This window comes from Lissotriton helveticus, chromosome 8 (genome assembly GCF_964261635.1).
Source record: "Lissotriton helveticus chromosome 8, aLisHel1.1, whole genome shotgun sequence".
Taxonomy (NCBI): Eukaryota; Metazoa; Chordata; class Amphibia; order Caudata; family Salamandridae; genus Lissotriton; species Lissotriton helveticus.
The window spans coordinates 703,986,550-704,130,728 of record NC_136069.1 but is presented as its reverse complement, the minus strand read 5'-3'; positions in this window follow the sequence as shown (position 1 = coordinate 704,130,728).

Sequence of the window (144,179 nt, the reverse complement as noted above, 5' to 3'; positions counted from 1 at the left end):
TCACATTATTGATCGTCCTTTAGAGGATTTATCAGAGTCCTTTTGGATCAGCTTCTGAAGTTACTATGCCAGCCTTCCGACATTCTCTATAATCTTTTTTTTTGAATCAGCAGTGCTTATAAACTTATTCAGCTCTGTGTATTCCGTTTCGCTCAACATGCTTATGTGAGAATAAGGTTCAAGTTCTGTCATTCACATCTGCCATATCTGACTATATTAGTGTGATGTTATTGAAATATAATGTGTCTGGGTGTGAGTGTCTGTGTGTGTGTGTGTGTGCACATGTGTGTGGTTGTGTGTGTGTCTGTGCAAGTATAACTCAAAATAAAATGAATTTACATTAAATATATAACACAACCACTAATTACAGTTTGCCATAACTGGTGCAAAAATCCAAACAGGTCTACAACCAACCTATAAAATCAAACCTAAAAAAGAGTCAGCAATGAGAAACACTTTTCCAATTTAAAAAAAGCATAAAAAGGCCCCAAAGATACACAACAAAATATGTTCTGAACAACAATCACGGTGGACAGCTTCACTTTGTCCAATTGCAAATCTACAAATTAAGATTTCAATGCAACAATGGACCACTAAATGCTACAAATAAGTAAGTTTGGCAATAAATGATATAAAACAAAAGTAAAACTATGTTCACATAATTTATATTTTCGACTATGCTATATATTTCTATCTCCAAAATACTAAAATACAGATTTATCCTCTTTAAGGGAAAGGAAAAAACCATAAAGACGCGGGGTGCCGCTCGTAGTCTTGGAACTTTGCCTTTATTTTTAACTGGTGTTACTTTTAAAACTTTCGCTATTGTATTGAACGGGACTGCTGCTGAATTAAAAGCCAGACCTCACCTTGACTCTTGGAGCTGCTGCTGGTTTTGCCTACCCTTTTTTCACTTCCATCTGGGCGACAACGGGGGTGCGGGACTGCGAGGCCCAGAGGTCTTTGCGCTCAGTCAACCTCGCACACCTGGTGCCTCTTCCCGCCCCTCCTCCCTGCTGTTCCCTGCCGACTTCAAATACTACTCGCGGCCCCCGCTTCACGGGAGCCGCTCGTAGTCGTGGAACTTTGCCTTTATTTTTAACTGGTGTTACTTTTAAAACCTTCGCTCCTGTATTGACCGGGACTGCTGCTGAATTAAAAGCCAGACCTCACCTTGACTCTTAGAGCTGCTGCTGGTTTTGCCTACCCTTTTTTTCACTTCCATCTGGGCGACAACGGGGGTGCGGGCCTGCGAGGCCCAGAGGTCTTTGCGATCTGTCAACCTCGCGCACCTGGTGCATCTTCCCGCCCCTCCTCCCTGCTGTTCCCTGCTGACTTCAAATACAACTCGCGGCCCCCGCTTCGCGGGCGCCGCTCATAGTCGTGGAACTTTGCCTTTATTTTTAACTGGTGTTACTTTTAAAACTGTCGCTCCTGTATTAACCGGGACTGCTGCTGAATTAAAAGCCAGACCCCACCTTGACTCTTGGACCTACTGCTGGTTTTGCCTACCCTTTTTTCACTTCCATCTGGGCAACAACGGGGGTGCGGGACTGCGAGGCCCAGAGGTCTTTGCGCTCTGTCGGCCTCACGCCCCTGGTGCCGCTTTCCGCCCCTCCTCCCTGCTGTTCCCTGGCGACTTCAAATACAACTTGCGGCCCCCGCTTCGCGGGCGCCGCTCATAGTCGTGGAACTTTGCCTTTATTTTTAACTGGTGTTACTTTTAAAACTGTCGCTCCTGTATGAACATGATTAGATGCCGAGGGGATCAAATATGAAATGTATTGTAACCCCTAAGCAGGGAAACAACAAGAAAGGGGGTGGCCCAAGGTTAGGCGGTGGTAAAAGACATAAGAAAACCCAAAGTTCCAGGGATGTCCCACAGGCTGTAGCTCAGTCTCCTATCCTAATCGACACATTAACCAATACTGTCCCATCACAGACTCCTAACGAGGATCTTCTTGGTAAAATGGAAGTATTAGTAAGAACTCTAATATTACCCTTGATTAATCGAACAAAGTTAATCAAGGAAAAATTAGATCAGATAGAGTTAACGTTGAAAGGGAATACCTCAAAACTTGATGCTTTAACTAAGAGCTCAAAAATAAAAGATGTCAGACCCACTCCAACCATATCTACAGAAATTGTTAAGCCTCCTAAAGCTGTTCACCCTGTGACAAATGTTACTCCGGTGGCTCAGAACATTCAACCAGCCACTGGAGAAAAAGGTGTAGAAAAAGGTGTAGAAAAAGGTGTAGTAAATAGAAAGACGCAAGCTACTGAAGTAGATAGGGCGGATGTCCGTAAACAGGGTCAAAATCCAAACAATGGGGTTAAACAGTCTCTGACTATTGTACCTCAGGACAAAGAAATCCCAAGAAAGAGGCTCCCGTATGTAAATATACCCCCGGAATCTATGCCATTGACCATTATTCTAACAGGTATACCAGAAATTAATCCTGAATACCATGAATCAGATAGAGAGCTAAAGAACAAAGTAATGTTTTGGCTTAGCAAGAACAGGAGATTACCCCCGGGCTCAAATTCAGAGATCCTAGGTGTCAGGAGAGTGGCATGGTTGGGCCATAACACTAAGGATCTCGAGGGAGTTTGCATGATTGTCAACCTGAGAGACACCCTGGTTGTTGACTACATACGTAGGGAACCAAGATTTGCTAGATTAGGTGACATTCAATCTTTGGGCTTAGATTATTTCTACCCCCATGTGACTTTTCGCTTGCCACAACCATCACAGAATTTTGGCAGGGGTAGACATATTGGCATTAATAGGCTGGACTGGTTACCGCTAAGTAATAGATTTGACCCACTCATGGGATTGGAGGGGGTGGACTGACTCCGGGAAACATGTTCTCCTGATAGTGGGACTGAAGATAGGGATAGGGATAGGATTGTTACCCTAATGAGGATAAACAGAGAGGAAGTAGCTGGAAATGGGGTGGAGATGGGCAGTAATATATATCCATATTCTAACCCGCTGACTGTTCCCTTAGTAACAGCCAGGGGAGGGAGAGACACTGCAGAACAAACAGTAAAGGCATTCTCGGACCTAGATAACACCAATACGGATGTATGACGTTACAACGCAGGCTATTACAACGCCTGCCTTTACAACGCAGTTTTTACATTGCATACCATTACAACGCATAGCGCTTTTGGGTGCTGGATAGTGAATAGTTTAATTTACTATGCCAACTCCAGTCCCCGTGGACACTAGGAAAGGTGTTGGATAGTAAATTAAACGTATTCCTTATCCTAGAGCGCCCCCCAGCGCAATGCGTTGTAATAGTTTGCATTGTAATGACCGCGTTGTAATGGTAGTGCGTTGTAAAAGTTTTGTTGTAAGTGATGTTTACCCACCAATACCATAGTGACTCAGGGTGGGATAGTCCCTATGAGACAGGCAGCGACTGCCCCCTTGGCTGCGGACACTAGGCTACTAGCAGCACCCCTGAGCGAGAGTGATGTGATTCACCCGAAAGTAACAACAACCTTGGGGGAAGCTGATAGTCTGGCCGAGGGCTGCCCTTTCCGCCTGATTTCATGGAACATAGCTGGTCTTTCCCGGAGGCTAGAGGATCCGGTATGGTTAGAATTTTTTTGAATCCTTTGACATAATTTGTCTCCAGGAGACTTGGAGCAGAGGGGACCATGGCTTGAATGGACACCAAAGTTTTAATGTTCATGCCGAACCCTCACATGCTGGAAGAGCTAGGGGTGGTCTTATCACTGCTATCTCTGTGAAATACATTATGATTAAAATTGTCACACTGGTGGAATCCCCTTGGTACCAAATGTTTATGATCAAGTATTTGTTTCCAGTACCCCTTCTTTTAATTAATTGGTACTACAATATATTTAATACCCATGTCACAGCGGTTTTTGAAAAATTACAGGATGAGATTGTAAAGGTAACTAATACCATATTCCCTCTTTTCAGTATATGGGTAGGAGATTTTAACTGTACTTTGTGTAAATTTAGTAGCACCAGAGTCTGTGGTGTGGTAGATTTAAGTGATAACCCATTGGCGCATTTTAAACACTCAAAACAAGGGGCTGCCTTAAATAATATTATTACGATTAATGATCTCTATGTCCTGGACATGTCTAATTTTTCTAGAACTTTGGCTATACCCACTTTTCAGGGTACAGGGGGTCAGATGAGCGTCATTGACTTTGTTATGGTTTCCAGAAGGTATATTCATTTTGTCAATGATTTTCAGATTGAAGCAAACCCCATAAGCGACCATAACCCTTTAATCTTAAGTTTGAGTCCTGCTCTTAAGAAAGCACAGTCCCTTGAACAGCCAATTAATTTTAGCAGGAATCAGGGGGTCACTCTAAAGTGGGATAAGATAGACGCAAGTCAACTTGAGGTGGAGATTTTTAAAGCAAATGAAGCAAGGATAGAGGCTTGCTTAACGCCCACTAACGAGCCGGATGTAATAATTAAGAACTTTGAGGCTCTTCTAGGTAACGTGGCATCCCACTTTTTAAAAACTATGGGTGAAAAAAAAGGAAATGGTTGTAAATGGTTTGATGTAGAATGTACTAGAGCACAAACCAGATTAACAAAGGCACTACATCAAGTACCAAGGGATAAGGAGCTGGTCAGAAAATCAAGGAAAATGTATAGAGATGCTATTACTAAGAGAAAAATAGATCTAAAGAAAAAGGCATGGGACGATCTAGGGAAAGCTTCAGAACTTAAGGATAGTCGGCTTTTTTGGGAGGTAATAAACCGCCCATTCTTAAGATGTAATGAAAAGGATAATATGTTGGTGCATATACCAGGGGATAACTGGGAAGTACACTATGGAAACATTTTTAACCCAGAAGGGGCGATCCTGCCAACTGCTAATGTGGCGGCCAGCGATTTTAATTTGGAATCAGCTCTTACTCTTAGTCTTTCACTGACCCTCCCAAAGGTAGAGGCTGCCTTAAGGAAAGGACTTCATTAAAGGCCCCAGGGCCGGATTCAGTCCCTCTGGATCTTTTTAAACATAATATTGAGGTCTTGGCACTACTCCTATTACATCTATTCAGAGCAGTGGTGGTTGGGCATATTGCATTTTCCTGCCAAGAGGCGGTAGTAGTACTGATATTTAAAAAGGGGGACAAAGGCGACCCCTGTTTTTACAGACCAATATCGTTAATAGATGCGTCCTGTAAGTTGATGGGAAGGGTAATATTGGCACGCTTGGATACCTGGGCTGAGTCAACAGGTATCATCATGGATTCCCAGTATGGGTTTAGGAGGGGAAAAGGAACCACTGAGCAGTGCCTTAACTTGGCATTAATCATGGGTAAGTACATGAGGGCCAATCGTGGTCATATCCACTTGGCCTTCATGGACTTATCCAGTGCCTTCGACACTGTCTGTAGAGACAAACTGTGGTTGATGATGGAGTCCATGGGGTTTGAAGAACTCTTGGTTACACTTCTCCGTAGAATGCATGCGGCCACATCAGTGAGGATTCGATTTGGCCCTGGTGGGGAGAAGACAAAGCCCATTCCATCGACCGAAGGTGTCCGCCAGGGGTGTATTTTGGCACCTTTTTTGTTCCTGGTGTACACCAACGGCCTTGAAGGTTTTTTGTTGAAAAGTGGTGCAGACTTTCCCCAGGTTAACGGCAAACGGATACCGATGTTATCTTATGCAGACGACACGGTGTTAATGAATCTAACAGCCAATAGCATGCAAACTTTTTTGAATGCTTTTGAAGCTTTTATGAAAGGATTAGATCTAAGGGTCAATTTCACAAAGTCCTTTGCAATGGTCTGCGGACCGAAAGGTGTAAAATCTCGCAGGCTCATGGTGAAGGACTCAATTATCGTGAAAGTTGATAGTTCTAACTATCTGGGGAACCTATTCAATAAAACCTTGAGCTGGGATCACCTAATATCAGCTTGCGTCCAAAAGACTATGCAATCTAAAGAGGCCCTTTTTAGCTTCTCAAGCAAATTGGGTCAGAAGCCGGTTGCAGAATTAAAAACTTTGTATAAAGCAAAATGCCTCCCTGTTGCAACATACGGTGCAGGCGTATGGGGGATACAAAACTGCAATAAAATCCAAATTATGGAAAATAAATTCATAAAGCGCCTCCTATCTGTCCCACCCGGCACCTCCAACATCTTTTGTCACACTGAGGTGGGCCTTGAATTTGTGAGCGACACTATTCGTGTCTCCCCTTTGCTGCTTTGGAGCTAGGTCTGGAGTTCCGAAGAACTGAAACTCACAAAGGAAATTTTGCAAGATTGCCTTAAGCTTGATGACCCTACGAATATCCCATGGTTATCATATGTTAGGGATACTTTCCGTAAGATAGGCCTGGGAGACATTTATTTAAACCCCGAGGCAGTTGGTAAGGAGATCAAGCTAACAATAAAAGAGGCCTATCGCACCAGATTGGGCCTGCTGAGAAATAGTGAGAGTGTGATGTATGATAGGGGTAGGATGCAGCAACAGCCTTACCTTTCATACATCATGCATACCCAATGGTGTTTTTACTTGACTAGGTTTCGCCTTAACGCACTGCATTTTCTTTTTGCCTTTCCTAAGCAGGTGGGGTGGTGTGAGAGACTATCTCCTTGCCCTTGTAACAACAAAGTTTCACAAAACACTCTGCTTCTTATTCTTTTCTGTAACCTGTACAAAGATCCAAGAAACCGATTTATTAAGCCTGTCCTGTTAACTCTTGGATCTCACTACTACAAAGAGGGATTTGAACATTTTGAGTCCTTATCAACTCCAGCTATATGTAGTGCCGTGCTCAGTTTCATTAGACTGGCGCTCACTATCAGAAACCGATATATTGATCAGTATTATGCTTAACTCATTATTCATCTTTTGATTTACATTTAGCAGAACAGTGTATAGATTGGTATTTTTTTTATGGATTATACATGTTTTTTTCTATCATAATAATGTCAGTCCATATATGTGACCTTTTACTCTAAATATATTCCTAATGTATTGTAAATTTAATCTGGATCGATGATATGTTGATGGATGCTAATATAATTGTACGGTCGTTTTAAATTGTCTGTGTAATGTGTAATGTTTTTCTGAATTTGTGTATACTTTTATGATTCTTTTTTATGAATCGAAATAAACTTTATTGAATCGAATCGACACGGGGTTATATTACCAAAAAAGTGGCGAAGAGAAGTGTTAGCCGCATTGGCTTAACGCCTCTCTTCGCTGCTTCGGAAACGCTAGGCTGCACCATATTACCAAGGATATGGTGCAGCCTAGCATTTCCCCCTGCGATGGCGATAAGTTTTACAACTTAACGCCAGTGCAGGCAGGAAAGGTTTGTTTATGTAAAGGGAGGTGTTCCTTCCTGCACATAAACAAAGCTTAAGTGCCATTTTGTAACTTAAAGAGGTTTGTTTATGTACAGGAAGGGACACCTTCCTGTACGTAAACAAACTTTGGCATTTTGCTTTTTCCATGTGTGCTGCACAAGGCAGCATACATGAAAAAAAGCAAAAACGAGGAGAAATGAAGCATTTCTCCTCATTTTGCCACCTTAAGAACAGGTCTTTCCTGTTCTTAAATTCGGCGCTGCCACCTATTATCGCCTCTCTTGTTAATAGGTGGCAGCGTCGAAGTGAATGGGTGTTGCGGTGAAACACCCAATGCAACACCCACTGCACGCCCCCTTTCACGATGAGTTTATTGTGAAAGGAGCCCTATTACCAAGGAAGTGTTAAGTCAATTAACATGGCTTTAAGCCACGTTAATTGACTTAATGCTGCCTTGATAATAGGGCTATGCAAAGATCGCCGCGTTATCGGCAGAAAAGTGCCGATGACGCGGCGATAAGGGGCTTGATAATATGCCCCACGGTTTCTAAAATTACTCGACATAAAAAAAAAATAATGCTCCCCTTGCTATGCGAATCTCCTCCCATTGTCGGGGGTGGGCATTATTATGATTTTACTGTCCCTCACGACCAGCTTTTGCCCGGTGGTGAAAGACAGCAAAAAAATTACTGTTTCCGGCCATCTAAATTGGGTGACCGGTCATGTAGCCATTTGTCCAACAGCCTGTGCTCACCTGTGCATAAATCGGACCCTAAATCTAAAATGAAATAAAGTCAACATCCAGAAAGTAAGCCTAAATGTGCTGCTTCAATGTAAAATGTTAAAATAAATATGATAACATGCATTGTTTTTTAGAAAAAAATCATAAATATATATATAAATGAGGGAAGTCTTTATTAAATATAGAGGATACACAAATAGTAAGAAGAGCACCACCAGTGAGAATACATACTGGAGATGCACCAAATGGTATTCAAATGCATGCTATGGCATGGTTACCACTAAAAAGAAAATAGTAGAGATCATTGGGGGACATAACCATCCCTTTTTTAAATAGACATCAGATATATTTTACAGCACATAAAGGAGGCCAGTGTGAGCTCACAATAACCAACAGGAATTTTACTTACAAATATTATATAAAACATTCCTGACCCACAGAAAGGATAACTCTCTGATTTGCCAACTCTAAATAGATTAATAGATAAACACCACTAGCACCTGAAAAAATATGAAGATATAGAAGTTTTTCAAGACTTACTAGCACCACAGAAAAATAGACCTTTTGATTATTTATCAACCTCACTAACATAAAAGAACTAACACATATGTTACCAATAATTATTTACTAGCCTTAATACATTGGAACACATGAATGATGGATGGCACATTTGAATCATGCTCTCCACCATTCAGTCAAATATACACAATACATGTTCAATATCAAAATAAAAAACTCCAATTAGTTTATTCATCAATGTGTGACCCTGAGTGCAATCTCCACAACCAGCCAATAAAGATGAAGATTTATTACAAAATCAACGAAAGTGGAAATAAAATGGCATAAAAAACCACCATCTCATTGAGACCGATATAAACAAAATGGAATTTATGATTGATGTATTTAAAATAAATAATAAATAAAATGTTCAATTAAAGTTAGGAGTCCTAACTTTACTACTCCTAAACTGAGAAAAATCCTATCGTCAAGACTTTCTGTATTCACAGAAGGCATTTAGGAGTCCTAAAGTTAGAGTCCTAACTTTACTACTCCTAAACTGAGAAAAATCCTAACTTTAAGACTTTCGGTATTCACAGAAGGCATTTAGGAGTCCTAAAGTTAGGAATCCTAACTTCTGTGACTACCAAAATGAGTAAGTGCCTTCTGTAAATACCAAAATGGTAGTCATTTTAGCATTTTGTCTTAAGTTAGTTATGTGAATTGGGCCCAACTTAATTAACAATATTCACATTTTTACAATGAAATTCCATAAATCTTTTGACAAAAACACCTTTCTTTAAATCCAAACAAATATATTTAAACGATTGGAATATTAATTATCTAACAATATTTTTACATAATTAACACATTTGTTATAACATTGTATACATAAAACATGTGCGATATTGCTTTTAAAAACAAGTGCATATGCAAATTTAATTCACAATTATCACAAAATATAAACTAAATTACATACACAATTTCATGAAAATATTGCATTAGAAAATAAATTTAAAAATCACACAATAACAATCTTGAATATAACAATCATATAAATGTAAACCTTTTATTTACTCCCTAGCCTATTCCCCTGTAACCGCAATATTCCGCTCCAAATGTTATCATACAAACATGTTAAACAAACAAAAACAGTTTAATGCAAAAATAATATAAACAACACACAGTTAAAAAACAATAATATTTGCCAATGTAAATGATCTTTTTAGCAAAGATATTATAAAAATATAAAAAATAATTTTTTTCCTGCAATATTCTGACTGTCAATTTTTGGCACATTGTGTATTTGATTAATTATTTTTGTGTCTCATAATATTCTTCTCACAAAGTTTTTTGTAACACTGTTTATTCATCAGTTTCTTCTAGTTAAGGGCTCAGGTGCGTCTCACCATCAATAGATGGCATAAGGTTTACAAACTTTATTATATTTCATTGTTATTCACATGCCACAAAATTGAGTCCTTGACCTGACGAAGCTGACTGATATTGTTAAATAGTCCAATAAATGTTAGTGAATGTGTCTTTGAGACTTATTGAAACATTTCCAAATGATAATGGATTGTCTGTAATAAAATAATGGTATTTAAAGACTCTATTGTAGAGGTATTGTCACGTAAGATATATTTTTGTACCCGCCAACAGCAATAAATATAGTGTGATGCTGTGTGAAATATGAATTGATAATGGTCGATTTTCGATATATGATAATGATGCACTTTTTACTGTATATTTGCTGTTTGTTACTTAGATGTATAGTATAATAATGCACTTTCTCTAATGATATCTGAGACCTTAACTTATGTCTGCCTGGTAATATGTGGGAAGACCCCTTTCAATATTGACAAATTGGATGGACGGTACTTGAAAACACAATCAACAATACTTATTTTCTCGATGAAATTATTTTGAAGGATTCTCTAGTAAGGTTACATTGCACCAATGAGCTCTTTCTGTGATATCACTAAAAATGAAAATGCTTGTACACATTGAACAATCAATCATAGCTAAACACCATGTAAAAGCATTGGAGCACTGGAAAGCTGTATTTCCTAAACCGGGGAAAAGGGACTTTGGGTAGACCCTGATATACTATTCATACTCACAACTAAACTACAGTGTGGGAAGTGTTGCATGGGGGGGTCATATTTAATATTTTCACTCCAAACGTAACTACATTGGGGAAAGATTCATAAATCAGATTGATTTTCTAAAAATAATGTCCAGTTAGATTTGTTGAAAGAGTAGTTAAAGAAAATTCTTGTAGTACTCCGAGTTTACTCTAGAATTCTAGGAGTAATTACAAAGTAGTCTCAGTATTAACATTTCACTTTGCACCAGGGATGTTTAGAATTGCATACCTCCATGAAAATGTGAAGGAACTGAGCAAAATAATGTTTATATGGAAAAAATGTGGTTTGGTGGTATCTAAGATGATTTTGTTAAGTAAGCATGCAGTTTGCATAAAACGATTTTTTAAGTATCTAACAGTCTTTTTATTATTTCAATTATTTCTCTGCAGCAGAAAGTCTGAGCCACAGGCTTCCTTTTTCACAGTCATTATAATGAGTACCCTGGAAATTTCCAGTGACCAGAGTGAATCTTCTTGAGCCCATCTCCTGTCAATTTCCAATAGGTAAACAGTAGACTAGCTTCTCTTTCCTTTTACTGGCTTACAGGCCTTATCATCGAGTAGCCTTGGATATCTTTTCAATAGAAAAATTGGTTTCTTCTACCACTGCTGGTGACAATGAGGAGCAATGAGTTTCATGGGTATTCATCCTGTATTTCTTATTTGAAATGAAGCTGTATATGATTTATCCATATCATGAACCAGTACAGAGCATGTTATGGGTTTAGATATATTTTCCCTTGTTGTTAATATGAACATGTCCACCATGTACTTCGAAGGCTTAATTAGTTACATTTAAGTTGTTGTGGAGAGTTAGGTGAAGGCAGGTTTTGGTAAAATTCCTGACTTTAATTGCCATAATAGTGTTTTCCCATACAGGTTCACATTTCCCTAGATAGGCATAAAGGAGCATAAACCGAAGGAACCACTCAGAAACAAGAGTGCTTAAAACTGCTTAAGAGACAGTCCACTAAAGACCATGCTTGAAGCAAAAAAAAAAGAGAAGGTAACAAGAACCCCAAAAGTAACAAGACAAATTCACCCTTTCTTTCCTCAAATGAATCTTTCTGCAAACCTGTCATGGTACACCCCACAGGTTGCATGACAGAGTCCAGTTGGGTCCATTCATGAAGGGCCTGCCATACACTTGAACCAAGGAATGTAAATTACCTTTGTTTAAATGTATAGGAAGTATGAGAGCAAACATTACTAGTCAATATGCCATTTAAATATTTATCAACCATACAGCAAATCGAGGGGGCACATTATTTACCTCCATTTTCCTACTGAGCTTCCTTCAGTAAACAGCTACCAAAATGTGCATTTTTTTGCTAGAACGGATACTCTATTATTCTTGTGTATAGCCCATAAAGATCTTGTAAGGAAGCATGAACACCAGTTTACCAGAAAATGTTTGCAAAGTAGAAACCCTGGACTATTCAGTTTCTCTCCATCCCAATAGATAAAGAGGGCATACCACCCCTGACTGAATGCATGCTACGTTTTAGTAGTAACTTCTGCCAAGGCTGTCAACCATATGACAAACCTTTTGAAGGTAGGAAAAGAGACAGAAGCCAAATGTTTCCCAAAAGAAATCAACAAATGAGAAGAGGGCATGCCCTCAAACTAGCCTTTCTAGGGACATACTCTTTAAGACAGAGCATGACACATGAGTGTGAAGGAAAATAAAGAACCTCCCTCAGGTTGAGTATTGCTGAGTGGAGATTTTTGGTCACCTTGTGGGAAGAAGCTTTCTTCAAATTAGAGGAAAATAAGGGCTTCAGGAGGTTATTTAGGCATCTTCCTCTCCGAAGGAGTCCCTCTTATAATGTGAGCAGACAATGTGTGGCCATCATATATAGTGCTTGATGGCAATATTTAACATAGCTTGCATGGCATACAATTTGTCTCTCTGAGTTCAATGTACCCATAGCTCCATTATTTTTTCCAGGCTCTTCCAGTTTCCCATTAAATATGTTGATGCTATGGATCCTCAACACTAGATCAGTTTTCCAGTCATCACCACAATCTCTACCTTCAATTTTTCCTGACATTTCGGGACCTATGAGAAATAGCAATTGATGTGTTGTGGAGTACATGCTGTTAGGTACAATTAAATGAATTTTGGCTTATTGCATTAATCCCAAGGATTATTTATAGCAGACATACATTACTGACCAAGGGCTCCTGTTTTCCTCTTCTCCAGGGGTTCTCAATAAGGGAGAAATAGTTGATGCCAGTCATCCCTTTTCACTACATTATCCTCATGTAACAGCAATGTATTCTTATGTGAGGTTGTCCATGTGGAGATTAAAATTATACATCTTTTAAATTTAAGACTACCTTTACTGGTCTCCATGTCCCACCAAGGCATCTAAGAGAGTCTACGAAGAAATCCTATGACCATCATTGGACCTATCTTTCTAAATAGTGTTTGCCAAGGGAATTATTTCAAGTTCAATAGGAGCCAATGTTACACTTTTTATAGGAGAAATGGAAACATCTTGTAAGGCTGCTGCTACCTTAAATATATGGGACGTGCAATCTCTAACATTAATACTGGGAAAGGAAAGGAGAATCATAATTATGAAGATTATCAATAAGTAATCCAGCCACTTCTGCATCAGAAAAATTATACTTATTCATGAACATAACATTTCTCACTCAAAGCAAATCACGTTCCCTTCTCAACTTGTCCCTATATTGTATGCCCCTTGTCCCTCCACTGCATCAACCTCACACTATATCTTATACCCTTGCCTCTCAATTGCCCTCATGTGTTACTTCCTAATCCTCTACACTGCTTTTTGTAATTTCATGCTTTTTGCTCTGGCCCTTCTTTCTGTAAAACTTCCCCCACAAGTCACTTTTCATCCTCTTTTCAGTTGTCCTATATATTGTTATGACATGTTGTAACCTAATTAAATGTAACCCACCTTAACTGCTGCAGGCTTCAAATACATTGAAGGATCAATTGTAAGATACTGTGGGGCATTATTACATGGGAATACGGAACATGAGCGTCCCTATTACCAACACTCTGGTAGTGCTACACCCTGCTCCAAATTTACAAGTGTCACTAAGCCACTTTGTTCGGCTTAACGCTGCCTTGTAAATATGGACCCTTTTCAAGCATCACTTTGCAAGGGGCATGCAATGGGTGTTGCTTTGGGCGTTTCCATGCAGCACCCATTGCATTTTGTCACTGCCCCAGATTTACAGAATCTGTCAATCTGAGGCAGAGCCAAAAACCAATGCCAGTGAAAAGCTAGTGTTAGACAAGGTGCGATACATTTATTTATCCTTGTTGGCTCTTTCTATGTGTGCTGCATTCTACAGCACACATAGAAGGAGCAAAATGCCATTAATGATTGTTTTTGTGTAGGAAGGTGTCACTTCCTGCACAAAAAAAATCATTAATTAATGGTGATTTGCTACTTCCGTGTGTGCTGCATAAATGTTTATGTGCAAGAAGGGACATCTTTCTGTATAAAAACAGTCATCCCTGCAATGCAGGCACTCTTGCAAAAGTTTGCTTGGACCAGAGTTGACGAGAGACGTTTTTTCTTCGCTGGATGGTTTATTAAGACCTGCAACAGCTTACAGCTCTGCCTCTGGGCCCACATTAAATTAAGAGGACCCAGATCCACCAATAATTTGCCCTGCAGTATGCAAATCTGAACAATACCAAGGGCCCTTATCACTTCTGACCCAACAGCGCTTTATTGATGTTTTATTATGTTACATAATTATGATGTCATAAATTCAACTGACCTTTAAAACAGATGTCGGTCAAACATAAGCTAACTGTTTCCCAAGAAATCGCAGAAAAAGACCGTACTGCATCAGCTGTTTCTATAATCGGTTGGCCTGATTTCCTCGGCAGCTATCAAGATTATTATTGTTATGCTGTTTGAATAAAAGAAGAACTTTGAAGAACAAACTTTGGACACTGATTTAATCTTTTTCCTTGTTCTTGTGGTGCACCTGTATTGGATTTCATTGTGGCAGTGGGTGCGTTGTCAGTGTGCACACAGATCTTTAGATACTCCCTATATATGGACATATTAGACTAGGGATAATATGTCAGGTGCTGTGCCTTGTAGGGTTCCACTGTCTAACCTTTTTCTTGTCTTTGATCCTTGCAAAATGATGCAAGGGTGTCTCCACTGGTGCTAAGCAGCTCTTTTTAGTGCCAGCACAAGCGAAAACACAGGTGTGCATCGTATCCGTTTGAATACGGGACATCCCTGCATATTTATATGGCACAGTGTGTGCTGCGAAATTGCTTGCTGCGTTGTGCCGCACCTTTTTCTCGTAAATATATCCCTGTGTATCATACACAAAAATCTTCATGGCACGGTGCCACCTATATTACAATATTGGTTTGAGCATACCAACCTACAAAGAACCTACCATCAGCCAATGCATTATAACTAGTTCAACGCATGTATAGGAGACCCACATATGGTGGTAAACCACAAAAACTCCTGGGTTGGTACATCAGCCCCCACCTTGAGAAATCAAGAGGACTATAGCCTTTTCAGGGGAAAACTTAAAATCTTTCTGTTTATAGATGCATTCAATGGATTCCCTAGCTTCTAAGCCATTACTGTTAAGGTAAATTAAGCCCTTCATTTGCTGTGCTTCACCATTCATTAGTATGCCACACATGGGAAAAAGAACCAAGCTTGTCCACGGTCTTCCTTGTGCCAATAACTTGCCATTACTTCTGTTTTCCATCCTGTGATTCTTACTACCATTTCTTTGTTTTTTCCATGTCTGCTTCTTCATCTCAGTGTCCTCACAATATATTAGCTGCCGGATGCAGCGGGCGCGCAGCAGTTAGTTCGCCCTAATTCCTCTATTACAATATTTTCTGTGTTGTGCTTTTAAAACTGAATTTGCACTGTTGGGGGTACTCTGCTCAAATTGACTCATACTTACAATTGGATGCATAGCTCTGATAAGGAAATCAATCACTCACATTCGATTGGTGTAGGAAAGTGCCTCTTTTGCATGGTTAGTCCCCACTTTTAGCCTGATGTGATTTCAAGCTGTAGGTGCACTGGGTCCCTGCTAATCAGCTTCCCAGTGCCTGATTTCTTTCCCCCAAAACTGGACAATGATTTGCACAGCTTCAGTTAACCCTATAAGTCCCTAGAAAATGTGTACCCCTTGTACCTAGGGCATGGGTACTGAAGAGGATCCTCTGAGACTGCAGCATTGATTGCTACACCCCAGGGCCCCCTCACAAATGTGTTGTACTCTGCCACTGCGGGCTGCATGTCTTGGGGCAGGAAAATACAAAGAGTGGACATGGCACACAGATGTGTGCCATGCCTCCTACACACTGCATAAGATATAGGTAAGACACCCATACTGCAGGCCTTCAGCCCCAAGGCATGGTGTACTATATCCCAAGTGTGGGCATATCTGCATCTGCAGATGGGCCCCTACAATATCTAGTATGTTCTGTGATGTTGCAAGTCAACAGGGAAGCCATACAGAGTACCTGGGCTGGATACTCATCAATCCTAGCACCATGATGGCTTCACTGTTTCTTATCTTAATACATCCTCACTGATGCTAGTGATGGCTTTATTAATACATTTACACAGGAGACCCTTTTAGAATGTCTCCTGGAAACCTACCAAGCCCTGGTGTGGATCCTGACTGGTTGTTTTCAGTCTGCCACCACCAGGCATGTTTCTGACCTCAAGGGGTGAGAGCCTGTGCTCTTGAGAGGACAGAGATAAAGCCTGCTCTGGGTGGAGGTGTTCCATACCTCCTCACAGACAGGATGGCCTCCCTGGGCGGGAAGCTTCAAAGTCCATACCTCCTTTGAAATCTAACCCAAGAACCTCCAGATAGTGGTGTTGGCCCCATTTTGCTGCTCCACTTCTGGCGGGAGGAAAGGCAGAAAAACTAGTGAGACTCGGAGGTGTGCCCACCTTCAACCTGCACCATCAACTAGGGTGAGGCAGGCAAGGTGAACCCCACTTTTCACTTTCTACTCTCTTTAAGATGGGGAATATTGCTTATTGGGGTCAATGATGTGCCCAACCCCCCACATGGGGTAAGCATATTGAGGGTGTAGACACCCTAAAGGTAAGCACCCTTTAGCTACCACCTGGCTCCCTCTCAAGTCCCCCTAAATTTAATATTTAGGAGGCTCCCTGAGACCTTGACTTCATATTTCATGGACCTAAAGAAGACAAAGAAAGAAGACCTGCTGCTGATCCAGGAACTGAGTATTGCTGCAGAAGAAACCGATGCCAAACCCTGCAAATTGTTAAAGAACTCGACAACTGTGGTCTACCTGAGCCCTGTGTGGCCTCCAAGAACACCAGAGACCTGCCAGTCTCTGCCAATTGCCTGCGGCATCACTTTGGAATCGTGGTACTAGTTCCCGGCACACTGCCGGTAAACGGCCACCACAAGATGAACACCAGCACGGGCTGTGTTGAAGCAATTCACTTCATCAACCAAAAGTTGCTGCAGCCAAGGCCTACTGGTCACCAGAGTGGAAACCGACCCCTTCAACGCCTCCGCCAGCTCAAGGAATCCTTCACAGTACCTACAGCCATTACTGGAAACATCCTTGCTCCTGTGAGCCTGTACACCCTTTCTGGTGGCCTAGACTGCGTGAAAGCAGCAACTTGGGCACAACCGCCCGACAATGACACACTGCCATCACTGCACCTGTAGCTAAACACCACCAGTGAAAAAACAATTTTGCATCCCAAAGCCTATGGCACCTCAGATCCATGTAATGCAGAATTGCCTGCTGTACTTGAACCCTGGAACTTTTAAATGCCTGCGTCCACTGTAGCAGAAATTCCACTGAACTCTAGGCAACCATTGTCCTCCAGCAACACTCCATGGTGTAGTGTTGCTTCCATCGACCGCAATGGTAAATGTGTTGATAGTATTCTCCTATTGAACCCTATCCTTTTCTTCCCCTTGACTGCGACAATCTTTGCCTACCAGTGTTGACCGCTGTAAGCCTTTGTGCCTTGAACTGCATTTGATTAAACAGTGACATACAAAGCATTTATTAACTATTGAAGTTAGTTCTTGGTTTCTAAAAAACTTATATAAAGATACATTTTTATTTCTCCTAATTGGTCTCCGATTTATTCTTGCGTGTGTGTCTGATTTATTGCCTTGATGTGTTACAACAAATGCTTAGCAATACCCTGTCATAAGCCTAACTGCTCGCCCACACTACCACAAAAGATCATTAGAATTATCTGCCGACCTATTGGTAATCCAACCGACTCTCTGCACTGTCTTAATTTCAGTGCACTAAATAGAGAGCTAGAATTGCCGAATTTGTGCATTTAAGGAGAGAACATTGAAATATCAGTAAAAATATGTGTGAATTTGTTGCCCTTTACTATTTGAGGAACGCCTTTGGGCACATTGTACTTAATGGACTAATATTAAGACTTTGGTTTTGCTCCTCTTCAGAATAGGAAGATGTATCTTACTCAATGTTGAGTTTGCTAGGAAAACAGTGCAGTTTTTTAGTTCCAGTGAATAATAGCCCATGCGGATGCAGACATTTTTGTTGTACACATGTAGTTACTGAGCAATTAAAGATAAGTGGGGAGAGAGTAGCACCTTTGGGTATTCCCAAAACAGAATTATAAGTTTAAGATTTTGAGGGGCCCATTCTTAGATGCTTTGTATAACCACAAAATGAGTGTCTGATGTATTTTGAATCAATACCTAAAATCTGGACCGGTATCTATGTAGTTGAATGTCATTGTAAACTGTGTACTAGGATTAAAGGAAATCTAGGAGCTTTAGGATAGTCTGTTGGCCTTCTTTGAATGTTATGAGAAGCACAAGTAGGATTTTGGGCAAAACTGATTTCATCTAATCTACACATAGTCAGAATCCTGACTGTGAACCACAAAGAGGCATGTTTTTTTCCATTGAAACTTATTTGATTTTGTTTCAACACATTCCAAAAGTTTAGTACCACAAAGTAAGATACAATGCAGTTGATCGTTGACCAATATGTCAGGATCTGCATAGATCCATTTGCCAAAGATTATGCCTTTGAAAAGGGAAGAGTTTGTGAAAGTGGTCTTATTTCCAGATATGTTAAGAAAAGCTTATTTCATGCAGTTTGCAGTGTAATGCTTCCTAGACCTACTTTATGTTTTGGCCTTTGAAAGTGCTATGATACACTCATCCTCAAGGTTTGGGTTAAAGATGGTGAAAGATGATAGCAGTAAGGCAGTGTGCAGGATCTTTGTTATTTCTATGTCGAAAACATCAGTGGGCCTTCAGAGTGTTGTCATGTTGAGATTTTAGGCTGCTGTATTAGTCTATTCATTGGCCATGATTTCAAGTGTGTCAGACGTGTAGGTTCAATTTCTCATATCCGATATAATCCAATACAGTGGGGTTTCAAATGTATCTGGTGTGATAAATATCACTTATTCCAGGATTTGGGGAATAACATGCAGTTTTTGGTACTTAGCACACCACAAGTGACATGCTGTGGTAAATACTGTGTTGTTTTCACCTGTTATATTCCAGCAGGTTTGACCTGCCAAATGTAACAAATGTGGGTTGTTTAGCCAGTGGAGTAACACAACTTGCGGTCTTCCCTGAAAAGTGTATTGACCCCCCCACACATTTAGGACCCAGTCAGGAGCCTTCAGGCCTTCCCCTGCACAGTGCCGAGGGTCCCCTGGAGCTCTGGGGTTTTGCATTGTGGGGCCTGCAGGAGCTACTGTTACACCACTGTATTTAACACACCTAGTAGTTTATTGTTGGGTCTGGATTTATAAGATATGTTTGCCAGATAAAGGGTATTCAAAAGAGTGATTGTTCCAGATCTCCTGTTTATTGGCATATTCACCGTCATGGGTATCAGTCCAACCCACTCTCAGTGTCTGATCTTGAAAATTTAGATGAGGTGCAGTCCCCACATATTCTGGAGTGTGTTTGACATCAGATCTGTTTTCATGACCTGGGCTCACAGCATAGAGGTTGTTGAGGCCAGGTCCTCCTTTCCCCTATGGATCACTTTTCTGCCTGTGGCTTTCTCAAGGTATGTGAAGACTACCTGAGTTTAATGTAAAAAGTAGGTAAAATGAGGGATAACGATAGACAAACTCTTGCAGGATTGTTGTTGGAAATCCCAGGCTGGATTAAGCTGTCTGAGATTACCTAACTGGGGAGAGATGGAACACATCAGTGAAGGGACAGCACATTAAAGGTATGATGGGATACCAATACAGCTATCATGGGAATAGGATCTGGACTTAATCAGAGTAGGGGACTGGTAGACTGCACCTAGATGCAAAGCATACCTGGAGTACTGCCCAGGAACCAAAGTAAGTAGTAAATCCACTTTATCACCAGGAAGAAGTAACCCTGGGAGTAGGGGTTTACAACTAACAGGGTGATCAAGTTTGTTTTTGATGTGGGGTGAAGACCCTTCTGAATTAATAAACATAATCCCTATCAGGGTGAATCACATAAATCACTAAATGAAACTATACTTAACTCTCTGATAGCTTGGTACAAAAGCCGTCTGGATTAACCTAGAGGCAATATGTAAAGTATTTATGCAGCACACAGACAAAACAAAAGTAAAAACCTAAGAAAGATATCACTCCAATTTAAAAGAACAGAGTACATTTTAATAACCATAATGAGACTGAAATGAGAACATCGCAATCAGTAAAATCAGAGATAGGCAATTTCAAAGATTTTGTTAAGAATAGCACCTAAAAGCACAAAGTCCCACTGTGGGTTTTCCGGTAGTGCTCTTCTGGTGGAAAGTCACAAGTTCAGGGTAACTGCCAAGGAGCATGGACCATATACAGGAAACAAGTTAGTCCTGTTAAAAAAGTTACCTTTTCAAAGTCTGGCTTGAAGAGTCCAGTTCCTGGTGGAGTAGGCCATGAGGAGAATGGAGAACATCATTGATGGTCGTCGCTGTAGCAGTGCAAACCAGGCTCTGGCATCGTGGACGGTCATAACTGCAGCATGAAAATCCTGTGGGCCATAGCAGACAGCCATTGCTTGTGCTTTGCTTTGGCAGGCAGCACGGGCTGTCAAAGCTGTAGAGCCGGTGGTCACTGGTAGTCACTGAATCACAAAGAGTTGTGTTCACTGGAGTACCATGTTGGAGGTCACCACAAGCATCAGGATCTCAATGTGAAAAGGCAGGCTAGCATTCACAAAGAGCCCACAACTTCAAAATTGCTACATTTTTTTCAGTGCACTTTTATGCCAACCAATGGCACTAGGCACGGGGCGGCATTACTTATAGATGAGGATCTCACTCCCGCAGAGACCAGCAGGGCTCAGGCAGGACCAGTTGCAAATCAAGGCAGATCCACTTACAGTAGGTCAGCTGGGCAGTTGCAGAGAGGTCTTTGGAGCTAGTTATGTTACTGTTACTTAGAACAGGAGGTCTGTCAGTTGGCCTTTGCAATCACTCAGCCTGGAATGAAGGGCTCAGGTACAGTCTCCCTTCTCAAAGATCAAGGCAGGCCTCAAGCAGCAGGGCAGTCCTCTGGCCACAGAGCAGTCCTTATTCTGTAGTATCTGCATCACCGGGAGAGTAGTAAAGAGTGTATATAAGTATCCCATTTTTATTCCTGGGGCGAGCTGTGAAGTGGAATAAACTTCTGGAGCTTTCCCCCAACAGATTGTACTAGAATTTCCTTTTAGTTCTGGCCTGTTCCCAGGATGTCCATGGTGACAAAAGGCTAGCGTGAAGTCCTTTTTGAGTGTTCTGCAGCTGGTCCTTTGAAAAGTAAGTGGGGCTATGCACATCTCTGCTCCTCCCATCCTGGTAGGAAGTTCTATACTGCCAACACCTGTTCCCCCTTTTTGTTACTGTTGGGGAAGAATATACAAAGGCAAACTACTAATCACACCTAGTCATATGGTACAAAATACTGGTTGCCAGCACCAAATGGTCAGGACAAGAAAATGGCATTGTCAAATTTGTGACTTAATATCGGACTTTACCATTAAAGTGAGCACTAAATTACAATTAATTTGAGTGTAAACTGGATATACCTCCCTACTCCCAGTCAAAAGTTATCCCTTGTTAAATGTAATAAGGTAGCTAAACATCAAATCATTGGTAAGGCAGTATGCCTCACACTAGGAGAAAACTAATATAGGAGTTTTTCACGACTAGGCTAGGACACTTAAAACAAACAATTTGATGCTCATCTTTTTATTTTACACTGCATCCTGCGGTAAGGGCCATTTCAGGCCTAACCTAGGGGTGATATATAATAAAAAGGAAGTTTTAGGCCTGGCAAAAAGTTTATTTTAATACTTCTATTCAGTGTGGGTACTTGTTCCTATGTGGAGAGGGTATAGAAATTGTTCAAGAAAAGGTGTGGTTGGAATATATGGTTCCAGGAGATGTTCCATATTTAGTAGTGTTGCCTTCAAACACCCTTGTTGATGTCTTGCTTCATCATCTGGTGTTTTGCTCCTCATGGAGCTCGTGCTGCAATGTCCCCCGGCCCCGCAAGAGGACTCTTTGTTGCAGATCTTTTCGTGTAACAGCTGTGATGATGCATGCATGTGAGTGGGGTATAATGTTTAAGGTGGGGAGTGTGATCTTAAAATTACCTAAAGGAGATCACATTTTATTCAGAGACCTTTCGGTATGTTTAAAAACTAAGATGCAGTAGTGTGTCCAAGGTTATGATACGCCACTACTCAGTGAGTGTGATGCAGTGAACTACAGCAACACAGGTGGAGGTACATGCCGCTCCTTTGAACGTGCGTTTGATAGGAGCGGCATGTTGCTCCACAGGTGTTGATTGTTCATTCGAGTGGATAATGGGTAAAACCACTGTATCTGAACTGCACGCAAAAGGATTAAACTACATTAGATACCAAGAGCAGTTGGATAAATAATGGTGTGCATTTCGTCACTTATGTGTGTCAATATTCAGGTCGACTTGTTTCACTTTATGTTGGTCCAGTACTTCTTCAGGACCAAAAAATATGTTCCCTTTGCCTGAATTCAGGTGGGTTTAAAACTGCACACCGGCTACAATGGTAGACCTGCAACATGTTTTAAAAAGCCTACTTAAGTGGGTGGGTGGTACACTAATGCCCTTCTTTGCAAGCCCATTGCGTCCATGGTACATCACTTTTTTGATGCACTGGCAGCGCAATGGGTTTGCCCATCTTTACTAGGCTACATAAAGTCACCCTGCATCACTTTTCATGGCCTTGTAAATATGGGCCCTTTTCACATATGAAAGGGGTGTTCCATGGGTGCTGCTGTAGGCTTTACCACCCAACATCCATGGAACCTGACACATTTCCAGATTTAAAACTTTTTGTAAAGATGGGAATGCATCAGGAGTGGCACAATGAGCAGAAATACTTTTATTTCACCTCGTTCTTTCCTCTTTATATACATGCTGCATTGCAGCATGCAGGCAAAGAGGAAAATGGCATCAATGATTGTTCCCACAACACAGACACCCTTGCAACATGATGCAAGGATGTCTGGATTGGTCCACGGCTACTGTTTGTGCGCCGGCGCATGGGAGATGGGCAGCACTGCGCCATATCTTGCAGTGGTAAAGTGCACAGGTTCCTAAAGCAAACAAAAGCAATTTCAATAAAACAGAAGGGGAGACAAAACATTTGGTGGGAGACCTCCCTAAAGCTGTCAGGTCTAACATACAGGATATTAGCAAGTCGCAGAACCAATAAGAGGGAACAAATAAGAATAAAAACTACTCATGTCAATTGTAAGTGAAGCAATTGTAACTGCTGCTATTGCTAGACAGCTTGCTTCTGCACATGGGAGTTTTTTTCCATGACCCAGAAGTGCTGCTATACGGCTGGTCCAATGTTTAAGGTATGTGGAGTCTTCTGCAAACTACTATGTCTGGTGTCCTGACATTTGTTATCCTGGGTGCTTAAACTCTGATGCTATGATTTGTAGGACTAATGTATACTTTGGGAGTTTGTTCAGAATTGTGGGGTTACATCCTGGAGGTTGGTATACTGTTGACATGATGAAAGACCTGCACTACTCTCATCAATCTCCTGGCTAAAACATGTTTCCCCTCTCCTATTGCTATGATGCTGTATATTGTGTACCAATCAAGAGAGTGTCTCTTACAGGGCTCTCTGAGGACGAACACACCTGAGCACTCCATTGCATATGAAGGTCCTTGGGTAAATGTGGTATAGACCATTCACAGCCAGAGCACCACAACAGCAAAAATATCTGCACTCTCATTCCTTGTTTTCAGGGTTAAATTTGTCTTTAAACAGTATATGTGTATTTGAACTATCCAGAACTGAAGGTTTACTTCCGGAACTTTAGATCAACAACCATTTTAAACCATTTGACTCATCTCCGATCAATACTCAAAATAACTGCCCAGGTTGACATCAGATTCTAGAATGCAGAGATACAAATAAACTGTTGATCCTCCATTTAACTTAGGGGTAAAGTGTTACATTTTTGATAGGGAACTCAAGCTACAAGCTACAAGCAAGGCATAATATCATCATAACAATCTAATAATACTTACATTGCAAATCCATTAGTGTTTTGTACAGTGCCAAGCTTTAAGGTTTATCACCTTATGTGAAAAATATCATATGCCATATTATTGCCCAAGGATGTCTGATCTAGGATATCATTGTGACATATTGAACGACCTCCATGTCAGACTTCACCAGGCAGCTTTACAACCAGACAACTGTTCTAATTATTAAATTAAATCTAAATACATTTCGACTTATTCTTCAGTCTGATTGTCTTTTCCACACTTAAATCATTTCAAACTTTACCTGCCCTGCTTTAGGCAGTAGAGTACCATGGTATACCTTCTAAGGACAAATAGAGTATTGCTCAAAGATCGTAGGTACTCATAGGAGGGACTCCCACCTGAAGCTATTTCTTCATCTAATAAATGTAGCTCAGAAGGTAAGCACTGTACTTTTGTTAAGAGTACCAATTTAAATTATAATTGGTGGCCGGTTCTCTGATCTGTTGTCTGTTAAAATATAGTTTGCCAGAAATGTATTGTGCTCTAAAGATTAGTTATGAAAACATCATCCTTTGAGTGTAGATGTTTAAATAGTAACGTAGCATGTTTACATGTACAGTACACATTTGCCCAAGGGTATCTTAGTGTTGAATAACAGATGTTTATTGTTACCCACCTCAATGGTACTCATTTTTATCAACCTCAGAAGGATGAAAGGCTGAGTGGACCCACCGGGATTTGAACCTGTGACCATGATGTCCACTAAACTACCAGACCCATCATTATATAGTAGCTCCAATACGACAATTTTTGTAAACAGTATTTAGACAATAAGTTTTCATAAGGAAATATATTTAGGACAACATGTTTTCATCAGCCAATATTTTGGTTACTGTATTCTGGAACCATACCACGCCGATCATGGTTACATCTTACAGCACTCATCCTCTCATTCACTCTTTTCTACCTAAGGATTATTCAGACAGCGTTAGGGTGGGGATAGTTATAACTTCCAGCAATCCTACTTAATTTTATATATATAGCACCACATTTTTCTGAGGTTTATCGGTTCAAATGTGGGTCCAAAATACTGAAATCAGACATGTTTCCCATGAGAAAAGGCTTGGATACATTTAAAACAATAAAAGGCTACCTCAGGAATTCTTTCTTAATTGCTATTCAGGAAACAAGGCAAAGTAGCTCCTTCCAATTGTAAAACCTAAAATCCCAGCTGCCTCACACTGCTTTTCGGGCAGGCTCTAGCCTCAACAATCTATGGATAATATCAAAACAATGGCTCAGCTCTGCCTGGATTTGGAAAAGCCTCTGTACAAGCATATATATACAATATTCCCAAAAAGACCAGAAGCAAAATGTAGACATTAAGACCATCAATCAGGCATCTATGCTCATATTACATCCGGATCAAATACAACTAGGCACAGATACTGGTAACTATGAACGGGCAAAATATCAGTGCTATTTTAATCTTGCATAGTTTATGACATTTTGCATTCTAATTGTTACTTCAAATGTCTGAAATTAAATTCCTGAATAGCCAAACATTTGTGAAGTTACTCAAATGTATAGCCTCCAAGCCCTCCAATTTGGTGGAAACATGTAAGTGATACTTTTGGAGTCAATTTATGCTCAGATTGTGTGAATAGCTAAAATGTAGTAGACTTACCAAAAAGTGTAATTTCTCAAAAGTGTTATTTACCTTTGTGAATTATTCTCATATTCTCATGTGGGTAATTGTTAGAAATGGGGGTCTCTAGTTGGCCATGGCTGGCACCAATGTCCTCATAGGGACCCTTCTTCCTAAGTCAGGGCAAGTAGGCTACCCCATTTGATAACCCCTTCTCAACTCTGTGGTAATGTAGCATGAGCAGTTAGGCCTATCTCAGAGGCAGTATGTGAAGCATTTATGACCATGCACAGTAAGACAGTAACGACACCACAAAAGGACACAACTCAAGTAGGTATAGAAAATAGTATCTTTATCTAAGGTTTAACACAAGATTCTTAAAGCTTTTTAACAAGCCACAATGCACGTAAATCGATAGGGACTTAAAAAGGCAATAATGCATTCACTAGAACGTGGCACTGACTGAGTTCAAGGCCTGGGTCTACCCGAGCCATTGCACAACAGATACCTGCAGTTGGACGGGGACACAGCACGCAGCTTCTTGAAGAAGAGAAGACAGTGACAGATGAACTCCCAGCTACCACAACTCTTGACTGCAGTGGTCCGCAACGTGCACTCACAAGGATCAGGGCACTCAGGGACAGGCAAGGTATCAGCAGCAGCAGTACCCAGCAGCAGCACGCGGCTGCAGCGGCCTGAGCTGGTGGTGGTGATGACTCTCGTTGTGCAGCTCCGTGGTGGACTCAAAGCGGCAGCAGCTCTCTCTTAGCTGCGGCGGCCCACAGGATGACTCACAATGATACAAAATTGGCAAAGGTGCGGGCATTCAGCGGCACCAACTCTCTCTTAACTGCGGCGGCCCACTGGGCAAATCACAATGATGCAAAGTTGGCAAAGGTGCGGGCACTCAGGGGCAGCAGCTCTGTCTTAGCTGCAGTGGCCCACATGACAAATCACGATGATGCAAAGTTGGCAAAGGTGCGGGCACTCAGCAGCTCTCTCTTAGCTGTGGCGGCTCACAGGATAAATCATGCTGATGCAAAGTTGGCAAAGGTGCTGGTACCCCCCGGCAGCAGCTCTCTCTTAGCTGCAGTGGCCCACAGGACCAATCATGGTGATGCACAGCTGGCACAAGTACGTGCAATCTGCGATAGCATCTTTTTCTTAGCAGAGGTGGTCCACAGGGCAGATCACGATGATGCAAAGTCGGCAAAGGTGCTAGCACCCCCAGGCAGCAGCTCTCTCTTAGCTGTGGTGGCCCACTGGACAAATCACAGTGATGCACAGCTGACTCAAGTGTGGGCACTCACCGGAAGCAGCTCTCTTTTAGCTGCGGCGGCCCACAGGACAAAGGATGATCTCGACCAGGCTGGCACAACGGCGGGCACTCAGCGGCTACAGTTCTCTCTTAACTGCAGTGGCCCACACAGATTCAGCGAAGGTTCTGAAGGTTCAAATTAAGGCGGGCTCTCAGCGGCGGAAGCTCTCTCTTAGCCGAGGCAGCACACATAGAGTTAACAAGGGTTACCAGTCCGCGTTCCTTATAGTAGGCCTAGAGGCTCCGGATTTCTCGACAGTGGCCTCACCTGCAAGTAGAATCCCCCGCACAGGAATTCAGACGACTGACGTGCTGAAGTCTAATGTCCCTGAGACTGCAGCAGGAGGCGCTCTCAATTCAGGCCCTTGAGTAGTTTCTTCAGCAAGCTTAGTGAAAGTGTCAAAGTAATTTCCTCTGTTCACTCGAACAGAGTTTCGTCTTGACATCCAGAAGGAACACACTTGCAAAAGGTTTCAGTGCAGCGTTTTATACCTAAAAAGTCTTTGTTCTCTACAGTCACAAATCACTGAATCCAGCCAGAACCAGTTCGGTGGGGTCGGGGAGCACTTGGTTTATGAGGCGACCTCCTGCCCTTTGAGAATCAGAGGGTTTGCTATCAGATGCCCAGTGGGAGGTGGAGCCATCATTCCCCTTGCCAGGCACAACTCTGCTCAGATCAAAGAGTCACCCCGCCCCACGCTCGGAAAGTAGAACTCTCTCTCAATCCAGGGCTGGCCCTGCTGGTCCAAAACCAGACGGCCAAAACACATACTAGCAAAGCCAACAGGAAAGCTTAGGCACGAAAATACTTTGTTTCTAGAAGAGGCATTTTCGAACACGGGGTATGCAAATGATCCTTACTAAATGATGTATCTCAATGTCCTGAGCTTAAACATATCAAATTCGAATTTCCTGCCAGGTTCCTAGGGGCAGGTAGAGTTATGGAATGTAATACTCAGCCGGCCCATTCTAACCTATGAGAACGGATAGCCTCACAATAGTAAACAGTGAAATGGAGGGTAACTCACTCCATTTCGCGCCCAGAGCATCTAAATACAGCCAACATAAAAGATAGGAAGCAAAAAGAGGAAGGGCATAAAAGATAGGAAACAAAAAGGTGAAGGGAGACACGCACCAATGATGCCAGGTCTAACAGTAATGTACCAAGACAAAATGTAAGGTAAAGGGTATGACACGCTTCAGGTAAGATATTGTTTAAATAAGATACACAGTCAAAGAATCAAAAAAATAACATACACTGACATCAGAGACTCACGCTTGGCCACTTGCAAGAAATTAATTTCATGTAGCTTTACAATACTTCTCTTTGAAAATTTCCGTTGACTAAGATTTTACTGAGGAAGAGTCAAGTCAAAGATCCTCTAGGCATATCTCCTTCAGACTGACCTTCCCATGACAGAAACATGTTTTTGTTTATTTTGTTTTCATGGGCTACAATCTCAGACATAGGTTAGCTATGGGTTTAAGCAGAGAGTTTCTTATGCAGCCTCAGACAATTCAGTATTTAGCATAGTGTGATCTTATTTGCAAATAAATTGACATCAAGCTCAAGTCATAGTGTGATTAATGAGGTACCTTCACCCAATCTGAGAAGCTATCTAAGGAAGGTATGTTCTGCCCTTTCAATTGATTCAACGTTAAAGTGATACCATGGTGCCAGCCTAGGCGTAGTACTATGCTACGCTCACTGAGAGTACGTAGTTTGCACTACTATGCACTACACTAATTGCACGTCGCACAGTGCAAAAATGCGTAGCGTAGTGGGCATATTTTCTGCTTGCTCGCAGTCCTCAACGTCAAGTTGGTGACCGCGAGCGAGCAAAATCACCATTCCTGCGAGACTTTTTCCTCGTCTGCGATCAGCAACATCAAGTTGCCGATCCCGGCGAGATTCTCAACGCAAGGAGGTCAGGTTTCTCTTTGGGAGTGGTCACATATGCTCACGACCGCTCGCGATGGAAAACTACCAGTCCACGTTGAGAAAGCTGTCGCTCGAGTACAAGTCTATTCGAGCAGCAGAAAATGACCACTCGCACTGTGCAAGATGCCATTTGCAATGATTGCACAGTGCGGACAAGCATCCGGCACTGTGCAATCAGTGCGAACAGCATTTTCCCTACCACACTCCGCAGTTCGCGTAGCTTGCGTAGTGCAAAGTGCACTTTGTGTAGGTACGTGTAGCGCTACTACGCACACTACGCCCAGGGTTAGTGCTGATACACTGCAAACTTACAGATAAGCAATTGTCCCTCTCCACTGGGCCACTGTAGAGAGCTGAGTGGAGCCATGCTTGCTTCCCAGTTGTTTTTCTCACAGTTTGGGTGGCCAGTCATTGCTGGACTGCCATTGGCATTGTTTGTGGAAGGGAGGATTGTTTTTTTTGTCTCGGGGATTGCTGATTGTGGTGGGTTGGGGGCTGTGGGTGCAGAGGAGGGGACTTGGGGACCGGGTTGGAGCAGTTGCAAGAATGTACACTCAGCGACCGATATGTGGCAAGGACTTAACCTCCTGACATGGAACATTAGGGGAATGAGTCTGCATCTAAGCACCACAACATACACAACTGCTTTAGACACCGTGGGTTACGCAGTTGAACCTGGTGGCAGCTGGTTCGCGGCTGCGGCGGTGCTCGTGGGCTCGCTATAAAAATGTTATTGCTGATTTTTTTTAAAACTGTTATTTGGTGCTATTCTTTTACCTGGCTGCCGCTCCTCATACACCATCGCCGCTCCCCTAGCCCCGGTCCGGCATGGCTGAGTGCCGCTTGATCCGGAGGGCTGACGGGGTTGCGGCCGCCATCTTGAGGGGGCAGACTAGTTCCTCGGGCAGTGCTCTAGCTTTCGCGCTCCTAGGCTTGATAAGCGAAGCCCCATGCGCACGCGCAGCGGACGCAGTTGAACCCGGTGGCAGCTGGTTCGCGGCTGCGGCGGTGCTCGTGGGCTCGCTATAAAAATGTTATTGCTGATTTTTTTTAAAACTGTTATTTGGTGCTATTCTTTTACCTGGCTGCCGCTCCTCATACACCATTGCCGCTCCCCTAGCCCCGGTCCGGCACGGCTGAGTGCCGCTTGATCTGGAGGGATGACGGGGTTGCGGCCGCCATCTTGAGGGGGCAGACCAGTACCTAGGGCAGCGCTCTAGCTTTTGCGCTCCTAGGCTTCATAAGCGAAGCCCCATGCGCACGCGCAGCGGACGCAGTTCAACCCGGTGGCAGCTGGTTCGCGGCTGCGGCGGTGATCGTGGGCTCGCTATAAAAATGTTATTGCTGATTTTTTAAAAACTGTTATTTGGTGCTATTCTTTTACCTGACTGCCGCTCCTCATACACCATCGCCGCTCCCCTAGCCCCGGTCCGGCACGGCTGAGTGCCGCTTGATCCGGAGGGCTGACGGGGTTGCGGCCGCCATCTTGAGGGGGCAGACCAGTTCCTAGGGCAGCGCTCTAGCTTTCGCGCTCCTAGGCTTGATAAGCGAAGCCCCATGCGCACGCCGAAGGCGCGCCAAAGGCAAGCCCGTCTGCGCCTGTCCGCGGCCGGCCGGGGCTAGGGGCACCTTGCTATGCCCAATTTTTAACCTATTCCTCTGACGAGCTCCTTGCCCATCAAAGCTACGGCGCTCTTAGTGCCACCTCAGTGTCCACCATTTTTAACCTAGGCCTTGCTCGACCCCAGTCGATTTCTCCCATGGCCCCCACCTGTCTTCCCACCTTTTCCCTCCCTCACCGTCCTTTGGAACCTGCCCAGTTTTCAAGTCCAGTAGCCACCATTTTGGCTTGTCTTTTAAACACCAGATCTGCAGTGAAGCACCAACTGGAACTGTATGATCTTTTAGACAGCCACAAACCTGATCTGCTATTCCTGACTGAAACCTGGTTCTGTCCTGACTCCCTCCCTAATATTCTTGCACTACTCCCCTCCACCTATTATGCATTATGGGCGGACTGAGGAGTTGCTTTGATCGTCCGGTCGGACTTTCATTTCCAAACCCTTTCCTGTCCGGCCATCAAGGGAACTGAGTGCTTGGTCTTTTCAAACCCCCGTGACTTGCGTCCTTGTCTACCGCCCCCCCGGTTCTGCCCCTCATTTTTTAGCTGAGTTTGAAGAGCTACTGGCCACATTAATAGTCAATAATTCTTCTGTTTTAGTCCTCGGCGACTTCAACTTCTGGCCCTCTGACCCTAATTCAGACACTCTGTTCATCACCACCCCCTTTTCTGAATCGTTTTTGGCCACTATAGGTGTGGCAGGGTATACTCAGACATGAGTCCCTTTCTCACTGCTCCATCAGGATTCAAGCAAGCCGGGCCGAAGAGGCTGAAATGCCAGAAACCGGTCCCCGGTAGCTTGTCTCCTTTCTGGTGAAGAATTGGCTTGGTAGTTTGGTCTGCCCTGTTCCCATGATGCACTGGGCCAGGGACAGACTAATTTGCATATAGCCAGGTTCTGAGCTGGGATGGGGCAGTGAGATAAATAACGGTGATGGATCAAGCCCTGATCTTTGGACTGGGTAAGAGTGGTCTGCTTAATTCAGACACTCTGTTCATCACCACCCCCTTTTCTGAATCGTTTTTGGCCACTATAGGTGTGGCAGGGTATACTCAGACATGAGTCCCTTTCTCACTGCTCCATCAGGATTCAAGCAAGCCGGGCCGAAGAGGCTGAAATGCCAGAAACCGGTCCCCGGTAGCTTGTCTCCTTTCTGGTGAAGAATTGGCTTGGTAGTTTGGTCTGCCCTGTTCCCATGATGCACTGGGCCAGGGACAGACTAATTTGCATATAGCCAGGTTCTGAGCTGGGATGGGGCAGTGAGATAAATAACGGTGATGGATCAAGCCCTGATCTTTGGACTGGGTAAGAGTGGTCTGCTTAATTCAGACACTCTGTTCATCACCACCCCCTTTTCTGAATCGTTTTTGGCCACTATAGGTGTGGCAGGGTATACTCAGACATGAGTCCCTTTCTCACTGCTCCATCAGGATTCAAGCAAGCCGGGCCGAAGAGGCTGAAATGCCAGAAACCGGTCCCCGGTAGCTTGTCTCCTTTCTGGTGAAGAATTGGCTTGGTAGTTTGGTCTGCCCTGTTCCCATGATGCACTGGGCCAGGGACAGACTAATTTGCATATAGCCAGGTTCTGAGCTGGGATGGGGCAGTGAGATAAATAACGGTGATGGATCAAGCCCTGATCTTTGGACTGGGTAAGAGTGGTCTGCTTAATTCAGACACTCTGTTCATCACCACCCCCTTTTCTGAATCGTTTTTGGCCACTATAGGTGTGGCAGGGTATACTCAGACATGAGTCCCTTTCTCACTGCTCCATCAGGATTCAAGCAAGCCGGGCCGAAGAGGCTGAAATGCCAGAAACCGGTCCCCGGTAGCTTGTCTCCTTTCTGGTGAAGAATTGGCTTGGTAGTTTGGTCTGCCCTGTTCCCATGATGCACTGGGCCAGGGACAGACTAATTTGCATATAGCCAGGTTCTGAGCTGGGATGGGGCAGTGAGATAAATAATGGTGATGGATCAAGCCCTGATCTTTGGACTGGGTAAGAGTGGTCTGCTTAATTCAGACACTCTGTTCATCACCACCACCCCCTTTTCTGAATCCTGCAGAAGACACAGCATCCAGGAATTTTACAGATTCCCTTCTTAGCCTTAATTTTATTCCTCATGTATCCACTCCCACTCACTGCAAGGGCCACACCCTAGATCAAATCTGGTCTTTGAATATTCCAGTCTCCCCCCCCACTATCACTCCTTGTTTGTGGTCCGATCATTTCTTAATTTCGTTTACTCTAAATCTGCATCGACCCAAACGTCCAGCCCTCCCCAGGAACATCTTGGCCCGCAACTGGAACAAGGCAGATATTCCTGCCTTCTGTTCCACCCTTCAAAATTCCTACCCGTCCCTGGAGGAACTCCCTCCTTCATCGCAGGTTGCTACCCTCAATGATTGGTTATCCAGGTCCTGTAATCAGGTTGCCCCCCTGAAACGCGTTGCTGTGAAACGCGCCCACAATGTAAATAAATGGTTTTCTGACGAACTTAAGGGTAAGAAGCTTGTTGCTCGCCAGGCCGAACGTGCATGGAGGCGTTCTTACTGCCCTATTCTAAAAACCCAGTACTCACTTTTGCTCAATGCATATAAAAACACAATTCTTTCAGCCAAGACTGACTATTTCTCCGACAAAATACTTTCAGCAGGAAACCAGTCCAGAGAAATTTTTTCCACCGTACATGAGCTGGCTCTGTCAGACAGGACCACATTAAAACCTCTGCCCTCCCTAGCTCTCTGCGACTCCCTGAACAACTTTTTCGTGGAAAAAATTAAAGCCATTAAAGCCAACATACCCCCACCTCCCCCACTTCCCCCAGTCCCTGATCCCCCCCTAATAGGCTTTATTTTGACCACATTCCTCTGCTGACTGGAGAGACGCTGTCTTCTCTGGCGGCGAAAGTTAAATGTGGCTCCCCTTTAGACGTTTGTCCAGCGCCCATCCTGAGAGAAATCTTTCGGGCTTGCCCTGCTCCTCCTTTGACATTTCTGAATGACTCTCTAGAGATTGGTGTAGTCCCAAAGCTTCACAAATCAGCCATAAGTATCCCTCTCCTAAAAAAAAACGGTGCTGACCCCGCTTCCCTATTGAACTACCGTCCTATTTCCCTTCTCCCTTACCTCGGAAAAATCTTGGAGTGCCACGTCGCCGCTGTCCTCAGTTCTTTCATGGAGGATAGCGGCAACCTGGCCTCCTGCCAGGCCGGATTCCGCCCCCACCACTCCACCGAGAAGGTTGTGGTTTCGGTCCTGGACAGTCTGAGGGAGGGAATGGATAGAGGCCAACCTCAGGCTTTGGTCCTCCTTGATCTGTCCGCTGCCTTTGACACGGTTGACCATTCCATCCTTCTCTCCTGTGTCAGGGCAGCGGGCATCAGGGGGCCCCCCTGACAAGGCTAACCTCTTTCCTGAGGGATCGCACCCAGGCCGTCCATCTAGATGGGTTTTCTTCTTCTCCACTCAAGGTGCACTGTGGTGTTCCCCAAGGATCTTCCCTGTCCCCTCTTCTATTCAATCTTTATATTCTTCCTCTCATCTCTGCTCTCCAACAGCTGGAGGTCACCGTCTTTAATTATGCGGATGACCTTGAGCTGATCTTTAATCTTTCGCACTCTTCCGAATCTATCTCCAATTTCCAATCAATCATGATTCTCATCAGGGACTGGATGAACTTTAACCACCTTAAACTCAACTCAGACAAAACTGAGCTGGTGTTGACTGGTGGAGCATCCAGTCCCTGGTCCCCTTCGTTTTGGCCCCCTGTACTTGGTCCCCCTCCTTCACCTTCCCATTCTGTTAAGACACTTGGGATCACGTTAAATCAAAACTTAACTTTGCACTCCCAGATCAGTACAGTGGTGTCCTCTTGTTTTCTCACCCTCCACACTATTAGGAAAATCTCGAGATTTTTTTCTGTTTCTGCTCTTAAACTCATCATGATGGCTATGGTTCTGACCCGGCTGGACTATGGTAACATCTTATATAACGGCGTCCCAGCCTATGCTCTCCGACGCCTGCAGCTGGTACAGAACCAGGCGGCACGCCTTATTTTGGCCTCCCTAAGTTCCACCATGCCACCGCTGTACTTAAGAACTTGCACTGGTTGCCCATCAGGGAGAGGGCTCTTTTCAAGCTGGGCTGTACTGCGTTCCAGGCCCGAGCTGGAACCGCCCCAGCCTTCAGAAACTCGGCAATATCCAGCTACACACTCGCCAGAGAGCTTCGCTCCTCTTCTCAATCCCTCCTCTCTGTCCCACGTTTCAGGAAGATGAGGATGGGGGGGGGGCGAAGTTTGCGGTTCTTGGCCCCATTTTTTGGAACTCTCTCCCTCCCAACGTTCGCTCCATCTCACTTTATCATGATTTTCGCAAGACCTTAAAAACGTATCTTTTCCTTCAAGCCTTTCCCGCCTAGTCTCCTTTTAGCTGCTATCCGGTGTTCAAAAGTCCTAGCGCCAAGAAACCGCCAGGTAAAAGTGCGCTTTATAAGTGTTTTTTAAATTAAATTAAATATAGCCAAGCTGCAAAAAACACACCTTGCGGGATTGGAGTTCCGCCGACTGCTACGCCGCTGGAGGGGTTAGGTATTCGTGACAAAATATGTTGGCAATGCCAGTAAAGGCCTCATATTGGCACATGCGGGATCCCATCTGAGGTATTAACAACCACAACCAGTAAAGAAGGCTGATATGCTCTTCTGTCAGGCGCGCCATGAGGCAGACAGGTTGCACTGGGGAGTGTGTATGCACCCAACAAAGATCTGGTCACTTTCGCTGACTTGCTGTCGATCCCTTTTGGTCGCCTAGACACTGCTGCACTGATCGCTCTGCTCCACCTTTTCCTGGAGCAGCGGCCTACACATTGGTGGCTGGGTTTCGGTACAGGCTACTGGCGGCAGGCTTGAGGACGTCTGAAGGAATCATCATGGAGTGACTAGGGTCTCCTCCTATTACTTGCACATATATCAGCTACAAACACGCCTAAATCGCTACATTTGCTAGCGCCGACTAGGCTAATATATGACACAGATGGAGTATCTGTGCCACACCTTCTCGGGTCTTAGCCTGCTGTTGATGTGCTTTCAACAGTGGGAGGACTGTCCAGCCATACCTGTGTGACAAATTAATACAGCCTGCCCTCGCAGATGCCCCCTACAGGGATGCACCGAGGGAGGATATTGTAGGGTATTTTGACTTCAACCAAGGCAGGGCCTCAGATTATTTGTCCAAGCAGGAGGCCTTCAGCTTGGTTGTCCAAAGGCATTGCCTAAGCAGGTTGGAGTGCAGCGGAATCAGGTGATTAGTCCCAGTAAGCACATCTGTATAATTGGCTGTATTTGCGATTTGGTTAGTATTCCTAAAGTCTGAATTACTTCACCCCAGAAGGCACTTCCACCCTGGCATGTCCACCACATGTGAATATAGGTTCCCTTTGTTATTCTACATTTGGGGAACTATTTTGATCAGGAGAAATCTAGTCTGTGCAGCCACTGTGGTGTGTTGGAATTGGAACTAGACCTCACTGTGGCAAAGAGTGTGTAGCACTAAGATAGATGTCTAAACGACTACCCACACAAAAGTAAAGGTTATGGAAATTTGTGGGGTGGATACAAACTAAATGTTGGGAATGCCACAGGTTGGTTTATAACAGAGTGGAACAGGGTAGAATGATGGAATGGGACTTAGTAGAAGTTCGCATACAACAGGAAATGGGAGACCCTGAACAGGGAAAAGATGTAGAGGGGACAGTTGATTAATACTCTTTAGATATGCCTGTGATGCTGATCTGCTGGAATTCGATGTGATATTACCAATCATGCTGTTTAAGTGCTCCAATGACATGCATGGATTTATATTTTTTGTACACAGTGTGAATCACATCTGTCTTGTTGTTTAAGGAATGGGTGTGAGACAAGTTCATGAATTGTAATGGTATTTTGTTTTTATAATTGATATATTTTTTTAAACAAAAAAAGAGAAACTTGATGGTGAGCTGTGCACTCTTGTGGAGGTTCTGAACCCTCTTGACCAACATTTAAGCACCGACCCAAACACACATGAGAGATTGAGGGCTTAAATGGAGGGATAAAAAGTGGTGTTGGAGTGCTTGTGTTGCCACAACTATAGGGAATACACCAACAAGGTTCACAAAGAGGAGAGGAAGGCAGGGAGGCTATTGGCCTGGATTCTCAGTCCCAAGTTGAGGGGTGCCTTCATCACTCACCTGGTGATGGCTGATAGAACAACGTTGTTCTCTTCTACATCTATTAACAAGGTCTTTCTGGACTATTACATTGAATTGTCCAGGAGCCTTAATTTGGTGCAGACTGCTCTGATGATGGGGGCACATGTGGAATGGCGTTCGCTCTGGTTTCTGCCTAGGAAAGCAAGTGAGAATTTGGGGGACCCATGTTGCCCTAGGAGATCAAAGCTGCAATTAAAGACATTGCCACTGGCTAAACTTTGGGGCCCAACAGTTTTTCTGCAGACTTATACGTAGCCTATGGGGAACTGTTGGTGCCAAGATTAACGGAGATGTGTGTAGAGGCGTATGAAATGGGAGCTCTGCTCTCAACAACCAGTGAGGCTCTGGTGGGCCCACTCTCTAAGTCTAAGAACTTGGAAGAGATGCCAGAGTGGGTTTAGCCCTGTTTCCATGCTTAACATGGACTATAAAATAGTGAACAAAATACATGCAATCTGAGTATTACCTCATTTGCAATTGCTCATTCACCCGAACAAAATGGGCTCATACATACACAGAATATCTCCCTTAATCTCTGAAGACTGTACCACCGGAAATGCTATCCGAACCCACTGCTGTGACATTGACCGTTAACCTTGAGAAAGCATTCAACATGGTCAGATGGGATTTCCTGAAAAAGGTCAGGGGAGATGGGTCTTGGAGCTTCCTGGGTTCAATGGGTGTGCACGATAGACAGAGTGTAAATGGGCTCCAAGGTATAGCGATATAAAGTCATCCCAGGTCCCCCATAGTGATGGCCGCTGTCTCCTCTCCTGTTTGCCCTGGCGATAGAGCCCTTGACTGAAAACCTTATGCTAGAATGCAAAGGCAGAGGCATTATAGTAGGTGGGTGTGAATACATAATTTGGCTGTACGACGATGACCTCCTGCTATATTTGGTGGATGGGACCTTGACACTGGGCATAGGGTGTGGCTACTGGATGAGTTCAGTGACCTCTGAGGCATAAAGGTCAACTGGGCAAAAACGTGCCTATTCCCAGCAGTACCTGGTCATGAGCAACCTACAGAAGTCCCCATGGGCTTAGATTGGGTGCCGTAAACATTCAAGTACCTGGGAATCCTGATTTACCATCATGTAGAGTTCCTGTAGGAGAGTAATTTGGAAGGGTCGCTGAGATCTTAGAGAGTATGCTCTCCTTTCTGGAGTTCACTGAAACTGACGATCAGGTCATGAACAGCCATCTCTAAATTTGTGATGCTCCCAAGACCAGTTTATTTTAAAAATCTTCCTGTTAGCGTGTCGGGATCTTGGTTTAAGCAACTGAATTCTCCGCTGGGAGTTGGTGTGGGATGGAGGCTGCCACAGGATGGCCTTGTCCACCCACTGATACCCACCCAATGTGGGTGGGATGGACGCGCTGGATTTTGAGCTATATTTTATTTTGGTCCAGCTTCAGTGGGAGGTTCATTGGCTGGATGGCATACATTAGGAGGAGCTCAGATGCATTGGCCTGTAGCCGAATCAGGGAGCTCTGTTGGCCAGATTACTTCAGATGGTCATTATGTCCCAGAGGCCAGCGAGTCTCTTGGTGGTGGCACTACACTGTTGGTGCAGTTGCGTCTAATGCACAGGAGACAATTATTCTAAAGGTATGATGTTGGCGCACTACTTAATTTAATTAAAGTTGTTTGACGTTGTGCCGTGCTCCTGGGTGTCACTCTAAGATAGTGAGTGCCGTAAGATAAATCATAATGGAAGCATCCCTAATAAAACGTGGGGAATGTCCCCTGGGCACTGGATCTGAAGTCCTTGTGATAAGGTTTCCTTATTTTATGTACAATAAAATGAGGATATGTAGTCTTTGAGAGTTTCAAATCTCAGTTTTCAATTTTATTATTGAATCAAACGAGTTAACTTTACTCGTTTTTTTTAATTCATGACATTCATTGTTATCATTGTGATGTTTAACCGTGTTTAGAAATCCCAATGCATTTCGGCTAGGTAGCCTTCATCTGGGGAAATTTTGTGAACGAAAATATGGGGTAAGTTCAGAGGTCACCATGTGACTTTACTAACAACAATTTAAATTTAAAGGATGAGCTTAAAAAAGAAGAAGAAAACGAACATGCTATTATTTCGCTAAAGGAATATTCTGTGATGTGAACAAAAATCGACAGGTTATTCACATTTAAATAAGTGCTTATAGTAGTCGTAGACCGAATGAAATTCAGTCCGTTGTGTTTAGTGAGTTCGATAGTGGAAACTTTACTCTCGTGTGGGTTCGATGTTATATACACGCTGTGTTAGTCATAATACATGCTGCAAAATAAACAAGCATTATTAAGAAATAATATAGGGTGATCTGTACGCGCTTACCTAAGTGTGGTTATTTCATGTGGATGATATTAGTAGACTGCTTTCCTGTTTGTTGAACGCGTAGTATCGGAATCTCTCAAAAGGTGTGGCTTCACATCGCGCGAGTGTTAGTTCCCGGATGACGTGAGTGGTGGTTAATTAGATGACGTTTAGCATGCTGGTACTTGTATGCGTAAAAGGTGCATTATTTTAAATTAACCAAACAATCAGGTTCGATAAACATGAATTAACGTAAATGAGTTATTTCACAAATAACATGTAAATTCAGTCCGGTCCTTTAGACCATGTGGTCTACAAAAAAATCCAATTGTTCTCTCATTTTAGTAGGAAGCTGTGATTGTCTATTCCCTCATTTCTCTCGATTTTTTCCAACACTCAGAATTTCATCTGGCTGATGTTGTGGTTAGCTTCTATGAAATGTTGAGCCACTGTGGATTTGATGGCTTTTGTCCTTATGTTTGATTTGTGTTTGTTCAGTCTTATTTTGACTTTCCTCTCCGTCTGTCCTATATAAATGTTTCCACAAGGACATTTAGGCACATATATGACATTGCTGGTATCGCATGTAGCTGTTGCTCTTACGGAGATTTTGTGACCTTTCATTGGATGGTTAATAGTGATACCTTTTATGACGCTATTGCAATGATTGCAGTTCAGACATGGTTGCGTACCTTTATATGTTTTCTTGGTTAAATTTTTGTGCTGCAATAGTTCACCTAGATTTTGGCTTCAGGTGTAAGCGAAGATAGGTTCTGTGTCAAATATATGATTGAAATCTTGTTCAGTTTTGAGTATTTGCCAGTGTTTTTTAACAATCTGTTTGTATGCTTTGCTTGACGTAGAATATTTTGACACCACTGTTATTATTTCTCTCTCTGGTTTCTTTTGTATTGACAATAATTCCTGTCTTGATTTTTGTAAACATCGTTCCCATGCACGCTGTAGTACCTGATCTGGGTACCCTCGTTGTTTGAATCTTTCAGACATATCTTCCAGTTGTTCATTGGTTCTGATGTTATTGGAAACAATCCTTTTGACCATTATCATTTGACTGTAAGGTAAATGTTCTTTGAGTGGTTGCGGGTGGAAACTCAAATAATGTAATGTGTTATACCTATCGGTACCTTTTCTAAACAAATCTGTTTCAAAGCCTGTTGACGTTTTTATAATTTTGACATCCAGAAACGGTATTGTCTCTGTTTGTATTTGATGGGTAAACTGAATTCTTGTGTCAATGGAGTTAATTTTCTGTATTTCTTGTGTGAGATGTGCTTCAGATCCTTGCCAAAGAATAAAAATTTCGTCGGAGAATCTGACGAACAATTTGAGGTCATCGGTCCATAGTTGTGATGAAAGGATGTGGTCTTCTTCAAACCGATTCATGAAGATATTGGCGTAGGCAGGCGCCGCGCAATTTCCCATTGACGTGCCGGTTAACTGCTGGTACCATTCATCGTTCCACTTAAAATAACTGTACATCAGGGTGAATTCCATAAGTTCCATCAAAAAGATTTTCAGGTCATCTTCGATTTCAGTATGGATTAATGCGTGCTCAATGGATTTTATCCCTAGTTGGTGAGGGATAGATGTATAGAGTGAGCTCACATCTATCGTACATAGAAGAATCTCATTAGGGTTCTGTAAGGTAATCTGATTTAGTTTGCATTAAAAATCAGTTGTATCCTTGATGTAGGTTTTAATGGATGAAACGCTAGGCAGTAGGTATCGGTCCAACAGTTTTCCTATGGGTTCGTGTAAACTTCCATTGGTGGAAACAATCGGTCTGCATGGTGGACGGACTGGATTCTTGTGAATCATAGGCACCATGAAAAATGATGGACTTTTGGGGTTGTTTTGTATGAGATATGTTTTGCTCAACGAATTCCTAGAGGCCTAAGGATACCCTGATGTACAGTTATTTTAAATGGAACGAAGAATGGTACCAGCAGTTAACCGGCACGTCAATGGGAAATTGCACGGCGCCGGCCTACGCCAATATCTTCATGAATCGGTTTGAAGAAGACCACATCCTTTCATCACAACTATGGACTGATCGCCTCAAATTGTTCGTCAGATTCATCGACGACATTTTTATTCTTTGGCAAGGATCTGAAGCACATCTCACACAAGAAATACAGAAAATTTACTCCATCGACACAAGAATTCAGTTTACCCATCAAATACAAACAGAGACAATACCATTTCTGGATGTCAAAATTATAAAAACGTCAACAGGCTTTGAAACAGATTTGTTTTGAAAAGGTGCCGATAGGAATAAAACATTACATTATTTGAGTTTCCACCCGCAACCACTCAAAGAACATTTACCTTACAGTCAAATGATAAGGGTCAAAAGGATTGTTTACAATAACATCAGAACCAATGAACAACTGGAAGATATGTCTGAAAGATTCAAACAACGAGGGTACCCAGATCAGGTACTACAGCGTGCATGTGAACGATGTTTACAAAAATCATAACAGGAATTATTGTCAGTACAAAAGAAACCAGAAAGAGAAATAATAACAGTGGTGTCAGAATATTCTACGTCAAGCAAAGCATACAAACAGATTGTTAAAAAACACTGGCAAATACTCAAAACTGAACAAGATTTCAATCATATATTTGACACAGAACCTATCTTCGCTTACACCAGAAGCCAAAATCTAGGTGAACTATTGCAGCACAAAAATTTAACCAAGAAAAAATATAAAGGTACGCAACCATGTCTGAACTGCAATCATTGCAATAGCGTCATAAAAGGTACCACTATTAACCATCCAATGAAAGGTCACAAAATCTCCGTAAGAGCAACAGCTACATGCGATACCAGCAATGTCATATATATGCTTAAATGTCCTTGTGGAAAAATGTATATAGGACAGACGGAGAGGAAAGTCAAAATAAGACTGAACGAACACAAATCAAACATAAGGACAAAAACCATCAAATCCACAGTGGCTCAACACTTCATAGAAGCTAACCACAACATCAGCCAAATTAAATTCTGTGTGTTGGAAAACATTGAGAGAAATGAGGGAAGAGACAATCACAGCTTGCTTCTAAAACGAGAGAACTATTGGATTTTTTTGTTAAACTCGTTGAAGCCACATGGTCTAAATGACCGGACTAAATTTACATGTTATTTGTGAAATAACTCATTTACGTTAATTCATGTTTATCGAACCTGATTGTTTGGTTAATTTAAAATAATGCACCTTTTACGCATACAAGTACCAGCATGCTAAGCGTCATCTAACTAGCCACCACTCACGTCATCCGGGAACTAACACTCGCACGATGTAAAACAAGACCTTTTGAGAGATTCCGATACTACGTGTTCAACGAACAGGAAAGCAGTCTACTAATATCATCCGCATGAAATAACCACACTTAGGTAAGCGCGTACGGATCACTCTACATTATTTTCTTAATAATGCTTGTTTATTTTGTAGCATGTATTATGACTAACACAGCGTGTATATAACATCGAACCAACACGAGAGTAACGTTTCCACTATCGAACTCACTAAACACAACGGACTGAATTTAATTCGGTCTACGACTACTATAAGCACTGCTTTAAATGTGAATAACCTGTCGATTTTTGTTCACATCACAGAATATTCCTTTAGCGAAATAACAGCATGTTCGTTTTTTTCTTCTTTTTTAAGCCCATCCTTTAAATTTAAATTGTTGTTAGTAAAGTCACATGGTGACCTCTGAACTTACCCCGTATTTTCGTTCACAGAATTTCCCCAGATGAAGGCTACCTAGCCGAAATGCATTGGGATTTCTAAACACGGTTAAACATCACAATGATAACAATAAATGTCATTAATTCAAAAAACCAAGTAAAGTTTACTCGTTTGATTCAATAATAAAATTGAAAACTGAGATTTGAAACTCTCAAAGACTACATATCCTCATTTTATTGTACATAAAATAAGGAAACCTTATCACAAGGACTTCAGATCCAGTGCCCAGGGGACATTCCCCACGTTTTATTGGGGATGCTTCCATTATGACAGGAGATAATTATGCCATGGCCCCAAGCTACCACTCGTCCAACTCCCTCATGGAGAACCCCAAGCACACTACAGCAGCGCAGATGTATGAATGGACTGATAGAGCAGTAGTGACGAATGGGGACTGCTTCCAGTTTAGGGTCTTGCTAACAGGGTCAAGATTGATTTGTATATGGCTAGGCTTGAAATGCGGGTGCAAAGTGAGTTAACAATTGTTGATGAATTCAACCCAGATCTAATAGTGACTGAGGGTGAGTGTCTGAAAAGTATCAGTGCTCCATCCATCATCTCGTCGTATTTGCTTTGCATGACTTAAGTTGGCAGCTTATGCCCAGACGTGGTTCCCTTGTTCACTTTGCCACTGGATTCAAGCTAGCCTGGCTGATGAGGGTAGTTACTCTGAAACCAGTCCCAGGATGATTGTTTCTGGTCCAGGGAAGACCTGGCCTAGAAGTTCAGGCTGGACTGTTCCTATGAGGCAGGGTATGCTCAAATGTGAGTCCCTTGCTCACTTTGCCACTGGAGTCAAGCAAGCCCGGCTGAAGACGGCTGTAATGCCAGAAACCGGTCCTGGGAAGCTTGATTCCGGTCCAGGGAAGACATGGCTTGGCAGTTCGGGCTGGACTGATTTGCATATGGCCATGTCTGAACTGGGGTGGAGGAGTGAGCTAAAGAACGGTGATTGATTAAACCCAGATCAGTTGACTGGGGGTGAGTGTTTGTATTGTCAACGCTCCGTCCATCATCACCTTTGGTTTTTCTTTGTTCACCCTAAGTTGGCAGGGTATGCTCAGACGTGAGTCCCTTGCTCACTTTGCCACTGGAGTCAAGCAAGCCCGGCTTAAGACGGCTGTAATGCCAGAAACCAGTCCTGGGAAGCTAGATTCCGGTCCAGGGAAGACATGGCTTGGCAGTTCGGACTGGACTGTTCGCATGAGGCACAGGGTCAGACTGATTTGCATAGGGCCATGTCTGAACTGGGGTGGCGGAGTGACCTAAAGAACAGTAATGGATTAAACCCAGATCAGTTGACTGTGGGTGAGTGTTTGTATTGTCAACGCTCCGTCCATCATCACCTTTGGTTTTTCTTTGTTCGCCCTAAGTTGCCAGGGTATGCTCAGACGTGAGTCCCTTGCTCACTTTGCCACTGGAGTCAAGCAATCCCGTCTGAGGACGGCTGTAATGCCAGAAACAGGTCCTGGGAAGTTTGATTCCGGTCCAGGGAAGACATGGCTTGGCAGTTCGGGGTGGACTGTTCCCATGAGGCACAGGGTCAGACTGATTTGCATATGGCCATGTCTGAACTGGGGTGGCGGAGTGAGCTAAAGAACGGTGATGGATTAAACCCAGATCAGTTGACTGTGGGTGAGTGTTTGTATTGTCAACGCTCCGTCCATCATCACCTTTGGTTTTTCTTTGTTCGCCCTAAGTTGGCAGGGTATGCTCAGACGTGAGTCCCTTGCTCACTTTGCCACTGGAGTCAAGCAAGCCCGTCTGAAGACGGCTGTAATGCCAGAAACAGGTCCTGGGAAGTTTGATTCCGGTCCAGGGAAGACATGGCTTGGCAGTTCAGGGTGGACTGTTCCCATGAGACACAGGGTCAGACTGATTTGCATAAGGCAATGTCTGAACTGGTGTGGCGGAGTGAGCTAAAGAACGGTGATGGATTAAACCCAGATCAGATGACTGGGGGTGAGTGTTTGTATTGTCAACGCTCCGTCCATTATCACCTTTGGTTTTTCTTTGTTCTCTCTAAGTTGGCAGGGTATGCTCAGACATGAGTCCCTTGCTCACTTTGCCACTAGAGTCATGCAAGCCCGGCTGAAGACAGCTGTAATGGCAGAAACCGGTGCTGGGAAGCTTGATTCCGGTCCAGCGAAGACATGGCTTGGCAGTTCGGGCCGGACAGTTCCCATGAGGCACAGGGTCAGACTGATTTGCATATGGCCATGTCTGAACTGGGGTGGCGGAGTGAGCTAAAGAACGGTGATGGATTAAACCCAAATCAGTTGACTGGGGGTGAGTGTGTGTATTGTCAACGCTCCGTCCATCATCACCTTTGGTTTTTCTTTGTTCACCCTAAGTTGGCAGGGTATACTCAGACGTGATTCCCATGCTCACTTTGCCACTGGAGTCAAGCAAGCCCGGCTAAAGACGGCTGTAATGCCAGAAACTGGTCCTGGGAAGCTTGATTCCGGTCCAGGGATGACATGGCTTGGCAATTCGGGCTGGACTGTTCCCATGAGGCACAGGGTCAGACTGATTTGCATATGGCCATGTCTGAACAGGGGTGGCGGAGTGAGCTAAAGAACGGTGATGGATTAAACCCAGATCAGTTGACTGGGGGTGAGTGTTTGTATTGTCAACGCTCCGTCCATCATCACCTTTGGTTTTTCTTTGTTTGCCCTAAGTTGGCAGGGTATGCTCAGACGTGAGTCCCTTGCTCATTTTGCCACTGGAGTCAAGCAAGGTCGGCTGAAGACTGCTGTAATGCCAGAAACCGGTCCTGGGAAGCTTGATTCCGGTCCAGCGAAGACATGGCTTGGCAGTTCGGGCTGGACTGTTCCGATGAGGCACAGGGTCAGACTGATTTGCATATGGCCATGTCTGAACTGGGGTGGCGGAGTGAGCTAAAGAACAGTGATGGATTAAACGCAGATCAGTTGACTGGGGTGAGTGTTTGTATTGTCAACGATCCGTCCATCATCACCTCTGGTTTTTCTTTGTTCGCCCTAAGTTGACTGGGTATGCTCAGACGTGAGTGCCTTGCTCACTTTGCCACTGGAGTCAAGCAAGCCCGTCTGAAGACGGCTGTAATGCCAGAAACAGGTCCTGGGAAGTTTGATTCCGGTCCAGGGAAGACATGGCTTGGCAGTTCGGGGTGGACTGTTCCCATGAGACACAGGGTCAGACTGATTTGCATAAGGCAATGTCTGAACTGGTGTGGCGGAGTGAGCTAAAGAACGGTGATGGATTAAACCCAGATCAGATGACTGGGGGTGAGTGTTTGTATTGTCAACGCTCCGTCCATCATCACCTTTGGTTTTTCTTTGTTCTCTCTAAGTTGGCAGGGTATGCTCAGACATGAGTCCCTTGCTCACTTTGCCACTGGAGTCAAGCAAGCCCGGCTGAAGACAGCTGTAATGCCAGAAACCGGTGCTGGGAAGCTTTATTCCGGTCCAGTGAAGACTTGGCTTGGCAGTTCGGGCCGGACTGTTCCCATGAGGCACAGGGTCAGACTGATTTGCATATGGCCATGTCTGAACTGGGGTGGCAGAGTGACCTAAAGAACGGTGATGTATTAAACCCAGATCAGTTGACTGGGGGTGAGTGTTTGTCTTGCCAACGCTCCATCCATCATCACCTTTGGTTTTTCTTTGTTCACCCTAAGTTGGCAGGGTATGCTCAGATGTGAGTCCCTTGCTCACTTTGCCACTGGAGTCAAGCAAGCCCGGCTGAAGACGGCTGTAAAGCCAGAAACCGTTCCTGGGAAGCTTGATTTCGGTCCAGGGAAGACATGGCTTGGCAGTTCGGGCTGGACTGTTCCCATGAGGCACAGGGTCGGACTGATTTGCATATGGCCATGTCTGAATTAGGGGGGTGGAGTGAGCTAAATAACGGTGATGGATTAAACCCAGATCAGTTGACTGGGGGTGAGTGTTTGTATTGTCAACGCTCCGGCCATCATCACCTCTGGTTTTTCTTTGTTCGCCCTAAGTTGGCAGGGTATGCTCAGACGTGAGTCCCTTGCTCACTTTGCCACTGGAGTCAAGCAAGCCCAGCTGAAGACGGCTGTAATGCCAGAAACCGGTCCTGGGAAGCTTGATTCCAGTACAGGGAAGACATGGCTTGGCAGTTCGGGCTGGACTGTTCCCATGAGGCACAGGGTCAGACTGATTTGCATATGGCCATGTCTGAACTGGGGTGGCGGAGTGAGCTATAGAACGGTGATGGATTAAACCCAGATCAGTTGACTGGGGGTGAGTGTTTGTATTATCAACGCTCTGTCCATCATCACCTTTGGTTTTTCTTTGTTCGCCCTAAGTTGGCAGGGTATGCTCAGACGAGAGTCCCTTGCTCACTTTGCCATGGAGTCAAGCAAGCCTGGCTGAAGACGGCTGTAATGCCAGAAACCGGTCCTGGGAAGCTTGATTCCGGTCCAGGGAAGACATGGCTTGGCAGTTCAGGCTGGACTGTTCCCATGATTCACAGGGTCAGACTGATTTGCATATGGCCATGTCTGAACTGGGGTGGCGGAGTGAGCTAAAGAACGGTGATGGATTAAACCCAAATCAGTTGACTGGGGGTGAGTGTGTGTATTGTCAACGCTCCGTCCATCATCACCTTTGGCTTTTTCTTTGTTCGCCCTAAGTTGGCAGGGTATGCTCAGACGTGAGTCCCTTGCTCACTTTGCCACTGGAGTCAAGCAAGCCCGGCTGAAGATGGCTGTAATGCCAGAAACCGGTCCTGGGAAGCTTGATTCCGTTCCAGGGAAGACATGGCTTGGCAGTTCGGGCTGGACGGTTCCCATGAGGCACAGGGTCAGACTGATTTGCATATGGCCATGTCTGAACTGGGGTGGCGGAGTGAGCTAAAGAACGGTGATGGATTAAACCCAGATCAGTTGACTGGGGGTGAGTGTTTGTATTGCCAACGCTCCGTCCATCATCACCTTTGGTTTTTCTTTGTTCACCCTAAGTTGGCAGGGTATGCTCAGATTTGAGTCCCTTGCTCACTTTGTCACTGGAGTCATGCAAGCCCGGCTGAAGACAGCTGTAATGCCAGAATCCGGTCCTGGGAAGCTTGATTTCGGTCCAGGGAAGACATGGCTTGGCAGTTCGGGCTGGACTGTTCCCATGAGGCACAGGGTCAGACTGATTTGCATATGGCCATGTCTGAACTAGGGGGGTGGAGTGAGCTAAAGAACGGTGATGGATTAAACCCAGATCAGTTGACTGGGGGTGTGTGTTTGTAATGTCAACGCTCCGTCCATCATCACCTCTGGTTTTTCTTTGTTCGCCCTAAGTTGGCAGGGTATGCTCAGACGTGAGTCCCTTGCTCACTTTGCCACTGGAGTCAAGCAAGCCCGGCTGAAGACGGCTGTAATGCCAGAAACCGGTCCTGGGAAGCTTTATTCCGGTCCAGTGAAGACATGGCTTGGCAGTTCGGGCCGGACTGTTCCCATGAGGCACAGGGTCAGACTGATTTGCATATGGCCATGTCTGAACTGGGGTGGCAGAGTGAGCTAAAGAACGGTGATGGATTAAACCCAGATCAGTTGACTGGGGGTGAGTGTTTGTCTTGCCAACGCTCCATCCATCATCACCTTTGGTTTTTCTTTGTTCACCCTAAGTTGGCAGGGTATGCTCAGATGTGAGTCCCTTGCTCACTTTGCCACTGGAGTCAAGCAAGCCCGGCTGAAGACGGCTGTAAAGCCAGAAACCGTTCCTGGGAAGCTTGATTTCGGTCCAGGGAAGACATGGCTTGGCAGTTCGGGCTGGACTGTTCCCATGAGGCACAGGGTCAGACTGATTTGCATATGGCCATGTCTGAATTAGGGGGGTGGAGTGAGCTAAATAACGGTGATGGATTAAACCCAGATCAGTTGACTGGGGGTGAGTGTTTGTATTGTCAACGCTCCGGCCATTATCACCTCTGGTTTTTCTTTGTTCGCCCTAAGTTGGCAGGGTAAGCTCAGACGTGAGTCCCTTGCTCACTTTGCCACTGGAGTCAAGCAAGCCCAGCTGAAGACGGCTGTAATGCCAGAAACCGGTCCTGGGAAGCTTGATTCCAGTACAGGGAAGACATGGCTTGGCAGTTCGGGCTGGACTGTTCCCATGAGGCACAGGGTCAGACTGATTTGCATATGGCCATGTCTGAACTGGGGTGGCGGAGTGAGCTAAAGAACGGTGATGGATTAAACCCAGATCAGTTGACTGGGGGTGAGTGTTTGTATTATCAACGCTCTGTCCATCATCACCTTTGGTTTTTCTTTGTTCGCCCTAAGTTGGCAGGGTATGCTCAGACGAGAGTCCCTTGCTCACTTTGCCATGGAGTCAAGCAAGCCCGTCTGAAGACGGCTGTAATGCCAGAAACAGGTCCTGGGAAGTTTCATTCCGGTCCAGGGAAGACATGGCTTGGCAGTTCAGGGTGGACTGTTCCCATGAGACACAGGGTCAGACTGATTTGCATAAGGCAATGTCTGAACTGGTGTGGCGGAGTGAGCTAAAGAACGGTGATGGATTAAACCCAAATCAGTTGACTGGGGGTGAGTGTGTGTATTGTCAACGCTCCGTCCATCATCACCTTTGTCTTTTTCTTTGTTCGCCCTAAGTTGGCAGGGTATGCTCAGACGTGAGTCCCTTGCTCACTTTGCCACTGGAGTCAAGCAAGCCCGGCTGAAGATGGCTGTAATGCCAGAAACCGGTCCTGGGAAGCTTGATTCCGTTCCAGGGAAGACATGGCTTGGCAGTTCGGGCTGGACTGTTCCCATGAGGCACAGGGTCAGACTGATTTGCATATGGCCATGTCTGAACTGGGGTGGCGGAGTGAGCTAAAGAACGGTGATGGATTAAACCCAGATCAGTTGACTGGGGGTGAGTGTTTGTATTGCCAACGCTCCGTCCATCATCACCTTTGGTTTTTCTTTGTTCACCCTAAGTTGGCAGGGTATGCTCAGATTTGAGTCCCTTGCTCACTTTGTCACTGGAGTCAAGCAAGCCCGGCTGAAGACAGCTGTAATGCCAGAATCCGGTCCTGGGAAGCTTGATTTCGGTCCAGGGAAGACATGGCTTGGCAGTTCGGGCTGGACTGTTCCCATGAGGCACAGGGTCAGACTGATTTGCATATGGCCATGTCTGAACTAGGGGGGTGGAGTGAGCTAAAGAACGGTGATGGATTAAACCCAGATCAGTTGACTGGGGGTGTGTGTTTGTAATGTCAACGCTCCGTCCATCATCACCTCTGGTTTTTCTTTGTTCGCCCTAAGTTGGCAGGGTATGCTCAGACGTGAGTCCCTTGCTCACTTTGCCACTGGAGTCAAGCAAGCCCGGCTGAAGACGGCTGTAATGCCAGAAACCGGTCCTGGGAAGCTTTATTCCGGTCCAGTGAAGACATGGCTTGGCAGTTCGGGCCGGACTGTTCCCATGAGGCACAGGGTCAGACTGATTTGCATATGGCCATGTCTGAACTGGGGTGGCAGAGTGAGCTAAAGACGGTGATGGATTAAACCCAGATCAGTTGACTGGGGGTGAGTGTTTGTCTTGCCAACGCTCCATCCATCATCACCTTTGGTTTTTCTTTGTTCACCCTAAGTTGGCAGGGTATGCTCAGATGTGAGTCCCTTGCTCACTTTGCCACTGGAGTCAAGCAAGCCCGGCTGAAGACGGCTGTAAAGCCAGAAACCGTTCCTGGGAAGCTTGATTTCGGTCCAGGGAAGACATGGCTTGGCAGTTCGGGCTGGACTGTTCCCATGAGGCACAGGGTCAGACTGATTTGCATATGGCCATGTCTGAATTAGGGGGGTGGAGTGAGCTAAATAACGGTGATGGATTAAACCCAGATCAGTTGACTGGGGGTGAGTGTTTGTATTGTCAACGCTCCGGCCATTATCACCTCTGGTTTTTCTTTGTTCGCCCTAAGTTGGCAGGGTAAGCTCAGACGTGAGTCCCTTGCTCACTTTGCCACTGGAGTCAAGCAAGCCCAGCTGAAGACGGCTGTAATGCCAGAAACCGGTCCTGGGAAGCTTGATTCCAGTACAGGGAAGACATGGCTTGGCAGTTCGGGCTGGACTGTTCCCATGAGGCACAGGGTCAGACTGATTTGCATATGGCCATGTCTGAACTGGGGTGGCGGAGTGAGCTAAAGAACGGTGATGGATTAAACCCAGATCAGTTGACTGGGGGTGAGTGTTTGTATTATCAACGCTCTGTCCATCATCACCTTTGGTTTTTCTTTGTTCGCCCTAAGTTGGCAGGGTATGCTCAGACGAGAGTCCCTTGCTCACTTTGCCATGGAGTCAAGCAAGCCCGGCTGAAGACGGCTGTAATGCCAGAAACCGGTCCTGGGAAGCTTGATTCCGGTCCAGGGAAGACATGGCTTGGCAGTTCAGGCTGGACTGTTCCCATGATTCACAGGGTCAGACTGATTTGCATATGGCCATGTCTGAACTGGGGTGGCGGAGTGAGCTAAAGAACAGTGATGGATTAAACGCAGATCAGTTAACTGGGGGTGAGTGTTTGTATTGTCAACGCTCCGTCCATCATCACCTTTGGCTTTTTCTTTGTTCGCCCTAAGTTGGCAGGGTATGCTCAGACGTGAGTCCCTTGCTCACTTTGCCACTGGAGTCAAGCAAGCCCGGCTGAAGACAGCTGTAATGCCAGAATCCGGTCCTGGGAAGCTTGATTTCGGTCCAGGGAAGACATGGCTTGGCAGTTCGGGCTGGACTGTTCCCATGAGGCACAGGGTCAGACTGATTTGCATATGGCCATGTCTGAACTAGGGGGGTGGAGTGAGCTAAAGAACGGTGATGGATTAAACCCAGATCAGTTGACTGGGGGTGTGTGTTTGTAATGTCAATGCTCCGTCCATCATCACCTCTGGTTTTTCTTTGTTCGCCCTAAGTTGGCAGGGTATGCTCAGACGTGAGTCCCTTGCTCACTTTGCCACTGGAGTCAAGCAAGCCCGGCTGAAGACGGCGGTAATGCCAGAAACCGGTCCTGGGAAGCTTGATTCCGGTCCTGGGAAGACATGGCTTGGCAGTTCGGACTGGACTGTTCCCATGAGGCACAGGGTCAGACTGATTTGCATATTGCCATGTCTGAACTGGGGTGGCGGAGTGAGCTAAAGGACGGAGATGGATTAAACCCAAATCAGTTGACTGGGGGTGAGTGTTTGTATTGTCAACGCTCCGTCCATCATCACCTTTGGCTTTTTCTTTGTTCGCCCTAAGTTGGCAGGGTATGCTCAGACGTGATTCCCTTGCTCACTTTGCCACTGGAGTCAAGCAAGCCCGGCTAAAGACGGCTGTAATGCCAGAAACTGGTCCTGGGAAGCTTGATTTCGGTCCAGGGAAGACATGGCTTGGCAATTCGGGCTGGACTGTTCCCATGAGGCTCAGGGTCAGACTGATTTGCATATGGCCATGTCTGAACTGGGGTGGCGGAGTGAGCTAAAGAACAGTGATGGATTAAACGCAGATCAGTTAACTGGGGGTGAGTGTTTGTATTGTCAACGATCCGTCCATCATCACCTCTGGTTTTTCTTTGTTCGCCCTAAGTTGGCTGGGTATGCTCAGACGTGAGTCCCTTGCTCACCTTGCCACTGGAGTCAAGCAAGCCCGGCTGAAGACGGCTGTAATGCCAGAAACCGGTCCTGGGAAGCTTGATTCCGGTCCAGGGAAGACATGGCTTGGCAGTTCGGACTGGACTGTTCCCATGAGGCACAGGGTCAGACTGATTTGCATATGGCCATGTCTGAACTGGGGTGGCGAAGTGAGCTAAAGAACAGTGATGGATTAAACCCAGATCAGTTGACTGGGGGTGAGTGTTTGTATTGTCAACGCTCCGTCCATCATCACCTTTGGCTTTTTCTTCGTTCGCCCTAAGTTGGCAGGGTATGCTCAGACGTGATTCCCTTGCTCACTTTGCCACTGAAGACAAGCAAGCCCGGCTAAAGACGGCTGTAATGCCAGAAACCGGTCCTGGGAAGCTTGATTCCGGTCCAGGGAAGACATGGCTTGGCAGTTCGGGCTGGACTGTTCCCATGAGGCACAGGGTCAGACTGATTTGCATATGGCCATGTCTGAACTGGGGTGGCGGAGTGAGCTAAAGAACAGTGATGGATTAAACCCAGATCAGTTGACTGGGGGTGAATGTTTGTATTGTCAACGCTCTGTCCATCATCACCTTTGGTTTTTCTTTGTTCGCCCTAAGTTGGCAGGGTATTCTCAGACGTGAGTCCCTTGCTCACTTTGCCACTGGAGTCAATCAAGCCCAGCTGAAGACGGCTGTAATGCCAGAAACCGGTCCTGGGAAGCTTGATTCCAGTACAGGGAAGACATGGCTTGGCAGTTCGGGCTGGACTGTTCCCATGAGGCACAGGGTCAGACTGATTTGCATATGGCCATGTCTGAACTGGGGTGGCGGAGTGAGCTAAAGAACGGTGATGGATTAAACCCAGATCAGTTGACTGGGGGTGAGTGTTTGTATTATCAACGCTCTGTCCATCATCACCTTTGGTTTTTCTTTGTGCGCCCTAAGTTGGCAGGGTATGCTCAGACGAGAGTCCCTTGCTCACTTTGCCATGGAGTCAAGCAAGCCCGGCTGAAGACGGCTGTAATGCCAGAAACCGGTCCTGGGAAGCTTGATTCCGGTCCAGGGAAGACATGGCTTGGCAGTTCAGGCTGGACTGTTCCCATGAGGCACAGGGTCAGACTGATTTGCATATGGCCATGTCTGAACTGGGGTGGCGGAGTGAGCTAAAGAACGGTGATGGATTAAACCCAGATCAGTTGACTGGGGGTGAGTGTTTGTATTGTCAACGCTCTCTCCATCATCACCTTTGTTTTTTCTTTGTACGCCCTAAGTTGGCAAGGTATGCTCAGACATGAGTCCCTTGCTCACTTTGCCACTGGAGTCAAGCAAGCCCGGCTGAAGACGGCTGTAATCCCAGAAACCGGTCCTGGGAAGCTTGATTCCGGTCCAGGGAAGACATGGCTTGGCAGTTCGGGCTGGACTGTTCCCATGAGACACAGAGTCGGACTGATTTGCATATGGCCATGTCTGAACTGGGGTGGCGGAGTGAGCTAAAGAACGGTGATGGATTAAACCCAGATCAGTTGACTGGGGGTGAGTGTTTGTATTGTCAACGCTCTGTCCATTATCACCTTTGGTTTTTCCCCATGAGGAACAGGGTCAAGACTGATTTGCAAATGGCTGGGTGTGAACTGGGGTGGCAAAGTGAGCTAAACAGTGATGATGGATTCAACCCAGATCTAATACTGACTGTGGGTGAGTGTCCGAAAAGTGTCAGTGCTCCGTCGATCATCTCGTGTTCGCTCTTTTCCCCACCACTTTATCCCATACATTACCATTACTACTTATGTTATTTTTAGGTAATATTTCAGAGAGTGACCGTTAATCATTTTCATTTAGGGAACAAAACAGAACAAATACATTACTAACTCTAACGGGGTAACAACTCTACAGGTTACTTTTTGGAGGACTGCTCAATATGGTAGACTCTTGATGCTGATAATCTGTTGGCCTACAAAAATAACCCAAATGAGAGCCCTAATTCTACTATCTACCTTCTCCAAGCATGACAAGTTTCCTTTAACAGATAGGTTCTTTAAGTTGATTGCCACAAAATCACCTGTTTAACATTTAAAACCAATATACACATATGGTACCCTCCTAACTATAATGATTTCCTGAAAAAGAAAGATCTTGGGCCAGACTAAGGATTCTTTTTAGTGGTTGCAAACAGTAAATTGGCCCGCTACTGACTGCTGAAAATGGTTGTGGCATGTACAACCCCTATTTTGCAAGTTGGTAGCCAACTACAGACTCACAAAACAGGGTTTGCAAGGGACTATTAGGAAGGGGAAGGCCAAGGACTTCCCTTCCTAATAGGGAGTCACACTGGCATGTACGATTGTTTTGTGACAGCAAATGCGGTTGCAAAACAATTGCTATTACCACCCACTTCAATTAGGTGGTAAGCCAGTTGCAAATGGGAAGGGGTACCCAAGAGACCCCTTCCCCAGTGTGCATGAATGTGAAAATACTTTTTTAAGACCAGGCAGTGGTCCCGCGTACCACTGCCTGCACTTAAAAAAATAAAAAAATAAAATATTTTGTATCTAATAATCGCATACTGTTTTCCATAAATTAAAACGGTTGGCAATTGCAAAAGAAAAGTAACTTTATTTAAAAAGCAAACGCAGACGTGTTGGTCTACTGTCGCCTGCAGTCCACCATCCCTGTGATATGTGTGATTCCTAGGGGGTCACAAATTGCTCTCTACCTCATTAATATTAATGAGGTAGGACTTTAGCAACCCAATAGGAATTAAAAACAGTGTCTGAGACACTTTTGCGAGTTGTAAATTGCAAGTCGCAAAACGTCGCTATCTGTGACTTCCAAAACAAAATGATCATAGATCTGGCACCTTGTGTGCACCCAGGGTATTGCTTTAGCCAATAAGTTACTACCCTTTTTAGCTGAAATCAGTCTTCCATTCGATATCCTTGTGTACAATGGTGTATGGAATAAATTCAGGGGACAATTGGAGGTGGACTGCAGTACCTGGCATGTTTTTTGGCTGCAAAGTGGTTAGGTGTGACTTATTGTTTTTTGAATTGACCATAATCACTTATTTTTTCTTGCCAACCCTATCACAACCAGCAGGTACTGAATAGCTCTGTAAGCGTTGGCGTAAAATCCGTTTCGCGTGCGAATTTGTGGATTTTTGACAAATTCGCGATCCGCGAATCGCGCAAATTTGCCCAATAATCCGCAAATTTGCAAGCTACGAATTATTTTGCTTGGTCGCGCTTGAAAAATACAATATCGCACGCGTGGCGTTGACTCTGAGCCTGCCGAGTCGTTTTTCTCCCGGTTTTGCGTGTGCTGCGGCATTTTCGATCTTGCTGCGTGATCGCGCGAGAGTTTTTCGAACGCAATTACGTTATCGCGGCTTGCCATCTTGCACAGCGAGAGTTTGACAACGCGAGTACGTCATAATGGCCCGCGATTACGCATTGCGGGAGTAAACAATGCCGAACACGTAGATGCGGGGCGCAGCTGACTTCCGGCGGGAGATTTGAACTACTCGTGTTCCCGAAATTGCAAAAATTGCAATTCTGCACAAGAAATCCACAGCAGGAAGAATAAACCTTGTGAAAATGATGATTTTGAACGGAATTACTCCTCACATTGACATTTGGCTGCACTTTTTGGTGCAGAAGTCCATTTTTTGGGGTGGGGTGGGAGGAAGGAAGTGCCCCAACTTCCTGTTCCTGTCCAGCAGGCTCCTCCCAGTGATTTGTCCATGTCCTGGTCACTTTTCATTTGGCTGTGGAGCTGGAAGGATTACTTTTTGTGGCTGCTGCTGAATATTTGTATTTGAGGACTTTTGGGACTTTGGAGTTTGGATCTCTTTTGGACTTGAGATTTTACAAGTAAGTTGGTGTTGTTTGTTTGGGTCATTGCAGTTGAGGCAACTCCAGTTCTAAAACTTTTTTCACAACTTTAACAAAATATATATTGTGGTGGGTAGCCACAGTATCCAGTAGGCCCAGGGTTAGTCATGGGTGCATGATACAACTGTTTCTGTGTTTTTTTTTTTACTTAATTCTCATTTATGTCATGGAATTTTAGCTCACTGTTATATGTTGATTTTTTTTTTATTTTGGGGTGCCTGTAAAGCCTCACTAGCCAGTAGGCCCAGGGGTAGTGTGTGGTGCATGGACCAAGTCTTTCTGTGGGGTGTCTTGAATTTAAACATCATTGAGGGCATGGATGGCATTGGATTGTGGTGATTTCTGTGTGTTTTGTCGACTTTTTGGGGTGTTGTTGGGGCCTGGCCATGTGGGTGGGGGCCATTTTGAGGCCTGGTCCAGGCAGGGCCTGGCCATGTGGTGGGGGGTCAAGTCTCAAGGGGCCATTTTGAAGCCAGGCAGTGTGCTCAGGCCTGCATCCAGTTTGCCTTGCTTTCATCCATTAGGCCCAGGGGTAGTGAGTGGTGCATGGACCAAGTCTTTCTGTGGGGTGTCTTGAATTTAACCATCATTGAGGGCATGGATGGCATTGGATTGTGGTGATTTTTGTGTGTTTTGCTGACTTTTTGGGGTATTGTTGGGGCCTGGCCATGTGGGTGGGGGCCATTTTGAGGCCTGGTCCAGGCAGGGCCTGGCCATGTGGTGGGTGTCAAGTCTCAAGGGGCCATATTGAAGCCAGGCAGTGTGCTCAGGCCTGCACCCAGTTTGCCTTGCTTTCATCCATTAGGCCCAGGGCTAGTGAGTGGTGCATGGACCAAGTCTTTCTGTGGGTGTCTTGAATTTAAACATCATTGAGGGCATGGATGGCATTGCATTGTGGTGATTTTTGTGTGTTTTGTCGACTTTTGGTGTGTTGTTGGGGCCTGGCCGTGTGGGTGGGGGCCATTTTGAGGCCTGGTCCAGGAAGGGCCTGGCCATGTGGTGGGGGTCAAGTCTCAAGGGGCCATTTTGAAGCCAGGCAGTGTGCTCAGGCCTGCACCCAGTTTGCCTGGCTTTCATCCATTAGGCCCTGGGGTAGTGAGTGGTGCATGGACCAAGTCTTTCTGTGGGGTGTCTTGAATATAAACATCATTGAGGGCATGGATGGCATTGGATTGTGGTGATTTTTGTGTGTTTTGTTGACTTTTTGGGGTGTTTAACTGATGTTCCTCAGGCTTCCATTGTTTTTAGGTGCAAAAGAGAACCACCAGTGCCAGGAAGAAGTCCTGCAGCGGTGTGTGCAGCACAATGTCATGTGATGTCACATGTGGCCACAGACAAGACAACTCTGCAACTCGTGCGACTGCGGCCTGCTGTTCTGACATCTGAAGAAGATGGCCCCAAAGAAAGCGGGTCGTAGCGCCTCAGCGAAAAAAGTTGCCAGTGCCACTGCCCATAAGAAGGAGCAGAAGAAGCAAGTGGCACCACCTACCAAGGAGACTGGTGTGCCCACCAACAACTTTTTTGGGAGAAAAAAAACTACGCCTGCAGCAGCAGCGGTGTCCGCCGGGGACCAAGCTGGAAGCAGCACCTCCACTTCATTGGGCTCATTGCCACCACGCCAAGTTAGGTCCAAGACCATGAGTGCTGCTGAGGCAGCCACTTTGGTTGTTCAATCACCATCGACCAGTGATGTTGGCTCATCACAAGAAAGTACCATCCAATCAACGCCGGATGTAACTCAGCTGGCGAGTGTTCAACAATCACAGCTGCAACGACAACCACAAGTGCAACTAGTACAAGCGCAAGTACATGGGCAAGGAGAGGTGCAAGTACATGGGCAAGGAGAGGCGCAAGTACATGGGCAAGGAGAGGCGCAAGTACATGGGCAAGGAGAGGCGCAAGTACATGGGCAAGGAGAGGCGCAAGTACATGGGCAAGGAGAGGCGCAAGTACATGGGCAAGGAGAGGCGCAAGTACATGGGCAAGGAGAGGCACAAGTACATGGGCAACGAGAGGCGCAAGTACATGGGCAAGGAGAGGCGCAAGTACATGGGCAAGGAGAGGCACAAATACATGGGCAAGGAGAGGCGCAAGTACATGGGCAAGGAGAGGCGCAAGTACATGGGCAAGGAGAGGCGCAAGTACATGCACAAGGAGAGGCGCAAGTAGAGGTGAATGGAGAGGTGCAACTAGAGGTTCATGGAGCGGCACAACTGCCTACAACGTTTGTTCCTCCAGAAGTAGGGGCACATCAGGAAATTGATATTCAAGTGTAGGTATCATCCAAGGAAGCCACTCCTCCTGAGGATGATACATTGTCTTCCATATCCCCAGCAAGAAAAAGGTCAAGGAGGGCTGGTACTACTACTAGTACAGGTTCTTCTTCAAGCCCCCTTCATTCTGATGACCTTGATCGTGATTTGAACCCAGCAATGCAGTCTGACAGTGAGGCACGCCATGATCCGACAAAGGTAGCTAAGCCTAAAAGGAAGGGTTCCGCAAGGCTTCGACTTATGGTTGATGACGACGAACAAGAAGTGGTGTCTTCTGCTGCTGATGAACAGTCTGACGATGACCCAGTCATAACAGACGTCACTCCAGCCACAGCGGGCATGCAGCAGACAAACATTTTCACCCTATCCCGAATGGCTGCTGAGCGGGATGTGGGCGGTGTGGCACTGGTACCACCACCAACGCAGTTAACTACAACACCAAAACGACCTACAGCTTCCATATTTTCTTGTCAGAAGGGCCGGCAGGGACCTCCATCCAGCTCGACCTCCATTTCCTCAAGTAGTGGTGCTGTAAGTGAACAACAGAAACAAAATCAGCCACGCCCATGCTCCACTTCATCTGGCATGGCAAGTCAAAGTAGCACCTCCACCACCAGCAGACATTTCCAGTCCCCAGTTTGGGACTTCTTTTCTGTTAGCCAAAAGGCGGAAAACATGGTCATTTGTTCGATTTGTAAAGTATCAGTTAGTCGGGGTAAGCTTGGTACCAACTATGGTACCGGAGGCCAGAGAGGTCATCTCCAAAAACACCACACTCTCCTGTGGGAGGCGCACCTAAGGAAGATCCGGGAAAACCAAAGTAGAACTGATCCAAATGTATCCATTGACATTGCATCTTATGCTGACGAGGGGCTGATTGTGCAGGGGGGAAGTCAAGAACCGACTAACATTTTTTCTGGTATACCCAATACACCTGGCAGCAGCACTGCAGTGGTAGCGCCCACACCCTCTACCCCTGCAACATGTATGAGGCACACTAAGAGTCTGGGACAGACACCAATGCAAAAAACTAAATCAATGTGCCTAACTGGTTTGAAGTCTGCATCATCATCATTATTATCACGTAAAACAGTCCAGCCCACCATTAGCAGCGTGTTTTGGTCGGATGCGCCATTTGAACGCAACCACCCAACGGTAGGTCTGTATAACGCAAAGCTGGCTAAAATGCTAGCGCTGAACCTTCTCCCTTTCTCTTTCGTGGAAGGGGTGGGTTTTCTTGAATTTGTGGCAACAGTCTGCCCTAAATGGAAGGTTCCTAGCCGGTCCTATTTTGCCAGGATTGCTGTTCCAGCACTACATCAAAATGTGCTGGAGGTGATTGGCGCAGCTATTCTGAAGAGTGCTGTTCACACTATCCACATGACAACAGGCATGTGGACCAGTTGCCAAGCCCTTGATTACATGTGCATCACTGCACACTGGGTCTCTTTTGCAGGGGTCGAACAACAGTTAAATCAAGCAGGTGTTGACACGGAGGAAGTTTTTCAAGCTACTCGCAAACATGCAACAGTAGGCATGTTTTCCATGGAGAAATCTCACACTGCACCTAACCTTTTGGAGGAGTTTAACAGGAAGGTCAATGAATGGCTGCATCCAGGAAATCGCACAGTTGGTTATGTTTCCACGGATAATGGCAGTAATATAGTTAAGGCCATGGAGCAAGGTAGCTATTTCAGAGTGCCGTGTTTGGCGCACAGTATTAACATCGTGGTGCAAGGCTTCTTGAAAAAAGAAGACCCAGTCATCAAATTAATGACCATCTGCCGAAGAATCTGCACACATTTCAGCCATTCTTTTAAGGCCCGGAAGCAGCTGAGGAGCATTCAACATGAACGTAAACTGCCAGTCAAAGGACTAATCCAGGAGGTGGCAACACTTTGGAACTCAACCTTTTACATGCTTGAGCGTCTGTCTGAGCAGTGGGAGGTAATAAATGAGTATGTCTATAAACTGGGTTCTACTCAATAAGAGATGAGTCTAGAGTTGGAGGAATGGAAGCTAATTGTAAGCCTGACAGACATGCTTCGTCCTTTTGAGCTCTTCACGCGTGAAGTCAGCAGGGAGGACTATTCTTTGAGCAAAGCTATCCCATTGTTGCGCATGCTAGAGCACCAACTGAAGGACGTGTCTTCAACGTTCAGAGATGATGGGGAAAAGCGAGAAACATATGATTTGGCAGACAAGTTATTAAGGCACCTACTTCGCAATGAAAGGCTTAACAACATACATACAGAACAACATTACATTTTTGCCATTATTCTTGATCCACGGTACAAAAAGGCAGTGGCTAGCAAAGCATTCATTCCTTTTGATGAAGCAGATCTTTCAAAGTACAAACATTGGCTAGCTGTGTCAGCCACTCGATTCGTAAAAGAGCGACAGAACCTTCAAGGAGGCAGCACAAGTACAACTGGATCAGCAGGCCATCCGGCGTCAAGTTCCACTTCTCAATCCGTGGCCGAAGGGAGTCACTTTCCCTCACAGCCGTTAACGACACCAGCAACCGTATCATCATCCTCACCTGCACCAGGCCACAAAGAAATATTGTCAGAAGGGGATTGGCTAACTCAGCAAGGGTTTGCTCGGTCCACTGCTGCAAAGGTCACTGATGGTACGCAAAGTGGATCAACCTTGGAGAACCTTGAGTCGGTGGTGCAGGCCTATCTGGATGACCCAACAGAGGTCTATCATAACGAGAACCCATTGGCATATTGGTATATGAAAAGCTCTGTATGGCGACTGATCACCAACCTGGCTCTAAATTATTTGTCTTGCCCACTCGCAAGCGTGTCTTCTGAACGTGTTTTCAGTGCTGCTGGTGCCATTGTCACTTCAAAAAGGACCCACCTTTTGCCCAAAAATGTGGAGAGGTTAACAATAATCAAGATGAATCAGCACTACATACCACCCGATTACAAAATACGTGAATGCACGCATAAAGAAGAGGACACCGACTTAGGTGACGCCAACGGAAGTTCTTCTCTGTCACCAGACCTACTCCTGTCTCAATTCATAGACTTTGAGGACGAGCTCTGCTTCCCTGAAATCGAGGCCTGACAATTACTTCCTTTTTTTCCGTACTTATTCACTTTTATTCCTGTGTGTCTTTCTTTGTTTTGCAACTTTTACCACAACAAAACTCTAATCACCTAATCACAACAAGTCCATCATCAGCACTGTCTTCATCTTATTTTCCTTATTGATTTGAAGGTGCCGCAGTCTGCATTCCTGATGTTCACAAGTTCACAACTCAATCATGCTCCTCTATACTCCTCCTCCAGACTTCCCATATCCATTTCCCTCAAGGCAGATGGATGGATTATGGAGAAAAAACAAACTTTGTCTTCGTAGACGAGTCCCCTCAAGTGGGACTGAAATAACTGACTAACTACATGCTTGCTGATTGTTGACAGACTTACTTCTGAAATTTACAGAAGAGGCTGCCCTGTGGGCCCTCACTTTCCGAAGAAGATGCGGACAAAAAGTAGAACAGGTAATGAATAATGAGAAGATGGCATGTAGTGGACAGCAATGGCTGTCTGTCTCTGTTGAAACCAATTGCTGTTTGTTTTTTCGTGAACAGCGCAATTTGCCATGTTTTGAATATACCAGTATTGCAGGTTTTTGGGGGTTTCTTTGGGGGTGTTCTAGATTTGCGGTGCTGGGTCGGGGGGTCTGGGAGCACTGCTGGCACAGTCTAATTTTGAGTGCATTTGTTTTACAGGAAATCCATGGTGGAAAAGGTGAGTTATGGCCTAGCTGCAGAGCGCGCTTGGAGTGATTTTGGAATGAGGCCTAAATATTTCTAAGTGTGAGTTTTTCCTGTTTTGCTTTTTGCCTGTCTAGAGGTCTTCTACTTTTTTTCGCCTGAGTTGACGGGTCTGGGGGCATTGCTGGGAAGGTCTAATACCGGATAAAAGTGGTTTGGACTAAATCCATGGTGAAAAAGTGTTTCAGTTTTTGCTCACTTGCCTGTTTTTGGGGTGCTGCTTGGGGTGTTCCTGGTGTTTGGGGGGTTGGAGGGTCTTTAAGCAACGCTGGGTATGGGTAGTTTTGATTGCAAGTGGTTTGAAGAAAATCCATGGTGGCAAAGGGGAGTTAGGGCCTAGCTGCAGAGCGCGCACAGAGTGATTTGGGATTGAGGGCTAAATAATTCTAAGTCTCACTTTTTGCGGTTTTGCTTTTTGGCTGTTAGGGGGTGTTAAACTTGTTTCCGTCTGGGTTGACGGGTCTGGGGGCATTGCTAGGAAGGTCTAATACCGGATAAAAGTGGTTTGTACTAAATCCATGGTGAAAAAGTTTTTCACTTTTCAGAGTTTTGGCTCACTTTCGTGTTTTCGGGGGCCTGCTGGGGGTGTTCCTGGTGTTTGGGGGGGGAGGGGGGGGGTCTTGGAGCAACGCTGGGTATGGGTAGTTTTGATTGCAAGTAGTTTGAAGAAAATCCATGGTGGCAAAGGGGAGTTAGGGCCTAGCTGCAGAACGCGCACGGAGTGATTTGGGATTGAGGGCTAAATAATACTCTCTCACTTTTTGCGGTTTTGCTTTTTGGCTGTTTGCGGGTGTTTAACTTGTTTCTGTCTGGGTTGACGGGTCTGGGGGCATTGCTAGGAAGGTCTAATACCGGATAAAAGTTGTTTGGACTAAATCCATGGTGAAAAAGTTTTTCACTTTTCAGAGTTTTTGCTCTCTTTCGTGTTTTCGGGGGCCTGCTTGGGGGTGTTCCTAGTGTTTGGGGGGGGTTGGGGGGTCTTGGACCTACGCTGGGTATGGGTAGTTTTGATTGCAAGAGGTTTGAAGAAAATCCATGGTGGCAAAGGGGAGTTAGGGCCTAGCTGCAGAGCGCGCACGGAGTGATTTGGGATTGAGGGCTAAATAATACTCTCTCACTTTTTGCGGTTTTGCTTTTTGGCTGTTTGCGGGTGTTTAACTTGTTTCTGTCTGGGTTGACGGGTCTGGGGGCATTGCTAGGAAGGTCTAATACCGGATAAAAGTTGTTTGGACTGAATCCATAGTGAAAAAGTTTTTCACTTTTCAGAGTTTTCGCTCACTTTCGTGTTTTCGGGGGCCTGCTGGGGGTGTTCCTGGTGTTTGGGGGGGGAGGGGGGGGGGGTCTTGGAGCAACGCTGGGTATGGGTAGTTTTGATTGCAAGTAGTTTGAAGAAAATCCATGGTGGCAAAGGGGAGTTAGGGCCTAGCTGCAGAACGCGCACGGAGTGATTTGGGATTGAGGGCTAAATAATACTCTCTCACTTTTTGCGGTTTTGCTTTTTGGCTGTTTGCGGGTGTTTAACTTGTTTCTGTCTGGGTTGACGGGTCTGGGGGCATTGCTAGGAAGGTCTAATACCGGATAAAAGTTGTTTGGACTGAATCCATAGTGAAAAAGTTTTTCACTTTTCAGAGTTTTCGCTCACTTTCGTGTTTTCGGGGGCCTGCTGGGGGTGTTCCTGGTGTTTGAGGGGTCGGTTTAGGGGGTCTTGGAGCAACGCTGGGTATTGGTAGTTTTGATTGCAAGTGGTTTGAAGAAAATCCATGGTGGCAAAGGGGAGTTAGGGCCTAGCTGCAGAGCGCGCACGGAGTGATTTGGGATTGAGGGCTAAATAATTCTGTCTCACTTTTTGCGGTTTTGCTTTTTGGCTGTTTGGGGGTGTTAAACTTGTTTCCGTCTGGGTTGACGGGTCTGAGGGCCTTGCTAGGAAGGTCTAATACCGGATAAAAGTTGTTTGGACTAAATCCATGGTGAAAAAGTTTTTCACTTTTCAGAGTTTTTGCTCTCTTTCGTGTTTTCGGGGGCCTGCTTGGGGGTGTTCCTAGTGTTTGGGGGGGGTTGGGGGGTCTTGGACCTACGCTGGGTATGGGTAGTTTTGATTGCAAGAGGTTTGAAGAAAATCCATGGTGGCAAAGGGGAGTTAGGGCCTAGCTGCAGAGCACGCACGGAGTGATTTGGGATTGAGGGCGTTGCGGTTTTGCTTTTTGACTATTTGGGGGTGTTAAACGTGTTTCTGCCTGGGTTGACGGATCTGGGGGCATTGCTGGGAAGGTCTAATACCGGATAAAAGTGGTTTGGAGAAAATCGAATGTGAAAAAGTTTTTCCATTTTCAGGCATTTCGATCACTTTGGCGTTTTTGGGGGCCTGCTTTGGGGGGTTCCTGGTGTTTGTGGGGGGGGTTTGGGGTCTTGGAGCAACGCTGGGTATGGATACTTTTGATTGCAAGAGGTTTGAAGAAAATCCATGGTGGCAAAGGGGAGTTAGGGCCTAGCTGCAGAGCGCGCACGGAGTGATTTGGGATTGAGGGCTAAATAATTCTGTCTCACTTTTTGCGGTTTTGCTTTTTGGCTTTTTGGGGTGGTTAAACTTGTTTCCGCCTGGGTTGACGGGTCTGGGGGTATTGCTGGGAAGGTCTTATACCAAATAAAAGTGGTTTGGAGAAAATCCGTGGTGAAAAAGTTTTTCACTTTACAGATTTTTCCCTCACTTTCGTGTTTTCGGAGGCCTGCTTGGGGGGATTCCTGGTGTTTGGGGGGGTTGGGGGGGCTTGGAGCAACGCTGAGTATGGATAGTTTTGATTGCAAGTGGTTTGAAGAAAATCCATGGTGGCAAAGGGGAGTTAGGGCCTAGCTGCAGAGCGCGCACGGAGTGATTTGGGATTGAGGGCTAAATAATTCTGTCTCACTTTTTGCGGTTTTGCTTTTTGGCTGTTTGGGGGTGTTAAACTTGTTTCCGTCTGGGTTGACGGGTCTGAGGGCCTTGCTAGGAAGGTCTAATACCGGATAAAAGTGGTTTGGACTAAATCCATGGTGAAAAAGTTTTTCACTTTTCAGAGTTTTTGCTCTCTTTCGTGTTTTCGGGGGCCTGCTTGGGGGTGTTCCTAGTGTTTGGGGGGGTTGGGGGGTCTTGGACCTACGCTGGGTATGGGTAGTTTTGATTGCAAGAGGTTTGAAGAAAATCCATGGTGGCAAAGGGGAGTTAGGGCCTAGCTGCAGAACGCGCACGGAGTGATTTGGGATTGAGGGCTAAATAATTGTCTCACTTTTTGCGGTTTTGCTTTTTGGCTGTTTGGGGGTGTTAAACTTGTTTCCGTCTGGGTTGACGGGTCTGAGGGCCTTGCTAGGAAGGTCTAATACCGGATAAAAGTGGTTTGGACTAAATCCATGGTGAAAAAGTTTTTCACTTTTCAGAGTTTTTGCTCTCTTTCGTGTTTTCCGGGGCCTGCTGGGGGTGTTCCTGGTGTTTGGGGGGGGGGAGGGGGGGGTCTTGGAGCAACGCTGGGTATGGGTAGTTTTGATTGCAAGTAGTTTGAAGAAAATCCATGGTGGCAAAGGGGAGTTAGGGCCTAGCTGCAGAACGCGCACGGAGTGATTTGGGATTGAGGGCTAAATAATACTCTCTCACTTTTTGCGGTTTTGCTTTTTGGCTGTTTGCGGGTGTTTAACTTGTTTCTGTCTGGGTTGACGGGTCTGGGGGCATTGCTAGGAAGGTCTAATACCGGATAAAAGTGGTTTGGACTGAATCCATAGTGAAAAAGTTTTTCACTTTTCAGAGTTTTCGCTCACTTTCGTGTTTTCGGGGGCCTGCTGGGGGTGTTCCTGGTGTTTGAGGGGTCGGTTTAGGGGGTCTTGGAGCAACGCTGGGTATTGGTAGTTTTGATTGCAAGTGGTTTGAAGAAAATCCATGGTGGCAAAGGGGAGTTAGGGCCTAGCTGCAGAGCGCGCACGGAGTGATTTGGGATTGAGGGCTAAATAATTCTGTCTCACTTTTTGCGGTTTTGCTTTTTGGCTGTTTGGGGGTGTTAAACTTGTTTCCGTCTGGGTTGAGGGGTCTGAGGGCCTTGCTAGGAAGGTCTAATACCGGATAAAAGTTGTTTGAACTAAATCCATGGTGAAAAAGTTTTTCACTTTTCAGAGTTTTTGCTCTCTTTCGTGTTTTCGGGGGCCTGCTTGGGGGTGTTCCTAGTGTTTGGGGGGGGTTGGGGGGTCTTGGACCTACGCTGGGTATGGGTAGTTTTGATTGCAAGAGGTTTGAAGAAAATCCATGGTGGCAAAGGGGAGTTAGGGCCTAGCTGCAGAGCACGCACGGAGTGATTTGGGATTGAGGGCGTTGCGGTTTTGCTTTTTGACTATTTGGGGGTGTTAAACGTGTTTCTGCCTGGGTTGACGGATCTGGGGGCATTGCTGGGAAGGTCTAATACCGGATAAAAGTGGTTTGGAGAAAATCGGATGTGAAAAAGTTTTTCCATTTTCAGGCATTTCGATCACTTTGGCGTTTTTGGGGGCCTGCTTTGGGGGATTCCTGGTGTTTGTGGGGGGGGGGTTTGGGGTCTCGGAGCAACGCTGGGTATGGATACTTTTGATTGCAAGAGGTTTGAAGAAAATCCATGGTGGCAAAGGGGAGTTAGGGCCTAGCTGCAGAGAGCGCACGGAGTGATTTGGGATTGAGGGCTAAATAATTCTGTCTCACTTTTTGCGGTTTTGCTTTTTGGCTTTTTGGGGTGGTTAAACTTGTTTCCGCCTGGGTTGACGGGTCTGGGGGTATTGCTGGGAAGGTCTTATACCAAATAAAAGTGGTTTGGAGAAAATCCATGGTGAAAAAGTTTTTCACTTTACAGAGTTTTCCCTCACTTTCGTGTTTTCGGAGGCCTGCTTGGGGGGGTTCCTGGTGTTTGGGGGGGTTGGGGGGACTTGGAGCAACGCTGAGTATGGATAGTTTTGAATGCAAGTGGTTTGAAGAAAATCCATGGTGGCAAAGGGGAGTTAGGGCCTAGCTGCAGAGCGCGCACGGAGTGATTTGGGATTGAGGGCTAAATAATTCTGTCTCACTTTTTGCGGTTTTGCTTTTTGGCTGTTTGGGGGTGTTAAACTTGTTTCCGTCTGGGTTGACGGGTCTGAGGGCCTTGCTAGGAAGGTCTAATACCGGATAAAAGTGGTTTGGACTAAATCCATGGTGAAAAAGTTTTTCACTTTTCAGAGTTTTTGCTCTCTTTCGTGTTTTCGGGGGCCTGCTTGGGGGTGTTCCTAGTGTTTGGGGGGGTTGGGGGGTCTTGGACCTACGCTGGGTATGGGTAGTTTTGATTGCAAGAGGTTTGAAGAAAATCCATGGTGGCAAAGGGGAGTTAGGGCCTAGCTGCAGAGCACGCACGGAGTGATTTGGGATTGAGGGCGTTGCGGTTTTGCTTTTTGGCTATTTGGGGGTGTTAAACGTGTTTCCGCCTGGGTTGACGGATCTGGGGGCATTGCTGGGAAGGTCTAATACCGGGTAAAAGTGGTTTGGAGAAAATCGGATGTGAAAAAGTTTTTCCATTTTCAGGCATTTCGATCACTTTGGCGTTTTTGGGGGCCTGCTTTGGGGGGTTCCTGGTGTTTGTGGGGGGGGGTTGGGGTCTTGGAGCAACGCTGGGTTTGGATGCTTTTGATTGCAAGAGGTTTGAAGAAAATCCATGGTGACAAAGGGGAGTTAGGGCCTAGCTGCAGAGCGCGCACGGAGTGATTTGGGATTGAGGGCTAAATAATTGTCTCACTTTTTGCGGTTTTGCTTTTTGTCTTTTTGGGGTGGTTAAACTTGTTTCCGCCTGGGTTGACGGGTCTGGGGGCATTGCTGGGAAGGTCTTATCCCGAATAAAAGTGGTTTGGAGAAAATCCGTGGTGAAAAAGTTTTTCACTTTACAGAGTTTTCGCTCACTTTCGTGTTTTTGGAGGCCTGCTTGGGGGGGTTCCTGGTGTTTGGGGGGGTTGGGGGGACTTGGAGCAACGCTGAGTATGGATAGTTTTGATTGCAAGTGGTTTGAAGAAAATCCATGGTGGCAAAGGGGAGTTAGGGCCTAGCTGCAGAACGCGCACGGAGTGATTTGGGATTGAGGGCTAAATAATACTCTCTCACCTTTTGCGGTTTTGCTTTTTGGCTGTTTGCGGGTGTTTAACTTGTTTCCGTCTGGGTTGACGGGTCTGGGGGCATTGCTAGGAAGGTCTAATACCGGATAAAAGTGGTTTGGACTAAATCCATAGTGAAAAAGTTTTTCACTTTTCAGAGTTTTAGCTCACTTTCATGTTTTTGGGGGCCTGCTGGGGGTGTTCCTGGTGTTTGGGGGGGGTTTGGGGGGTCTTGGAGCAACGCTGGGTATTGGTAGTTTTGATTGCAAGTGGTTTGAAGAAAATCCATGGTGGCAAAGGGGAGTTAGGGCCTAGCTGCAGAGCGCGCACGGAGTGATTTGGGATTGAGGGCTAAATAATTCTGTCTCACTTTTTGCGGTTTTGCTTTTTGGCTGTTTGGGGGTGTTAAACTTTTTTCCGTCTGGGTAACGGGTCTGAGGGCCTTGCTAGGAAGGTCTAATACCGGATAAAAGTAGTTTGGACTAAACCCATGGTGAAAAAGTTTTTCACTTTTCAGAGTTTTTGCTTTCTTTCGTGTTTTAGGGGGCCTGCTTGGGGGTGTTCCTAGTGTTTGGGGGGTTGGGGGGTCTTGGAGCTACGCTGGGTATGGGTAGTTTTGATTGCAAGAGGTTTGAAGAAAATCCATGGTGGCAAAGGGGAGTTAGGGCCTAGCTGCAGAGCACGCACGGAGTGATTTGGGATTGAGGGCATTGCGGTTTAGCTTTTTGGCTATTTGGGGGTGTTAAACGTGTTTCCGCCTGGGTTGACGGGTCTGGGGGCATTGCTGGGAAGGTCTAATATTGGATAAAAGTGGTTTGGAGAAAATCGGATGTGAAAAAGTGTTTCCATTTTCAGGCATTTCGATCACTTTGGCGTTTTTGGGGGCCTTCTTTGGGGGGTTCCTGGTGTTTGTGGGGGGGGGGGGTTTGGGGTCTTGGAGCAATGCTGGGTATGGATACTTTTGATTGCAAGAGGTTTGAAGAAAATCCATGGTGGCAATGGGGAGTTAGGGCCTAGCTGCAGAGCGCGCACGGAGTGATTTGGGATTGAGGGCTAAATAATTCTGTGTCACTTTTTGCTGTTTTGCTTTTTGGCTTTTTGGGGTGGTTAAACTTGTTTCCGCCTGGGTTGACGGGTCTGGGGGCATTGCTGGGAAGGTCTTATACCGAATAAAAGTGGTTTGGAGAAAATCTGTGGTGAAAAAGTTTTTCACTTAACAGAGTTTTCGCTCACTTTCGTGTTTTCGGAGGCCTGCTTGGGGGGTTCCTGGTGTTTGGGGGGGTTGGGGGGGGCTTGGAGCAACGCTGAGTATGGATAGTTTTGATTGCAAGTGGTTTGTAGAAAATCCATGGTGGCAAAGGGGAGTTAGGGCCTAGCTGCAGAGGGCGCACGGTGTGATTTGGGATTGAGGGGTAAAAATTTCTAAGTGCCCGTTTTCTGTATTTTTGCTTTTTGCCTGTTTGGGGGTGTGAAACTTATTTTCGCCCGGGTTAGCGGGTCTGGGGGCATTGCTGGGAAGGTCTAATACCGGATAAAAGTGGTTTGAGAAAATCCATGGTGAAAAGCGTTTTGGCACTATTTTTAACTTGGGCTTGTTAGGGTTAGCAGCAGTATTGCATGTGTTTGGGGGTGTTCTAGATTTTTGCAACTGGGTTCTGGGGTCTTAGAGCACTTGTGGGAATGTGTAATTTTGGTTGCAAATCGTTTGAAGAAAATCCATGGTGGAGAAGGGGGGATTTGGCCTAGTTAAAGAAAGCGTTTGGCATTATTCTTAATTTAGGGCTCGTTAGGGTTAGCAGTATTGTATTGCATGTGTTTGGGGGTGTTCTAGAATTTTACGACTGGGTGGGGTCTTGGAACACTTGTTGGAATGTCTAATTTTGATTGCAAGTGGTTTGAAGAAAATCCATGGTGGGAAAGGGGGGGTTTTTGGGCATACTTTCTGAGTGTGTTTTGGCACGATTTGAAATTAGGCCTCTGCGAGGTAGCAGCAGTATTCTGCACGTTTTTGGGAGGGTAATATGGGGTGTTCTAGATTTTGGGGATTGTCATCTCTGAAACTGAAAGTGTAATTTTTGCACTGCACAGCGTACCTTACCTTAAATATTTTAATCTCCGAGGTGTATTTATCACTTAGGGGCACATGCATCAAGGTAAATTGGATTCACAAACGGTGCGAATCGCAAAATTCGGCCGTTTGCGAATGCAATTTCCTTTTTTGGGATGCATCATGTTTTTTTATTTTTTCGCAATTTAAGGAATCGCAATTATGTTGCGATTTCTTAAATTGCGATTGCATTTAAGAAATCGCAATTTGCGATTTCTTAAATGCAATGCATCACACATTAGAAATTGCAAATTCGCAAATAGGGAGAGGTAAATTACCATGAAGTTCACCTTCATGGTAATTTGCGAAAACTTTGAAAAATGCACCAAAGTGCATTTTTCAAAGTTTTATTTTACACACACACATGCCCTTGGGGCATGTGTTAGTGAAAATGTTCTTAAAGATAAATTTCAGGGGTGCAGGGGGGGTCCCCTGCACCCTTGAAATAGCATTCTCATTTTGCGATTACTTAATTGCGAATCGCAAAATGAGAATGGCTTCCCATTCATTCCTATGGGCCTCTAGGCCCATAGGAATGAATGGGAAGGGATTCCTTAATTGCGATTCGCAAATTGTGAATCGCAATTAAGGAAATGTAAGAAATCGCCAAAAAAATAGCGATTTCTTGATGCATAGCCGTTTGTGATTTCTTAATTGCGATTCCTTAATTTTCGCAATTAAGAAATCGCAAACGGCAACAATGATGCATGTGGCCGTTACTGTTGTGTTTTTCCATCATCAATTACAGGCAGGTTTTTACCCTGTGCCATCGATGTACTACTCAGGCTTACAATTAGCGATCCGCAATTCTGCATCAGGCAGGCAGTGGACAGTGTGTCTGGTCACCAAGATTGATCGACGGAGCATCCGATGGAATGAAGGAGTACCGCGAATAAGAGGAATGGCTGGATGCATCACCTTCACAAGGGGACAACTACAAAAACAGTAACAGTATCCAAAATTCTCCTTATCTTTTAAATGATATTCTTGTGAACTTGAACATACTTCAACGAGTATGACTCGGTGCGTTTCTTTGATCTCTGCTTCAAATTCATCCCTCCAGCTATTTGATACGTCTTTGCAATGTTTAACACTAATTTAATGTTCTAAGTGTTTATTCTCTCTGAGGGCAGAGTGGCAAGTGGAATTGCGTAATGACTGCAGCCCTGTACTGTCAACTTGTTTCTTCGAAGTTACTAGTAAGTTGCAGTAAGTAGTAGTACTACTTTTCAGTAACCTAACCATCCATTTAGTAAACAACTTCTGGCATGCAGTAGTGCACTTCCTTTATGTCCCTTTAAAGATTTATCAATATCTTAAAATCCAAAGATTTGTTTCTCTTCATTTGTTGTTTGACTGTCCATGCTGTGTTTTTTTCCTCTCTAACAAATTTTCCCAAAAACCCCCATTCCCATCCAATTTTCAAACCCTAACCCTCTTCCCCCGGGCTGTGTGGTATTTCATTGAGGTGTGACTGACAACAACAATAAATTCCACACACTTGCTGGGGAGGATAAGGTCAAAGCAACCAGAAGTTCATGTGCGCCATCGTGGATTGATAAGAACATCCTGCTCCTACACGATGTGAACAATCAAATGCTAAATGCTTACCTTACGTTGGCACTGCTTAGGCTACAATTTAGGGCTCTGCTCTGTACCGTACTATCTATTGTACTGTTTCTAATGCTACGCTCAGGCCACTCAATGTTTAATTTTCTTTTTTTTTCATATGGTGATACTGCCAGTGTGTACCACTACTGCTACCAGCACAACAATGATATTGCATCCGTCCTGGATTCAAGTCAACAACCAATCTTAATCACAGCCCTGGGGCTACCTCGATTCTCAAACACAGATCACAGGTAAGATAAGCATATTCGAGAGATAGTAGAATAATGGGCTAGGAGGACTAAGTTGGGAGTAGAGCAGAGACTGACAGTACTACTAGTAAAGTATAGTAGTAGGGCTACTAAATTTACTAACTCGGTTACTTGCATGTTGGTACATTTCAGGACTAGATGTTTCATTCATGCTGGTAAGTTTGAAGAAAAGCAAACGTCCAGTAACCACCACCAACCCCCACACAAAGTAATATATGAACGCGTATACTGTGTTTTAGTAAGAAAAATAATTATTAAGAAATATATATTCGTGTTGTTGTCAGCACAACAATAAATAAATTACCCAAACTCACCCCCCTCCCTAACCCCACCAATGTCACAAAGTCTAAAAGTCCCCTTTCCCAAACACCCAATTCCCAACCCCCCAACAGTCTTTAAAAAAGGGTCAAGGAACAGTCACTTCCTCCGGTGGTGTAGGGTGTAGAGCTGTTGCTGCATGTCCCGCAGCTCTTTGCAGAGGTCTCGGAGCTGGCGCTGATGTTTTTCGCCCAACTGCTCCAGGTAGCCCACTCTTCTACGTAGCCGGCGCACACAAACCATCCAGGATCTGGGGGGGGGCGCTGATTTTGTTGCTGCTGTGTGGCGGCAGCAGGAGGCTGTCGGGCCACGGCTCTGTTTGGCTCGAGGTTTCTGGCTGGTGGACCCGGGGGCAGTGGAGGAGGATGTAGAGATGTAGAGGTTGATGTCTCCTCATGCTCCCGATCCGACAACCGCCGATACTCGGCACAAATAGTGTGGAAAAGTAAATTTTGCCATGTTCTGTGTCCCTACGCCTCATCCATCATATGTTATGTGTGCATGACCAATATGCATATGTTATTCCCCATTTCTGATTAAAGACGCAATTACAGTTGTGTCCACCTCTAGTATGCTATTTTCCAGTCCTCGTGAATACTACGAATATCAGGCCTACGTAAGTAATGTTGCCACGTTTCTCAGTGTGCACGTTATTCAATTATAAAGTCCCCGTTTCCAGGCCTCAAAAGGGCCCGGACCACAGATTCAGCTCCTGTCTCCTGAAAGCCTCGCTGAGGAGCGATACAGCCCCCACCTGTATCCTCGACCCTTCACTCACTTCCTGCCTTGCAGTGCCCGGTGCACCCCGGCTCTGCCTCTGAGTCTGCCAAAAGTATGTTATAGTTCCTGCTATCAGTTCAGTCCTCCTCTTCTGCATTCCTAAGCTACTGAACTGCATCAATAGTTTCCGTCATTGTCTAGCCTTCTCGTCTCCACGTTAGAGAAATACTGTATTTAATGGTCATTTAGTATTCTTCATCACGCACTACATGTAGAATAATGCATGGTCCAGTCTTAGAATCAAGTTAGCTTTTCCCCTCATGACTTCTAGTTTATATCAACATGTTCCCTAAACATTAGATACCAGATAGGGTTTAGGTACATGTCGCTCCGACCCTTCAGACTTTAGTCTCTGCTCCTAGCACAGAGTTCGTAGCCCCCAGCTTCTCCTAGTAACACGTCATTGCCAGTTTTCGCGCACCATTAGGTTAGAGGTCCCGGCTCCTTAGGTAGCCCCCTCCAAAGTTTCCGCCCATTCATGACATATTCTGTTACGTTTGCACCACATGTCTATGTATACGCCCAGTTACACCTCTTTTTACTGTTATCTCTCGCGACTGCTACGCGTCACGCCTTCTACTCCACCTACTGTTACGCCCACTGCAATGTAATGCTATGTGTTTGCGCTATGTATATAAGTCAATGTTTTGTTATTAAATGTTAGCGCGCTCATCCCAGACCCAGCCCCGGCAGCTGCCGGGCCTTATTGTCCTATTCCTATGCAGGTTGTCCTGATCCTGTCCTTATGCTGTAATAAACCTGCAGAAACTCCTACTACCTCGAATTTTGACTCTTATTTATTGAGCTATCTGTTATGCTATAAGTCTAGTCAAAAATAGGGTATTATTTATTTATTTACCACATAATGGCGCCCGAACAGGGACTTGCCCTTTCCCCACGCGTCGGTGAAGCCACGCCGACCCCCTGACCCTCTGCAGTCGTGACGGAACTCTTCTGCGCAGTGGCAGAATTTTCTGCTCAAGTATCCCTCAGGCCCACGGAGGAGACGGAGGAGGCGGTCCAGCATCCAAACGAGACGGTGGAGGAACGCGGCGAGTCCCGACCAGAGCCCAAGCCGAGAGTCCAAGGTCCGAGGTATCCGGAGGCCCACCCGTAACTGAAGTCCGAAGTCCGAAGTCCGTCGTAGTCCAGTCCCGTTCGAGGCCTTCCGTTCCGTGCTGCCCGGTGAGTACCATTGCTGGGGTAGTGTCTAGACAGGGTCAGTCTAAATTGACTCCTGGTCCGTGGGTTGGTGGTACCCAAGCCCACAAACGAAGTGTTCACCTAGGTGGATACGGGTCTTGATGCGTTCCTTTATGGGACCGGTATGTTCCGTACTGTTACAGCAGTGCATCCAGAACTCTAGTCTGTTCCGTTCTCGAGAATTCTGTTCTGTTTCTGTTTTCAGTATTTTCAGGTAGTATTCTGTTCGAACTGTTATGTTATGATATTGTTTAATGTATTTCCAATGTCGTGGTATGCCTGAATTGTTTTCCCAATTGTTATTGTTTTTCGTGTATTGTATTGTGTTCCGATTCAAGTTCAGAATGCCGCTCTTTTCCAAGTTACGTCAGTTAAAAACTAGAAAGGGTCTGCTGGAAGCAGCAGTTCCTGTTCCGCCTAGGGACAGTCCAGGTCATTTTATGTATCAGAAACATGGCATAAGGGCCATATTGTATCTAGATTTATGGGTAGAGTATACCAAACAGTTAGAAGAAAAGTATAGATGGCCCGTATCGGGTACATGGGATGCCGAATGTATCATGCGAGTAGAAGAAGCATTATGGAAAAAGAAAGCCAGACAGTCACAGAAAGATGCCATCGAGTTATGGCGTAAGGAAGCGCATAGAAGAACGGAAAAGGAAGTCAGAAAGTCAGAGTTAAGTAGAGAATCCCAAGAACGAGCCCAAGAAAGAGGATTAATCGAGATAGGTGAACAAGTCAAAGCCGAACAGTCAGACAGACAGAGGCATGCCCTTATTAAGGGTATGTATCCTCTTCTTGCCGAGGGCCTGCCAAAAGCGACCCCAGAGGCATCCAGTAATTTCCCGCCGCCATTAATTCCGACCAAGCTACGTCACAAACCGACCGCAGCTGATATTTTTATTTCGTCCTATCTGGACGACACAGTCCCCGAATATGCAAATCCAGTTCGCGCTCCACCTGTCCCTGTAAATCAGGCACTTCCCGTTCCTCCAGACACCGGAGTACCTGTTACGGTACCCCCGGGTCAGCCTGCCATACAAGTTCAGCCCACGTTACAATTACCGACCCTGCAAGCACGAAGAATGTCAGTCGACGATTCTAGTATAGGGGCCGCAGGGGGAGGTCTTCCTCAAACCCCGCCGCCACACAAACGTTTATCAGCACTCGAATTACATGCTCAAGCATCACAGCGTACTCCTAAAAGTAATAAGTCTGTCACAGAAATCAGACAAGCCCTTAACGAATGTGTCTATGACGCAGTCCCAGGCGAGTATAATATGGTTTTATATTCCGTACGCGTAAGAAGGGTGACCGAGTATCTAGTCACCTTACCGAATATGAAAGAAGATCTAGACAGAATATATCGTTTCATCCGTACAGGGGATGATCCAGAAAGTATTGGCGAAATTATGTCTCAAAGGAAAGCCGAGATTCAGCTCATGATATTAAAGTTCCTGATCAATTGTTTAATAAGAGAACAAGATTACCCGTCTAAAGATCCCGCCGAAATGAGAATTCTAACAAGGTGGAGTGATAATATAGCCGAGGGTAAGCACAAGACCATTAGTGCCATGGAAAGTATGTACAAGAAAATTCGTAAAGAAATAATAAGGTTACACGAACAGCGTAAAGCAGCACAAGTAAGCGAGAAAGAAAGTATCTCTGATCCTGAAGAGGAAGACGAGAATCCCGCCAGAATAGCGTATGTAGGAAAATCCAGATTTCCAGATCGCCATTTACGTCTAGAACCTAAGTCTATTTTTCATCATCCAGCACCAGAACGAGTTTCTCTAGAACAAGTATTTCAAGCTACCGATCACATTCTGAAATCACGAGTCGGTTATAGCGAATTAAGTACCATGCATGAACAAATATAGAACGTTTCTGAACCCGCACTTTGTTCATGTCTCACCCCCAGAAAGTAAACCATTTTACATAGACAGACAGAATCCGTTACGAGAAGTCCACCCAGTCCAAGGGGCGGGTGGCGTAATGCAACGAGTGTTTGTATACACTCCGATATCAAAGATGGAACTTCTTGAAATGAAGAAATTAATCCCCTGTCATGACAAAGATCCAGCGGGGTTCCATAGAGAATTAAAAGACATGCTCCGTATGGGAGAATACACTTACCCAGATATCATTAAAATGTTAAAGGTCCTGCTACCCGCAGGGGTGTATGAAAAGTTAAAGGAAAAAGAATGGGAGGTGGGAGAGAAAAAGATCGATTGGACAGCTCTAGAAGCTGAAGACAAGGCAAGAGTACCAGGTACCGGTCTTGGAGATAAATGTAAAGAATTACCAGAATTATTGATTCAAGTTTTACCCAGATTATTGACAACTAGGAAAGAAGACTGGGATGCAATCTCAGCCTGTAAACAGAAACAAGATGAGGATATTAGTGATTTTTATTCTAGATTTGAGAAATGTTTCAGTATTAATAGTGGTCTCAAGACAAGTAGTGAGTCATACCCTCACCTTTTCGTCACCAAATTAGTCGAGAATTCAAGTCCACAAATTAAAAACCGAGTTTTGAAAGTCGAAAGCACCTGGCAAGCTAATACTCCGTCCCAGATGCTCCAGATGCTCCAATACCACCAGAATAGAATCAGAGAAGAGCAAGAACACGAAAGAAAACGTATGAAAGACACGAAAATGAAAGTGCTAGTTGCACAATCTGTTCCTCAAGACAGTCAGAAGAGGGGTCCGAATCAAGCCAGTCATCCTGCAGCTCCCGTTAAAGGGAACTGCAATTATTGTAAACAGCCAGGTCATTTTATAAACGAGTGTGCAGTTCTGAAACACAACATAGCTACTGGTAAGACTAAAGAAAGACCACGTCCGCCGAGACAAGAACAAGTTTCACAGACTCCTCAGTCACAGAATGCACCACAGACAGTTACAGTTCCGCAGCCTATTGCTGCAACACAGCACGTTACATCGCAGATGTACCAGTATGCACAGTCCGAGTATCCAGAGTATCAGTCATATTCATGAAACAGCCTAGAGAGGGAGGTAGGCTTGCCTCTCATCGAGATACCTGTAGATCAAGAAGGTCCCTATGTTCATAGTCAAGTATTAGGGAAAGACAGAAAGTTTTTGATCGATACAGGGGCAAGTAGGACCACAATTAGTCATGCCGAAGTTCCAGGGGCTCCGCTCTCAGGCTCAAGAAATGTTTCCCTTGGATTTTCAGGAAAACCCATAGTTAATGAAATATCTAAGCCAGTTACTCTAGAAGTAGGTCCATTGTCCCGTACTACTGATCTGTTACTTACTAAGTCATGTCCAGAAAATCTATTAGGCATTAAGACATTGAAAGAATTAGGTGCAGTTATTTGCTGTTCCCCAGAGGGAATACGTCTGTTCCTACGTGACTTTAAGGGTCACTATGTGTTACGAGATTTTGATTCAAGATTGTCTAAAGTTCCGCAGCATTTATGGGCGCAAGGTCCAACTGATGTAGGTTACATGCAAATCACACCCCATCGTGTGACTCTCAAACCAGGTGTAGTGTTACCACGAATCAGGCAGTACAGATTGCCACCTGAGGCTGTAGCAGCCTTATCCAAAATTATTGACGAGCTCATGGCTCAAGGAGTAGTTGTAGAAACTGACTCCAATGTATGCAATTCTCCGATCATTCCAGTCATGAAACGTACTGATCCAAATGCACCCCCAGTATATCGATTAGTGATTGATTTACGAGAGCTTAACAAATGTATTATCCCTCAATACCCAGTTGTCCCAGATATTTCTTCCCTGTTAACAGCCATTGATTCCGAAGCCATGTTCTTCACTGTCATAGACCTCAAAAATGCATTTTTTAGTGTTCCAATTCATCCAGATAGCCAGTTTCTTTTCGGATTCTGTTTAAATGGAAGGAGCTATATGTTTACACGCGCTCCTCAAGGTTTCACAGAAAGCCCTAGCATTTACAGTCAAGCACTCAAGAGACAACTAGACAATATCCACATGCCAACTGACACTGCCCTGCTCCAGTATGTCGATGATCTACTGATCACAGCCCGTTCTGAACGTGCTTGCGAGCGAGCATCACTTACAGTTCTGTATTTTCTAGCCGAGATGGGGCACAAGGTGTCACCTTCGAAGCTTCAATTCTGTGTCCAGCAAGTGGTATACTTAGGACACTTGCTGTCCAAGAGGGGTAGGCAGTTGACACCCGACCGTATCCAGTTAATAGCGAGTCTTCCCCAGCCAAGGACCCAGAAGGAGGTACGTGCCTTTATCGGCCTTACTTCTTATTGTAGACAATGGATTCCCCAGTATGCATTCCTAGCCAAGCCACTGATACAGTTAACGACACAGGAGGCAGCCGTATCGACTGTCCTCCCTTGGACATCTGACCATACACTTAGTTTTAACGAGTTAAAGAAAGCCCTATGTCAAGCTCCAGTTCTAGCTACACCGAACTACAGTAAGCCTTTTACACTTTTCGTTACTGAACGCGAAGGTACAGCATTATCTGTCCTCACACAAGATCAAGCAGGTCAATACAAGCCCTGTGCTTATTTTTCGAGCACATTAGATCCAGTCGCCCAGGCGTTGCCTGCGTGCCTCAAGTCAGTTGCAGCCACAGCACTAGCTATCAGACAAAGTGATTCTATAGTTTTAGGACATTCCTTGACAGTACAAGTTCCACATTCAGTAGAAGTTCTTTTAAACCGAACACAAACTCAGCACTTGACAATTGCACGTTTAACAGGTTATGAATTGACACTGTTCCAGCCACACATAGAAATTAGACGCTGCAACGTCCTGAATCCTGCTACACTGTTACCATCAGTTAGTTCAAATCCAGACACACATGATTGTGTGGAAGTAGTTAACATTACGACAAAGCCAAGACAAGACCTGACAGACATTCCGTTACCAGATCCTGACCTGACACTTTATGTGGATGGTTCATGTATGAGAACTAGTACAGGAGAACTAGTCGCCGCGTATGCAGTGACTACCGACACTGAAGTTATTGAAACACACCGTATTGACACCCTGTCCGCTCAAGCAGCAGAGCTAGTTGCTCTGACACAAGCCTGTATACATGCCAAGAACCTGAAAGTTAATGTTTACACAGATTCACGTTACGCATTCGGAGTTGTACACGACTTCGGAGTGCTCTGGCAGGAGAGAGGTTTTATGACTTCTCATGGAACCAAGATTCAGCATGGTCTCCTTATTCAAGCCCTGTTAGATGCCATACATTTACCGACATCTATTGCTATCATGAAGTGCAAAGCACATACGAAAGTTACTGACATAATTTCCCAAGGTAATGATTTAGCAGACCGCACAGCCAAGCTTACAGCACAGACTCCAGACATTCCAGTTAATCTGACACATACTCCAGATCCGATTACATGCATGACAGTTAAGGACCCTACTCAAGATGTCATAGATATCCAGTCACATGCTACTCCCGATGAAATCAAGAAATGGTCTGTACAAGGAGGGGTCCAGACAGATCAAGGATGGTTAACGAAGGGTAGAGCCACATGGTTTCTCCCCGATTCTATGGTTCAAGTCATTATCAATACCGCACATAGTCCAGCCCATTTAGGAGAAAAAGCTATGTTAGACAGTATCCAGAACATTTGGTTCAACAAGCATTTACGAGCTGCAGCCAAGCAGAAAGTCCGTACCTGTATGATATGTTGTCAGTTTAATCCAGGTAAAAGTGTCCCGGTGGAACAAGGTGGTTTCCAGCCCCCTGACCACCCTTTTGAGGTCCTCCAGATGGATTATATTCAGATGGAGCGATGTCGAGGTTTCAAGTATGTCCTTGTAGTAGTATGCGCCTTGTCCAGATGGACAGAAGCATATCCAGTCCCAGATTACACAGCCGCGACCACTGCCAAGCAGTTGGTTCGTGAATTCATCCCTAGATACGGACTCCCTAGAGTCGTATATTCTGATAACGGTCAGCCATTCTCCTCAGAGTTAATGAAGCACGTTTCCCTTTTGTTAGGGTACCAGTGGAAGTTCCATTGTGTACGCCATCCAGAAGCCGCTGGTCTAGTCGAAAGGCATAATCAGACTCTGAAAATTCGAATTGCTAAAATATGTAAAGACAAGGGTGTGGACTGGCTAGTAGCTCTGCCAGTCGCTTTATTTTATATGCGCATGGTCGCACATTCCAGATCAGGTCTGTCCCCGTATGAGGTCGTATTCGGCCGCCCCCCTAACATGTGGGGTACTCCTAGACCCCGAAGTATTACCGATGTTTCATGTAATATGCTGACAGATTACCTAGCTTCCTTGATGTCTGCCCTCAACTCATGTCGTTCACAGGTTGCCGCCGCATTTCCAGACAATACCGAGGTGGCACCGCACGAGATCGTTCCAGGCTCCCTTGTGATGATCAGAAATTTCGACAGATCAAGTCCGCTGGAACCACGTTGGAAAGAGCCACGTCAGGTCCTCTTGACCACCCGAACTGCCGTCAAGTTGGAAGGCAGGAAGGGGTGGGTCCACCTTTCTCATGTAAAACTTTTCAAAGGATCGAAACCAGTCTTCAAAAACATTTCCAAGAACATTTCCCAGGATTCGAAGGATTGCCAGAACATTGTTTTAAAGGACTGTCCCGCACAAGACATTATTACAACCCCTCCCTTGTTAGAGAAAACTCCGCAACAGGAGTATAAGTTAAAGCTCAGGTCTAATAAGTCAGCCAGTTTGATTGTATAAGTCCTCCCCTAGGTGAAACGGTTAGACTGTTTCTGACATGTATAAAATAGACCCCCATAGTGAGAGAGTCAGTCAAAGCTCAATCAAATGTATCGTTTTTCTGAGTTTCATATTATTTCTCAGCATAATGATTTCCTGCACTAGTTACGCACTTTTCCTGTGTTTTCCAGTTCCTCATGTAAATATGTCTGCTCATGCTATAGTAGAGCACACGTTTAGTGATCTGCCTCCTCACGAATATTCATACCGCCTCGCTATGCGCAACAACACATTTATCCGTATGTTACATTATTCACACCAGACCAGCAATGCCACTAATTGTTGGGTGTGTGGTCGACTCCCCCCTTTCCAGACACCGAAGGGAGTTCTGCCACTCTTTCCTTATCCATTCTCACACAATGGTTCGTGTGGAGCATGGTCCACGTTAACGTCATCCTCAACAGATATGTCTTTTCTTAACAGTACATGTTTTCCAGACAAGCAAGGTCTCCCCCACAGAACAGGTTTAGATTTAGAAAATGAAGTATATAATTTAGGAAATTATTCGTCGAATTTCATGGTTCTGAACGTTCAGTCTGATACTACTCCAGACTCACCCGCTATTTCAGTACTACCAGTTAAAGGCGAATTATGTGTCCGTAGTTATGGTTCTGTACACATAGGTCATAGTGAATGTACTACTGTTATCCAGTATAGTGACAGTGGGAAATCTATTTTCAAAGCTTCACGTCATTCTTATTTTATTTGTGGTCAAACTGCATATGTCCGTCTGCCCCTCGATTGGGAGGGAACCTGTTACATTGCTTTCCTACTGCCACCTGTTTTCCTAGCCCCACCTGACTATCATAGGAATTCTTTCTTAGTACACACTAGACACAAGAGAAATCTCCCGATTATCGATTATACTGAAACCGCCGCAGAGCAATTCATTGATATTGATAAAGGTGTTTTCCCTTATTTAGGCACAGTTGTAAATAGTAAGCTAATCCGTAGGTTAACAAGAACCCTTGAAGCAGTAGTAGATGAGACTGCCTCCGCTCTAGGTAACTTAACCGAAGAACAATCCTTTATGAGAATTGTCGTTTTACAGAATCGTCTCGTCCTTGACGTCATACTGGCCGATAGGGGCGGGGCCTGTAGAGTTCTCGGATCCAGTTGTTGTATTTTCATTCCAAATAACGCGCCGTCTGTTTATTCAGCTATAACCAGACTCCATAAGATTGCCCATCTGTTACACCAAGATCCAGGCACCTGGACATGGTCCGGTTGGTTCTGGAATATAATTTCCGCATGGGGATGGAAAGTCCTGTCCTTTTTAGGTATTGCAGTAGCGATCATATTTAGCTGCTGCCTCTGTATACAATGTGGCCCTGCGATTTGCAGCATGTGTGCTACCTCTTGTATTCCTAGTCCCAAGCCCCGTTCTAAATCCCGCTCCAAGACAATTCGAGACGAGCAAATGGTACTGTATGAAATGATAGATGGTATCATGAATATTGATGTTTCCTGATGAAAACGTAGTGACAAGGAGGGAATGTGGAAAAGTAAATTTTGCCATGTTCTGTGTCCCTACGCCTCATCCATCATATGTTATGTGTGCATGACCAATATGCATATGTTATTCCCCATTTCTGATTAAAGACGCAATTACAGTTGTGTCCACCTCTAGTATGCTATTTTCCAGTCCTCGTGAATACTACGAATATCAGGCCTACGTAAGTAATGTTGCCACGTTTCTCAGTGTGCACGTTATTCAATTATAAAGTCCCCGTTTCCAGGCCTCAAAAGGGCCCGGACCACAGATTCAGCTCCTGTCTCCTGAAAGCCTCGCTGAGGAGCGATACAGCCCCCACCTGTATCCTCGACCCTTCACTCACTTCCTGCCTTGCAGTGCCCGGTGCACCCCGGCTCTGCCTCTGAGTCTGCCAAAAGTATGTTATAGTTCCTGCTATCAGTTCAGTCCTCCTCTTCTGCATTCCTAAGCTACTGAACTGCATCAATAGTTTCCGTCATTGTCTAGCCTTCTCGTCTCCACGTTAGAGAAATACTGTATTTAATGGTCATTTAGTATTCTTCATCACGCACTACATGTAGAATAATGCATGGTCCAGTCTTAGAATCAAGTTAGCTTTTCCCCTCATGACTTCTAGTTTATATCAACATGTTCCCTAAACATTAGATACCAGATAGGGTTTAGGTACATGTCGCTCCGACCCTTCAGACTTTAGTCTCTGCTCCTAGCACAGAGTTCGTAGCCCCCAGCTTCTCCTAGTAACACGTCATTGCCAGTTTTCGCGCACCATTAGGTTAGAGGTCCCGGCTCCTTAGGTAGCCCCCTCCAAAGTTTCCGCCCATTCATGACATATTCTGTTACGTTTGCACCACATGTCTATGTATACGCCCAGTTACACCTCTTTTTACTGTTATCTCTCGCGACTGCTACGCGTCACGCCTTCTACTCCACCTACTGTTACGCCCACTGCAATGTAATGCTATGTGTTTGCGCTATGTATATAAGTCAATGTTTTGTTATTAAATGTTAGCGCGCTCATCCCAGACCCAGCCCCGGCAGCTGCCGGGCCTTATTGTCCTATTCCTATGCAGGTTGTCCTGATCCTGTCCTTATGCTGTAATAAACCTGCAGAAACTCCTACTACCTCGAATTTTGACTCTTATTTATTGAGCTATCTGTTATGCTATAAGTCTAGTCAAAAATAGGGTATTATTTATTTATTTACCACAATAGCCTCCAGCTTACGGGACCTGGCCCGGACAGATATCTCCTTGCGGGTGAGCTTTTTGTGAGTAGCATCTATAAAGAAAGAAAGAAAAATACTGTAGCCAATAGTCTTTAACATAAAGTCAAAATAATTCAACGGAAAATTGACACTCAGTAACACCAGCAAGTAGCAAACACAGTATAACATTTTGGCATGTATCTTTCCGCCGTCTTTGTAAATCTGTGACATTACTGGGAGTTTCAGGAATTCCACTAGCAGCACTATGGGTGGACTCACCACTACATACATAGGGGCACATGCATCAAGGTAAATTGGATTCGCAAACGGTGCGAATCGCAAAATTCGGCCGTTTGCGAATGCAATTTCCTTTTTTGGGATGCATCATGTTTTTTTATTTTTTCGCAATTTATGGATTCGCAATTATGTTGCGATTTCTTAAATTGAGATTGCATTTAGAAATCGCAATTTGCGATTTCTTAAATGCAATGCATCACACATTAGAAATTGCGAATTCGCAAATAGGGAGAGGTAAATTACCATGAAGTTCACCTTCATGGTAATTTGCGAAAACTTAAAAAAATACACAAAAGTGCATTTTTCAAAGTTTTATTTTACACACACACATGCCCTTGGGGCATGTGTTAGTGAAAAATGTTCTTAAAGATAAATTTCAGAGGTGCAGGGGGGGTCCTTTGGACCCTCCCCCCTGCACCCTTGAAATAGCATTCTCATTTTGCGATTCCTTAATTGCGAATCGCAAAATGAGAATGGCTTCCCATTCATTCCTATAGGCCTCTAGGCCCATAGGAAACAATGGGAAGGGATTCCATAATTGCGATTCGCAAATTGTGAATAGCAATTAGGGAAATTTAAGAAATCGCCAAAAAAATAGCGATTTCTTGATGCATATCCGTTTGCGATTTCTTAATTGCGATTCCTTAATTTTCGCAATTAAGAAATCGCAAACGGCAACAATGATGCATGTGGCCGATAGTGAGAGTACTAAAAAAAGGACTTTTTAACTTTTTTCTCTTGTTTTGCAAAAGAAATTACTGGTACGTGAACTTGTGGTAGTCGCCATAATGGCAGCTCACTCAGCTTTCACCCAAGAAATACAGACACAGGCCATGATGATGCAGACTCGCAGTACTTGTTTAAGCAGTATGCAGGTGGGGATAGGAATGTCTTACTTTTCTATAGGGGTGGCACTGCCACTGGCCTTACTTCATCCACTCAGCGTCTGCTCTACTACATCATACACCTCTGCTATCGATGAGGAGGATAAAGAAGATAACATCCAGGCTTCCAAAGTACGTCTATGATTCTTCTTAATGTCTCAAATGTACCAACATTTCTTTTTGTCAACAACCAACTAACACCCTTTTCATTATATTTTGTTAACCGCCGTCTTCTTATGTTGAATTACATTGAACAAAACCATTCTTTAGTCATAAATATTAAGCCTCGCTCGTCCTTCCTTTCACCCTTCTTTAACTTTTCGTTCTTCACATCCCTAAAGTACATCTGATATGACTTGGCTTCACAATAACAATTTGCCAGCTGAGTTGAAGTGAAATAGAGGGGGCCTTTGGTTACCAGAGAAGTACCGCCGCTAATGCTATTACAAGTCAAGGTTGACTGTCTTCTCCGTGATAGCCCAAAAAGTAGTTCTAAATTAGTAAATGTTCTTAACAGTACAGTGTACTTATACTAGTGTACTGTACTACTGTACAGTACATCATACACTACTTTGCGAGCCTACTCAAATAAATTTCAATAAGTAAGGAGTATAATAACTTACCACCGTCCGCCGCCGCTGAGTCTTCCCCCCCAGCTCCTCCTGTTGGCGCCGCCGCATCCAGAGTGGACCCCTCCGCACTGCTGGCCCCGGCACTGGTGGTCATTTGTGCCGCATGAGATGTTGTGACGTCTAGGAAAAACATGTCATATTTTCAGATGCCATACACAACCCCCTTTTTTGTCTCGTAATGGAAGAAAATGTTACCTAACACATTTTTTATTACTGGGATTAAAAAAAAGGAACGGTTTTGGGGAGAGTGTTAACCTTTTATATGCTTATTCCATTAAATGCTACACTTCCTCTTATGACAACTGATGAATGCTTGCTTAACGTGCACCATTTTTCTCATTACAGAAAGAAGATTCCATTGCCCTTCTGCCAGACGATTCACCAACTACTAGTAAGTCATCACCAGCAGTACTTTAAGTACTTTAAAGAAGGTGGGGGCTCCCACACAGTTATTCTAATAATTTCATGTGTCTGTTAACTATTATTAAGTTTGAGTCATATTAATTTCATTCATGGGAATGTTGTTTGAACTTTAACGTCATCTTCAACCATCACCATTGCTCGCTCAGAATACTATGCTATTAAAAATAAAGAAATAATGTTTTAATTTCTTAATTGAAAATACAACTTTAAAAATAACAAACACTGTGTGTTTTTTGTTCATGAGTGAGTGAGCGGAAAGGTTTGAACTGCTGCACTTGGCAGTCATGTTTCAGTGACTCAGATAGGCCGGGACTTGGCGGTAGTCTTCTTCTGTTCTTCTGTATCGTAAAATCATTGGTCAGACACACTAGATAGTCGGTCAGGAGATTGGGGGTTCAACTTCTGTTCGGACTGAGGTATGTCGAAAGTCGAACTGCACCTATCATCAACAATGTCCTATTTATCTTGTCCATACTTCTTTGTGTGCAGAATAGTCCCTGAAACACTAGCAGTATGGGATGTGCTCCTCTCAAATCAAAAAAGGCAACTGCTACCTTTTACTTGGTGTAAACAATGACATTCTGTTGTTGGAAATTGTCAAAGCACTTACATTAAGAAGACTGGAATAGACAGCAAGGGCAACCCAGAGGACTGCACTCAGTGCCTAGAGCTATTGCTGTATCAGAGTTTTGTTTCACACCGTTTGCCGAATGGGCAAGCTTAGCTACCTACACAGACCGACTCATAATTGTAAATAGTAGTAGCACAGAGAGTGATGGTAGAGGAAGGATAAGAATGTAGAAACTAGTCTACATTAGAAGAAGATCAAAATCTATTTTGCAAAACATAGTATTATTAGGAAACAGTTGTAATGAATAGGAGCTGTAAAAGTTAGGGAAGTATAACTATTAATATAACATTAGAACAACTTACTGGGGCCAGCAGAAGAGCCTGCAAGGGACTAATCCTGTCCACCTTCTGCCACCGGAGTCTCAGTCGCCGCCGGCGCCTTGCCCCTGGGAGTTGCTGGTGATCATGAAATAAAGAAACACAACATGGATGATTGTTTTTTTGGAAATATTTGATTTCTTTGAACACAATCTAAAATTATGTCGGGGAAACAAATTAACAATTGCATCTGATCTGGTCAACTAGGAGGATAGTAGTACAGTATTGCAGGATTCGGAGACCGTCTAATAGGAAAGTTATGTAATTCACTAACTACATCAACAACAAAAAGGTTCAACTACGACTGCCATCACTCAGCAGCACGAGACGTCGCGTGACAGAAACAGTCCTTCATCATGATTGCAGACCACTAACAAATGTCCTATAACAAGTAATAAATAATATACTCAACGTATCAATCCACCACTATCTCTTCAAAGTGGCAACAGCAGGAGTACAAAGAAGGACTAGACTTGAGTCTACTGTCTCTAGCGTTACGTAGTAATGCTCTCAAATGACTAAAAAGTTGCAAACAAGTAAGCATAGTAGCAATGCCAATAACCAGGCGAGCACCTGCAATAACAGAAGCTATTTAAACATTAATTTACCTGCAATGTAATCGAATTAGCAGCATTCGTACTCTTCAGGAAAAAATAGATTAGCAATATAACAGAGCAGAAGAAAAAAAGTAGTTATTAAAAAGCTACTTACCAATGCCAGGGATCTCCAATCCTAGCAGGTCGAGCATTTCATGCTCCCAGTCCAGGATGTCAGTCCACCGGTGTGTCGCTTGCTGGTAGGTGCGCCGGACCACCGACTCCTTACACATGCACCGGCACACCTTCTCCCACAGCTTGCGACGCTCCTGGAGGCCAAAACCGGAAGCAATCCGCCCACCTGCTGCCACGGTCTTAGGGAGGTGGACTTGAACAAAAAACATCAAGGCGGCCACCTCCACCGCAGAGAAGATCTCCCTGGCCTGGACTGTCTCCCCCTCAAACGCCCGCAAGGGAGCCGGGTACGGGGTGCTGGGCCCTTCCCCTTGCCCTTGTTGCCTCCCTTAGCCATGGTCCTGGGCACAAGAAGAAGGAAAGAAGAATAGGTGTGACAAAAATAAGAGAGAGAGCGAAAGAACTAAAGTAGGTAATAAAGTAACAAAAAGTTAAAAAAACAAAATATAGATGTAGGAAATTGTAGAGATAGATAATAAGCAAAAATAAGTTCAGAAAAGCATAGGATTACAAAGATGTAAGATGGATAGAAAGGTAGCATGTCCAAAAACCATAGCAATGAATGAAAAGCAAGATGGCCGCACCCATTGAGGACCGCGTGGGTAAGTTCGCGCGATATTTCCCCCGCGAGTACGCAAAAACATGCGCGAACTTGTAAAAGCGCCCCGCACACAACGCGACATTGCCAATAGTTCCCGGAAATGGAAATACGCAACTCGCACAAGATGGCCGCGCCCATGTACGACCGCATGGGTAACTTCGCAGTCGTTGCGCTGCAAGCGGCTTGCGAAGACGCAAAAAACCCAGCGAACACGAAAAAAAACAATTTGCAAATTCGCACGAATTTGCGGATTGCGAGTTCGATTTCGTGCCCCACAAATCTCGCGAAATTGCAGAAAAACAAATTTTGCAAAACTGAAAGCACTTAGCAGGTGCAAAAGTTCAAGCTAATTTGTAACCATTCCCTGCAGTGCTTCCTGAGGGGCTCCTCCAGAGTTCAGTTGCCTACTTGCAACTATTCTCTGACCCTGCTCTGACCCTCAAAGCAGGGTTAGAGAATAGTTACAAGTATGGAACAATGCTCCTGTAAAAAAAATTAAACTGCAACAGGAAGCACTTACAGCTAAGGAAGCAGGTGCCAGACTTGAAGCGCAACTTCAGTGACACATTAATCAGCCCCAAATTAATTCATCTCAGTTGAGGCTGGGCAGGTGTGCTTTCCCCCCATAATCTACAGTGGTGAACCAGAGGGTGCTGTGATGAACCAGAGGGTGGCAGTCCTGAACCAGAGGGTGGCAGTGATGAACCAGAGGGGGGCAGGGGTGAACCAGAGGGTGGCAGTGGTGAACCAGTGAGTGATGTGATGAACCAGAGGGTGACAGGGGTGAACCAGAGGGTGACAGTGGTGAACCACAAGGTGCTGTGATGAACCAGAGAGTGGCAGTGGTGAGTGCTGAACCAGAGGGTGGCAGGGGTGAACCAGAGGGTGGCAGTGCTGAACCAGAGGGTGGCAGTGCTGAACCAGAGGGTGGCAGGGGTGAACCATAGGGTGGCAGTGGTGAACTAGAGGGTGGCAGTGGTTAACCAGAGAGTGCTGTGATGAACCAGAGGGTGACAGGGGTGAACCAGAGGGTGAGAGTGGTGAACCAGAAGGTGGTGTGATAAACCAGAGGGTGGCAGTGGTGAGTGCTGAACCAGAGGGTGGCAGGGGTGAACCAGAGGGTGGCAGTGCTGAACCAGAGGGTGGCAGTGATGAACCAGAGGGTGACAGGGGTGAACCAGAGGGTGGCAGTGGTGAACCAGAGGGTGCTGTGATGAACCAGAGAGTGACAGGGGTGAACCTGAGGGTGACAGTGGTGAACCAGAGGATGCTATGATGAACCAGAGGGTGGCAGGGGTGAACCAGAGGGTGGCAGTGGTGAACCAGAGGGTGACAGTGCTGAACCAGAGGGTGGCAGGGGTGAACCAGAGGGTGGCAGTGGTGAACCAGAGGGTGCTGTGCTGAACGAGAGGGTGACAGTGGTGAACCAGAGGGTGCTGTGATGAACCAGAGGGTGGCAGGGGTGAACCAGAGGGTGGCAGTGGTGAACCAGAGGGTGACAGTGCTGAACCAGAGGGTGGCAGGGGTGAACCAGAGGGTGGCAGTGGTGAACCAGAGGGTGCTGTGGTGAACCAGAGGGTGACAGTGGTGAACCAGAGGGTGGTGGGGGTGAACCAGAGGGTGGCAGTGGTGAACCAGAGGGTGCTGTGATGAACCACAGAGTGACAGGGGTGAACCAGAGGGTGACAGTGGTAAACCAGAGGGTGCTGTGATGAACCAGAGGGTGGCAGGGTTGAACCAGAGGGTGGCAGTGGTGAACCAGAGGGTGACAGTGCTGAACCAGAGGGTGGCAGGGGTGAACTAGAAGGTGGCAGTGGTGAACCAGAGGGTGGCAGTGGTGAACCAGAGAGTGCTGTGATGAACCAGAGGGTGACAGGGGTGAACCAGAGGGTGGCAGTGGTGAACCAGAGGGTGGCAGTGGTGAACCAGAGGGTGGCAGTGGTAAACCAGAGAGTGCTGTGATGAACCAGAGGGTGACAGGGGTGAACCAGAGGGTGACAGTCGTGAACCAGAAGGTGCTATTGTATTGTATTGTATGGCATACATGTATAGCGCAAATTATCACCCGGAGGGTATCCTGGCGCTTGACTTGATCAGCCATACGCACACTACACTGCTTCAGTCCTTATACTCTCCTAGGAAAAAGGTATGTTTTTAGTCCCTTTTTAAAAGATGAAAAATCCTCCTTGCTTCTTAAGGGCAAGGGTAAAGCATTCCACAGCTTAGCTGCGGTGAACCTGAAGGAGCGTCCACCCATCCGAATCCTCATAGTTTTAGGAATTACCACCAAACAGGCTGATGAGGAACGGAGGGGCGTAGTAGGAGTATACCAGGAGAACATCGACTGCAGCGAGACCGGCCCCTGACCATGAAGGGCCTTAAAAACAAGACAAAGTGCTTTAAAATCAATGCGCTGGGCAATTGGCAGCCAATGAAGATCCATGAGCGCCAAGGACGAGGAGTCAAGACGCCGTCTAGAGAGAGCTAACTTGGCAGCCATATTCTGCACTCGCTGCAATTTACCCACTAGAGCCACTGGCGCACCCAGAAGTAGCGCGTTGCAGTAATCAAGCCTGCTTAAGATGATACTACGCACTACCTCTGGGCGTACATGGGGCGGGAGGAAAGAAAGAATCTTCCGCAATGTTCGAAGTAGCAGCATACACGTTGCCACAGTTTTGTTGACAAACGCATCTAACTGTAAGTTGGATTCGAACAGCACCCCCAAATTCCGAATTGAGACTGCCGCAGCCCCCGTACCTTGGAAGGAAGAAGGCCAAAAGTCAGGTGGCAAAGGCAGCGGGATGCGATCCATTGAGCAGTGCAGTATCTCGGTTTTTGACCTGTTAAATTGCAATGAGTTCAGACTCAGCCATTCTGCGGTAGCTGTCATGCAGCGGTGGTACGTCTCCTGCGCCACAGCGTCCCTACCCTCAAATGAGAAGATAAGTTGCGTGTCGTCGGCATAGTTGATGACCGCAATGCCAAAGGACTTGATTAAGCTGACCAGGGGACGGAGGTATAGATTGAATAGGATGGGGCTGATGGCCGACCCTTGTGGTACGCCCTGCCCCACCTTCTTGATGTCCGAGCGATAGGGCGGCAAGGCTACCACCTGGTGTCTATCACCAAGGTAGGAGATCAACCAGACCAGGGCCCTGCCAGATACCCCAACATCCTCTAATCTCCTGATCAGGATGTCATGGCTGACCGTATCGAACGCGGCCGACGTGTCGAGCAGCACTAAGAAGGCTGCTCGACCAAAGTCGACACGCGAACGAAGGTCATCCAATGCGGTCACCAGTGCAGACTCAGTACCATGGGCTGGCCTGAAACCAAACTGAGCCTCATCCAAGCAGGTGTTAGTCTCTAAAAAACTGGACAGATGTTTTGTCGCCAGTTTCTCCAAGGTCTTAATTGGGAAAGGAAGCAATGAGATAGGCCTATAGTTTGCTGAGCAGGTGGGATCCAGAGTGTCCTTTTTCAGAAGCGGCAATACTACAGCCAGCTTCCAACAGTCCGGTACCCGAGCAGTACTAAAGGACTGACAACAAATGGCATGCAAGGGGGGGAAGAGCTCCTCATGGAACAGTATCCAATATTTAGATGGCAATGGGTCAAAAGGAGAGTCCGAAGAAATCCCATCCGCCATGGAACAAAAATCCTCAAAGGACGGAAGGGGGAAGCTGTTCAGCCGGGCTAGCCTAGCGTCCGACTCCAAGACCAAAGGAGTAGCCCCCAGTGTCGAAGTTGACATGGCTTGGGGATCCGAGGTGGCCGGAATGCCAAGATTGCTCAAAATAGAAGCGATCTTGTCCTCAAACGCCTTTGCCAGAGAATCGCAGAGTAGTTGGGAAGCCGGGATATCATTGGAGGCACAGGCCGGGCGGGATAGATCCCTGACTATCCTAAACAGGGCCTGAGATCTATTTCCCGCTGACAATAAAATTTCCTTGAGGAAACTGGCTTTGGCGCATTTGATCTGAGTTTTGTTGGCCAATAAAGCCTGTTTGAAAAGAGCCTTGTCCGCTCAAGGTACTGTCTTCTCCAGGTACGCTCCGCGTGTTTACACTGGAGCTTCAACTGGAAAAGCTCCTTGGAGAACCAAGGTATGGCCGGTTTAGCCCTGTCTTTGATTTTCCGCAGAGGAGCCAGTTTATCCAGTGAGCTGGTGATTTTCTGACTAAAGGTCACATAGCTCTCCTCAACACTGTCTCCCAAGGAAAAGCTTTCTGCCAGCAGGGTTGGCAGGCTCAACTGATTCAGGAGCCTTGACCATTGCCTACCCGCCTTTGAAGAGGCTCCTGTCCTACCACTCTTCAATGAATCGACAGGGAGTAGCAGGGAAAAGTGGACAAGGGCATGGTCCGTCCAGCATTGGGGAATGATGTTCTGTACCAATACCCGACTAGCATCTGCGAGGATCAGGTCCAAAGCATGACCCTTTGAATGGGTTGGGGTCAATACCAGTTGCTGCAGATGAATGTTGCAGCAGGACTGGACCAGCTCCTTATAGGCTAGATCCGTAGATCCGTCCGGACACAGATTAAAATCCCACAGGATCATGATCCTAGTGTGGGAGTTGGAGAGCTCGTAAATCAGATCTACCAACTCAGGTACAGCATAAAGGGCGTTAGCCGGGGGTCTGTAACACAGCAACCCAGAATACAATACACCTCCATGTCCTTTTAAGGAGAAGCCCATTAATTCACACCCCGGGACTTCTCGTGTCTCTAGCAAAGAGATATCCAAAGTTTCTCTGTAAATAAGGCCTATACCGCCACCTCTAAACCCTACCCGAGGCTTATGTCTAATTTTGTAGCCAGGGGGGCAGGCAAGACCCAATTCCACAGTGCTGTCTGCTCTAGTCCATGTCTCTGTCATACAGAGCATGTCTAGCTGGTGAGACTCAATAAGTAGAGCAATTTCGTCATGATGCTTACAAAGCGATCTAACGTTCAGCAAACCACAAGACAAAGTCTCCTGACGGGTGGCAGTGGTGTGGGGCTGACGGCTCGGTATCGGAAGAGGGTCCATACTTATAAGCTCATCTCTTGCATAGGTAATGCGGGCCGGTACTTCAGAGGCAGCATTCCCGGCGCCTGGCGCGACCAGTGCGCGAACGGGCGCAAATGGGCTTACCTCTGGCGCACCTCCGGCGCGCCTACGCTGCGCACTTGGAAGGTGTCCATCATTTGTACCGTAGATCGCGGAAGTCCTGTGAGGGCAAGCCGCTGGCCCCTCCACCAAGATGGCGCCTAAACTGTGTCGCCTCCTGGAACCCCCAACCCAATATGGCGATGAAAAAGAAGGCGCAAAGCGAACCCGGCCCACCCTGGGAGTCCCTCTGTCCCGCAAGTGCGGGTGACCAACTATTTAAATGCGGGTAAGTTCTAACGGGGGTTCCCTGTATTCCCGATCTGGCAGTAAGCTGGAAATCGCCTGCGTCTAATACTCACACAGCGCAGCGCAGCGCAATTAAAACAAATGCCACAACTATTTGACTATTTAAGTTTTTAAAAGTCTAGACAGAGTACAAATCAAGAGTAAAAATAAAGTAAAGCGGCGCAATCGCGCAGGTCAGCAAGTCTACCTGTCTTGAAACAAGTCCAACCTTATATAGGCTCCACCTCCAACTCCAAACGCGGAAGTCCTGTGAGGGCAAGCCGCTGGCCCCTCCACCAAGATGGCGCCTAAACTGTGTCGCCTCCTGGAACCCCCCCAACCCAATATGGTGACAAAAGAGAAGGCGCAAAGTGGACCCAGCCCACCCTGGGAGTCCCTCTGTCCCGCAAGTGCGGGTGACCAACTATTTAAATGCGGGTAAGTTCTAGCGGGGATTCCCTGTATTCCCGATCTGGCAGTAAGCTGGAAATCGCCTACGTCTAATACTCACACAGCGCAGCGCAATTAAAACAAATGCCACAACTATTTGACTATTTAAGTTTTTAAAAGTCTAGACAGAGTACAAATCAAGAGTAAAAATAAAGCAAAGCGGCGCAATCGCGCAGGTCAGCAAGCTATGATGAACCAGAGGGTGGCAGTGGTGAGTGCTGAACCAGAGGGTGGCAGTGATGAACCAGAGGGTGGCAGGGGTGAACCAGAGAGTGTCAGTGGTAAACCAGAGGGTGCTGTGATGAACCAGAGGGTGGCAGTGGTGAACCAGAGGGTGGCAGTGATGAACTGGAGGGTGACCGTGATGAACCACAGGGTCGCAAACAGGCTGGACACGTAGAAACAACATGGTCGCGACCGTTGCGACCACACACGTAAGTTCGCTTTCCCGAACTTGTAAAAAACCCTCGCAAACTGGCAAAAATCCTCGCGAACACACAAAAAACAAAAAATCCGCAAATTCGTACGAATTCGCAAATTCTGCGGATTGCGAATTCGCTTTCGCACGATTTCGCGGACCGCAAATTCGCAAATTTGGCCCATACGAGGCATTCAATCATCCTTTACTAGATAACCTTGCCATATGAAGAGTGTTGATTTCAGAAGAGCCAATAGGCCCATGTGTTCCCAAGGGGTTACTAACAAGTTACCAAATATTGTAAATTATTTAACTTCTTTTTTTTTATTTGAGACATCTTTTTCTTAATCTATTTTAGGTCTCAAAGATAGCCCTCCATACTAGAATAATTGGTAGTAGAGATAGTAGTAACTTCATTGGGACACTGTACAATTTGGAGTTGCACTCTACCCAGACTGTGTTCTACCAGCTCTATTTCTTCATTAATTGTCTCCATCTCACCAGTCAGGTAATTTAGTAATTAATAGAGGCTGTCAACAGCCCCTTTCTGTCCGTGACTCACATCTGTATTACTCATTCTCACTTTCAAGCCCAATCACAAATGCTGTGGTGGTAGTAAATGTGCAGTCTCCTCTTCCACTAAAAAGCCCTCTGGAGCTACAGGAATTGTGAGGTTTAAAGTCTGCTTTGGCCTCCACACAGTCAGCAAGCCTTTCTCAGTCAATAGATCTATAATAGTCTTACATATTCATGGTTATTTTAACCACATCTCTATACTTTATACAACCTAGGTTAATTTACGTTGTGACAAAACTAAAAGAAAGTTAGCATGGCAATCTCACTGCATGTCTTCAGGAACACTATTTCCAGTCCTGATGTTCCACATACAAATTATTGCTATCTTGTGGATTAGTACATATAGACTCCATGGGAGCATTATTAGGTTATGACAAGGAATTTGCGCGAAATTGGGCTGTTGATTAAAGGGGGTGAAACCCTATTCAAGCAACAGCCACAATCCTTGTCAGGGTGTACCACAAAGAGTCACTAGATTTACCTGTGCTAAACCCTGTAATAGCATGGTGCATAAGCAGTCAGGCTAATGTAGAGGTAATGTGCAAAGTATCTATGCAGCACTTAAACAGTAATAAAGTGAAAACACACTAATTTAAATAAAGTATTTGACAATAAAAATTCAATCAGTAGAACCGGAGTTCTGAATATTTAAAATTTTCAAGTAATTCTAGCGCCTGAAACATCAAAGCACTCGCCATAGACATCTAGTCACATGAGACCCGAGCAATTTTGAAAGTTATGGACGATCACAATGGAGCATGGTTCGGATACACAATGTGGATTAGGCCCGGTCTGAACTTATTTTTGGACTTAAAAGAATTTTTGAAGAACTATGTTAAAGAAGGTAAAGTTCAGCAATACAGTGCAGCGGATGGTGTCCGAGGAGGAGGCATCATTGTTGGGGAGCACTCAGGTTGAAGTTGTGGTGAAGATTTCCAAGTTTTGACTCTTTTATGTAAGTCCAAATCTTCAGTGGGACAAAGCTGCAGGCTCTAGCCGACGTGGGCTCCATGAGGCGGGATCCCCTTTCCGCAAGGATCCTCCATATAGTATTTGCTCCTGTGGAGAAGAACATAGTAGAAGCTGCTGCAAAGTCAGTCCGAATGAGGTCGCACACCGCTCGTCCCATCAGCGTGTGACCCCGGAGCATGATGGTTGATGTAGTCGGTATCAGCGGGTGCGCTTCTACCTGAGTTTAAAGTCTTGAGGGTATTCACTGGTGTGCTTGCCATCCCTGGACACGTGTTTCGCGTTCATTAACGCTCATCAGCAGGGATTAGGCGTATGCACGGGGTTGCTGCGTGGGCTGCCGAAAATATTCCTAGGTCCAGATACCTCTTAAGGCGCGCAGGTACGTTGTCTCGAGGTCGTCACCTACACCGGCTCAAGGGAGCATGTATAAATAGTAAGTCCGAATGAGGTCGCACACTGCTCGTCCCATCAGCGTGTGACCCCGGGGCATGATGGTCGATGTAGTCGGTATCAGCGGGTGCGCTTCTACCCGAGTTTAATGTCTTGAGGGTATTCACTGGTGTGCTTGCCATCCCTGGACACGTGTTTCGTGTTCATTAACGCTCATCAGCAGGGATTAGGCGTGTGCACAGGGTTGCTGCATGGGCTGCCGAAAATATTCTTAGGTCCAGATACCTCTTAAGGAGCGCAGATGCGTTGTCTCGAGGTCATCACCTCCACCGGTTCAAGGGAGCCTGTATAAATAGTAAGTCCGAATGAGGTCGCACACTGCTCGTTCCATCAGCGTGTGACCCCGGAGCATGATGGTCGATGTAGACGGTATCAGCGGGTGAGCTTCTGCCCGAGTTTAAAGTCTTCAGGGTATTCACTGGTGTGCTTGCCATCCCTGGACACGTGTTTCGCGTTCATTAACGCTCATCAGCAGGGATTAGGCGTGTGCACTGGTTGCTGTGTGGGCTGACGAAAATATTCTTAGGTCCAGATACCTCTTAAGGCGCGCAGGTGCGTTGTCTCGAGGTCGTCAGCTCCACCGGCTCAAGGGAGCCTGTATAAATAGAAAGTCCGAATGAGGTTGCACACTGCTCGTCCCATCAGCGTGTGACCCCGGAGCATGATGGTCGATGTAGTCGGTATCAGCGGGTGCGCTTCTATCCGAGTTTAAAGTCTTTAAGGGTATTCACTGGTGTGCTTGCCATCCCTGGACACGTGTTTCGCGTTCATTAACGCTCATCAGCAGGGATTAGGTGTGTGCACGGGGTTGCTGCGTGGGCTGCCGAAAATATTCTTAGGTCCAGATACCTCTTAAGGCGCGCAGGTGCGTTGTCTCGAGGTCGTCACCTCCACCAGCTCAAGGGAGCCTGTATAAATAGTAAGTCCGAATCAGGTCGCACACTGCTCGTCCCATCAGCGTGTGACCCCGGAGCATTATGGTCGATGTAGTCGGTATCAGCGGGTGCGCTTCTACCCGAGTTTAATGTCTTGAGGGTATTCACTGGTGTGCTTGCCATCCCTGGACACGTGTTTCGCGTTCATTAACGCTCATCAGCAGGGATTAGGCGTGTGCACGGGGTTGCTGCATGGGCTGCCGAAAATATTCTTAGGTCCAGATACCTCTTAAGGAGCGCAGATGCGTTGTCTCGAGGTCATCACCTCCACCGGCTCAAGGGAGCCTGTATAAATAGTAAGTCCGAATGAGATCGCACACTTCTCGTCCCATCAGCGTGTGACCCCGGAGCATTATGGTCGATGTAGTCGGTATCAGCGGGTGCGCTTCTACCCGAGTTTAATGTCTTGAGGGTATTCACTGGTGTGCTTGCCATCCCTGGACACGTGTTTCGTGTTCATTAACGCTCATCAGCAGGGATTAGGCGTGTGCACAGGGTTGCTGCATGGGCTGCCGAAAATATTCTTAGGTCCAGATACCTCTTAAGGAGCGCAGATGCGTTGTCTCGAGGTCATCACCTCCACCGGCTCAAGGGAGCCTGTATAAATAGTAAGTCCGAATGAGGTCGCACACTGCTCGTTCCATCAGCGTGTGACCCCGGAGTATGATGGTCGATGTAGACGGTATCAGCGGGTGAGCTTCTGCCCTAGTTTAAAGTCTTCAGGGTATTCACTGGTGTGCTTGCCATCCCTGAACACGTGTTTCGCGTTCATTAACGCTCATCAGCAGGGATTAGGCGTGTGCACGGGTTGCTGTGTGGGCTGACAAAAATATTCTTAGGTCCAGATACCTCTTAAGGCGCGCAGGTGCGTTGTCTCGAGGTCGTAAGCTCCACCGGCTCAAGGGAGCCTGTATAAATAGAAAGTCCGAATGAGGTCGCACACTGCTCGTCCCATCAGCGTGTGACCCCGGAGCATGATGGTCGATGTAGTCGGTATCAGCGGGTGCGCTTCTACCCGAGTTTAAAGTCTTTAAGGGTATTCACTGGTGTGCTTGCCATCCCTGGACACGTGTTTCGCGTTCATTAACGCTCATCAGCAGGGATTAGGTGTGTGCACGGGGTTGCTGCGTGGGCTGCCGAAAATATTCTTAGGTCCAGATACCTCTTAAGGCGCGCAGGTGCGTTGTCTCGAGGTCGTCACCTCCACCAGCTCAAGGGAGCATGTATAAATAGTAAGTCCGAATCAGGTCGCACACTGCTCGTCCCATCAGCGTGTGACCCCGGAGCATTATGGTCGATGTAGTCGGTATCAGCGGGTGCGCTTCTACCTGAGTTTAATGTCTTGAGGGTATTCACTGGTGTGCTTGCCATCCCTGGACACGTGTTTCGCGTTCATTAACGCTCATCAGCAGGGATTAAGCGTGTGCACGGGGTTGCTGCATGGGCTGCCGAAAATATTCTTAGGTCCAGATACCTCTTAAGGAGCGCAGATGCGTTGTCTCGAGGTCATCAGCTCCACCGGCTCAAGGGAGCCTGTATAAATAGTAAGTCCGAATGAGGTCGCACACTGCTCGTTCCATCAGCGTGTGACCCCGGAGCATGATGGTCGATGTAGTCGGTATCAGCGGGTGCGCTTCTACCCGAGTTTAAAGACTTGAGGGTATTCACTGGTGTACTTGCCATCCCTGGACACGTGTTTCGCGTTCATTAACGCTCATCAGCAGGGATTAGGCGTGTGCACGGGGTTGCTGCGTTGGCTGCCGAAAATATTCTTAGGTCCAGATACCTCTTAAGGCACGCAGGTGCGTTGTCTCGAGGTCGTCACCTCCACCGGCTCAGGGGAGCCTGTACAAATAGTAAGTCCGAATCAGGTCGCACACTGCTCGTCCCATCAGTGTGTGACCCCGGAGCATGATGGTCGATGTAGTCGGTATCAGCGGGTGCGCTTCTACCCGAGTTTAAAGTCTTTAAGGGTATTCACTGGTGTGCTTGCCATCCCTGGACACGTGTTTCGTGTTCATTAACGCTCATCAGCAGGGATTTGGTGTGTGCACGGGGTTGCTGCGTGGGCTGCCGAAAATATTCTTAGGTCCAGATACCTCTTAAGGCGCGCAGGTGCGTTGTCTCGAGGTCGCCACCTCCACCAGCTCAAGGGAGCCTGTATAAATAGTAAGTCCGAATCAGGTCGCACACTGCTCGTCCCATCAGCGTGTGACCCCGGAGCATTATGGTCGATGTAGTCGGTATCAGCGGGTGCGCTTCTACCCGAGTTTAATGTCTTGAGGGTATTCACTGGTGTGCTTGCCATCCCTGGACACGTGTTTCGCGTTCATTAACGCTCATCAGCAGGGATTAGGCGTGTGCACGGGGTTGCTGCATGGGCTGCCGAAAATATTCTTAGGTCCAGATACCTCTTTAGGAGCGCAGATGCGTTGTCTCGAGGTCATCACCTCCACCGGCTCAAGGGAGCCTGTATAAATAGTAAGTCTGAATGAGGTCGCACACTGTTCGTTCCATCAGCGTGTGACCCCGGAGCATGATGGTCGATGTAGACGGTATCAGCGGGTGAGCTTCTGCCCGAGTTTAAAGTCTTGAGGGTATTCACTGGTGTGCTTGCCATCCCTGGACACGTGTTTCGCGCTCATTAACGCTCATCAGCAGGGATTAGGCGTGTGCACGGGGTTGCTGTGTGGGCTGACGAAAATATTCTTAGGTCCAGATACCTCTTAAGGCGCGCAGGTGCGTTGTCTCGAGGTCGTCAGCTCCACCGGCTCAAGGGAGCCTGTATAAACAGAAAGTCCGAATGAGGTCGCACACTGCTCATCCCATCAGCGTGTGACCCCGGAGCATGATGGTTGATGTAGTCGGTATCAGCGGGTGCGCTTCTACCCGAGTTTAAAGTCTTGAGGGTATTCACTGGTGTGCTTGCCATCCCTGGACACGTGTTTCGCGTTCATTAACGCTCATCAGCAGGGATTAGGCGTATGCACGGGGTTGCTGCGTGGGCTGCCGAAAATATTCCTAGGTCCAGATACCTCTTAAGGCGCGCAGGTACGTTGTCTCGAGGTCGTCACCTCCACCGGCTCAAGGAAGTATGTATAAATAGTAAGTCCAAATGAGGTCGCACACTGCTCAACCCATCAGCGTGTGACCCCGGAGCATGATGGTCGATGTAGTCAGTATCAGCGGGTGCGCTTCTACCCGAGTTTAAAGTCTTGAGGGTATTCACTGGTGTGCTGGCCATCCCTGGACACGTGTTTCACGTTCATTAACGCTCATCGGCAGGGATTAGGCGTGTGCACGGGGTTGCTGCGTGGGCTGCCGAAAATATTCTTAGGTCCAGATACCTCTTAGGGCGCGCAGGTGCGTTGTCTCGAGGTCGTCACCTCCATCAGCTCAAGGGAGCCTGTATAAATAGTAAGTCCGAATGAGGTCGCACACTGCTCGTCCCATCAGCATGTGACCCCGGAGCATTATGGTCGATGTAGTCGGTATCAGCGGGTGCACTTCTACCCGAGTTTAATGTCTTGAGGGTATTCACTGGTGTGCTTGCCATCCCTGGACACGTGTTTCGCGTTCATTAACGCTCATCAGCAGGGATTAGGCGTGTGCACAGGGTTGCTGCATGGGCTGCCGAAAATATTCTTAGGTCCAGATACCTCTTAAGGAGCGCAGATGCGTTGTCTCGAGGTCATCACCTCCACCGGCTCAAGGGAGCCTGTATAAATAGTAAGTCCGAATGAGGTCGCACACTGCTCGTTCCATCAGCGTGTGACCCCGGAGCATGATGGTCGATGTAGACGGTATCAGCGGGTGAGCTTCTGCCCGAGTTTAAAGTCTTGAGGGTATTCACTGGTGTGCTTGCCATCCCTGGACACGTGTTTCGCGTTCATTAACGCTCATCAGCAGGGATTAGGCGTGTGCACAGGTTGCTGTGTGGGCTGACGAAAATATTCTTAGGTCCAGATACCTCTTAAGGCGCGCAGGTGCGTTGTCTCGAGGTCGTCAGCTCCACCGGCTCAAGGGAGCCTGTATAAATAGAAAGTCCGAATGAGGTCGCACACTGCTCGTCCCATCAGCGTGTGACCCCGGAGCATGATGGTCGATGTAGTCGGTATCAGCGGGTGCGCTTCTACCCGAGTTTAAAGTCTTTAAGGGTATTCACTGGTGTGCTTGCCATCCCTGGACACGTGTTTCGCGTTCATTAACGCTCATCAGCAGGGATTAGGTGTGTGCACAGGGTTGCTGCGTGGCCTGCCGAAAATATTCTTAGGTCCAGATACCTCTTAAGGCGCGCAGGTGCGTTGTCTCGAGGTCGTCACCTCCACCAGCTCAAGGGAGCCTGTATAAATAGTAAGTCCGAATCAGGTCGCACACTGCTCGTCCCATCAGCGTGTGACCCCGGAGCATTATGGTCGATGTAGTCGGTATCAGCGGGTGCGCTTCTACCCGAGCTTAATGTCTTGAGGGTATTCACTGGTGTGCTTGCCATCCCTGGACACGTGTTTCGCGTTCATTAACGCTCATCAGCAGGGATTAGGCGTGTGCACGGGGTTGCTGCATGGGCTGCCGAAAATATTCTTAGGTCCAGATACCTCTTAAGGAGCGCAGGTGCGTTGTCTCGAGGTCGTCAGCTCCACCGGCTCAAGGGAGCCTGTATAAACAGAAAGTCCGAATGAGGTCGCACACTGCTCGTCCCATCAGCGTGTGACCCCGGAGCATGATGGTCGATGTAGTCGGTATCAGCGGGTGCGCTTCTACCCGAGTTTAAAGTCTTGAGGGTATTCACTGGTGTGCTTGCCATCCCTGGACACGTGTTTCGCGTTCATTAACACTCATCAGCAGGGATTAGGCGTGTGCACGGGGTTGCTGCGTTGGCTGCTGAAAATATTCTTAGGTCCAGATACCTCTTAAGGCGCGCAGGTGCGTTGTCTCGAGGTCGTCACGTCCACCGGCTCAGGGGAGCCTGTACAAATAGTAAGTCCGAATCAGGTCGCACACTGCTCGTCCCATCAGCGTGTGACCCCGGAGCATGATGGTCGATGTAGTCGGTATCAGTGGGTGCGCTTCTACCCGAGTTTAAAGTCTTTAAGGGTATTCACTGGTGTGCTTCCCATCCCTGGACACGTGTTTCGCGTTCATTAACGCTCATCAGCAGGGATTAGGCGTGTGCACGGGGTTGCTGCATGGGCTGCCGAAAATATTCTTAGGTCCAGATACCTCTTTAGGAGCGCAGATGCGTTGTCTCGAGGTCATCACCTCCACCGGCTCAAGGGAGCCTGTATAAATAGTAAGTCCGAATGAGGTCGCACACTGCTCGTTCCATCAGCGTGTGACCCCGAAGCTTGATGGTCGATGTAGACGGTATCAGCGGGTGAGCTTCTGCCCGAGTTTAAAGTCTTGAGGGTATTCACTGGTGTGCTTGCCATCCCTGGACACGTGTTTCGCGTTCCTTAACGCTCATCAGCAGGGATTAGGCGTGTGCACGGGGTTGCTGTGTGGGCTGACGAAAATATTCTTAGGTCCAGATACTTCTTAAGGCGCGCAGGTGCGTTGTCTCGAGGTCGTCAGCTCCACCGGCTCAAGGGAGCCTGTATAAACACAAAGTCTGAATGAGGTCGCACACTGCTCGTCCCATCAGCTTGTGACCCCGGAGCATGATGGTCGATGTAGTCGGTATCAGCGGGTGCGCTTCTACCCGAGTTTAAAGTCTTGAGGGTATTCACTGGTGTGCTTGCCATCCCTGGACACGTGTTTCGCGTTCATTAACGCTCATCAGCAGGGATTAGGCGTGTGCACGGGGTTGCTGCGTGGGCTGCCGAAAATATTCTCAGGTCCAGATACCTCTTAAGGCGCGCTGGTGCGTTGTCTCAAGGTCGTCACCTCCACCGGCTTGTAGTGTAGCTCCTATTTTCCCAATAGGCTCTGCGCATTGGAATAGTACCTACAGCAGTAAAGGCCTAGACCAGACGTTAACTAGGTCTACTACTGTCGATACTAGACTTAATTTTTGGGTTTGCCAGCGTAGCTCAGAGTTCGCTAGAAACTTTCTCGAATGTTCAAGGAGGAATTAACTTCCCTGATTAGACAAGAAGGGATTTAGTTTCTGACAACCATAGAACATGACAACTTTGCTCTCCCCTAATCAAGAGTCAATCTCGAGAGTCGTGTGAGCACAAGGCAATTATTTTACTCAGTCAGTACGTGCATTCTTAGTCTCATCAGAATGTAGAGAAAAGGAAGAGACGGGCGTGTTCAATAAAAGGTGTTATTTATTGATCAGTCTCTTTTCTCGTACAAGAGAAATGGATCGATATTATTGCAATACTTATAGTTAAGTAAAGTGCATACATTAAAAGCAATAGTATAAAATAATACTGTAAAAACATTGATATGGTTTCTGAGCCATATGATGTTTAAAATGATTAAAATATATTTACATACACATATACATTTGACTAAACGTACTCAACTGGTGTTTCTAAATACGCCTACCCCGTGTACCTGACCTAAGTCTAATGCGTGGGCGGGAATAGAAAGTTACAGTTTAAGTTAAGTTTGTTTTTGCCAAGTGAATAACTAAAGAATTCTCTGTGAGGGGTTATTCAGTTCTGTACCTGGAAGTTAGGATGAATGAGGAATGGTATCTCTTTCTCTGCTCTCTATATTCCAGGCTGCCTGCGAGGGCTGCCCAGAAACGCCGGTACTGGGTCTCTCGGCTTGAGAAAGCAGCGCGTCTCTCAGCGCGTCAGGAAGGCGGGGCTGCTGCCAGCGGGGTCTGCTTCTGCTCTCGGCTTCGGCAAGTGTGGCTGCTCCGTCTTGTCACCACGCGTGTGTTTGCATAGGGCAAGATCGGCAATATTTATACCTTAAAGGTGCCGAGATTGACGTAAAGATGGACATAGATACGTCAATAAAGATGTCATACGACTTGCTCGTTAGCACATTCTTTACTAAAGTTCTCTGTGAAATCAAAACAATGGCCGCACGGATTTTCCAGGTTGTCATAGGTTTGATTTTTTATGAGAACGTCGTATGCCTTATCAGGGGCTAGAGGAATGTCGCTTGTCTAATTAGATCTCAAGCGTTATGACGTAATCAGATAACACGTTCCTGTGCCGTAGTGTGACTGCGTCAGATAACGGTATCTGCATCATGGGGGCTGTTCTTGCCTCATGGGCTGACTGTTAGTTAACTTGATAGTTAGTTTAACCAGAATAGGGTCAGGAATAGGGGGATCGATTCAGAACCTATAGGAATACACGACACCCACTCCACGCTAACTATGGTCATATTTACTAATCTATGCATAGTATAACATAGTACAACATACTATAGACAATAGTGTATACCTTACCACCCCAAAATACATAAATGCATTTTGAAATTTTCAAATATACTGAAAAATTGCAGTCATATATATTGTATGCACTTAAGCTATGAATTAAATGCAAAAGTAAACACGCATTTGTATGCATTATTGCTAATTTGGTATTTGAAAAATACACATGAAATGGCTCTTAATATAGCTATACAGAAAGGAAGTTCGAGACCATCTCATCACATAATAAAATATTTGTGAACATCCCAGCGGGCAACTAAAGTTTATAGAGTATCTAAAAATAGGAATCTTAGTTCTCTAGGAATAGTTTCTTACTTTAAGCAGAAGATAAGTGTCCCGAAAAATTTGTGAAAAATAATTTGGGGCTGCTAAAAAATTGTTGTCCGTGAACTGGTGGGAAGAATTGTTCATGTGACTTTATTTTTAAAGTTGAAGGCCGAATTCAGGGAACGCCGTGTGCGAGCTTGCTCAAAAGTCTCTATTTCTGTTCTGGAGAGAACATCATATCATTCAGGCTTTCGAAAAAACTGTCAACAGCTTCATGGGAAAGTTCCACTAAGTCGGAAATAGGGGTAACCATGCATTCGTGCGCATGATTGTCTGCATTGACATTCTGATTCGCATTGCTGACAGAAGGTCGTACCTGTTCGATGCTGCTTTCATCTTGAACTTCACTACTCTTCAATCGCAGTGGTGAAGATTCCAGGAATGCCGTCATCAGGATTGGCAGCCTTTGAGGGCAGCACAAAGCGTGAACCTTGGTAGGAACCAACAGTGTATCTGCATCCACTGGCGCATCCAATTGTAGCGTCAGACAGGTGTCTAACACGCATTCTTCTCCGCATAGCAGACACCTTAGTACAGGTAAAACACACCTTTGCCACATTGGTCGAAATGATAGAAACCAGGTCATGTTTAGGTCTCTAAGCCGGGAGAGTCCCAGGATTTTTGATATCCGGTCCCGGTATCCAATGGCTAGGATCGTATCTTCCATTGTCGCGAGAGTTTGATCTGTGACATGGGTTGCCATAACGAAAAATAAGGACTAAGAATAGGATTCCTGCAATTAGTCCCAGGATCAGGGGAAGTCCGCCAAAAATCGAATGGACGAAATCTGGAAAAATACCCAGTATGGCTTTGAATGGTGTTAATGCCATCGAAAATACTGTCTTAAATACCCCTGAGATCCCATTGGTATCAGAAATATTTAAGATTTCGCTCAGGATTTCTGCGAAATGTACGGGGGAATTAGTTGTTAATAATGTATGTATCTCTGCAGTCGTCCTTGCGACTTGTAGATCATACGTTTCTTTTGATGACGTGAGCCTTGTAGGCGTCTGAAGAAGCACTGTTTTCATTCTGCTTAAAGTATCTATTCGAATAGAAGTAATTTTCAAACTGGGCCATGCCCTTGCCTCCCTGTCTGGAAAGGAGCTGGGGAATAAAGAACGTCCACAGCACTTGACCTTCGCCGTCGTAGTGACTAGATAAGGAGTCCCGGGCATAAGACTACAACATCTGCGGTCTACAATAAGAATGTAACTCCCATTATAGAGTCTTTGAAAGAATGGTTCTATTTCAGTTGCAGGTGCGCCTTGCTGGTGACATGAAAGGTTGTACGAATTCCCTTCACAGGCTCCGTGCAAACTAATACCGTTACACAGAAGCGTGCCGCTTAGTGACATAGCACAATTGTTGCCACTAAGAAACACTTTCTGTCCTTTATTACTGACACATGCATGTGAATAGGGCAGGTTCCAAGTTGTTTTAAGGTACCCCTTTCCCAATTTCTCGTACATGCCAGCCTGTATATATTTTTGGCAGTATTGAAACCTGAAGGTTGAGATTGGAATATTTATGATTCCGTGTATTATCCATTCACTGACAGGTCGTTCTGACATTGTCATTGGTAATCTTTCTAGTTTTTCAATGCTCAAGATTGTATAATCAGCACCCTTTTGCGCCATACCGATTTGTCTATCAGTAAGGTTAAAGATTTGGAATAGTGACGTTGTGTTGATTAAACGCCAAGGCACATAGCCTGAACGCAGATTTTGTAACGTCCAGCCAAGCTGTACAATGGAACGCAATTGTGACTGACCATGTTGTAATAACAGTAAGTCTTGCGATAATATATCGATTGCTGAAGACACAATGCTGTCCAATGAAAAAATTCTGGAGGACAGAGTCATTAACCCATTGTCCACTACAGATAGTGATTTTTCCAAATTAATACGGTCAATTTCCCGTATTCTTTCTGCTGTCTCAATTTGAGTAACCTTCCAGGCCTCATTGTATGCTGCATATACAGAGGCTGCTATGAAACGCTTTTGACGCTGTTTGCGTGGTCCCATTATGAAATCACGCAAGTCAGCACCATCAGTAAGTAAAGTTAAGTGTTGCTTAATTTCAGGCAGTGTGGAAGTTTGTAGCCATTGAAGGCATAATTTGCCCACACTGTAGGTTGTTATTATCCCTGGGTGATGTCTTTGGGGATATCTAGGGTCTGGCCTGGTCATTTTGAAACCCTGTGTTTTATTCAGGAATCTATCTTGGCAGTTATTTGTATCTGTGGGCCAGATCAACCATTGTTTCCAATCAGGATGTGTTCTGTTTTGGTTTAGTATATGGTTTACGTCTATCTCTTCATCTGTATCAGAGCTATTGCTAAACATTGTTGGCTTTGGAATAGACGGTTTAATTAAATCTTTGATTTTGGCTAAGCCAAGACAGGTGGTTTGTTGAACAGTGTCATTTAAAAATATCATTTGTTCTGGGATCATGCAGGCTCTAAACAAAGCTTCTAAACCTTGTACTTGCCAATCTTTTGTACCCCAAACACTTTTCAAATCAACATTTTTGTCCCAATAATCAAATCCAAATGTATTCATTTTTTCAAAGAATGAATCTGAATATATCAATTTTGTGTTGGTTATCATGGTTTTCATCCCTGTCTTGTTTGACAATTTAAAATAAAATGTTTCAGCATTACTTATGTTAAAACCTGAAAAATATGAATATTTGTCATATACGGTTCTAGAGCTTCCTTTTGGAGGTGTAGCACAATGTTCCCATTGATTATAACTTAAAACATTTCTAGGTTGTGCAGATGTATGCAAAAAATGATTACCATAGTGGTTATAGCAATACATACTATCATAATTTGTAGAACCTTGCAAATAATCATGTTTTGTAAATTTAGCAGACATTACTAGATCAGACATCATGTTGTTAATGCTTTCGAAGTCCCAATCATCAGCAAATGAGTTTGGTTTTGCAAAGTCACTCAAGGAGATCTTGATTTGGTGTGGGTATTTCAGGATCTCGACCGGACCATAAATTTCATAGTCAGTGTTGTCCCAGGCTACCCCACCAGGTATAGGATTGGCTGTGAAGTTGGCTGAAGAAAGTTCTCTTTTCTCGACGTGTGAAGATGTGTGTGGTTTGAGGACCAAGTTGATGTTCTGACTTGCTGTGTCCATTTTAGCATATTTTCCCTCAATGAAGCGTCCCAAAGTAAATACCATGATGAGCCAAAGTATGAGGATAAATGCACCAAAACCCACCCAAAATTCAATCCATGGAGAAACCAGATATGTTTCTTTCAGATGTTTCAAAAGTTCCTTCGCTTTGTCTTTAAAGGATTTTGATGATGGCTGTGTCTTTGATTCACTGAAGCCGTCAGAGGAATCATCGAAGTTGATGAAGTAACCGGATGCAGTTCTGTCAATTGTTCCAATTGGTTCAGGATTTCTGTTTTTTGCATTTTCACTTGGTACTTCAGTATAGATTGGTGTGTCTCTGCTAAATGTCTTTATTTGGGTTTTCAGAGGTCTGAGTTCTATTGCATTGTTGCATAGTCCTTCTTGTTCTTCTGCAGGCGTTTCGAATGTGATGAGCCTTTTTGTTAGGACCTCTGTGCTGGTAGCAAACCTTGGTGTTCTGCTACTTATTGGGAGTCCACTTGGCCTACTGTTTGTTATCGGCCACATGTTGTGGTTTTACCAGGTCGATGGATACAACTCGGTTCTCCTTTTTACCAGCAAGTGGCGGTAGTACAACTGATCTTGTCCCGTTGACAGACAAGACAGGAACTGCTTTTCTGTAGGAAGGCCCAAATTCCTTCTTTACCGCGATCTTTTCCCTGACTAGATCCCCGACTTTTGGAATCCAGACAGGTCTTGCTGGGACAGGTGGTGATTCTTCAGTGGTCGTTGGCTGTTGTTTCAACTGTATGTTGCTCAGGTCTTTTCTTGTTTTGTTTAAGTCCTGCAAAATAGCCAAACGGTCTTTGACATCAAAGCTTTTTTCTTTAACCACTGAAGTCTGACTATCAAGGTCAGAGATCAACATCCTAGTTCCAAATAATAATTCGTACGGACTGAATCCCTTCAGAGAATTTCTTGGCAAGTTATTTAGACTACGTTGGACACTTATTAGATGTTTGACCCACCCAGCTCCCGAACCTAATATCCTTTCCATTATAGATTGCTTTCTGCCTTGGTTTTTTCTTTACACCATCCAGTACCCTCAGGAAGGAAGTGAGAAGATTCCCGCTGGGCTGTGCTCATTTGGCCATGTTTCCCCCCAGGCTGGTGTGCCAGAGTGAAAACAATGGTCGAACGTAACATGCTCTTAGCGTATATGCCATTTAGACTCGCAAATCTTGTATAATAGTCCGGACGTCAGCCGAGTGCTGGTGATCTACATTATAAGTGGAAACTAGCCTGTATATGTTAATCGCAAGCCATTCTTTTTGCTGGTAATATTATCTGCCTTTATACGACGAGGTATTAAACTGCTTCTCTCCCCACTGCGATCTCTGTTGCAGTTTGGGCAGTTTTTTACAAACATGGTATAGTGCAGGCTCATGCCTGGCCACCAGTACCGTGATTGTAATTCTTCCAGAGAATCTTTTAATTTAAGGTGTCTGTGACCCTCGCCCATGTGTGCGTCTGCGATTAACAAGCTTCTCCTGTCCATGTTTGGAATCACTCTATCCCCCACTCCAGGGATTCGAGCAAAAGGGACGGAGTTCGCATCGATTATGTATGTATAATTGAGTGGATAGTTGATCGGTAACGCTGAGCAGTCGCCTTTTGATGACGTTTTCACCGCCAGCATTGTTTCACCGTCAATGTATTTTAATGTACGCTTTTTTCGATCTACGGGAGCCGGTTTAGTGGCTGCCGCTGCGGCTGCTTCAGCCAATGAATTCCCCACAACGTGAACGCCATCACGGTGATGACTCAGTGAGTGTGTCACGTGAGTCTTTGGTAGTTCTTTTTTCAAAAGAGCTACTTGTTCCCAGAGCAGTTTCTGCTTTATTGGTGCATCTGTGTCATCCTTGTAACCGTTCTGAATCCATGTCTGCAAATCCTTGTTATATGCTTTGACGCAGTAATATGAATTTGACACTATAAGTGTCGGGAATTCGCGATCCGCATTATCTAGCGCCATTTTCAAAGCTATTATTTCAGTTTGTAGTTCTGAATTAGTTTCTACTGAGTGTGATTTTGTTAATAGAGGTCTTAGTTTACCTCCGCGCCACACTTGCCGAAGCCGAGAGCAGAAGCAGACCCCGCTGGCAGCAGCCCCGCCTTCCTGACGCGCTGAGAGACGCGCTGCTATCTCAAGCCGAGAGACCCAGCACCGGCGTTTCTGGGCAGCCCTCGCAGGCAGCCTGGAATATCGAGAGCAGAGAAAGAGATACCATTCCTCATTCATCCTAACTTCCAGGTACAGAACTGAATAACCCCTCACAGAGAATTCTTTAGTTATTCACTTGGCAAAAACAAACTTAACTTAAACTGTAACTTTCTATTCTCGCCCACGCATTAGACTTAGGTCAGGTACACGGGGTAGGCGTATTTAGAAACACCAGTTGAGTACGTTTAGTCAAATGTATATGTGTATGTAAATATATTTTAATCATTTTAAACATCATATGGCTCAGAAACCATATCAATGTTTTTACAGTATTATTTTATACTATTGCTTTTAATGTATGCACTTTACTTAACTATAAGTATTGCAATAATATCGATCCATTTCTCTTGTACGAGAAAAGAGACTGATCAATAAATAACACCTTTTTATTGAACACGCCCGTCTCTTCCTTTTCTCTACATTCTGATGAGACTAAGAATGCACGTACTGACTGAGTAAAATAAATGCCTTGTGCTCACACGACTCTCGAGATTGACTCTTGATTAGGGGAGAGCAAAGTTGTCATGTTCTATGGTTGTCAGAAACTAAATCCCTTCTTGTCTAATCAGGGAAGTTAATTCCTCCTTGAACATTCGAGAAAGTTTCTAGCGAACTCTGAGCTACGCTGGCAAACCCAAAAATTAAGTCTAGTATCGACAGTAGTAGACCTAGTTAACGTCTGGTCTAGGCCTTTACTGCTGTAGGTACTATTCCAATGCGCAGAGCCTATTGGGAAAATAGGAGCTACACTACATTACGGCACATTTCTCTAGGAAATTGTCAGCCAAGCTTTTGCCTTCACTTGATAACTCATATCCTAAGAATAGGACCGTCAGATGGGCAATTCTGGACTTTTTATAAAGTTGAATTTGTAACCCTCTGCGGCGAACCCAAGTATTATGGTGTTCACCCTTTTCAAGTGAGTCTCCAAGTCATCATCTGTTAAGTAAATGTCATCGACATAAGATAATGCTTCATCATCATATAGTTGTAGTAATTCTGTTACTCTCGCTGAGAATACCCCCGGGCTGTTCTTGTACCCCTGGGCTAACCGACAGAATTGTTTTTGAGTGCCATTTACTGAGAATGCAGTTAAGTATCTGCTCTCTGGTGCTATGTTTTGACAAAAGAATCCATTGGAGATGTCCAAGGTTGTTTTGTATTTTTTGCGCACTATGTTATTCATTAGTGCAGCACTGTGTGAGTTTTGCACTGCAAAAGTTTTGCAACATGTGTTAAGGTGTCGGTAATCCAAAACTAGACGATATGAGTTGTCTGGTTTGGAGACCGGAAACAAAGGATTGTTCATTTGTGAGGTGCAAGTTTCAATCACCCCCTGGTATTCTAGCTGATCTAGTATTTCATTTACCTGTTTTTTAGCTTCTTGCTTAATTGGGTACTGCCTTTGTGCAGTATGTTGTGATTTTAACTGGATTTTGTGAGGAGGGGAGTCCTCATCCCATCCTACATGATTTTTATATAAAGCAGGTGCTAAGGCCACTGCCCACTTTCTAGCAAGTGTGTATTTTTTATGAATCGGGATTTGATTCGAGAAGGCAGGCATAATTACTTCTTCGCCATGAGGGCACTCCCTGACAAACTCTGGTGGCCAGTCTTTTTCAGCTAGAAGGATGTCATAACCCTTTGAGAGGTTATCCCAAAATAGTCCCCTTATTTTCCTAGTCTTATCTCCCTCTATACGTAATGTTATCTCGTATATCTTGTGGGGCTTGCTAACTCTGGTGTCTGCAGTTTCCACTTGAAGGTATTCATTCGTGTCCACTGTCTCCAGATGATTCATAAGGACTTTGCGAGCTATGCTCACCTCTGCTGCGCTGTCTAGCATCGTCTGAGCCCACTCTCCGTTTTTCAGTTGTGTCCTCAGTATTCTCGGCATTTTTAACTACCTTGATACTGGCTACCTTCTTTTTTGGAAATTGTAATTTCTTTTTTAGTTGAGCAGGTTCCTTGTCTTTGGACTTGGCGTGCTCTTCTAATCGTCCTCTTCTTTCCGATTTCTGCGAGGAAGTCTGAAAAGATTGAGAGGGACGTGTATCAATGTCTTGATATCTATCAGGTTTTTTAATATTATCCCTATTTCTAAGGTTATATCTATTCCCAGAGGGGTCACTCTGCGGTGACCTTTGTCTTTGGTTTGGAGATTTCTCTCTTCGCCTGGGAGACCTCCCTCGGGACTGGAATTTCTTTTCTTTAGGATTGGATTGTTTGTTTCCATCCCAGTTCTTTTTTGGTGAATTATTATTAAAAAATATTTTTTCTGGACTTGTAGTCAGTTGCGGTTTTACTGGTATTCCACCTAGACTATCTCTGCCTAGTTCTTCATAGGATTTTTCTATGATTCTGGCAATTTCAGCTGGTTGGTCTGCTATATCTGTCTCTTTTAACCTCTGGCGGATCGCCACGTTTGCTGCTTCACCTTTTATGTTGGCTAATAATATAGCCGAGACCTGCTTGAAGTCTTTTAGTAATTTCATACCAAGAGTTAAAGCAGGTTCTGGACCGTATTCATCTTGAATTTGTTTTAGCACATCTGGTATTACCGAAATGGATGGAACACCGTGCGTTTTTGTGTAGATGGAAGCAAAGACTGTACCCCAAGTGTCACAGTCCTCAATGTGTGGTGCGATTCCCATTGGGAGACATATAGTCAGAATCCTGTGTTTTTCTATCGGGGTGGTGTCAGGAAACACCGCCTCTATTTGGGTGATTTTCTGTGCCAACCAGAATGGTATTTGTTCCCGTTTAGCCAGAACTTTACCTAGGCAGGATTGGATGTTCTGTGGTGTGATTTTATTTGTGTTCCCCTGGTGAGGGGTCAGCTGTGGAAGTTTAATCGCTGGCTGAATTGTTGAAGTCCGCATTACATACTGAACTAATTGTCTATGAATTTTTAGTAATTGTTTTAGCTGTATTAACAGCTCTGCTGCAGGCATTCTTTCGATGTCTGGATGTGGTGTGTATCCGGCTAAGACCGGCCACGTTGCTCCTGGTCTTCCTAAAGGACCGAGTCTTGTAATGTGATTGTTATGTTTTAGGGCGCCATCAAATAAGAGCAAATGCTCTTGGAATTTGAGTGGTACTTCCACCTCCTCGAAAGGAGTGTACGTTTCAGGAGGTTCCTCTACTTTGTAATAGTGGAAGTACTTTGTTACAGCATTTGCTGCTGGAAAATGTATCCATGAATAGTATACCTCTGTCTGCCGATATTCGTGTGCCTCGATTACGAATATGACTGTGCCACCTCTAGGTGTCAGTCTATTTTCTATAAGTTTTAAGGTTATAGATCTCCTTTTAATGACCGGAATGAGTGTTATATTCGGGTCTGCTGCTTGCATGGTAGCATCAGCATCTGCGAGTTCAGTTGCTAATCTAACTGCCTCTCTTTCATCATCACTCTCTGCCATTTTACAGACAGGATGGTATTATGTTTGTTTGCAGATCAGGTTTCTTTATGGAAACAGAGATTAGATGCACAATATTTTGGGACTGTTTTTATCCTTCAACGTTGACTATACCAAGAACCATACATAGGAGTTCCCTCCTGCGAGGTTTTGGAGGATATTACCTTTCACCCACTCCAGACGTCTTTGGAGTATTTGGGAAAAGGGGTCTGAGTGAGAAAGCACGACTGAGTTACTCTAAATGTCTTACGTTAGTTTTATCGCCCTTTCCAAACGCGTTGGGCGCCATGTAGTGTAGCTCCTATTTTCCCAATAGGCTCTGCGCATTGGAATAGTACCTACAGCAGTAAAGGCCTAGACCAGACGTTAACTAGGTCTACTACTCTCGATACTAGACTTAATTTTTGGGTTTGCCAGCGTAGCTCAGAGTTCGCTAGAAACTTTCTCGAATGTTCAAGGAGGAATTAACTTCCCTGATTAGACAAGAAGGGATTTAGTTTCTGACAACCATAGAACAGGACAACTTTGCTCTCCCCTAATCAAGAGTCAATCTCGAGAGTCGTGTGAGCACAAGGCAATTATTTTACTCAGTCAGTACGTGCATTCTTAGTCTCATCAGAATGTAGAGAAAAGGAAGAGACGGGCGTGTTCAATAAAAGGTGTTATTTATTGATCAGTCTCTTTTCTCGTACAAGAGAAATGGATCGATATTATTGCAATACTTATAGTTAAGTAAAGTGCATACATTAAAAGCAATAGTATAAAATAATACTGTAAAAACATTGATATGGTTTCTGAGCCATATGATGTTTAAAATGATTAAAATATATTTACATACACATATACATTTGACTAAACGTACTCAACTGGTGTTTCTAAATACGCCTACCCCGTGTACCTGACCTAAGTCTAATGCGTGGGCGGGAATAGAAAGTTACAGTTTAAGTTAAGTTTGTTTTTGCCAAGTGAATAACTAAAGAATTCTCTGTGAGGGGTTATTCAGTTCTGTACCTGGAAGTTAGGATGAATGAGGAATGGTATCTCTTTCTCTGCTCTCGATATTCCAGGCTGCCTGCGAGGGCTGCCCAGAAACGCCGGTGCTGGGTCTCTCGGCTTGAGATAGCAGCGCGTCTCTCAGCGCGTCAGGAAGGCGGGGCTGCTGCCAGCGGGGTCTGCTTCTGCTCTCGGCTTCGGCAAGTGTGGCTGCTCCGTCTTGTCACCACACGTGTGTTTGCATAGGGCAAGATCGGCAATATTTATACCTTAAAGGTGCCGAGATTGACGTAAAGATGGACATAGATACGTCAATAAAGATGTCATACGACTTGCTCGTTAGCACATTCTTTACTAAAGTTCTCTGTGAAATCAAAACAATGGCCGCACGGATTTTCCAGGTTGTCATAGGTTTGATTTGTTATGAGAACGTCGTATGCCTTATCAGGGGCTAGAGGAATGTCGCTTGTCTAATTAGATCTCAAGCGTTATGACCTAATCAGATAACACGTTCCTGTGCCGTAGTGTGACTGCGTCAGATAACGGTATCTGCATCATGGGGGCTGTTCTTGCCTCATGGGCTGACTGTTAGTTAACTTGATAGTTAGTTTAACCAGAATAGGGTCAGGAATAGGGGGATCGATTCAGAACCTATAGGAATACACGACAGGCTCAAGGGAGCCTGTATAAATAGAAAGTCCGATTGAGGTCGCACACTGCTCGTCCCATCAGCATGTGACCCAGGAGCATGATGGTCGATGTAGTCGGTATCAGCGGGTGTGCTTCTACCCAAGTTTAAAGTCTTGAGGGTATTCACTTGTGTGCTTGACATCCCTGGACACGTGTTTTGTGTTCATTAACGCTCATCAGCAGGGATTAGGAGTGTGCACGGGGTTGCTGCGTGGGCTGCTCAAAATATTCTTAGGTCCAGATACCTCTTAAGGCGCGCAGGTGCGTTGTCTCGAGGTCGTCAGCTCCACCGGCTCAAGGGAGCCTGTATAAACAGAAAGTCCGAATGAGGTCGCACACTGCTCGTCCCATCAGCGTGTGACCCCGGAGCATGATGGTCGATGTAGTCGGTATCAGCGGGTGCGCTTCTACCCGAGTTTAAAGTCTTGAGGGTATTCACTGGTGTGCTTGCCATCCCTGGACACATGTTTCGCGTTCATTAACGCTCATCAGCAGGGATTAAGCGTGTGCACGGGGTTGCTGCGTTGGCTGCTGAAAATATTTTTAGGTCCAGATACCTCTTAAGGCGCGCAGGTGCGTTGTCTCGAGGTCATCACCTCCACCGTCTCAGGGGAGCCTGTACAAATAGTAAGTCCGAATCAGGTCGCACACTGCTCGTCCCATCAGCGTGTGACCCCGGAGCATGATGGTCAATGTAGTCGGTATCAGCGGGTGCGCTTCTACCCGAGTTTAAAGTCTTTAAGGGTATTCACTGGTGTGCTTGCCATCCCTGGACACGTGTTTCGCGTTCATTAATGCTCATCAGCAGGGATTTGGTGTGTGCACGGGGTTGCTGCGTGGGCTGCCGAAAATATTCTTAGGTCCAGATACCTCTTAAGGCGCGCAGGTGCGTTGTCTCGAGGTCGTCACCTCCACCAGCTCAAGGGAGCCTGTATAAATAGTAAGTCCGAATCAGGTCGCACACTGCTCGTCCCATCAGCGTGTGACCCCGGAGCATTATGGTCGATGTAGTCGGTATCAGCCGGTGCACTTCTACCCGAGTTTAATGTCTTGAGGGTATTCACTGGTGTGCTTGCCATCCCTGGACACATGTTTCGCATTCATTAACGCTCATCAGCAGGGATTAGGCGTGTGCACGGGGTTGCTGCGTGGGCTGCCGAAAATATTCTAAGGTCCAGATACCTCTTAAGGCGCGCAGGTGCGTTGTCTCGAGGTCGTCACCTCCACCGGCTCAGGGGAGCCTGTACAAGTAGTAAGTCCGAATCAGGTCGCACACTGCTCGTCCCATCAGCGTGTGACCCCGGAGCATGATGGTCGATGTAGTCGGTATCAGCGGGTGCACTTCTACCTCAGTTTAAAGTCTTGAGGCTATTCACTGGTGTGCTTGCCATCCCTGGACACGTGTTTCGCGTTCATTAACGCTCATCAGCAGGGATTAGGTGTGCACGGGGTTGCTGCGTGGGCTGCCAAAAATATTCTTAGGTCCAGATACCTCTTAAGGCGCGCAGGTGCGTTGTCTCGAGGTCGTCAGCTCCACCGGCTCAAGGGAGCCTGTATAAATAGAAAGTCCGAATGAGGTCGCACACTGCTCGTTCCATCAGCGTGTGACCCCGGAGCATGATGGTCGATGTAGACGGTATCAGCGGGTGAGCTTCTGCCCGAGTTTAAAGTCTTGAGGGTATTCACTGGTGTGCTTGCCATCCCTGGACACGTGTTTTGCGTTCATTAGCGCTCATCAGCAGGGATTAGGCGTGTGCACGGGGTTGCTGTGTGGGCTCACGAAAATATTCTTAGGTCCAGATACCTCTTAAGGCGCGCAGGTGCGTTGTCTCGAGGTCGTCAGCTCCACCGGCTCAAGGGAGCCTGTATGAATAGAAAGTCCGAATGAAGTCGCACACTGCTCGTCCCATCAGCGTGTGACCCCGGAGCATGATGGTCGATGTAGTCGGTATCAGCGGGTGCGCTTCTACCCGAGTTTAAAGTCTTGAGGGTATTCACTGGTGTGCTTGCCATCCCTGGACACGTGTTTCGCGTTCATTAACGCTCAGCAGCAGGGATTAGGCGTGTGCACGGGGTTGCTGAGTGGGCTGCCGAAAATATTCTTAGGTCCAGATACCTCTTAAGGCGCGCAGGTGCGTTGTCTCGAGGTCGTCACCTCCACTGGCTGAGGGGAGCCTGTACGAATAGTAAGTCCGAATCAGCTCGCACACTGCTCGTCCCATCAGCGTGTGACCCCGGAGCATGATGGTCGATGTAGTCGGTATCAGCGGGTGGGCTTCTACCTGAGTTTAAAGTCTTGAGGGTATTCACTGGTGTGCTTGCCATCCCTGGACACGTGTTTCACGTTCATTAACGCTCATCAGCAGGGGTTAGGTGTGCACGGGGTTGCTGCTTGGGCTGCCGAAAATATTCTTAGGTCCAGATACCTCTTAAGGCGCGCAGGTGCGTTGTCTCGAGGTCGTCAGCTCCACCGACTCAAGGGAGCCTGTATAAATAGTAAGTCAGAATAAGGTCGCACACTGCTCGTCCCATCAGCGTGTGACCCCGGAGCATGATGGTCGATGTAGTCGGTATCAGCGGGTGCGCTTCTACCCGAGTTTAAAGTCTTGAGGGTATTCACTTGTGTGCTTGCCCTCCCTTGACACGTGTTTTGCGTTCATTAACACTCATCAGCAGGGATTAGGCGTGTGCACGGGGTTGCTGCGTGGGCTTCCGAAAATATTCTTCGGTCCAGATACCTCTTAAGGCGCTCAGGTGCATTGTCTCGAGGTCGTCAGCTCCACCGACTCAAGGGAGCCTGTATAAATAGTAAGTCCGAATAAGGTCGCACACTGCTCGTCCCATCAGCGCGTGACCCCGGAGTATGATGGTCGATGTAGTCGGTATCAACGGGTGCGCTTCTACCCGAGTTTAAAGTCTTGAAGGTATTCACTCGTGTGCTTGCCATCCCTGGACACGTGTTTCGCGTTCATTAACGCTCATCAGCAGTGATTAGGCATGTGCACGGGGTTGCTGCGTGGGCTGCCGAAAATATTCTTAGGTCCAGATACCTCTTAAGGCGCGCAGGTGCGTTTTCTCGAGGTCGTCACCTCCACCGGCTCAGGGGAGCCTGTACAAATAGTAAGTCTGAATCAGGTCGCACACTGCTCGTCCCATCAGCGTGTGACCCCGGAGCATGATGGTCGATGTAGTCGGTATCAGCGGGTGCGCTTCTACCTGAGTTTAAAGTCTTGAGGGTATTCACTGGTGTGCTTGCCATCCCTGGACACGTGTTTCGCGTTCATTAACGCTCATCAGCAGGGATTAGGCATGTGCACGGGGTTGCTGCGTGGGCTGCCGAAAATATTCTTAGGTCCAGATACCTCTTAAGGCGCGCAGGTGCGTTGTCTTGAGGTCGTCACCTCCACCGGCTCAGGGGAGCCTGTACAAATAGTAAGTCCGAATCAGGTCGCACACTGCTCGTCCCATCAGCGTGTGACCCCGGAGCATGATGGTCGATGTAGTCGGTATCAGCGGGTAGGCTTCTACCTGAGTTTAAAGTCTTGAGGGTATTCACTGGTGTGCTTGCCATCCCTGGACACGTGTTTCGCGTTCATTAACGCTCATCAGCAGGGATTAGGTGTGCACGGGGTTGCTGCGTGGGCTGCCAAAAATATTCTTAGGTCCAGATACCTCTTAAGGCGCCCAGGTGCGTTGTCTCGAGGTTGTCACCTCCAACGGCTCAAGGGAGCCTGTATAAATAGTAAGTCCGAATGAGGTCGCACACTGCTCGTCCCATCAGGGTGTGACCCCGGAGCATTATGGTCGATGTAGTTGGTATCAGCGGGTGCGCTTCTACCCGAATTTAAAGTCTTGAGGGTATTCACTGGTGTGCTTGCCATCCCTGGACACGTGTTTCGCGTTCATTATTGCTCATCAGCAGGGATTAGGCGTGTGCACGGGGTTGCTGCGTGGGCTGCCGAAAATATTCTTATGTCCAGATACCTCTTAAGGCGCACAGGTGCGTTGTCTCGAGGTCATCACCACCACCAGATATGGGGAGCCTGTACAAATAGTAAGTCCGAATCAGGTCGCACACTGCTCCTCCCATCAGCGTGTGACCCCGGAGCATGATGGTCGATGTAGTCGGTATCAGCGGGTGCGCTTCTACCCGAGTTTAAAGTCTTGAGGGTATTCACTGGTGTGCTTGCCATCCCTGGACACGTGTTTCGCGTTCATTAACGCTCATCATCAGGGATTAGGCGTGTGCACGGGGTTGCTGCGTGGGCTGCCGAAAATATTCTTAGATCCAGATACCTCTTAAGGCGCGCAGGTGCGTTGTCTCGAGGTCGTCACCTCCACCGGCTAAAGGGAGCCTGTATAAATAGTAAGTCCGAATGAGGTCGCACACTGCTCGTCCCATCAGCATGTGACCCCGGAGCATGATGGTCGATGTAGTCGGTATCAGCGGGTGCGCTTCTACCCGAGTTTAAAGTCTTGAGGGTATTCACTGGTGTGCTTGCCATCCCTGGACACGTGTTTCGCGTTCATTAACGCTCAGCAGCAGGGATTAGGCGTGTGCACGGGGTTGCTGAGTGGGCTGCCGAAAATATTCTTAGGTCCAGATACCTCTTAAGGCGCGCAGGTGCGTTGTCTCGAGGTCGTCACCTCCACTGGCTGAGGGGAGCCTGTACGAATAGTAAGTCCGAATCAGCTCGCACACTGCTCGTCCCATCAGCGTGTGACCCCGGAGCATGATGGTCGATGTAGTCGGTATCAGCGGGTGGGCTTCTACCTGAGTTTAAAGTCTTGAGGGTATTCACTGGTGTGCTTGCCATCCCTGGACACGTGTTTCACGTTCATTAACGCTCATCAGCAGGGGTTAGGTGTGCACGGGGTTGCTGCTTGGGCTGCCGAAAATATTCTTAGGTCCAGATACCTCTTAAGGCGCGCAGGTGCGTTGTCTCGAGGTCGTCAGCTCCACCGACTCAAGGGAGCCTGTATAAATAGTAAGTCCGAATAAGGTCGCACACTGCTCGTCCCATCAGCGTGTGACCCCGGAGCATGATGGTCGATGTAGTCGGTATCAGCGGGTGCGCTTCTACCCGAGTTTAAAGTCTTGAGGGTATTCACTTGTGTGCTTGCCCTCCCTTGACACGTGTTTTGCGTTCATTAACACTCATCAGCAGGGATTAGGCGTGTGCACGGGGTTGCTGCGTGGGCTTCCGAAAATATTCTTCGGTCCAGATACCTCTTAAGGCGCGCAGGTGCATTGTCTCGAGGTCGTCAGCTCCACCGACTCAAGGGAGCCTGTATAAATAGTAAGTCCGAATAAGGTCGCACACTGCTCGTCCCATCAGCGCGTGACCCCGGAGTATGATGGTCGATGTAGTCGGTATCAACGGGTGCGCTTCTACCCGAGTTTAAAGTCTTGAAGGTATTCACTCGTGTGCTTGCCATCCCTGGACACGTGTTTCGCGTTCATTAAAGCTCATCAGCAGGGATAAGGTGTGTGCACGGGGTTTCTGCGTGGGCTGCCGAAAATATTCTTAGGTCCAGATACCTCTCAAGGCGCGCAGGTGCGTTGTCTCGAGGTCGTCACCTCCACCGGCTCAAGGGAGCCTGTACAAATTGTAAGTCCGAATGAGGTCGCACACTGCTCGTCCCATCAGCGTGTGACCCCGGAGCATGATGGTCGATGTAGTCGGTATCAGCGGGTGCGCTTCTACCTGAGTTTAAAGTCTTGAGGGTATTCACTGGTGTGCTTGCCATCCCTGGACACGTGTTTCGCGTTCATTAACGCTCATCAGCAGGGATTAGGCGTGTGCACGGGGTTGCTGTGTGGGCTGCCGAAAATATTCTTAGGTCCAGATACCTCTTAAGGCGCGCAGGTGCGTTGTCTCGAGGTCGTCACCTCCACCAGCTCAAGGGAGCCTGTATAAATAGTAAGTCCGAATGAGGTCGCACACTGCTCGTTCCATCAGCGTGTGACCCCGGAGCATGATGGTCGATGTAGACGGTATCAGCGGGTGAGCTTCTGCCCGAGTTTAAAGTCTTGAGGGTATTCACTGGTGTGCTTGCCATCCCTGGACACGTGTTTCGCGTTCATTAACGCTCATCAGCAGGGATTAGGCGTGTGCACGGGGTTGCTGTGTGGGCTGACGAAAATATTCTTAGGTCCAGATACCTCTTAAGGCGCGCAGATGCGTTGTCTCGAGGTCGTCAGCTCCACCGGCTCAAGGGAGCCTGTATAAATAGAAAGTCCGAATGAGGTCGCACACTGCTCGTCCCATCAGCGTGTGACCCCGGAGCATGATGGTCGATGTAGTCGGTATCAGCGGGTGCGCTTCTACCTGAGTTTAAAGTCTTGAGGGTATTCACTGGTGTGCTTGCCATCCCTGGACACGTGTTTCGCGTTCATTAACGCTCATCAGCAGGGATTAGGCGTGTGCACGGGGTTGCTGTGTGGGCTGCCGAAAATATTCTTAGGTCCAGATACCTCTTAAGGCGCGCAGGTGCGTTGTCTCGAGGTCGTCACCTCCACCAGCTCAAGGGAGCCTGTATAAATAGTAAGTCCGAATGAGGTCGCACACTGCTCGTTCCATCAGCGTGTGACCCCGGAGCATGATGGTCGATGTAGACGGTATCAGCGGGTGAGCTTCTGCCCGAGTTTAAAGTCTTGAGGGTATTCACTGGTGTGCTTGCCATCCCTGGACACGTGTTTCGCGTTCATTAACGCTCATCAGCAGGGATTAGGCGTGTGCACGGGGTTGCTGTGTGGGCTGACGAAAATATTCTTAGGTCCAGATACCTCTTAAGGCGCGCAGATGCGTTGTCTCGAGGTCGTCAGCTCCACCGGCTCAAGGGAGCCTGTATAAATAGAAAGTCCGAATGAGGTCGCACACTGCTCGTCCCATCAGCGTGTGACCCCGGAGCATGATGGTCGATGTAGTCGGTATCAGCGGGTGCGCTTCTACCCGAGTTTAAAGTCTTGAGGGTATTCACCGGTGTGCTTGCCATCCCTGGACACGTGTTTCATGTTCATTAACGCTCATCAGCAGGGATTAGGCATGTGCACGGGGTTGCTGTGTGGGCTGCCTAAAATATTCCTAGGTCCATATACCTCTTAAATATTTGCTCCTGTGGAGAAGAACATAGTAGAAGCTGTTGCAAAGTCAGGCCTACTTGTGATGCACCTGGGGTGGATCGGTGACCAAGTATGTCCCGGACTGCACTCAGCTCTCAGATTACTCTTTCGATTTGGGTTATCTGGGCACATTTAGCACCACCTCTTAGGGTCAAGGACAGAAAGGGCACAACTTGGAGAGTCAGGACTCACTCAGGCTGGGTTCAGGTGCCATTTGAGAAGGTTGGAGCCTTTTCATTCCCTGAGGCTATGATCTGGAGGCCAGACAATTAGCCCTTGGAGTCACTGTCGAAGTCTTGAGTTCAAGCATAGATGAAGGTCTTAAGCAGCTGGGCAGTCTTCTGACAGGTTTCAGGCAGCAGGAAAACCCTCTTGGTGCACCATTGCAGTCCTCTGAAATACACATCAGGCCACAGACAATATGGAAGTCCTCTGAGAGTCCTTCTGTAAGTACACAAGTGAACTGAAGAATGGTCCTGGTTTTCCAACTTACCGAGCCATTTACCATAGCACAGCGAACAGCGCACAGCACACAGCGGTGAGGTAAAGAGGGGAGGAGGTGAGGAACCAAACCGAGCGCCTCTACGGCCCCCTCCGCCCGGCTTGTCTGGATCGCGTGGCCCGGTACCCCCGCTGGCACCCGCTGGCCCACTCGCTGGCCCCCTGGCCCCCTGACTCCCTCGCCCTGCTCAGCTCTCGTGGCTCACTGCGGGCTGCACGGCACAGCAAAGCTACAGCCATAGCCACAGCTCCACGAGCCGCTCATTCCACCCTCCCATTCCTTGTTTGTGCCTGACTGCCATTGACCTTTGAAAATCATCGCTGAAACAGAAGTCAGCATTCAATCCTCGGCAATCTAATGAAAATTTCAGATGCAGAAGCAAAGAAACAGAGAGTGGCAAAGAGTGGCAAGTAAGTGGGGGGAAGAGGGGAAGAGCCAGTGGTCAGCAGTAGGGACAGTGGAGGTAGAGGCTCAGTTGCCGCGGTCATAGTTGTGGGCTGCCCATTGTAAACCCAACCCCCACAGAAGCGGCCCGACCAGGTTTGGGTGCGGCTTGTGGGCGGTTTGGTATGTTCCTGCTCAGTTCTCCCTCCCCGTGTAATCTTACCAGAGGCCTTGCTTTCCGTACTGCTACCCTATAAAGCCCAGCAGAGCCCACCCGTAACCTTGCTTGTGCACAAAGAGAAATGAAGAGGAGTGAAAGGGACTAGGTGGATAGGTCCCCCTCCTGAAAAAAGTATTCCTATTGAAAGAGAAAGCCCTTAGTCACAACTAGGGAATAGAAATGCATACAAGAAACTCGACACAGCTGCAAAGTTCCCATCAACCCCATAAGACCGCAAAACAACAGAAGACCAAGATGTTGTACCCTCAGGAGGGAAGGCTAGGTAACCAGTAGTACCCTCAATTTGATTGAACCCTGGAGGTACATAAGGTGGCTAAACTGGACAGTTAAAGTAGCTCCCTGACACCTTTGGTCGAAGAAAAAAAAAGAAGTCCACGAGAAAGCCCAACTAGGATATGCCCAGCTGTCAGCCAGATGGAACAAATGCAGCTCTAGAGAAATCGGAGAGTATCTCATTTGTACTGTTAAAGAAACACAAATGCCTAAGAAAGCAGTCCACCCCACGAGATCCGAGAGCCCAAGCACCCACAACCAAACCGAGAAAAACCAAACAAGTACACCTCACCTGGCTCCTCTCTACCCTGAAAGAAAGCAGTCCACCCCACGAGATCCGAGAGCCCAAGCTCCCACAACCAAACCGAGAAAAACCAAACAAGTACACCTCACCTGGCTCCTCTCTACCCCCGAAATAATCATCCACAGAAGGGATCCAGTCATTTTACAACTAGCCTCCTTAAAATCAGCCTCACTTCCCTCCCAAAGTCTACCTCATGAAAGTTGTCTGGATGATTTGCATAATAAAAAGCCAATCCCGGGAACGCCCAGATGTTCTGCGAGCACAAAATCCGGCGAGGCCACCAAGAGATATCACAATGGTTGGAAGTTATGGACTCTCAAGAAGTTAAAGACATTGTCTTGATCCAAGACTCTGACCATAAACCGTTAAGATCACCAATATGGATCTCCTCCTCTAGTTCAGCAAGCCCATTATGTCAGCTCTTGCACTTACTCAGCCCGTCACCCTCTGAAATAGAAGTAAATCAACCAAATGGCGTATTGGAGCCTTGTACTCAAAATCTTAGGGTTGACTTTCTCTCCCTTGTCTCCACGCCATTTCTTGCGCCTCATGTGAAATCTAGTTGTACTTGCTCTAAGGACTTACACCACCTTGAGACTAGGGGCATTGTACCTAATGCCTCTTTGATGGTTACCAACAACAGCAGTGCCAGCAATACAGCTCCTAATTTGCAACAAGACCTAAACAAAAGCCTTCAAAAGAAACAAAACTCGTCAACTAGTAGTTATTTAGACCTGAAATCACCCCCACCATGTTCCTCAAAATCAGGGCAACGGTTCCTTAAAAATAGAATCCTGGGCCAGGGAGCCATTCTACACTGCCTGCACAATGTTGAGGTACTGCTCTCAATCACTAACCAAGCATTGAACTCAATGGCTAATGCTGCTCATATGCACGCAGACAATCTAGATACCCAAATAAATATCTTACACTTGGCAGCTGATTTAATAACTAGAATCAACACTAAGCTTAATCAAACTAAACTCCTTGATATGCAGAGCTCAAAACATTTTACGGGTAAATTAAAATCAAAATCAAATTTACATTGAATGCAGTTGCAACCCAAAAAACTAGAAACGCTCCTGGAAGTAATGCCCTCTCTAATTGAGGACCTGAAAAATGAAGCATGTAGACGGGTGCCGCATAAACTCATGAGTTGTTATGACTTAGCACAACCACTTGAAACTGAGGAGGAAGGTATTAAAACAAAAAAAGCACAGAAGACATAGCAATACAAGTTAATTTGGGGAATGAGTCGGGGGAAAAAAGCAAAATGAGAAGGCACTGAACCCCCTCGAAATAGTCGAATACAGGCTGCAGCCCTCACAAGAAACTGCGAGAGGGGAAGATCTCTCCTTTGATGCCAGCCCACACTGCTCTAAAGTAAACAGACCAGAAGGTTTAATTCAACCATCCAAGGAAAAGATTCCCAGTGAGGGCTTAGTGGTAAATCTCACGCAACAGTAGAAGAAAACTACATTAAACATCGCAGAACTAACTCAGCTGTGTCAAAAAGGTTCAAAATTATTACTGTACCCAGAGTATGTATTCCAAGATGACTGGGACACCCTCAACAAAGGAAATATTCTAAAGTTGTGTCTTCACCTTCCAGGACTAGAAAATATAAAAACAACGGATATCGAAAGTATGGCTTTTGTCACCCCAGAACAGGGTCAGACAAACAAGGCCACGGTACTAACCTTTCATAGTAAAGACATGGCTTCTGTACTAATGAATAACAAACATTGAGTGGGTGACACGGTGTTCAGGTCAGTCTTGCGACCAAGGTCAAGTATCCTGCTTTCTTAAAGGACAGAGCACTCAACCCTTCAACGGCTCACAACAACAAAAATGTGTCTAAAAACAACACAATCACCCAGCCACCTACTTCAGTTTTGTGTGGCTCCTTAGCAGGAATCCAAATAAGGTCCTGGAAAAAGAATCTGCTACAAATAACTGCATCTAAAGCAGGAGACCCTCATTAATGTGCATTCAAACAGCAGAACTAACAGGACTGGAATTGGCTCTCCCAGGCCTTAGGGTAAAGTACAGAGCACCTCGGTCGAAAAGAAAATTACCCAGGATGTTGCTCATTATCTTAGAATCTGTTCTAGGAACATTCATGGGCTAACTAAGGAAAAAACTGAAAGGTCAACTACTTTTTTCCTGAAGAATCACAACATCGTTGTCATGCAAGAAACTTGGTCCTTGGAAAATGTTGCCTGGGAGGATTTCACCTTCTATGAATCCCACGCAACAGCATCTCAAGTAGGTGGCCACGCTTCGTGAGAAATGATGATTGCTGTGAAGAACAACCTGGCTGCAAAAGTTCCTCTGCTTTGCAAAGGGCAAGGAGATTATATTTTTATTAAAATCCAGACACAGTGTCTGGAAAAGAACAAATTGAAAAGACAAACAACGATCCTTGTCTGTATTTATCTACATCCCTCCAAAATCATGCGAGAGGCAACTTCGTATAAAATGCTCCTGACATGAGAGTCCTCTCTTCCTATTACCAAAACAATATGTGGCTAATAACCTAATGGAGACAGGCCTGGATCTGTCTCTTCAATCCTCATTGGATAATCAAATGTGGGCCATTCCGGAAATAAGGTCTCAATACCAAAGGAAGGAAGGTCAAGAGATAAAGATGGCAGCGTACTTAAACCAACTACCAATCCACATCTTAAATGGAAGACTTGAATCGGACATGCCTGCTATGTATACCCATGTATCCCCCTTCAGAATGGCCTCTCTGGACTATATATGGTTCTCGGTTATCCATTTTCATATTGTGCAGGAATTTCTGGTAACTCCTTCACCGGAAAGTAATCATGCCGCCTTAACATGCAAAGTTTCATCCTGGCAGTGCTACTGGCCAAAAATCCATCTGATTAGGAAATAATCCAACTTTGAGCTTGTAAGAAAATTAAGGTGGACCTTTGGATAACCAAGACATACTTGAAGAGAAGGTGGATGACTTTTTGGTCAAACTGACACAGGAGTCCGGTGATCAATTAACTGCATTGTTGTGGGAAATGCCAGTGGTGGACCTCAGAGAAAACATAGCCACAAAGATAATTAAGAGGCCAAACAACCCCATTCCAATCACACCCTACCTCTCTGAGCAAAAGCAATTTACAACAAGCATTAATCACAAATTAAATAACTTAATGCGCAGACGATCACTTACAAGTAAGGAATACAGGAAGGCAAGGTTCTCCTCCAAGAGGATGAAAAAAGAACACCATTGGGCAACCAAAGGATCAAAGGAGATTCTGGAGCTGGGTAAACAAGGGTGTTAGATCTTCCCAATTCCCACTGCAACAAACATCTATCCTGCTAAATGGGAGGCCTACATTGAAGCACTTTATGTAAACCTAGCGGGAAACAAGTGGCCTATCCTCTTCAGTCATAACCACACTAACTCTCATATCGGATTGGCGTCCACTAACAAGATAACTCCAAATCAAGTTGCACTCATTATAAAGAAAATGAGCCCCGGCGGAGCACCAGGCCCAAATGGCATACCAACACAGATATACAAAGCATCTATTCACAAGGGGGCCGTTTTCTCGGCCACCTTATTTGAGGTAAGCAGAATGGGTGGGCCCATTCTGGGCTCCTGGCGAGGCTCTCTTCTCATCCCCATCTACAAAAAGGGACCTTGGTCCTATCCCGACAATTACCGGATGATTGCCCTCCTTGATGTGGAAGGGAAGGTATACGCAAGTGTCCTACTACAATAACTGACTACCTGGGTGGAAGACCACAAATTAATACCCTTCACTCAAACCGGCTTCCAAAAGGGCTGCCAGATCAAAGATAACTTGACCTGCCTAGCTTACATGATTGAGAGTATGCTCGCTACCAAAGAAAAATCGTTATACTTGGGATTCATTGATTTCCAAAAAGTCTTTGATAGCATTGATAGTCCCAAACTTTGGAAAAATTAACAAAATGGGGCCTCTACTGAACGCTCTCATTGCCCTACACACTGACACCTGGGTCAAAATAGGAGTTTCATAGCGATGGTGAACTACTAATTTAATCATGACCAATAGAGGCTTAAAGCAGGGATGCATATTGGCTCCTCTACACTTTAATTTATATCTAGCAGACATGCCCGAGTGGCTGCCCCCCTCTCTCTCTCTCTCTCGAGTATTTCCACCTCAAATCAAATCTACTAAAATTCAATTGATTACATTTTCTGATGACACAATTCTTCTCGATCAAACTCAGGTGCGCCTTCAAAGACTCTTCGATTCCCTGGCACTGTACTATAAAACAAACACTTTGGAGGTTAACATCACCAAAACTAATGTGATGATAATCTCGCGTCCACGAGCAAGAAAGCGCTCCTGGTACGTTGAAGGGAAGTCAATAGAGATAGTTGCTGCATATAAGTATCTGGGTGTCTGGATAGATCACAGAGGTAGACCGGCGCTGCATATCGCTGCAATGCAGGGTGTGGCCCGCTACTTGGAGGGGGCTTTCGCAAGAACAAAGAAAGCCGTTCATTCACCAGATTTCTCGCTGCAAATCAGAGTGATAGGCGCAAAACTTTTACCGACTATACCTTTTAGTGCCATAACCTTTAAAGATAAAAACTTCACCTTGTTAGACAGAGCGCAGTCAGTGTGTTTTTGCAGAGTTTTCCACCTACCTAATTCGACCTCTCACACCCAAATTCGTATGGAGTTCTCTTTGTCACCTCAACACTGGATTATGATTTTTCGCCTATTGTTTAAAAACTATAATGGCTCATGACTTTACACTAAAGAGTTACATACGGTCCCTGTTAAACAATTCTAGGACTTCCTGGAGCCTATTTTGAACATTCTGCCTGGACGCACTAGAAGCTCAAGACATATTTTATTTTATTTATTTTCTGCAATTTGTTGAGCGCACGATTACCCAAAGGTGTCTTGGCGCTTGACAGAAAAAAATTGAAGGTTATACCCAAGAAATGACGGACTCTAATAATTAAATAACCAGGTCTTCAACTGCTTCTAAATGCTATTAATGTAGGGATGTTCTTAAGATCACCTGGCAAGGTGTTCCATAATTTAGCTGTGGCCACTGCAAAATATCTGTTTCCCCAAGTGGCCTTATTGGTTTTGGCTACCTTCAAAAGGTTAGCATTAGCAGATCTGAGAGTGCGTGATGGTTGATAGGGACAGAGGGCATTTTTAAGAAAAGAAGGAGATTTTTGATGAATGCTTTTAAAAGCAATACACAGGGCTTTGAATTTAATTCGCTGCCTGATCGGTAACCAATGCAGTTTGCAAATGATGTTTGAAGTGGGTTTAAATTTGGGTGTACCAGTAACGAGTCTTGCAGCTGAATTTTGGACCAGCTGAAGTTTATTGACTACTTGTTCTTGAGCATTAAGCAAAAGAGCATTGCAGTAGTCGACTCGAGACATCAATAGAGTTGAAATCAAAGTATTTATGGTGTTTAAAGGGAGGTAATGTTGATGTTTTTTAATCATTTTAAGTGTGAAAAAGGAGGCAGAAACTATAGAGTTGGCTTGATGAATGTATGAAAGTCTATTGTCGAAAATTACAGCCAGGTTTCTAACCTTGGTGACCGGGTTAGGTGGGGGGCCAAGATCTTGAGGCCACCAGGTGGGAAACCATGCAGGAATGAGTTTTCCAAACACCATCACTTCGGTTTTCTCCGAATTAAGTTTCAGACAGTTTGAATTCATCCAATTACATATGGCAAGCATTCCTTTTTGGAAATTATCAGCAACTTCCATTCCATTGTTGTTAATGGCCAGGACAAGCTGTGTATCGTCCGCGTAAGATGTTACTGCTAGACGATGAGCTTTAATGACCCTCGCCAAGTCCGCCACATAAATGTTAAAAAGTGTTGGAATCAGCGAGGATCCCTGGGGGACTCCACAAGGTAGTGAGAAGGAGTCAGAGGAGAATGCGCCCATGGAAACCGATTGCTCTTGATCTGTCAAGAAGGAGGCAAGGAGTGAGACGGCATTTGATGAGACTCCGGCTTTTCCGACATGGTCAATCAGAATAGAATGATCGACCGTGTCGAATGCCACGGAAAGATCAAGTAATATGAGCACCGCTGCACCTCCTTTATCGAGGATCATTCTTATCTCATCTGAAGCTTTTATTAATGCCGTCTCCGTCCCATGTCCCTTCCTGAATCCGAATTGGGAAGAGTCTAGACAGTTGTTAGTATCTATGTATTCAGATAATTGGGTATTCATAAATTTTTCAATTATCTTCGATGGATAAGGAATACATGATATGGGTCTGTAACTCGTGACCTTGGAAGGATCTAATGTGCTTTTTTTGAGTAAAGGCTTAATTACTGTCTTTTTCCATATGGTAGGGTAGATGTTTGATGTGATCATAGCATTAAAAATATCTGCAAGAACAGTTGAGAACATTTCTGGAGCAGTTTTAAAAACAGAAGGTGGACAGGGATCGTTGGGTGAGCCAGAGTTGGTAGTCAACATAAGTTTATGAACTAGCTCAGACGAAATGTGATTGAAAGAGAAATTGGAAGGATTAGGGGGTATAAATTTAGGTATGGTCGAAATATGGGCCTGATATGTATCTTTAGTGAGTTTATTAAAGTTGGAATAGATATCACAGACCTTTTCTTGAAAATAAGTAGAGAGTGCATTGCACATAGGTTGAGAGGCTTCTGTAGTTGGGGATTTGTTGTGTCCGGACCGATGAGAAACCACCTGAAAAAGCTGTGTAATTGAGTCTTGGGCTGATTCAATTTGTTTGTTAAGAAAGATACTTTTCTGAGTGATGATTGATGATTTATAATTCTTTATCTTCTCTTTATAGCAGCTTTTTTCATAAGGGTTATAGTTACTACGCCCCTTGCGTTCCTGTCGTCTGCAACTTTGTTTTTCCAACCTAATGGCTTCAGTAAACCATGGAGCAGAATTTAAAACTCTGTTGGTAGAGCATTTTTTTGTGGGAACAGAGATATCAATTGCAGTTTTGATGCATGTGGTGCAATCAATGGCCGCAGCTTCTTGATCAGAAGTATCAATATCCTTTAAGGGACCTAAATCATTAATAAATTCAGGAACCTTAATATTTTTCCAGGATTTAAAAGTGTTGGATTTGCAAGGTTTCGTGAGGGTTGGGGTAGAAGGGAGAATATTAAAACAGACAGCTGAGTGATCTGTCCATGTAAGTGGTATAGTTTGCTCTATAGTTAAGGAGTCAAGATTGGAAAAAATTCCATCTAAGGTGTGTCCAGCTAGGTGCGTAGAGGAATGAACAAGTTGGATAAGACCTGCTGCATTCATTTCAGTGAGGAGGGAATAAGTGTCCGGATCCTCATTCCTTTCTAAGTGAAAGTTAAAATCACCCAAAATGGTGAAGTTATTTTCTCCAGGTATTGGCTCCAGAAGATAACTCAAAGAGGACAGAAAGGTGGAGCGTGGGCCTGGGGGCGATAGAGCAGGATGCCTCTAAAAGAGGTGGAATAAGGAGTAATAAAAGTAAAATTCAGAGACTCGCATGTGTCAATTCTTAAAGGTTCTGTGCGTAAGTGAAAGGTGCCGCGATATATGATTGCTATCCCCCCTCCTCTTTTAGGCGATCTATCAAATCTGATGTTAGAAAAACCCTCCGGGGTAGCTGAGGTAAAATCAGGGTCGGACGCCTGCTCTCCCCAAGTTTCGGTAAGTAACAAGATATCCAGGTTCCAACTTTCAATAAAGTCTGAAAACTCATATCTATGTTTTGGGAGCGACCACACATTTAAGAGGACTAATTTAATGGACTTGGGAGCTTTATTAGAAAATGTAGCAACTGAATCTAATAAATGAGGGTGAGCCATAATATGGAATGAGCAATGGGTGCAAGAGTGCGGAGCATAGTTAAGAGTATGTAAATTAATTGGCGCACAATGAATAGTATTAGTATTCAAAGATTTTAAATAATCAACATCATAACTTCCCAGTGTAAGAATTGGCTTGGTAGTTTGGTTTGCCCTGCTCCCATCATGCACTGGGACAGGAACAGACTAATTTGCATATAGCCAGGTTCTGAACTGGGATGGTGCAGTGAGCTAAAAAACGGTGTTGGATCTAGCCCTGATCTCTTGACTGGGTGAGAGTATTTTGCTTAATTCAGAAACTCTGTCCATCACCACCCCTTGTTGTTAAATATTTTGTCCACCCTAAGCGTGGAAGGGCATACTCAGATGTGATTCCCTTGCTCATTGCACCATCAGAATTTAAGCAAGCCGGGCCGACGACGGCTGAAATGCCAGAAACCGGTCCCCGGAAGCTTGTTTCCTTCCCAGTGTAAGAATTGGTTTGGTAGTTTGGTTTGCCCTGTTCCCATCATGCACTGGGACAGGAACAGACTAATTTGCATATAGCCAGGTTCTGAACTGGGATGGTGCAGTGAGCTTAAAAACGGTGTGGGATCTAGCCCTGATCTCTTGACTGGGTGAGAGTATTCTGCTTAATTCAGAAACTCTGTCCATCACCACCCCTTGTTGTTAAATATTTTGTCCACCCTAAGCGTGGAAGGGCATACTCAGATGTGAGTCCCTTGCTCATTGCACCATCAGGATTCAAGCAAGCCGGGCCGACGACGGCTGAAATGCCAGAAACCGGTCCCCGGAAGCTTGTTTCCTTCCCAGTGTAAGAATTGGCTTGGTAGTTTGGTTTGCCCTGTTCCCATCATGCACTGGGACAGGAACAGACTAATTTGCATATAGCCAGGTTCTGAACTGGGATGGTGCAGTGAGCTAAAAAACGGTGTTGGATCTAGCCCTGATCTCTTGACTGGGTGAGAGTATTCTGCTTAATTCAGAAACTCTGTCCATCACCACCCCTTGTTGCTGATTCTTTGTTAGCAGCGTTAAGTCGGCTGCTGTGTTCCCGACTTCAGCGCGGTGAGCGCAAGCACGTACAAAAGATGAAAAGAGCTCAGGGGGTAAATATATACATATTATTACACAAAATACGATTTTTTTAAAATTTCAATTTAAAAGATTCAAAAGTCCCCGACTCATGCCTCAGGAACCAAACAATCCGTCTGTCAGCTCGCTGCCCATAGGGATGGTTGCAAAAGTCCTGACTTAACAAGCGAAGATCTTGTCATTGGAACATGATGGACTATCTACAAAAAAGGGTGGAGAGCAACGATCAGTGAGATCTGCAGGGCGAAGATTACCACTCAAGGATGAGTGGAAGGTCCAGCCACAGTGTGTGCTCCTAGCGGTCCCAGCGGAGAGGGGTAGGTGACCACGTATGCCCGCAGGAGATTGAACCTTGGATACAGAGGCTTATCTCCTGATGGACGACCCACTGGGCACTGTTGACACATTTAATTCCTGACCATTAGGCAAGAAATAGTGTCAAACAGGTATCTTTTCCTAATAAACTGGATAATGTCAAACTGATACTTAGTTAGATCATGTTTTTGTAGACAGTAGTTTAACTCTACTTAGGTCCTGAAGAATCGCATGTCATTGTACTACTAGCGAGAAACATGTCGACCACACCTTTCACTTCCTAGTCCTGTCTTAAGCGTGGATACATATTGTCCCAGCAAGTACAGACTAGTCTCTGGTTTTATTTGAAGCAAAGGACCACCAGAATAAAGTTGTTTTCCGGTACCTATTGCTTCATTTTAACTCAAAACACCATCTACACTTTCCTGGCCCCTTACCCGCACTTCACCCATTGGCAGTTCGATAAAAGATCTCCGCTAAAGAGCCCCTCTTTGAGGTGTTGCCCGTTGGTGATTGCACCGCCTACCCAACAAAGAGCATTGCCTATGATGAAGCATGTTATATAAAAAGGGTGGTCGATTACAAAACAGTTAGACATCTCATTACTAAAGAAGAAAGGTACATCAATTAAGTAAGTCTCATTTAGATTGCATTTAATCCAGCCGCTTGCAGTGATTTACTGCAGTTGTACATGTATTATATTTCAAATTCATACAATACATGGTAAATTCAACTTTATTCACTAATTCGTGCTCGGTGATTGTCAGATAAAGAAAAGGATTCAAAGAAGGGTAGGGTGTGTTTGGAAAAGAATAAGGGACAAAGAAAAGGAATTGTGTCCTTTAAACAATTCACTCTTATTCAACAAAACATTACAAATCATGTTATAGATCACAATTTGTTCCCACAAAGTACACTATACACATTAGTTGAATATGGCTCATTTTCCGGTAAAGTGTGTATGTGTAAGTCATAATGTCGACGTTTCGACCCCCAAATACAGGGCAGATGGGTCCTCAGTTCGGGGTCTTCCTCAGGACAATTAAAAACAATGACAGTGAGCACATATGCAGGCGATCGAGTGATGACCCGTCTGTGTTGGGACTCGTGCCTGTGACGTGGTTTTTCAGTTCGCCCGTGCAGTAGAAGGCGATACTGGTACCGGTCTAGCTGTGGGTGAGGCAAGCGTCCTTCAATCAGCGGGCGGTCCAGTCGAACGTGTAGATGAGTTACACAATCTGAGGGAACCGCTGCCGAGTCGACCACAGTGACCCAATGATGAAGCATGACACCTGCAAGGGTGTGTGAGGCCATTATATGCAACATATTGGATACCCACTGGTAGGTCTCTAACGAGCCCTCCACTACACATACCAGTGACCACTTACACTCAGGTTCCCCAGGAACAGCCCAGTTTACTTTTGGATAACATGATGGACTAACCATGAAAAAACTCTCCTATGGCAGTTGGGCGTCAAAACTTTACACCCCTAAAACCCTGCCACATTACTTGTCATCAACTATGAAGCCAAGAGTGAAACATCAGCTGATGAGATTACGTTTTGGCCTTATTCCGCTAGTTTGAAATAATGTCGCAAGCCCCGTATTCCTGCGTACCTGAGTAAATCACTAATTAAACATATACAGTGGTCCATTTTGAAAAGAACATTTAGATTGATTTGCTGTACTATTTCATAATGATATTTGAATCACACTCCAATATAAAACAGGTGCTCCAAGCAAAAACAGTGTAGTGAAAAGTGAATAGTGTCAAATGTTAAGAGTTGTTTGTCTGCGGGTGCTATATTCAAGTGTATATCTACTGAAAACAGGGGCTGATAAAACTATATTTTCAACAGTACTTCAAGTGAGAGTACAATGTGAACAATGTATCCATTAGTGTCAGTCCGCTAGAACACTTTGTCAACGTTTTGACCCATGCAAACTATTTAGAATTGACTCATCGTCAGGACAGGGATGTGATAGCAAACATAATTGTAGAGATTAATCAAAGAAACTATGTGACAGCCTTTCCGAGAACCAGAGTCCACTTCATGCACCCAAATATGTGGGCAGCTGCAACGTGATCTCATGACGATGATTGCTAGCCTAGAGGAGGCAATTTTTTTGCCTAATGTTAACTTTTCCCAGAGAGTCCTGTCCCTGTGGACCAGCAATTTTCCAGTAACTTTTTTAAATTCATCTCTACAAATAAAAAATGTATACATACCTTCACATTTTTTAATACCTGGGGCCATGTAACCCAATATGCCTTTTGGCACATCAGGTATGTGCGGCTACTCTGTGCACCCCCAGGGCACTTTGGCATCACAGATGGAGCTGCAGACATTTGTGTGCTGCTTCTTTTGTAATACTGATAGCGCTGGCACACATGTGCACCAGTGCTATTGTGAGAGGGTGTTACCTCATTTGCATGGGGATGTGGCCCCATGCAACTGAGATAATCTCTTCACATCTGCACCTGCACTGTATTATGGATGTGGGTGCACAGGCTAAGAAGCTGGCAGGAGGTGCACCGACAGCACCACAAAATGGTGGTGCACTGTCAGTGGGATTCCAGAGGGCAGCCCTTAGGAGGGAGAAAGAGGGCCCCGTGGACTCCCCCTGATACCCCTCTGCAGACGAGTGCAGTCACTCCATCCGCCTGAGTGCATCGTCCCTACATTTGTAAAAATACTACTGGTCACTTACCTTTGTGAATAGCAAAAAAATTTTGAATTTACACCAAAAGTGTAAGTTTACCTTTTTGAATCAGGCCGTGTGTTTAGGAATTCCTTGAGGCATGGTTTTGTGTTGAAGGCAACAAGATGATCTGTTGTTACATGTGTATTTTTCATTGTTTACAGGCATTTCATGCTACTGTCCCTTTATCATGCAAAGATTAATTAGAATACAGACATTGGTGGACAGGGTAAAATGTTGATGCTTTCTTTCACTTTTAGTATATTTAGTGTGATATTACATTTAATGTAAATATGTATATATATATTTCTGTACAGTAAAAGGATGAATCAAAAAGTGAAGAGACAAACTACTCGCAAATTTGATTGAGGCCATGGCAGTGGTGTAAGCTTTCTCAGGGAAAGCCACATTGTAGAAACAAAAGCTTATAGGTTTTGTTGCACTGCGGGGTGGGGGTGGCAGGCAGCGTTCTAAATTGCATGTTACACAGAAGGGTATGTTATGAATCTCCATTTTAATCAAGTAAAGACCTGGAGACTATATAAAGAGAATATTATTGACTGGATTAGATGATGCAAACCTATAAAGTTATATTTTGCTTCTTTGAAGAGAATGTAATCTAGATGGTGAAGCACATAAGGTGATATTTGCATTATGCTTTTTACTATAAAATATGGGGCAGTGAATTAAAGCTTCTAAAATAATTTCAAGGTGAACCTGGCATTATATGTTTTTTCTAGTCAATGTTTAAAATATATCTGACTGTTTTCGAAAGATTTGACATGCAGGTAGCCAAGGTCTTTCCATAGGTCATGACTAGTAGGATTGCTGTCCGGGTATCTGAAAATCACACAATAGTTCCCCAGCTACACACATAGCCTTTCCTAATCTACACAACCATTATAGAATACACACCTTTTAGAGCAAGTATGCAGGGTCGATTTCCAATGCATTGATTATGGTTATCCAGTGTGTGAGAAAGATCCTATGTTTCCAGTTTTCTATATGTTCATATGGGTTTACTGTGTCGTACTTGATACAATTCAGCCAGTTAGACTTTCATCAATTCACCTTGGCACGCGTTGGCTTTACAACATCTATCAGGCAAGTGATTTCCCGAGAACGCTGAGCTGCATCATTCCCTGCGCTAGTCGGTATTCTCATCTCTGAATTACAATAAATCTGGGCACCCAAAAGGCATATGACGAGATTTTATGGCCATTTTTGATCATTGTCCCTAATCATTATATTTTGACCTCATAATTACTCAAGGTATTCTGCTATTACATTGAGGGGGATATACTCAAGAACGTGCGAAAATCATCGCCAAAATAGGTTAACGCAATCTTTCATATTGCCGTCTATCATGGGAAAATAACTCAGTTTTAACGTCCTATTCACAACATGGCGGTAACATGCGATAGTTCCCCAATAACGTGTCAAATGTCCGAGATAACAAAACCGGGACGGCGATACAAATCCAAACCAGAATGCAAAAAAACTTGGTTGGGCCCGACCGCGATGACAAAATCAGCGATAAGCTGTGCCAGGCCTGCAATTCACACATGTCGGCTGGGTAAAATCTCTATAAAAGCAGAAAGAAAAAACATAAACAAAAACATAACAACTGTTAAGCACAAGGGAGGTAGCCAGAGCAGGAACAGAGGATGACCAGAACCCCACATGCCCACCAGAGGCCCAGGCCGGGACCTCGGGTCAGGGAAGGGCAAGGACAAGAAGAAGAAGGAAGATACGGTTCAGTCTGCAGGAAAACAGACTTGTGAGAACGGAGGTGATAAAATACCATCAACACTGTTTGTCGTCACCTCCAATGTGTCGTTGGCGTCAAAAAATAGTATGGCAGTCCATCGTGGACAAGGTGAATGGAATTGGAGTGCTGAGGAGGACAATGGAAACGGTCAGGAGGCACTGGAATGATGTGAAGCACAAAACCAAGCAGAAACTCAGCAACAACCAGAAGGCAGCAATGCAGACTGGAGGTGGGAGTCCAGCGCCACAGGATGAGCTGGATGAGATGGAGAAAATGGTGCCCTCAGTCATCAGTGTGGAGATGGTGGCAGGAGTTGGGGGACCGGACACTGCTTGCCGGAGCCGACACAACAGCAACAGGGTGAGTAAAGACCAGGGACTGGGGGGGATGGGGGAGATGGGCACAATGGCACACATGTACAATTAAGCATAGCACAGTGCACACCCACAATGACTCTGGAGCATGTCCCTAATCACCTTGGCACACTGCAGCACACCTAGAAACTGCAAGTAGATCCCTGTTGGCTATGTGCCCAGAGGGGGCCCTCCCCACACATCACTAATCTCACAACAAACCCATGCACATGTGTTGAACCCAGCAAAGCTGCGGGCCCATGACCCACACTGACAAGGCAAGTGACACTGCATGACGATTAGCATGGCTGCAGTCCTATTATCATGACATGGTGCAAGCCAAAATAATGAGGTGGCTGAGTGTGGACAACATCCGTAAAGGGGCAGGTCACACTCTGACGCATCCACGTGTACAAACAACTCCTGACGTCAACAAGCCATTTGCGGACACCCCATGCCCAAGAGTCCCATCTCCCACCAAGAGCCCAATTTACCCAAGTCTGAAACATCTCAGCGCTGCATAAGCACATAATTGAAAGGCACACCGCCTGAAAAGGATAAAGGGCAGCAAAATCAAAGGTGCAGGGGTGACTCTCCCACAATGCAGCACACACACATAAGAAGCAGAGCACATCCATATTGACACGTGCAAACTGTAACACATTCACAACCGAACAGGGGACACAACTGCTGCTGCTTGTGTGTAGAAACTGGCCAATGAAATCTGGCATAGCAGGTAAATGTGAGATGATGATGTACAAGTAAAAACACACATCTGTGATGTTGTCGAAATGTCCACTGACCAGCATCAGATAGGCAGCTCCTCCCAAACAGTCACAATGTACATTGTCATGCAGTCTGTAAGGAAACTTGTACAATGCGTCCACATACATGTGAACACAATGTTAAACTGCATCTCCCCTTCTCATTGCAGAGGTCGAATCAACACATCCGGCAGAGCAGACCCAACAACTCTTTACTGATGAAGAAGAGGACCTCCCCATCTTCAACACCGACGCCCTCTAATAGCTCCTGGACACCCTCAGCACCCAGCCCCCAGGAGCAGGCCAGCCCAGCTGCATCAAAGAGACCTCACCCCCTGCACAGATCACACAGCAGGAAGCACCAACAATCACGGCCGTCTCTCAGGACCCATACGAACAACACATGGCCTTCAAACGTTAAGGTGCCAGAAGAAGATGGCGGATCAGTTGCGGGTGGGGTTCGACCGCATGGCACTAAAACTAGATGCCATAAGTGGGTGTCTAAGGACTCCCACAGTCCACTCCAAGCTCTCCAAAGATCTATGGATAACATCGCTGGACTCCTGATTAAGAGACAAGGACAACTGTCTAGTCAGAGTGGCTCCAGCGGTGTCATCCGGTACACATGCAGAGGACCATGGAGAACATGGAGCGGATAAAGGCGGAAAGAATGGCTGCCACAGCTGCACACCAGAGTGATGATGCTGGGAGCTACCATGCCCTGCAGACGCTCATCATGGCATTTCCGCCACAAGGCCTTGTGCAAATGAATACTGCTCCTGCTTTGACATTCACATCTCCGCCCCCTGGTGTATCAGTGCCACACAGTGCTGGAGACAGAACACCACCACCCACATGTGAGGCACATGAAACATCAGAGGACGAAGATGCGGATGATCCTGCCATACTGGTAAGAAGAAAGCAGTAGCATTGATCTTCCCATATGGCCTGGTTGAACTTGGTTCTGCCCTTTGCATCATCACCTTCCTCTGTCCCCTGATGCACTCTGCAACTCTCACCTTGTACCTTGACATGAACTGTCATATTCTTTTTTGTCACCAATGACACAGCTATCAGACTGAGTACTGAACTCTTCCAATGTCCTTGTCATTCCCTGAAGGACTCTGGCTGGTCTTCTATGGGCCAGCAATGTAAAGTGGGGTTTGCATGGCCCTGTACTGCTCCAGTTACAACACTCCACTGAATGTACATTAAACATTGAAATTCACACAGATGTGTCATATGAATGATCATTCAAGTGTGAAGGTATGAATAAATGTAGGGTCAGTGATTCTCCCTTACGTCCATGTTGCTCATGCTGTTGGACTTGAGTCACACGGTGCAACATTACCGATTGAGGTCCGGGTGGGGCAGACAGTACAACAGAGACACACATATTAGTTACTTCCTTGTCCAGGCCAGAACGGAACCGCTCCCAGAGCCCCGGGGTTATTGTTCACACCCCTACTCCGCCCACTCCGCTTATGCTTACAGGGCAGATGACAATGCTACATGTCCCAGGTCTTCCCAATAGTGATCTGCTGATCACAGGTCTAGTTGTTAGCATGCCACAGTCACTCCCTGAGGGCTGGTTTACACCCACACCACACCCATCCAGCACGGGCATCACACGACATGTGACCCTGCCATAAAAAGGGCAGGACACACATGCTAGAGGCCATTACCACTATATATCGGAGAGTGTCCATGTGGTCATTATTTATGCATGAGGGCCTAGGGCCCTACCACATCACATTCCCCACTGCCGGAGGTGACATGATGGCATCCGCACCATGTGACTCAATCATAAAGAGCCCATGACTTGCAGTGGACAGAGTTGGTGGCACCCGAGGCACTTTGGCCAGCACGGGCCTACCTCCACGTGGCGATGACTTGCCATGCACTGAGTTAGTGGCAGCTGAGGCACTTTGGCGGGCGCGGGCCTACCGCCCTGAGACAGTGACCTGGGGTGCACAGAGTTGGTGGCAGCCTAGGCATTTTGGCTGGCACGGGCCTACTGCCACGAGACGGTGACTTGCGGTGCTGCAGAATTGGTGGCAGCCGAGATACTTTGGCCGGCATGGGCCTACCACCACGAGATGGTGGCTTGCGATTCACAGAGTTAGTGGCACCAGAGCTGAGGGTGTGCAGCCTGTGATGATGGGTAGGCCTCAGTTCACCATCCTGCCAATGAAGACCCGATTTGAATTGTGAGCTCAGCTGGACCGTGTGTACGTCAAAGGCAGCAGGCTGCACAGACATGACTCCATTGCGCGGTTAAGCAGGGTGCACTGGGGGCCTGTGGCGTGGAATCCAGCTATCGGCTGAGGAGGTTGCACCGGCATGTGGTGGCCCCCTTGGAGACACGTCGGTGGTGGCAGATGAGCATTGAGGTCTGGGTGTGCAGGTTGGGCATTGATCGCTGGGCAGCAGACCAGTCTGGGGACCAGGGCTGGGGTTCTTGTGGAAGACGTAGGAATCATGCACACTGCCTGGGAATTTGGCGACAACATTGGTGAACAGGCCCCGGTGGTCCACTTTTGCCTGCACATTGATGGAATGCGTGTGGTTTCTGTTGTGGTGATTATGTGCAGGGTTGGCAGGGGGCACAAGTAGTATATGGGTGCAGTCAATTTCCCCCAACACATGCGGGAAGCCTGCTATGGCGTAGTTCCCTTGCTTGTTCTCCAGCTGTTGCTGTGCCGTGTGGAGGAACTGAAGGTGCAGGGGTATCAAGCTGATACAAACCGTGATGCTTACAGGCATGTTACATCCTGCCTAATGAGACTGTAGCAGAAGTTTGTGTGGTCGTAACCTTCCTTTTCTTTCCTAAGAAGGTTATGACTACACAAACTTCTGTTACGTTTGTTTTGTGCAGTATTCATCATACCTGTAATTCCTGTTTGTCCAAGTGCAATCCACTGTACAAGAATACGTTTGTGACTATACGGACGCTTGAACATAATCACCATTTATCCAACAGGTTTCTGAATACGGACTTTCAAAATATGAAATGTATTGGGGAGTTCTGTTGTGTAGCATTGTAGGATCCAAGTGTAATTTACCGATCCATGCCCTTATATAGGTACAATTCGCATTGCCCTTATATAGGCATAGAAATCATAACCATATTTAGACATAACACATCCAGTCCTAATGCAGGCATGGCTACTTCCACTCGTTCTAAAAAGCCACAACGATTTCTTGGAAAACTCGGCTTCAGCAGTCAGGGACATCCCCTTGCTTGAATATTGATTTGTCCTAGAAATTATGGAGTTTTCAAAGAACTACCATTCCCTTGGGGTTCCTTGATTATGTTACTATGTCCGACTTTACGTCTAACTAGGTACCTTGCAGGTATAAATATCCCTACACTTGCCCTAGCAAATAGCAAACAGCTCGACTATCTACTTGTCCGACGCAGCTCACTACAGCAAGTGCCGAAGGAAGCCGACCCTCCAGCTGACGCACTGATCGAGAAGCTGTCCTTTCTCTCGCTGAGAATCCAGCTCCAGTGTTTCCAAGCTCTCCTTGCGGGGTGTTGGGAAATCGAGTCCGAAACAGAGATACCAGACCTCCTTCACCCTAAAACCAAGGTACTGAACTGATTAGACCATAATAGAAATCTCGGTTAGATTCTTGGCAAAGAGAACTAAACCTATGCTACACCTCACTTACTTCTTGCCTCATACTAGACTTAGGTTAGGTGCATTGGGGTAGGCGTATTTTAGAAACACCAGTTGAGTACTTTTAGCCTTTGTTATTTATGTATGTATTTATCTATGGTTTAGAAACCATACCATGCTTTTACAGTATTATTTTATAATACTCTTCTTACTGTACACATTATATTTTGCTACCAGTATTACGATCGTAGCAGTTCACTTTACTTGCATGAGAAAGAAGACTGTTCAATAAACCCTTTTGATTGAAAACGCCTGTCTCTCTATTTCTCTGCACCTCTGATGAAACGAAGCATGCACGATTGACTGGGTAAAATATCTATCTATTGTTTCCGCAACTCTGAAGATCGGTTTTATTCTTGGGGAAAAAAGTTGTCATGCTTATGCGGTGTTCAGAAACTAATCCTTTCTTGTGTATTCAAGAAAGTTTCTAGTGACCTCTGAACTAGCTGGCACTCACAATTAAGTCTAATATAT